This window comes from Heterocephalus glaber, unplaced genomic scaffold, assembly GCF_053883595.1.
Source record: "Heterocephalus glaber isolate CG9 unplaced genomic scaffold, H.glaber_assembly_v1.0 deba00001446, whole genome shotgun sequence".
Lineage (NCBI taxonomy): Eukaryota > Metazoa > Chordata > Mammalia > Rodentia > Bathyergidae > Heterocephalus > Heterocephalus glaber.
Window position 1 is genome coordinate 5,698,842 of NW_028258298.1, and position 126,665 is coordinate 5,825,506.

Sequence of the window (126,665 nt, forward strand, 5' to 3'; positions counted from 1 at the left end):
GGATGACTGAAGTAGGCACAGCTCTTGAAGCAGCTGGCAGCTGGCAGGCACTACGTTCAATACAGCTGGTCTGCAACATCTGCAATCAGATCGGGAACACGAGAGCCATTTCCCAGCAAATTGTTATAGGGTCAAGTGACAGATATTTTTTTACAGCACTCTGGCAGAACTGGCTTTAAAAAGTTCCCTCTTCTTGACTTTCTTGGCAGCCAACTTCAGTGGCCAAACAGAAGAGTGAGACAAATGGGGAAGTGAAGAACCAGCATGCTCTCCAGCTCACAGCTCATAAAATCTTCACTCCCCCTATTCCTGTATCCCAAGAAAGACCCCCATGCAGACACACGTGTGGTACTTCACGCAGCCATGAGCAATGTGACCTTGGTAACTACTGTTTAAATGCATTGCAGGAAACTGGGAAGGGGACTAAGATCAGCCCTGAAATTACTTTCAGAGTAGCTGAACATTAAAAGGTGAGCTAGGCACGGTGGCACAGGCCTGTAATCCCAGCACTCTGGAAAGGTGAGGCAGGAGGAGCATAAGTTTGAGCCCAGTTTGGGTAACTCAGTGACTGAGGCCCTGTGGAGGTGTAGCTAGGTGCAAAGGCCTGGGTTCAATCCCAAGTACCACAAAAACAAACAAAAACCTTAGTAAGCAGGGGATAGTGGGAACGATTATGAGCTCAGGTTCAGCCAGGGCAATATCGTGAAACCCGGTCTCTAACAAAACAGGCAGTGGAGAGCACTTGCCTTGCATGCAAGTCTTCACCCTGAAATCAATCCCCAGTACTGCAAAACAGTATTAATCCCTCCAAAAAAGGACTTAGTGAAAACTCTCATGGTGAAGCCCTGTACACAGTAACACCTCATTCAAACACACACAACACCTGCTTCAAGATTGGCTCCCAGTAGCTGGTTATTTAAGAAACCCAGAGATGGAGGCTACAAACATTTTCCTAAAGTTCAGCCATGGCTGTTTCCAGGAGCATTAAGAAAGTCTCCTGTCAACTGAGTACTGGTAGTCTAATTTCAATTTTCCAGGACAAATTCTGAACAAAAAGGGAATTTGAACTTGAAAGATGAAGATCTGCTTGGGCTGCCACAGTGACTGTCTGGGGCAGGAGGTACCCACTGTCCCTGAAGGCAGGACGGGTAAAACTAAAACGTCATCACAGGTCAACGCTTTTGTCAACAAAGCAAGGAGTCTCCGGTGGAAGTTAAAGTATTTATTGATGTGTTTAAACTCTGTACATTCTCCACAGATCATATTAAGAAGTCTGTAGGTGAAGATTAATCTGTGCATAGTGGGAAGAGGCATGGATAGGGTCAAAAGGGAGGAAAAGGAAAAAAAAAAAGACAGCCACAGAAAATCAGAAAAAACAAACTGAAATAAACACCACTGGTTACCAGAACCTTGAGATTAAAAAAAGAGGAAACAAACAAAAAGCTGTGAACATCATCAGCTATACAAGCATTACAAAGACTCATGTGAAGGAAACAAACATCTTCAAAGCTTTCCTCAGCATCCAGATCCAGCTTCACGTACAGCTGAGAACAGCCTCCTCTCACATTGACAGGCCCAGGCTCTCTCCTGGCCCTCAGCCACCTGCTTATTCGGTCTTCTCAGAGTGAACAGCAGAGGCCAGGGACAGGAGAGGCACAGGGATATGGAGGGCAGGCAGCATTGCTGCCCTGGAGGGGACATCCAAAGAGGAAGAGGCTACACATTTGGACACACTTTTGAAGGGAAGGGAAGAGTAAAATGCCACAGTAAGTGAACAACAAACAGTGAAGAATGTCATACAAAAACCATAGGCTAGTTGCTGTGGAAGAACTGGATTTGGAGGAAAAGCAGCGTGGACACCTTCATTTGTATGCATTAGGCTCGCTGAAAGACATGAGAACAAAAACACCTTGATCGTCCTTGGCAATAGGACCAGTACAGAAACAGTGAGCTGCTAAGAGACCAGTTCTGTAACGTCACTGAGCCAGGGTAACATGATGTGGTCAGTGGTCAATTACAGTTCCCCATTCCACTTGTTTCTCAACAACTTTCTGAAAGTTTAAAAAGGGAATACTGAATCTTTTTTTAGTGTTTTTTTAAAAAATAAAAACTAGGACAGTGAATGAGCCTAGAACTGATTTATACAATGCAATTGGAACAAACAGCCTGCATATACAATCTATCATTAAAAAATCAACATTTTCCATTTATGTCGAGAGCATGTGTGAAACAACACAAGAGAAGTGGGATTTCTGATTAATTTAAAAAAGAAAACTACATCCTTCAGATATCTGCAATAGATCATTTTTTCACTTAAGGTTTATATATCATATATTGTTATATTAACATTTTCACCCATTTAAAAGAATGGAAATTGCAATTCTACAGTAGCACTTTATAGTCTTATCACGCCAGGAGTCAGGATGGAAGATGAAACCCTCTGGCAGTAAGTGGCGACCAGCAGCCGATCCAGAACACTGGACCCTTCTGCCCACCCGCAGCATCTTCTAACTTGGGTGCCACTCGCTTCCTGCCGCTTAGATCTGCATCTGCTCCAGGTACTTGTAGGTAGGGTTTTCATAGCCATGGTTCTGCATCTTGTTCAGGTGACGCTCTTCCGGGGTAAGCATGGGGTCAACCTGGAAGAACAAAGACTACAGGTCACTGTGGGGGCTGCAAGAGGCTGGATAAGGGGTCAGGAGATTCATGCTACACAATCCCCTGGGACCAAAAGCCTGCTCAGAATCCTTTGCCCACAGGAAAGACCAAATAAGAAGGGGAGGAGGGGGATGAAAAACAGTTAAGATGTGTTCTGTACATGTACCAACTCCCTACAATGAGTACCTAATCGCTATCTACTGTAAACACATACTAACAAAAACAAAGAAAGACTGAATGAGAACTGGTGGTGAGGATGGAGAAAAGGAAAGAGGAAAGGAGTCTAAGGGACAATGCTTCTTTCTGAAGCTAGAGTCCTGAAGGCTTGGTCTACATGGCTGACTGGTTTCACAGCACCACAGTGACAGTCAAGACAGGCCCTGCTCCCTTCGACAATGAAAGTGTCACATTAGCTAAGAAATAAGGAGGAGGCCCAATGGTCTCTGGTCTGCTCCGGCTCCGAAACTCCATAGCTAGGCCAGTCTCTAGAAGCAGTTAAACAAAACTACTAAAACTTGCATCTGGAACGAATTTTCTGGAGCACATACTATTCTTACTGTATGTATATTCTAGACTCAAAAGACTAGACCAGTGGTGGTGAACATTTTAGAGCCTTCCATTAATGATCAAATAGCGTGCTATGTTCACCAGCTCTAGATAGTTCCCTGCAACCCTTCAAAAATACTTTGGCTCTTTTTATATTTCCTGTTGCTTTTATTATTTCTTAATTTGCAGTAATCGGAATCAAACCCCAGGCCTCAGGGTATGTCAGGAAAGTGCTGTACTACTGAGCTATGAGCTATACCCCCAGCCCTCCTATTCCTTTTTTTCGTTCCTTCCCTCCTGATTAAAAAAAGAGCAGATGAACTATGGTATATGTCAGTGGCAGAACATTTGCATAGCATAAGCAAGTTCCTACATGGGGTCCACAGCATCACCAGAAAGAGCACTAGGCCTTTGTTTCGTTCTTTTTTTCTAAGATAGGATCTCGCTATGTAGTTCAGGCTGACCCTGAACCCGAGGTGATCCTCCTGCCTCAGCCTCCTGAGTGCTGGCATGCACCACCATGCCTGGCTTCATTTCATTTTGTTTTTTTGAGACAGGGTCTTGCTCTGTAGTTCAGGCTATCTTTGAGCTCACTACGTAGCCCAGGCCGGCCTTGAAACCTGGTAATCCTTTTGCCTCAACCTCCTGAGTGCTGGGATTACAGACATGTGCCAACAGGCCCAGTTCCTCATTACATTCTTTTTTTTTTTTTTGGTACCAGGGATCGAACTTGGGACCTTGTGCTTGCGAGGCAGGTGCCGGAACCACTGAGCTAAATCCCCGGCCCCCTCACCTCATTACATTCTTAAATAGCTGACACATCTGAAAAAGGAACACTAGGAACACTCTGAGAAAACCAATTTTACTATCCAAAGCATAGAATGTTCTTAGGACTTCCAGATATTCAGTCAAAATCCAAATTAATGCTGAAAGGCAGGAATAGGGCCTTGCAGCAGGAAGGAAAGAACTGAATTAGGGCTGGCTCCCCAACTCGACCTAATAGCACAGTTTGTACCATAACTGGTGGTGGCAGTGTATCCAGTACTGAAATGCTTGGATTTCACACTATTCCCACCCTCACATAATCCAGGCAAGAGAGCCGGCCCTCACCTCCACAATCCCGTGGCTGATGGTGCCGTACTGCCTCTTCCTCAGCAGCACCAGACTGATGACGATGACTGTGGCGATGGCCACTGCAATGACCAGCAGGCCAATCAGGGCGCTGCTGCTCAGACTGAAGTCCTCCCGCAGAGGTCGCACCGACTCCTAAAATCATAAAGCAAATAGGGCACTTGGTCCCATGGCAACTGTGAGGCAGCAAGTGAAAGGTCAAGTGAAGTTTCTAAAGCCAAAGGCAGCACAAAGATCCTGCTTTGCAACAATCACATACCTTGCAGAGAAAGCCCACTCTGGCCAACACCCTTGGGGATTCTCATTTCAGCTTTCTCACCCAAAAGTATGAGAAATTAACTGGAAACACCAGGCATGTCTCACTGCCCATGGGAAGAGAGAAGGCAGGAAGAAGCTCAAACTGACATGAAACTTGGCTTTGGGCTCTGCAGCTCAACACATACCGGCTCTTCCTCGAGGCCTCCAACTCTCTCAGCATTGAAAATCATTTCCTTAACATCCAGAGTCTCGTCAATGACCTGAAAGTCACAAGGATATCAGCAACCAACAAATGAGTGTAAGGGGAAATTCAGTATAAATACCACTGCTTCTTTTCTATTCCATCTAATGGTGGGAAACAGACACTTGTTGGACCCCTGCTAGCCAGTCAGTTCTGTCACATTCATCCAAATTCACTCAACCAAATCCCTGGCTGGAAGGGTAAACAAAATTAGTATAGTTGAATGGCTGGGTCTCATAAAGGTTTTCACCAAGAAGCCACATTTAAGTACCAAATTCAGATAATCTAGAAGATAATCCAAAAATTTAAAAGTGACAGAAAATGCTAGAAGAATACAGAGAGGGTATAAATTTCAGCAGTATAAGAACCAAACCCATGCCAGGCATGGTAGTGCATTCCTGTAATCTCAGCACTCGCGAGGATGAGGCAGGAGGATTGTGGTCAGTTCGAAGATAGCCTGAACTACACAGTGAGTTCAAGGCCAGCCCAAACTACTTAGTGAAGCCCCGTTATGAAAAAAAAGAGGGGGGCCGGGGATTTAGCTCAGTGGTTCCGCTGCCTGCCTTGCAAACGCAAGGTCCTGAGTTCAATCCCCAGTACCGAAAAAAAAAAAAAGAAGAAAAAGAAACAAACCCAACTTCATTCCATTTTTAAGTTACCAAATCTCCACTCACTTGAAAATGGCTTCTAATATGTTATTCACACCTTTAGTAGCAAAAGTATGAAGAGCAATCAAAATATACAGTGAATGCTTAAACTATTCTTGCCACCTCTTGAAAGAGTTCTGGAAGTTCTCTTTTGTATCGTGAGGTGTGATGAAAAAAAAAGTGCCCTGCTGCCAAGTGCCATCCAACAGAAAGGCAGGCTGGTAAAACAATACAATGTGTCCTCATTCATCTTCTTCCCCAGAATCAAAATGATCACAAAAGGAGTATGTTTTGAATGGATTCAGGACATGAAGTCAGCTATGATAGCACAACTAAAGACACTCAAGAAAGAGGACTTCCAGAACCACTTCAGAAAGTGGCAAGAACAATGGGATGAGTGTGTTCGAAGCAAAGGTAAGTATTTTGATTAAACATTCACCATGCTTTTCACACTGCATATTTGTCTACTGTATAGAGATGAGCTACTGGAGAAAGAAAGATTTCATTCACTCCCTCTTCCACAGCACAGATGTAATGTTTACAACACAGTCCATCTGTAGGAGCTGCTGGACCACACATCCTTAAGCACTAACACTTTAGTGGACAAGAGAGAGAATGGGCTCACCATGTTTTCGTCCACTTTATTCTTACTGTTAATCACTTTCTCTTCTGCGCCAATCAGTCCCTGGTCCTGCTCTCCCACTCCTGACCCTGTGTGGAAAGAGATCACAGCTGAGTTTCCAGGCACCTCAGACCAGTCTCAAAGCAGCACCAGACTCCTGCCTGAGGGCTGGAGCCCCTCACCAAGCACCTGCCCACAACTGAGTACACCACTGTGTTCCCATGGCTGGAGGACACACTGGGCTCTACCCCAGGATGAATGATGCAGGCACTTTCAGAGGACTGGTGGGCGCAATGAAGGAAGACGGACTGCTTACTTTTCTCCCGCTTGGAAAAATGGGATGCATGCCTTTGGAGAGAATGCTTTTGGTAAGGTATACAGCAGCTGAGTCCAAGGGCATTCTAACATGGAAAACACGCACCCCTGCCCCATGTGATCTTGCTGTGCACCTGCTATCCCATAGCCCAATCTTTTAGCATCTGGGTCTCCAGCGTCACCCAGCAATGATGTGCATGTTAGCTTTGAGCTTGAGTTTACTCTACAGGCAATTCTTTCACCTTAAATATACTCCCTACCCTCCAGCCTGCCTATCTGGCCTTTAAGCTTCAGCTCCTTGTGGGAGGCACCCAGGTTGGAGCTCTTAAAACTAGTTTTCAATTATCAGTCTCCTTCCACATCTCCCATTGGGCTCCATGTATGGCAGAGAGGAGATCTCAGACATGTGCACCCTCATTGGTTAGTACAGGATGAATAGGAAAAAGCATTTCATGAGCAGGGACAATCCTGACAGCAGAACAGAAAGCACCTTTCCCCACACTGAGCAAGAAGAGCAACTCTCTTCTAAGGTCAAGACATGGCCTGAGCTAATGTCACTTGTGTGTGGCACTTGGGATGACAGCATCCAAATATGCAGCATGACTGAACCCAGTGAGGACAATAGCAGAGGCAATCCCCTTTGTTTCTAGCTCCAAAGCCTGTGATCTCTAGCTATCCTGAGCTGCTTTTCAATGATATATGCGGCTTTACACACACATCTGTTTTGTCTTTTTATAAATAAGCAGATCAACCTAACAATGTACTCGACATTCTAAGGTGACTACCTGAGTCTGTGCACAGCACTGCTGGCCCAAGCTCAGCAGAGGCAGGCGGACTCCAGCAACTGCTTTGGCAGAACCTTCCAGTTCAGAGCCAGACACCTCCTTACCACAGGGCAGCAGGGGCAATTCACAGCCTCTGCAGCTGCACTACAAGTTTTTCCAAGGCTTTCACTTTAAAAAGACTTGCAGACTTGCTTCGAGTTAAGCCAGAGCTGGCTTTTGTAGTCCTTAAGATGCCAATGAAACAGCAGCACTGTACTCCAGTTTTTGAGAAAGAAGAATCTGGAAGTGTTACCACAGCAAGGTCACTATGAACAAGCTCAGTAAATTCTAATTCTGAGTTCCTTCCATATCTTTCTCTCTTCAGAATTTTAAAGGGCATAAGGGGAAGATCCTATTTAAACAATGATATATGATATGATATGAACCAACTCATGTAAAGGCACACTGCCAGTCCAGATCATCCCAATCCTTTTTTGGTAGGATAAACCTCATTATTTCTTTTTCCTTTTTTTTTTTGAGACAGGGTCTCACTATGTGGCCAGATTGGCCTCGAACTTGCAGTGATCCTCCTGCCTCGGCCTTCTCAGTGCTGGGTCATAGGCATGCACCACCACACCCGGCTCTCTCACTGTTTCTTTGGTCAGCACCAAAACCACTTTGGCTTAAAAAAATGCATAATAAGTGTCTCCAAAAGACCAAATATTAATGGGTTAAACTGTCCAACTCATAACAGTTTATGAAAGCAAAAGCCAGGTAAATTTCAAGAAATTGCATCTTTATCTGTAAGCATCAAAGATGTGCTGTTGAGAGGAGTAACGGTGACCTCTATGAGAAGGCAGACCCAAAATAAAGCAGCTACACATAAGTGACTTTCAGAACATTCAAATCACATTTCTGTTCTGAGAATGAGCTGTGGCATACACCAGAACACTGAACTCTGAGCCAGGGAAAACTTCTTGGTCTATCCATAATCAGCCTGCCGAAGTCAAGAGTGGGCCCCTAAAACACATGAAGAACGTGAGGAACTTGCTCGATGGAAGAGACTAGAGGGGGTACTGCCCACCCAGCTGTGGCAGCTCAGACAACAGAAACCACATGGACTTCAAGGACAAAGCCCCCTGGAAACATTGTTTCTTCAACTGTCTCATCTGTAAAAAAGCTGAGAATCCCGCCCCAAGGGAACATTCAGTGGGTTAAATGAGATCAAACACACAAGGCACTCAGCATAATGCTTTCCAAAATGTGAACTGTCCTTGAAGACTGGGGACTCGCTATAGCAAGAGTTCACCTGTCTCTACCTGTTTCATCATCACTCTGCAAATTTGCTACAACTCAGGGGACACAGACGAGTGACACACACACAGCAGAGATAGCTCAAAATAAAGGGAAAAAACTAAGTGTTTGGAAAAGCAGAGAAAAAAGAAGACGGAAGGGAAAAAGATGCACCCTGACTGAATTATGCAGTTATTTTATATACACCAGCAATTCACAAGCAACCTGTTTTAAGTTTCCTAAATCCCAGAAGGATTTAGCAAAGCATCTATTTGAGTTACTGGGCATTCTCTTGACATCCTAGAAAGAAAGCTATGGGCGTCCACACAGCAACCACCACCAATGAGAGTAGACTCAGTTCGAAAGCCAGGGCAGCTTGTTCACAGCAAGGAGGGAGGGCTGCTTTGGCTCCACGCACCGCCATGGCTGAAGGAATGAGGTGGAGAACTCAGGCGATGACATGAAACAGAAAGGGAGACTGCCGACACACTGGGGAAGTGAGAAGGAATGGAGGTCTTAAAGGGAACATCTTTGACAAACCAACCTTTCTTCACTGGGTGATACAACTCCGGCTGAGTGTCTAGCAGAAAGGAAAACAATAAAAAACAAAATAGCACAAAAGGAGATTAAGAAAGAAAATGGCTTCTTTCAAAATTCCTGTCTTAGAATCTCTATAATGTGAACAAACAAAAGGCATTTTTACTTGAAAACTATGCCTGACATATCCCATAAACAAATTAGAAATAAGATCTAGACCAAATTACTGGACGGCATCCTTGATGAAAGAAAAAACAGTAAGTCTGGCTTGGGCCTTTTACGGGAAATTATAGGACAGCGCCAAATTATTTACCTTACCTTATTTTCTTGGAAAATAGAAAAAAAGCTGAGTTTAGTATTGATTGTGGTTTACTGACAAGGAGACAAGGCCCTAGTTGAACTACTGCTGTATCCAAGATACTCCAACTCCAAATAAGCTTAAAGAAGTGGCCACATGTGATTACCCCACCGCCCTAGAGGCCCTGGACCTGTAAGATCAGGGTCAGAAATGGGTGATGCCTCTTTATCTACCCAGGACTTTCTCATTCCTGTCTTTATTACTGGAAGATCAGAGTTGGTATCTGTGAGATAACTAGCTTAGAAGGCATTTTGGTAAAGGTCTGAGAGCTAAGCTGGACCCTGCCTCTGTTTCAGCACTATCTGTGGTCAGAGGTGTGTGACTGTACACTAGGGACTACAGGACCCTGTCAGCTTGGGTTCAAATCCTCACTCTCCATCTACAAGCTACATGGCTCTGGGAAGTATTTAAACTCTTTAAACCTGGGAATTCCCAAAAGGGACACTCAGTGTACCTACCTTAGAGGACTACTTTGAGGACTAAATGAAAGCCTCTAAGCCAAATGCTTCACTAAATCTGATACATCTGGACTCCATAGCTGTGAGCCATTTTTATTATTACCATCACCATTAGCAGCAGCAGTAAATAGAATCTGATTACACACACTGGTCTTAGGACTCTCGTCTCACCAGTATGTTTATTTCTGGCACAGACTCATTGATTTTAGAGATCCTTTCAGCCAACAAGAACCAGCAAGAGAAGGGAGGAAAGAAGGCCTTACTAGGACTCAGAGGATGCAGCTTCTCACCCAACCACATCAGAGATGTGAACTTCACTCAGCCAGCCCAGGCACCTCCTCGGCCCCTTACCTCCCAAGAGGTTATAAAAAAAATGACAACCTCATGTTAACACAAAGGTGCTGTTTCACCTGCAAAGCGACTCCCGCATGTAAGAGGCATCACAGAAGTGGGAAAAGCAGCAGGCTTGAAGCAACCCATCTATAACATGGGAGGAGTATTCCTAACTTGTTCTGGTGAAGAAGTCAGCCCACAGGCAGACCAGCTAGATGCTACCTACACACAGCAGTGCTTAAGAAATCCACTCTCCCTTTCCCTGCCTCTCAACAGGAACACAGTGGACTCCAATGTCCTAATTGTGCTGTCCCTCAGCCCACTGTCAAAGAGTCATGAGAGGACCATACGCACCTTCATTCTCAGGCAAGGGTGGGAAGGGATGGATAGAGTGGAATGGCGGGAACTCTTCGCTCTCCTCAGAGCTCACCCGCACATCCATGGGGATCTCTGAGATGGAGGCAGTGAACTGGTCCATGTCTGCTCGCTGTTCCTGAAGGAGCTCATCTGAGAAGGACACAGGCAGGAAACGGAAATGAAGCTTTCAGAAGGACTTGGTATGTTTACCCAGGACTAGCAGTCTGCAAAAAGCTAATTCTTGTCAGGCTAGAGCTCCAGATCCGCCCAGTGTCCTACCAGTCTGCAACTCACATGACCTATGTGTCCCTGCGTCCACCACCAAACACCTTCCACAACTCTGCAGTACTGCCAAGGAACCTGGGGCTCTGTCCAGTCACTCTTCCCCGAGATCTCCACATACTGGTTCAGGGATCTAGGCCAACGCCAGTTTTAGATTTTTAAGAACTGTACATATTTATGATATATAGGCTGACATATAGTACAATGACTTGGGCTGGGGATTTAGCTCAGTGGTTCCACCACCTGCCTCGAAAGCTAAGGAACCGAGTTCGATCCCCTGTACCAAAAAAAACAAAAACAAAAACATTACAGTGTGTCCTCATAGTACAATGACTACTAATTGTGCACATTACCCATCACCTTCCATAATTACTTTTATTGGTATGAATACCTAAAACCTACTCTCCTAGCAAAATTTCAACATATAATATAATATATTCTTTAAGTGTAGCCTTTTTTTTTTGGTACCGGTACCGGGGATCGAACTCAGGACCTTGGGCTTTTGAGGCAGGCGCACGGCCACTGAGCTATATCCCCAGCCCTATAATATATTTTTTGAGACAAGGCCTTGCTATGCAGTTCAGGCTGGACTTGAACTCATAGTGATCCTCCTGCTCAGCTTCCCCAGTGCTGGGATTACAGGCATGTGCCACGACATCCAGCACAACATCAGTGTACGTTTCATCTCTAGGCTTACTCACACTACACAGTTGTAGTCTCCTACTCTTTGGCTTACTCCTCCCATGCGCCTTGAAAAATCCATCCATGAACCATGATTCCCGTACCCCTAACCTGTAGCTACCACACCTTCGATCTCCACTTTCATGCCCAAAGGCATCTCCTATTTGAACCCACACAAAGAGAACTGCTTTTTTTCCACTTCCGTAAGCACTGGCACTGCCATCTGTTCCCTCAGTGCCTCACCATATCGTGCTGAGTTGTTCTCGGTGCTTTTCCCTCCATCACCTCACACCCAGACCTCTCATCCTTCCCTTGGAACACACCCCACAGACACTTCTCACTTTTGACCATTATCAGCACACACTACCACAGTCTTGCTCCTGGATTTTCATAATCTCTTCTGGGCTGATCTCCAATTTTAATCAGTTCTCCACATGGCAGCCAAGAGACAATATCCAGATCTAGTTACTCTCTAGGGTTAAAGGCCTCTAGCTGCTTCCCATTATCCTAGAATAAAATCCAATCTCCTTGATTTCACTTAACTCCCTTCAGCATCTAGACCCCTGCTTACTTCTTTGTCCTCATTCCCTGTGACATTGACTCAAATGTGCTGGTGACTTAAACTTCAGGCCTTCAGAGCGGTCATTACCTCTAACAGTAAGTTTTCCCTCTGTAATCTTTGCAGGAAACCAACTCCCAGGTTATTGTTCCCCCACCTGAGGGCATTCCCACCATTCTACCCTGGTTGTAAGGCTCCACTTGTCACCTAGAACCACCTGATCCTTGTTTTGTTTTACTATTGGTTTTTCTCATATAACCCGAACTCCAGCAGTAAAATGGTGCACCATTTTACTCTGGGATACAAAAGTAGACACAATAAAGCTTGAAAGATAACGAATGGCAGAGGAGGTCAGAATTTGTGTTAAACAGGGTGCCTTGGAATGTATCAGCAATGAAGGAGGAAGTGGTAACAGGAAACTTCTTGGCCCCTGCAATTTCACACCCTGGATTTTCTTCCAGTAAGAAGAGTGAAGGTCAAGGAAACACAAGGCTCTGTGGCTTCCAGCCAGTACAGCTGTCCTCAGGAACCCCTTGACCTTGCCATATGAGCTTCAGCTGACTCCAGACCTCTGGAGCCACAGCATGCTCATGCCTGACCTTGCGAGCCCTGTCTGCTCCCAATCCTCTCATCATGCTAAGCTATGGCACCTGAGCCACAGCAAGGCGTACCCCTGGACCTTGATGCAGCCAGCCAGTACCTACCAATTTCCACTTGAATTTCCTGGGCTACATAAGGGACTTTGTAGAGCAGAGAGAGGCTCTGGTTCCTCCTTTCTTCAATCACATGGAGATGTGTCATCACCTGGAAGCAGAATTAGGGTGGAGAGGTCTCATCACTATGAACCATTAGCTAGGAGGGAACACTTCCAGAAAGGCTAACGCAAAGGTATGTTCTCTACAGAGTCCAGCAGAGCATCTTGCCAGGGTAGTGTATTAATCCTCAAGTCCTATTTACACAATATATTCAGACAGCATACTCATCTATAGAGAGGGATCCAAATCAGAAGAAAATTTCATTTAAAAAAACGTTTGCTCTAGTTTCAAGTCTGATTTTCACAGGAGGCACTACCAACCACACCGAGTTAAAGAGCCCTCTTTATACAATGCTGGGTGTTCAATTAGTTTTGCTGAGTGAAAGTGTCAGTCAATTTTTACCACTGGTCAGATTAGGTGGAGCAAACAGATTGAAATCACTGGCTAAAAAGTAGGTATGTGGGAAGGGGACCATTTATGGATTTTGCTTAGTGAAAAAACTGCTTATAATGATTACTATGGTGAAGAACAGAACTAGTTTATTCCTACTTAACTAAATTATGGTTCTTTAAAAGATTAATGCTGAGGTACAAATTGCAATGTGATTTGGGCTAGCATCCACCCAAAGACATCCAGGCAGCAGATACAACAGCTCACACAAGCTAAGTGAGCCCTGCCTGGTAAGACTCGAAGTTATCCCGCTCTTCCTAAAGAGGGTGCTCAAGACCAATGATTTAATGGCTTGAAGCCATTAAAATGAAGGGTCAAAATGAAAAAAAAGTTAAATGTAAAGATGCTTTTATTGCAGATTGATGAGTCTCTGACCTGTAAAAGCAATTTAATTTTATATTTGCCATTCTGCCAATCAAGTGAATTGATAGGAAAGCACAAGAATGCCTCCAAGGAAAAATGTAAATGGAGCAGCCCTGTACCACCCAGCCTCAGCCAGTGTGGACATCGTTATACTTTCCCAGAGGAATCAGGGAGCCTTCTGAAAGAGACCAGTTCATATATCCCCAGGAGAAAAGAATCACAGGGCAGAATACTGGAAACCAGTGTTGCCATAGTAACGCTTGGGCTAGATGGGGGGAGGAGCACATCACTTATAGTTCAGCCAAGAAAACATGGCTAAAATTCTGCAGGTTGAGTTGTCTCTAATTTGCAAATCCAAAATCAGAAATGCTCTAAAATCTGAAACATTTTGAGCACTGACATGATGCTATAAGTGGAAAACTCTAACCGTGACCCCACGTGAAAGTCAAAAATATAGGTCACTTAACACTACTACATAAAATTACTTTTAAGCTATATGTAGAAGGTATATATGAAATATAAATGAACTTCATGTTTAGATTTGGGTCCCATCCCAGGATATCTCATGATGTATATGGCAAATATTCGAAAACCTGAAAAAAACATACAAAATCAGAAATACTTCTGGTTCCTGACTTTTCAGATAAGGGTAATGTTGAGTATCTTGGGTTTTTCTAGAGTTCAGATAATATAAGGTTAACATAACTCAGTGGCCACGCTGTGCTAGAATTATGAGCTGACAGCTGATATAAAAGCACCAGGAGACAAGTCAGGCATGGTGGCACACAACTGTAATCTAAGCACTTGGGAGGCTGAGGCAGGAGGATTGCCATGAGTTCGAGGCCAGCCTGGACTGTTCCATGGTGAGATGATTCTATTTCTTATTGTATCTGGTTTGACTCTGTATGCAGGGATCCTCTGATTATTTGAGATACTAACCAACATCTCCCCTTCTACTCTGACTACACAAAACAGGGTACTTTCTTGTAAAATACAATAGTTATCTAATTTTTCACCAAAAAGTTTGGAAAACGAGTAAGTTTATTTAAAAACAGTAGACTTCAGAAGTGTACCTAACCCTGACAGGATGCATTTCTCCCTGTCTTCCTGTCCTCTAGGACTCTTAGTCCTTCCTCCTTTTTCTCCATTTGGTGTGAAGACAGCCCTTTTAGAATTTTTATTTTGAGACAGGGTCTTCCTAAATTGCCCAGGCAATTTGCCCAGGAACTTTGGGTCTATCTGAGTAGCTGGGATTATACTTGTGTGTCATCATGTCTAGCCAAATATCTAATTTGTAATGTGAACTACTCTGTGCATTTATGGATAATTATTCTCCATCTTTATAGTTAATAAAATTAACTTTATGCTAACTTGTAAGCCATTCAAGAGTGCTCAAGGGATCCAACTTTGTTTCATCATCTGCTACTATAGAACCTGGCATGTAGATGGAGACATATAAATTCTGCCCAACAAAGGGAGCAGAACTCAGCTCCAATATTCCTAAAACTTAGGATAGAAATTATCTTATGATCATAATATACACAACAAGAATTGGGAGAGTTTCTAGGATGTGAGCAAAGATCAGTAATGCATTCTATACGTACAGGTGCTTGCAATCAGCACAGCAGTACATTTAAACTATGGGAGGAAATAAGATGAGGTCAGTGATGTTATTATAAGGTCCATGAGAACAACTGACAGGTAGAGCTGGTAGGCTTCCTGGTTTAAAAGAAAGCTAGCAGTCTTACAGGCAAGTTCATCTTCTAGGAATATAAGAAAAAAGTAAAAAGTCAACATATGGACAATAGCATGATGACAAAGAAGAATCAGAAATAAACTTCTACAGATGACTGTAAAGTAAATCTAGGTGCAACATGGGACAAAACCCAGGAATGAAAAAAAAAATGTCTGTCTAAATAAAAGCTAAAAGGCACAGAACAAAAAAATACACCTTTTTTTGTGGGGGATGGCAGTACTAGGGATCAAACCAGGGCCTCACACATGCTAGACAAGTAAACATTTTTTTTTGGAGACAGGGTCTCACTATGTAGCCCAGGCTGTCCTTGAACTCACAGCGATCCTCCTGCCCCAGCCTCCCGAGTGATGGGACTATAGGTGTCTACCACCACACCTAGTCTAAGTAATCTAACTTCTGAGTTGCACTTTCATCCCAAGACCAACTTTTAAGATCTGCTTGAAGATCTTTTCTGCCTAGAAGAGGGTCTCAAATATTAATTCTAGTGATATCAGAAGTAAACTGATATAAAAATTGGTATAGAAATTGATTTATTGCTTCAACATAATCCTGCATTTCTAAACCTTCAGAAACTGTTAAATACAAAGTACTTAATATAAAACACGGGGGGCCAGGATTTAGCTCAGTGGTTTCGCAGCCTGCTGCGCAAGCGCAAGGACCCGAGTTCAATCCCCAGTACCAAAAAATATATATATATAAATATATATATACATTTATATACATAATATGGAAAGGACTAATAAAACAAGCACAACCAGCAATACTGTCCCACCACCAGTCAAGCAGTATGTTCCCACTGGAAATAATCTTGAGGTAGTGATTTCTATGTCCAGCATACCTGGGATTTCATCTGGGCTGCCTTTTCTGGGTCAACAGCCAACACGTGTTGATAATGACGAATGGTATGCAGACGATCTTTGTTCTCAGCTCGGACATAGCGCCGCAAGGCTTGAAGAATTCGATGAGGCTGCAGGAGAAAACAGTTGCTTTAATATCCACAGACTAGAATTCAAAATAGGTAGAAAAACAAAAGCTGAAGAAGTTCACTTAAGAATGTGAAGCTTAGCAAGGTACAAGAACAAAAACTTTCTATATAAAATACCAAAAATTAAGTTCCAGCATGGAATCAGTTCCTTAAAAAGTACTGTCCAGAATCTCCAGTCCACAGTCCTCCCCTGACTGCTTTCTTTCCTGGCTCAGCCGCTGACACCCAAATTTCCAGCTAACGGTTTCCTGCATCACCCAAACAGAAAAGCTGTGCTGTTGGACTAAGAAAGTCACAAACAGCCTCCTTTCCAATGCTTCCCATTACCCAAAACCAAGGCAGGGTAGAATTAAGAGATTAAAAGCTGGGGATTTAGTTCAGTGGCACTGTGGCTGCCAAGCAAGCAAAAGGTCCTGAGTTCGATCCCTGGTACAAAAAAAAGGTTAAAAAGTGGTTTCAACCACTTGCACAAGAGTTTCAATATAAATTAGTTTATCCTTTTCTTCATAATCTTATTTCAAATGGAACTGTTTTAGAAGCCTTCATTCACAGATGGCATGTTTTCATTCTTTGAAGACAAGGCTACCACAGAAAATCCAATAATCTTGTAATTACCTATCAATATCCTGAGGTTATGATTTTCTAGTATAAAGCATTTTCATATCACAGGTGGTATTCACAGGCATGAAGTTATATAAGCTTAACTTTTTTTATACACAGATACTAAAACATAATACTTTTTCCTTTTAAATCCTTCCTCCTTACCTTTAACTTTTAAAAACTTGTCATAAAAATACAATTTTTACCAGCTGGTGCACCACATGTTGATTCTGTAAGTGTACCACTTTAGGGCAGGCAGCACGGAAAAGACTGATGCCAACTCACTTTTGGGGGGTCAGACTGCAGGGCTGCCAGGTAGTTCTCCAGAGCCATCCGCCTGCGGTCATTCAGCATGGCTTCCACTCGAGCCAGGTGGGTTTCCACAAGCTGCTGCTTCTCACTGGCTGCTTCCTTCTCTAAAGCTTTCACCATAGCTTGGAAGTGCTAAATCAAGAGAAGAGGAACACCAATAGTATGTGATCCCTGGAGGAAGTATGAGCAAGCAGTCCTAGACTTTAGTGCTTCTCCTTCACCAGTGTCTATGCAAGACAGGTTCAGAGTGCAGCACAAGCGAGCGCAACATGCGCTTTATCTGCTGCTATCAGAATACTTCTTCACCTAAAAAGCAAGTCAGATTTCAGTGTCAGAGGGACTCCTTAGAACTTTGGTAAATGAAATTACTAGTGCTGCAAGCCCAGTATCTGCTGTTTCAATGTGTATCACAGTAAAAACCTGTATTTTCCACATTACAGCAAGGCTGACTTCTAAACTGTGAAACTAGGGACCAATAGTACATATTCTTTGAAATATAATCCAGTAATGTGGTAATTATGCTAAATCATGCTTGTTAAAGTTGTGAAGGGCAAGTTATCTATAAGATACCTAGTCAGATTTATAGGTACATTGGCTTGTACAGGAATTAAAAGTTAAGATTTTCAAGGTGATTGATTAAAAAAAAACAAAAAGCAAAGGTCTTCCTCAAAAGAGTTAGCATCACAAGAGAGAAGTCAGCTAAACATAAACATCTGAAATGTAATCAGGGGCTGGGGATGTAGCTCAGTGGTACAGCATGTGTTCAGCACATTTGAGGCCCTGGGTTCAAGTCCCAGAATCCCCAAAACACAAATAAAGCGAAGTTTTCCCAAATCAAACTCACCTCTCCTAAATTGCTACCCCTATCAGCAACTCTACTCTACTGAAGGAGAATGAAGTTTGTTGCTATGATTTTAAGGTTTTTACTTTTACAAAGTTAGAAATGAACTTCTATTGAAAAACTTTTGTTTTTCTGCTTTTTGACTTTTCAATTAGTCTACCTCCTCTCCATCTAATACTTCTGAAAAACAAATCATATCCCAAGAATGAAGATGGCAGAGGACTTTTGTCAATGAAACAGAATTACCAAATGGCAGCTGAGCTAAAGTTACTTCTTGGAGAGAATTAGGTATGCTCTGGGAGGGAGTTTGGCTTCTTCCACTGTAAACAAGCAATGCTAGAGGTGAAAAAGAAAGTAACTTCCCTGCAACTTAAGCTCCTGACTAAGAGAAGGTATCAAATTCAAATGTCCTGGGAGTTTGACTCCAAACATATATTTATTTTCAACTGGTCAAGTTGCACACTTTGTCTCTGGAGAAAGCATCTTACCTGAATGAGGGTTTGCCGCTCTGCTTTGGGAAGATTCTTGGCTTGAAGCTCTGCCTCTTCCCATTCCTTCTTTACCTAGAACAAAGGTCAAAAACATCAGAGAATAATCCTCCCGAACAACTTCCGTACTTCTAAAAATATTGCCAGGCACTGAACCCAGTGTCAGAAACGGTGCAAAAGGAAACTGTATCCTATGATCCCTTCTGAGCTCAGCATTGCTACTGCCTAGGAAGGTTCTGGGCAGGCCTTAACCAGGCCCACATGGAGCCTCAATTCCATGACCTCCTTGCCTTGGGCAAATTATTTCAAAGTCTATGCCTTAGTCTCCTTAACAAAGCAGAGGTTAGTATCTATTTCTCAGAAGAGACATGGAAAAATAAAATGAGCCTTTCCCAAAGTATAAGGCCAGCCTAGGTGTTATGCCGGTGTTAGGGCAGAGTGCAAGCCTTGAAAGGTGCATCTGTGTCCACCTCCTTCAATCCTGAGCAAGCCCAGGAGTAAGCAGGCTCCAGCCTGACATTTAGAGTCCCTCCAAGGAAAACACAGGCTGGGACTCAGAGCTTCATAATGATATCTGGCTAGAATGCATTAAAACATGTCTGTCTTCATCAAATCTATTTTTCCAGTTAACTTGTTTGCATGTCAGATAACACTAATCGTCTATTTGTCACAAAGATACAGTTCCCTGGTTTAAAAACTTTGTTAAGTCAGTGATGGCAAAGTACTAAGTAATTAATAGTTACAGAAAATGCTCCATAGTGTCTGCAGCAAAGCTAATTACATTTTCAGAGATAGGAAGAGGGGGTAGACTTGCCCACCCAGAAGGGAGCTCCACAGAAACTCAGCTTTTCTTACACAGTACCACATTCTAGGGAGACAATACCACTTATTCTTTATTTTTGAGATAGTCTCATCATGTAGTCCAGGGTGCCCTTGAATTTGTGGTAATCCTGCCTCCTAAATGCTGAGATTACAGGTGTATGCCCCCATCCCCAGAAGTATCACTTTCCTAAGTATAAAAACTATGCTACAGATTGCTTGCTAGCATGTGCAAGGCCCTAGATTCAAGCCCCACATCACACACACACACACACACACACACACACATACACACACACACACACACACAAACACATAAAGCAAGCTACCTAATACCAAGCACCAGTAAGATTAAGATGTTTACCCTGTCCATTCGGTTGCGATGTCGAATTTCTAGTTGTTCCTTAGCCTTCTGGAACCTAGCATGCTCATTGTCATCTGCAGCAGTCTCGAAATACACATCAACATCATTGGTTGGCAGAGGAGTTGGGGGAACTGAAACAAAATTACAAAAGTTGTCTTCCTGGGGGTCAGGTGTTCTATTAAAACTACACAGTGCTCTAGAAGAAAACGCAGCTCAGAACCTGCAGGATGGATTTGATCTGTCTCCTGGCTCGCTAAAGAGTGTATGAGCTACTGTCTGCCAAGACCTCACTTTGTGAGATTACACGGACTATCTTTTTTACATAGTACTCATCAACCACATCAGTCCAGCAATTTATTGGTAGCTCCATACCCGGTACCCTAGCACTGCAGGTTAGAAAAGGAGACAGCTGGTTCTCTAACTTCCTTTCAGGGTTTTTAACCTGAAAACCTAAAAACCAGCAACCTTTCTGCTTATCACTAGCGGCATCTGAATAGGGACCAGGGCTGAAATTAGTCCATACAGAGCCAATTCCACACGTGTCTCTACTTTTTAAGGAACTTATGACTCAGTCCCCTTCCTTTCTTCTGGGACCTTTAGCTCTTAACTTATTTTGGCAAAATGGTTCATGTGAAAAGTTCTTTGTACACCTGCTGGACAGAAGTCCAAACCACTCCTGCTCCAATTCTGAATTTTTAGTGTCAACGATAAACTTTTACAGTCACCCCAGAAACAGGGCTAATGGGGATAAAACTAAGTTTCTATATTTGACAAAGCTACCTTTCATCCCATGAAGACACCCCAGGCTTACTTGCTTCATGACACTGATGTACGGGCCTTCCCAGGTGTCCTCTAGAACACAGGCCCATTGGAAAGGGCACCCCTCACCTCACTGCTGGTCAGTGGAAGCTCCCACTGGCCCCAGCAGGCAGGATGTGCAGCGCAGACAGACAGCAAAGGCTTACTAAACACAACCTCTGAAGAGATACCTGTGGGAATGCTTACTCAGGTTCAATTCACTTGAGTGAGGTTTCCCAGACTGGAGAGGAATGGCGTGTGACTTGCTAAGTAAAGAGTAAATGCCAAAATCCAACTAATTTTTTTATCCAGAAACAAATTCACTAGTTTCCAGAACCATGTAATTTTAATTCATTAAAACAATCATGTGACTGATGACTACAGCTACAAATAAGCCAGCTGCTTGAAAGTTTATCTGTCAGAAGCATCTTTTCTTTGTTCCCTGATTTAATAAATGCAAAAGCTACAGCTTAACATCTTTTGAAGAATATTTGACTCCTGTTTCAAAAGGATTTCAATATCCAGGTTTCATGTTAACTAAGTTAGAAATACATTGTTTAGCAGACCACATTCCCCAAGAGACGCCACATCCAGAGGACTCCACGTCCATCCATGCCCATGTGCACGTGTTACCCTGATAATCATTAGCAGGGCAAAGGCTAGGCACTGAGGATGGCTCCTGTCACTGAGCAGGGTAAAGACTGTGCAAGGCACAATGTGCCTCTACTCTCCCTGGGAACAACGGACAGCACACCTATAGGCTCACTCCACAGGGCTCAGTCAAACTCCCAACAGGCTCCGGAAGCCACCACATTCACTCGCCTCAGCCTTGCTTCAGCCAAGTTCCAAGAGAAGCACAAATATGACCGCTGATAGCCTGATGCTTCTAGACTTTCAAGGCTCTCTGGATAGGGACCCCTGAAAGTATACAAGCAGTGGTCTCCCCGGAAAATCTCCATTAAATCACAGGAAACAATTTTATAGACCTGCCATTCCAGTACATCTTAAAGCACCCATGGGCACAGAGCACAATTGCTAAACTCAGAAGATCTATGAAAGGCCCCAACTCTTCACACTTCAACCCAAACAGTGCTTTACTGATCTTAAGTTTGAGTAGTTTTACACAGTAGTTAGTACGCATCACTGAGTAATCTCTCTCTAAATCTTTCCCGAATAAACAAAGTTTATGCACTCAAAGTCCCCTGAGCGCCCTTCCACCTTGACCTTGGTATCACAAAACAGCCTCTCCCTAGTGCACAGCTGGAGGGAAGCACTGACAGCATGCCATGTTACAGTGAGATTTTAAAATTTTAGAGGAAGAAAGATGGAATGTGATGGTTTTTGAATGAAAAACCATCAGAGGCAATAGCCAAAAACCTCTAGAGCAAACAGGAAGAGGTAGCAACTCGTTATTTTGATGAATCCCAGAAGAACAGAGGAAAACTGCCTGGTGGGAGGATGTTCCTAACACAGGGAGAGAGAGGATCTTAAAAAACAGACAGTAACCCTTCTTACCAATAACTAATAAAACTCAACTCAGTGGAACCACTGCACTTCCTGAAACCAAAACAAGACACAAACTCAAACTCCTTCACAGTCCTACACGCCCCCATGTTGTCAAAATACTGGAGAAACAGCTACCCCACTCGGCTGCAGAGCTCTCCCTAAGAGTGCACAAAGCAAGGTACTTCATGCTGGAATCACAAACTATTCCCACTGGCACTTCTTTTGAGAGCGGGTGCCCCGCAGGTGGCATGCATTACAGGGGTCAGCAACAGAGTAGTTCATTCATGAGGATGAGCGGTGAAGCTCCACCACAAGCCTGTGCAGAATTCAGGACTATTCACCACCCTCAGAACCTTTCAACCAGACAGCCATGGGCACAGGTGCCTTCTCAACCAATCTCAGTGTACCCTCAGAGCCTGTGGGCTCCAAGGCCAGATGAGAAACAAGTCCCTGACACTGTCACCAGGGAAGGGACACACAAGGAGCTCAGGACACGGAAAACTGAGCTGACAACTGCCAACAGGAAAGCAAAGCCTCAATCCTGAAGGCACAAAGATGAGGGGAAAACGACTGACAACCAACACCTCAGTCGGCAAAAATATGACACAGATGCAGTCATAAGGATGGCCAGGAGATAGAACGCTGGACAGGACAGTGCTGCTGCAAGGGCCAGCGTGAGGCGGGACTTACTCATCGCTTTACACACAGCCATACAATAATCCTCAGACTCAAAATTGTTCCTGTTGCCGCCGCAGCCGCCATATATAAAGCGCACGCACTTTCCCTTGGAGAGGTCGAAGTACCAACGAGGCATCACGGCCCGGCAGGGCCCCGTCATCGCCTCCTGGGAGCAGACAGCTGTGTGAAAATGGTCAGAGTGTCAGCAGGACAGAGGCAGTACTTCAAATGCTTCACAATGCTACAGGCCAGCTGGGGTGGGCCAGGGCAGGGCAGGGCAGGGCAGGGCAGGGCACGGAGGGGACCGTGACAGGTCAGGTGGCCCTGGCCAACATAACTGACCAGTGCAGGTCAGGCATCTGTGGACAGCATCACTGTTCATGTGTTGAAGACATTCAGGAATAGAGATTTTTTGCGGGGGAGGGGTCTGTCTGAGTTTAGATTGATACAAAAATTGACATACAGGAATTCTGGTCAGTGGAGACATTGTTTATTTTGGTAGTTTCAAGGACCTGAGGAGTCACTGCAGGTGAAAAGGCTGTTTTAAGTGGTGATACCTGTGGCCAGGACTAAAGCACCTGGAAAGGTCAAGCGTTTCCATTTTCCCATTCTCCAAAATACACCGTAAGTTTCTAGACTAGTTAAGTCTCCCCATTGGGTCATAAATCATTCTTCCTCTCTTAATTGGTTTCAAATAAATAATCAGCAGAGGGTATGAGTAAATGGCTCTGGAACTATCATCACCTTTTCTTTTTAATTGGTATGATCAATTTGATCCTACCAACTACTAACATCTGTACAGAGAGGGTAGCCTACAGATCTACGTGTGTGTGTGTACGTGCGCATGTGTATGTGTGCACATAGGTAGCCTGAGAAAGTATTTCCATTCCTGAAAGCCAGGACTTGAGCAGAACTGAAGGGGGTAGCTTTCCTTGGGAGAAGACAACACTGGAGACTGGCTGTGAAAGAATCCTGACAGGTAGACTGTGTGCTCTTTTATTCTTGAATTAAATCCTCACAATATAAACTCTCAATGAACCCTGCACCTCTCCTCCCTAGCCATGCCTGCCTGCTCATTGCTATCATGGCTCCTCCACTACTGCACTGGAGAACTGGATTCTTCTTCGGTGTACAGCCACTGCCTTCTCTCTGAGACTTACCTGTGATGAGTGATGGATGTGATATAAATTCTAAGTAAACAATGACCATGTGGATTTTGCATTAGGGTTACCTTTAACATCATGAGCAATTTCCTTGTCTGAAATAGCACCATTGCTGCTGGGTTCAGTTGGGTTCTCATCATTGTAGTCATCTCCTTTAAAGGTGTCATAGTAATAATCACGGTCTTCCACCACTTCCTCCCCTTCCTCCTCATCCTCATCCTCATTCTCCTCATCCACAGCTGCTTCTGTGAAGTCTTCCAAATCTGGTTCAGTAGGAAATTCACTAAAGGCCACAATAACAACAAAAAAAGAAAGGTTAATGCCAATTCCAATGCACCAAGCACAATGATTCACTTTCCTCTTCTGAAACACAAAAACAGAGACAGGAAGTAAATTCAACTCACATGTAACAGTACCACCAAAGCACTCAGCCCAGCTTCGTCAGCAAAAGGAAGAGTTAATGAACACAGACTGCATTAACCTGCACAAAATAATGTGCCCTACAAATATAGGAAGCCAAAAGTCACAGGTACTTCTGTGATCAGCTATGGCTAGTATGAAATGCAGGCTGAATCAACTCCAGCATAAGAAAACAACTCTCACCTTACCCAGAAGTGAGGGTCTAGCAGCTAACAGCCCTTCAGGGCTAACAATAACAAACAGGCAAAGTGACTTCAGTGCTCAGGTCAAATTACCTTTTATAAATATCATAGTCTTCTTCTTCATCCTCATCGTCATTGTCATCATCTTCATCCTCTTCTTGCTCTTCTTTTGACATTGTAGAGTCGCTAGACTCACTAATCTTTGTTGGAGGGCAGCATACATATTCAGTGCCATGGAACTGGTCCACCCCACAGGGCAGCAGCATGCCATAGCTATACAAGGTCATTCCCTGAGTCAAACACGCCTAAAAGAAATCCAAAGGCCACATCAGAACGTAGTTCACAAAGACTTCCTGATTCTTAGCTTTATCCAAAAGGAACCTTATCAAATCACTACATAATCCTTTCTTCTATAGACACACAACTTTTCTGCTAAAAAGTTGGAATGCTACTATTTTAAGAAGATTTGTAAATTTTACTTAACTCATAACATCATCTGAGCTCAAAACATCAAAAGACTGTAATTTTTGTTTTTTGGTACCGGGGATTGAACTCGGGTCCTTGCGCTTGTGCAGCAGGTGGCGAAACCACTGAGCTAAACCCCCAGCCAAAAGACCATAATTTGAAAAAAAAATTAAGGTAAAGGGAGTGTTCCTTATCAACAACAGTTAAGACGATCAAAGTTAATTTCTATTACTGCCGGTATAGGCACTACTTCCAACTCTGACCAAAGAGGACCACTGACTGATGGACCAGCCTAAACTACAGATGACAATGGGAAAGGATTCTCCTCTTCACTACAACAGCCAAATGGCATCTGATTCTGCTTGTATACATGTCCAGACCCAGACTTTCTAGAGTTGGCTATTTTTCCACAGTCCTTAAGGATGCCTCCTGGGGAGCCCTGCCAACAGCATACAAGACCCTTGTTCAACAGCTTTTAGTATCTTTTTTTTGCTGGGGAGGGAGTGCTGCAAATTAAACTCAGGGCCTTATACATGTGAGGTTAAGTGCTGTACTACTGAGATGCATCCACAGCCTAAATAAAGGGAACCCCACCATTTTTCTTATTTGGTTCTGAGGATAGAACCTAGGGGCTCTAACTAAAAGCAGGTGCTCTGCCACTAAGCGATACCCTTAGCACCATATTCATTGCTTCAACTTTAGAAGCTGGACTGTCTGTGCTATACTTCCCTACAAAAGCATTTATTTCTCTACCAAGTACTTTTATTAGGTATAAAGAAAAATAACTGAAAATCATGGTGGGGTTTGGACATCAATAGAACATTCCTCTTCTAACAGATGAAACAACCCTGAAACTTTTCCTGTCTGTTTTCTTACCTCCTTGACTTCAGTGTGCCAGTGTTGGTGATTCTCACATATTTCCATCCTCTCTCTGTGGAAAAACTGGCACTTTTCAGGAACTAGCAGAACATCACTTACAAATTCACCCACTGGAAAAAAGAAAGTCTGTCAAGCAAATCTGAGTATGACTCAAGGTGAAAAAACCTTCACTGAAGTTATCTAGCTAGGTGTATACTGGAGCAGGCTCTATTGTACATCAGCACATGTGGACATCACAGGAACTCACCATTTCATCAGGGCCTTGATGTCAGAAACTTAATATTTCCTTGACCACAATCCCTTGTGAGCACACTGCAGTGTTTCAGCATCACAGGACAGGGGACATGAACAGAAGCCCCCATACCCATACACACATAGCTGCTACCCATGACCTCTGAGCTCACATGGACAACATTCCTCACCTCCTACTTCCCTGTGCTGGTCCACAGCTCTTCTAATAACAAAACACCCAAGAACTAAGACCAGGTGTTCTACTGAGGTACAGATGACCCTTATTTTAGACCATTCTCTATTGTAGCAGATCAGGTAAGAATCATCAAGGTATGATCAATTACAAAGGGGCAAAGGTGCCTTTACAATGGGAAACTAACCAGGTGACCAACTTAACATCTCAGATAATGGACAAGCTGGCATGGTGTGACATACATCCTAAGAAGAAAGAGCATGACAATTATCACCTATACAGCACTTCTACCAAAATTTATCATTCAAATCTAATCAAAACAATAAAACAACACACATTCAGGAATACTGTTATACAAGACTTAAAAAATAATAGTCTGGACTTCTAAAAGATACTGTCATTAAAGATCAGAAAAAAAAAAGACTAGGGAACTGTTCTAGATTGAATGTAATGTGTAAATTTTTTCTAAAAGGAAGGCATAAAGGGTAATATTTGAACACTTAGGGAAATTACCTAAGAGTGATAACTATGCTGTCATTAAATAAGAAAACAGTCCCTGTCATTAGGAGAAATAAGTTTAAGAATTTAGATGGGAAATGTTAAGACATCCCAACTCCCTTTCAAATGGTTCAGCAACCCCCCAAAAGTATGTAACTCACACACTGGTGAATCAGGGAAAACTGGAGAACACAGGCATTTTCATAATGATTTTTTTTCTTTAGTTCTAAAAATTCAAAACTGAGCTGAAGGCAGGGGGATACACATCACTGTTTGCTTCCAAGGTGGGAGGGATCTGAATTGTTTCCAAATCATCAGCTTGAGTGGGAGTGGAACCACAGACAAGTGCGAATGGCTTCTGGATTGGGACAAGTGGGTTAACAGCATTGCTATCTCTGCGTCTGTCCTAACAAAAGTTAGGTGTCTGTATCAGTGGATTCCATGGTGAGGATTTCCTTGCCAAATGACACTGACACATCAGTCCTACCTTGTAAGTGGAGCGAAAGGAAGAGAGGGAGGGCTGTGTGCTCTGCTCAGGAAAAGAGCAATGGGGGGGGGAGGGGAGAAAAGCTGGCAGACTAACCTGTGAGGTCAGGAAAGGTGAAAGGGAGGCAGAGAAAGAAAGTGAACTAAGGAAGGGCTTAGGGCTTAGCTGCTAAAAAGTTTGCATGCAGCCACACCTGGTTTTGCCACTATAGCAGGGTCCTTTAGGACATGCCTCAGGCCCCTGATCTCAGGCCCTGGAGAAGCCAGCTGTTCTACTGTCCTGGTAGTAAGACAAGGGGAGCTGATGCTCTTGCAACGGAGGATGTGCTCCTTGTGTTACAGGCTGGAGCAATAATTACAGGCTCCCTGAGTGAAAACTGCTGCACATGACAGTTAGATTTTATACCACTAATAGAACAGGGACTTCCAGGGACACATATCTCCCACTGATATGAAAGCGGGAAATGCCAGATGAGTTAAGAGTGCTGCCTCTGAGGAGGACCCCAAAGGCCCTAGGGGAGGGAGTACCTACCTGTATACAGACTTTACCAATCAACCTGACTTTACAACCAATGTTTAAAAATGATTAATAAAAAGAGGGCTGGGGATTTAGCTCAGTGGTTCCGATGCCTGCCTTGCAAGTGAAAGGTCCCAAGTTCGATCCCAGGTACCAAACAAAAAAAAAGTTTCTATCCAAAAAAAAGAGCAGGGCATGGTGGCACATGCCTGTAACCCCCACACTCCAGAGGCTGAGGCAGGAGGACTGCTGTGAATTCGAGGCCAGCTGGGGCTACATAATGAGTTCAAGGTGGGCTTGAACTGCACTGCAAGACTCTGCCTCAAAAAAGTTTCGATCTAGTTTGCAACAATCCTCAGTTTAACCAGATGAAGGAAAACAATGGCAACAATTCTAAAACGCTGCATGAACATAAAGCTATATTGCTTTTGTTGCTCAATGAATAGGGAAACAGCCAAACCTAGCCTGCAGGATTTCAGATGAGAGGCAGTCATGATTCATCTACAACCTGTCTGCGCTCCCTGAGCCCAGGTTTTTCTTTCATACCACCTCACTCCAACAGGACACGGCAGCCTGCCAGCATTAAAGCTTTTTCAGAGTTGCTGAAATTCCTTTCATAATTTAGGGATGCACACTTGTGGGAGCCCCCAAAACGAATCCCACATGTATAAATGAACTCACTGCAAACATGTCTTCCAGCTGCATGTCCTCTAGGCAGCACTGGTGGCTCAGGTGTACCCAGGTGGGAGAAGACAGCCTAAGAAGTAAGGTCTAGCTTTCTTTTTTTTTTTAAAATTCATTTTATTGGTACACTTTAGGTATACAATTCGTTTACATTTATCATTGGGTGCTTGTACCTATACATGATATATCTTGGTTCATATTTTTTTCCCCATTATCTGTGCGCCCTTCACCCCCTCCACCCTTCCCTATTTACATAGTTTTCATTTCCTTTTTTTTTTCCTTTTCTCATAGTTTTTCCTTTCTCTCTTTTCCTTTCCCCTTCCCTTCCCTTCACTCCTTCGTCTTTGGACCTTTTTTCCTAATTCAAATTATCAATTATTCATTTTAATCATTTTAACCCTTGTTTACACTATCAGTTTCTCACACTAGAGAAACTGTTCGGTATTTACACGTGTTTCTTATTTATTTCACTTAAGAGTATGGCCTCGATATGCATCCATTTAGCTATAAATGACTCTAGTTTTTCGTTCTTTATGGCTGAGTAGTACTCCATTTTATTAAAAAACCCCACATTTTCTTTATCCAGTTTCCAGGTGATGGGCACTTGGGCTGCTTCCAAGCTTTAGCTATTACAAACTGTGCCGCTATGAATATGGGGACACAAATCACTGTGGTATGATTCTTTTAATTCTTTTGGGAAGATATCCAGCAGGGGAATAGCTGGGTCAAATGGGACCTCTAGTCTTAGTTTTTTGAGGTATCTCCATACTGACTTCCACAGTGGTTGCACCAGTCTGCACTCCCACCAACAATGGAGAAGGGTTCCTTTCTCCCCACAACCCCGCCAGCATTTGTTATTTGTTGATTTCTTGATAGCAGCCATTCTTTCTGGGGTGAGGTGGAATCTCAGTGTTGTTTTCATCTGCATCTCTTGAATGAATGACGAATGATGTTGAACATTTTTTCATGTATTTGTTTACTGCTTTTACTTCCTTGTCTGAGAAATGTTTGTTCATTTCTGTCTTTTCTTTTTGAGACAGGGTCTTGGTATGTAGTTCAGGCTGGCCTGAACTTATGGCGCTCCTGACTTAGCCTCCCTTAAGTGCTGGAATTACCATTGTGTGCCACCAAGCCCAGCTATATAAATTTTTATAAATAACAAGGCAAAAGTAATATAAAACACATGGTTCATTTTGAGGAGGGGAGGACTACACTATACCTTACCAAATATATGATACATACACCACTTAAGAGAATCACACTGAGCAATGACGCATGCTATCAGAACAGAGGACTACAAGTACAACACTGACTTGATGTTAACAGTGCTAGCAACTCACTCTCAAGTTGTGATGGCATTGCATTAGATGGACATTGCCTTCTAGGTATCATCCGAAGAGTTAAAGGCATTATATTATAGTGATACATGTCTACTCATGTGCATAGCAGCACAATTCATAATAGCTAAACCTCAGAAGTAGCCTATATGTCAATGAACAGATGAATTTTTTTTTTTTCCTTTGGTACCAGGGATCGAACTTGGGTCCTTGCGCTTGTGCAGCAGGTGGCGAAACCACTTAGCTAAATACCTGGCCCCAGATGAACAGATTTATACACAATGGAATACTATTCTGCCCTAAAGAGGGATAAATCTGAGTCATATGCAGGAAAATGAATGCACCTTGAGACGGTAACATTAAGTGAAATAGGTCCTGCTGCTCCAGGCCCAGAGGAAGGGGCTTCCCGGCCACCATCTGTCCCACCAATCCCAGCCCAGAGGAAAGGGCTTTTGGGCCACCGTCTGACCCGCTGCTCCCAGCCCAGAGAAAGGGGTTTCTGAGCCCCTGTCCAACTCTCCCAGCTCAGAGGAGGTAAGCCGAGTGGGCGCCAACAGCACCGTGCAACCCCCCACCCAGTTGAAATGAGAAGACACATAAATAAGTCTTAAAACCAGACTTCCAGATCACCTACAGCAACCCCAAAGGGAAAGGAGATGAAACACTCTTTATTCTCAACCACCTGGACCCACTGAACTGGCAACAAAAGAGGATCTGGAAAAAATGAAATCAGAAATACTTTTGCAGGTAACAGCAGAGATTGTGCTCATAATACAAGACATGATTAATAAATTTAGAGAGGAACTGAGCAACATGATGGAATCCCAACACAGGAAACAAATGGAATCCACAAAATAGATGCAAACAGATTTCAAGGAGATGAAAAACTCCACTGAAAGTCTACACAGCAGAATGAGCCAATGTGAGGACAGAATTTCAGATATAGAAGATAAGACTGCAATTAGTGACAAGGAAAGAAAAACTGCTTCAAAATTGTAAGGGAACATGAGAAATCAATCCAGCAGCTGCTAGATGATGCAAAAAAGAATAACATAAAACTGACTGGAGTCAAAGAACAAACAGGAGAGAGTGGAGATGACATAAAAAAACTCTTTACAAAAGTAATGGCAGAAAACTTCCCAAGCAGGGGAAAAGAGCTTGACATACAGGTAAGTGAGGCATCTAGGACTCCAAATAGCCTTGATCAAAAAAAATCTACACATAGGCATATAATAGTTAGGATTCCAGAAATCTAACAGCAGAACAAAGTTCTACAAGCAGTTAGAGAAAAGAAACAAATCACATACAAAAGAAAGCCCATCAGAATCACAGCAGACTTCTCAACACAAACCATCAGGGCAAGAAGAGCTTGAAGTGACATATTCCAAGCCCTAAAAGAAAACAGCCTCCAACCCAGATTGATGTACCCTGCAAAACTATCTTTCAACATTGATGGAGATATAAGATACTTTCATGACAAAGATCACCTTAGGAACTTCATGAATATCAAACCAGCACTCCAAAAAATTTTACACAATATCCTAGGTAAAGACAATGAGGATCGCAACCCCAGGAAGCAAAGCAGAATGAACCCATCTGGCATGACAAGAAATTAAATGGAAAGGGGGAGAACCCAACAAAAAGAAAAAGTCATGGCAATGACAAGTCAATACGTTTCAGTTATAGCCATCAATGTTAATGGTCTCAATTCACCAAACAAAAGAAAGAGACTGGCAGAATGGGTCAAGAAGCAAAATCCAACAATATGCTACATACAAGAAACAAACTTAATTCAAAATGAAACTCATAGGCTGAAAGGTAAAGGGTGGAAAACAATTCTCCATGTGACGGGAACCTGAAAAAAAGCAGGAGTAGCTATCCTCTTTGCAGACCAAGTAGATTTCAAACCAACATTGATTAAAAGAGACAAAGAAAGACGCTACACATCCTTGCAAAGGGAACAATCCAACAGGAAGAGATAACAATCATAAATACCTATGCACCAAACACTTGTGCACCCAACTATATAAAACAAATACTAACAGATATGAAAAGTCATATACACATGAATATATATATATATATATATATTTTTTGGTACCGGGGATCGAACTCGGGTCCTCAGCTTGCGAGGCAGGTGCCAGAACCACTGAGCTAAATCCCCGGCCGACACATGAATACAATTGTAGTGGGGGACCTCAATAACCAACTGTCACAAACAGACAGACCAACTAAACAAAAAATAACTAATGAAATACTAGAACTCAATCGAACTCTTGAACAAATGAACTTAACAGATGTTTACAGTGTTCCACCCCACAAAATCAGAATACATTCTTCTTAGCTGCACATGGGTCATTCTCCAAAATAGACCACATACTCCCTCACTGAACATGTTTAAGTAAGTACAAAGGAACTGAAGTTATCCCCTGCATATTATCAGAAATAGCATGATGAAACTGGAGATCAATAGCAAAAGAAACCACAAGAATTTCATAAACACATGGAAATTGAACAACACACTTCTGAATAACCAATGGGTCACAGAGGAAATTAAAGAAGAAATCAGACAGTTCCTTCAATTAAATGACAATGACAATACAACATATCGGAATCTATGGGACACAATGAAAGCACTCTTATGAGGGAAATTCATAGCTGTGAATACACATATTAGGAAAACAGAACGAGCCCAATTAAACAACCTGATGCTGAACCTCAAGCTTCTAGAAAAAGAGCAGGACAACCCCAAAGCTCATACAAGGGAGGAAATTATAAAGATCAGAGGAGAAATCAATGCAATGGAGACTAAGAGAATGATACAAAAAAAAAAAAATCAATGAAGCCAAGAGTTGGTTCTTCGAAACAATCAACAAAATTCACAAACCCTTAGCCAACCTTATCAGAGAAAGGAAAGAAAAGGTCCAAATTCATGCAATTAGGAATGAAAAGGGTGAAATTACAACAGACCCAGCAGAAATCCAGAGGATCACCAATACCTACTTCTAGAACCTATACACCAGTAAGATGGACAACACAGAAGAAATGGACAGATTCCTAGATACATATGAATTACCAAAGTTGAACGAAGAAGACCTAAAAATTCTAAACAACCCAATATCAACCAATGAAATTGAAAACGTAATAAAAAACATATCAACTAAGAAAAGCCTGGGCCCTGATGGCTTCACTGCTGAATTCTACAAGACATTGAGAGAGGAACTACTGCTACTACTGTTTAAACTCTTCAATGAAATTTAAAGGGAAGCAATATTCCCAAATTCATTCCTGAAAGCAAGCATCACTTTGATCCCCAAAGCAGAGAAAGACCCAACTGAAAAGGAGAACTATGGGCCAATCTCACTAATGAACGTAGATGCAAAAATCCTTAATAAGATACTGGCAAACAGAATGCAGAAGATCATCAAGAAGATCATACACCCTGACCAAGTGGGATTCATCCCAGGGATGCAGGGATGGTTCAACATATGCAAATCAATCAATATAATACACTGTATCTATAGAGCCAAGGACAAATACCATATGATTTTCTCCATAGATGCAGAAAAAGCACTTGACAAAATCCAACATGCATTAATGATAAAAACCCTACGAAAAATTGGAATAGATGGTCTCTACCTCAAACTGATAGAAGCCATCTATGAAAAAACCAACAGCCAATATCATACTAAATGGTCAAAAACTGGAATCCTTCACACTCAAATCAGGAACAAAACAAGGATGTCCATTATCACTACTCTTGTTCAATATAGTTTTGGAAACATTAGCCATGACAGTTAGACAAGAGAAAGAAATAAAAGGAATACAGATAGAAAATGAAGAAGTCAAATTGTCATTATTTGCAGATGACAAGATACTCTACATAGAAGACCCCAAGAACTCCAAAATCTTCTAGACTTAATAACCAAATTCAGTCAAGTAGCTGGATACAAGGTCAACACACAAAAATCAATAGCTTTCCTCTACACCAATGACAGACTCACTGAGAGAGAAATAGGGCAAATAATTCCTTTCACAATAGCATCCAAAAAACTGAAATACCTAGGAATCATCCTAACAAAAGAAATCAAAGACCTCTTCTCTGAAAACTATGGCACTCTGAAAAGAGAGACTGAAGATGACATCAGAAAATGGGCAGACATCCCCTGCTTCTGGGTAGGAAGGATTAATAGAGTGATAATGGCCATACTTCCAAAACTGCTATATAGATTTAATGCAATTCCAATTGAGATCCCAGCAGCATACTTCATAGACCTCGAGAAAACAATCCAAAAATTCATTTGGAACAAGAAGAGACCCAGAATAGCAAAAGCAATTCTAGGTAACAGAGACATGGCAGGGGGTATCACAATCCCCAACCTGCAACTCTACTACAAAGCTACTGTGATAAAAACAGCATGGTACTGGCAAAGAAACAGACTTGAGGAACAGTGGAACAGATTAGAAGATGCAGAAACAATGCCAGACACACTCAGCCATCTCATCTTCAACAAAGGAGCCAAACACCCTCACTGGAGGAAAGATAGCCTCTTTAATAAATGGTGCTGGAAAAATTGGGCTTCAACTTGCCAAAGATTAAAACTAGACCTATATCTCTCACCATGCACTAAACTAAAATCAAAATGGATTAAAGATCTACATATTAAAATAGAAACACTGAACTGGCTGGAACAGAGGTTAGGTAGAACCCTTGAAGATATTGGTGTAGGAAAGGATTTTATGAACAAAACCTCAGTTGCCCATGAACTAGCGCAAACAATCAACAAGTGGGATCTCTTCTTATTAAAAGGCTTCTGCACAGCAAGAGAAACCACCAGCAGTGTGGAGACAACCCACAATGTGGGAAAAAATCTTCACCTGCTTTTCCTCAGACAAAGGTCTACTATCTAAAAATCTATAAAGAACTTAAAAAGATCAGACCTCCCAAATTTGAAGACCCAATCCAAAAATGGGCATCTGAAATGAACAGATATTTCTCAGACAAGGAAGTAGAAATAGCAAATAAACACATGAAAAAATGTTCAACATCACTGGTCATTCGAGAGATGCAAATGAAAACAATGCTGAGATTCCACCTCACTCCAGAAAGAATGGCTGCTATCATGAAATCAACCAATGACAAATGCTGGTGGGGCCCTGGGGAAAGAGGAACCCTGCTCCACTTCTGGTGGGAGTGTAGACTGCTGCAATCACTGTGGAAATCAGTATGGAGATAAATCAAAGAACTTGGACTGGAAGTCCCATTTGACCCTGCTATTCCACTGCTGGGGATCTTCCCCAAAGAATTAAAAGAATCATACCACAGTGATATATGTGCACCCATGTTCACAGCAGCACAGTTTGTGATAGCTAAAACTTGGAAACAGCCCAAATGCCCATCAACTGGAGACTGGATAAAGAAAATGTGGTTTTTTTATAAAATGGAGTACTACTCAGCCATAAAAAATGAGAAATTAGAGACATTTATAGCTAAATGGATGCACATTGAGGTGATACTCTTAAGTGAAATAAATAGGACACACACGTAATAATACCGAATAGTTTCTCTGGTGTGAGAAACTGAAAGTGTAAGTAAGGACTAAAAGTTATAATAGATAATGTGAAATAGGAAGAAAAGGGGCAAAGGGGAAGGTGAAGTGGGAGGGGTAGGGCAAAGGAAAGAAGGGAACGGATTTAATATGAGAAAATGGAAAAATGGAAATAAAATCTTTGTAAATAGGGACAAATGGAGGGGTTGAAGGGAGGGCTGGGCAAGGGTGAAAAATAAGAACCAAGGGAGATTATGTAAAGGTGCAAATTTCCAATGATGAATGTCATTACATTGTATACCTAAAATGTACCAATGATTAGAATGAATAATCGATAATGCAACATAGGAAGATAAGGTCCAAAGCGGTAGGGGTAGTAGGAGGGGAAGGGGAAAGGAAAGAAGGGAAAGGAAAAAAGGTAAGAAATGGAAAAATGGAAATAAAGTCTTTGTAAATAGGGAAGGGTGGAGGGGGTGAAGGGAGGGCTAGGAATGGGGAAAAAATAAGAACCAAGATGCATCATGTAAAGGTACAATTCCCAGTGAGAAATGTAAATGTGTTGTATACCTAAAATGTACAAATAAAAGAATTTAAGTAATTAAAAAAAATTAAGTGAAATAAGTCAGACACTCAAGCTTAAATACTAAATGGTTTCTTGTATATGAAAAATCCAAAGTATAAATAATTTAAAGAGAAAAATGAAAGATAGTAGGAAACAGGGAAGACTTTTGCAAATGGGAAGGGGACCAAGAGGTATGGGAGACAGAAGCTGAGAGGGAAGCAAGGGGAAAAGGGAAAATAAGAGTAACAAGCAAAAGCAAAAGACAACAACTCCTAAGGACAGAGGGTAAGAGCCCAATTAATAGAGGCACTAGCTCCATCACAGGTAACACTGCTGCCTCCCCAGCTCACGAGTCTCCTACCACTCCTCCAGCTGGCCTATGATTCAGATCTGCTGGGTAGCAGTACTTCCTCCAGCCCTTTTAGTACTGAGGACTGCAACAGGGCTTCTGCACATGTCCCCAACCGTCCCCACATCCACTTTTTTTTTTTTTTACTGTATATCCTTTTATTGGTATATTTTGGGTATACAATATAATGGCATTCATCATTGGAAATTTACACCTTCACATACTCTCTTGGTTCTTAATTTTTCCCTTCCCCTGCCCTCCCTTCAACCCCTCCATTACTCCTCTTTTTTTTTTTTTTTTTTTTGGTACTGGGGATCAAACTTGGGTCCTTGTGCTTTTGCAGCAGGCAGCGAGACCACTGAGCTAAATCCCTGGCCCCATCCTTCCCTATTTACAAAGACTTTGTTTCCTGTTTTTCATTTTCTCATATTAATTCCATTCCCTTCTTCTCCCCTCACCCCGTTCCTTCCCCTTCGCCCCTTTTCTTTCTATTTCACATTATCTATTATACCTTTTAGTCCTTATTTACACTTTCAGTTTCTCACACTAGAGAAACTCTTTGGTATTTACACGTGTGTTCTATTTATCACTTAAGAGCATCACCTCAATGTGCATCCATTTAGCTATGTTTCTTATTTCTCGTTTTTATGGCTGAGCAGTACTCCATTTTATAAAAAAACCCACATTTTCTTTATCCAGTTTCCAGCTGATGGGCACTTGAGCTGTTTCCAAGTTTTAGCTATTACAAACTGTGCTGCTATGAACATGGGTGCACATATATCGCTGTGGTATGATTCTTTTAATTCTTTGGGGAAGATCCCCAGAGCAAGGGAATAACTGGGTCAAATGGGACTTCCAGTCCTACTTCTTTGAGGTATCTCCATACTGATTTCCACAGTGGTTGCACCAGTCTACACTCCCACCAGCATTGGAGCAGGGTTCCTCTTTTCCCCACAGCGCCACCAGCATTTGTTATTGGTTGATTTCTTGATAGCAGCCAATCTTTCTGGGGTGAGGTGGAATCTCAGCGTTGTTTTTTTTTTCTGGTGATTGTTAAGTTAAATTAAGGTAGATATGTACATATAATACTGTCCCAGTCGGGAGGATTTTACAGTGCTATTATAAACAGACATTCTTCATTCGTGCTGATTAAAAAGAAAAACTCAATGGACCCACTGGTATGTAAGTATAATATGGCCAGGAGTGAATGCACATGCGTGTTGTACTTTTACATACACACAAGTCCATGGGCGCCCCCAAGGACACCCTCAGGCGGGCCCATTTCCTGGGTGATGTCTGCGGTGCACACAGTGAAGACAGGACCCTGGCTTGGCCCAGCCCTGCCTGCACTCTGCTCTTGGAGCCCAGGCCCAAATCGCCTGGTTCTGCTGCCGTCCCCTGGGCCAGATGACACCGGGTAGAGCCCAGTGTCGCCAAGCAGGACTCACTGCGGAGACCACATTCTCTGCAGCCCTGTGTCGGTTTGTGGGGCGGGTCCCCCAAATGAGTGTGTGTGGTCCTCAAAGAAAACATCCTAAAATGGTCACGACATGCGTTTCCTCTCAGAGGCAGTTCAGCATGGCTGGAGAAGGAGCTGAGGCCCCCCTGGGGTGACAGTCCTCAGGAGGGGATATCCTGGCATCATCAAACATGGCAAGTTTCTCCATCCGCCCTTGGTGTCATCCCTTGTCATCGAGACACAAGTGAGGAGACAGCGCCCCTCAGCATTGGGCTGTGAGGCACTGGTGCCTTCACGGATCAGGGACAGCACCCCCAATTGCAACAGTCCATGGTGCCTGTCTTGGGTGGCTGTGTCTTTACCCAGAGCTTGGTTTCCTCTCATGTACAATGGGGACAATCATTTTTTACCCTCCATGCTGGTTCCCAGTACAGCGCTGGCACCCAGGGACAGCAAGTGTGTAGGGGAAGTGAACAGACAGCCATGTGATGGCTGCGGGCAGAAGGCAGAGTCCCTGGGGGAGGACCGTGCAGCTGCCATGGACCAGGCTACAGGAATCCAATGGATGCACCTCAGGCTGAGCACCCGGCCCAGGTGTCACAGCCGCTCAGCAAAGGGGGTCAACAAGGTGGGAGGACCAGCACTCGAGGGCCCCACCTTTCCTCTTGGAACCTGCCCAGGGGTGGGACATCTACAGATCACAGTGCAAATTCCCTATCCAGAAAGCCGGGGCGGGACCAGCCCCAAAGCAGTGCAAGCTGCCCACTTATGTCCAAGCCCTCCGCTGGCCTGTGTGACCCTTGGTGTTTGTCCTTGGAGCCCCCAGCTCTGGCTCCCTCTGAAAAGACCGGCTGGATGGACAATTAATAGTGTGGGAAAGACTGCAGCCCAAGACAGGGAACAGAGTGAATGGAAAGAAGCCCGGACCCTGACGGCTTGATGACCATGGCCATTTGATGCCTTGTGCCTGTGGACCTCTTCCTTCTTTAAGCAGATCCTAGCCATCCAAGGCCACAGAGGCTGGCAGAGTGGGACTAGGCCCAGGTGCCCTTCACTCAATGATGGGCACCTCCCATGTTGCAGGTGTGAAGGGCACCCTGGGGACGGCCAGCCTGGGCCGGGCTGTGGGCCCCTAGTGCATATTGGAGTTGACCTTGTCCTGGAAGATGTGGTGGTGATGGCGATGATACTCTCGGCCGGGTGCCAGGCCGTGTGCAGGATCTTCTTGGTGAAGTCCAAGCTGTCCATGCTGATGCTGTTGCGCTGCCGCTTGCCACCAACGCACACACACCATGGCTTGAGCATGACCCTCAGCTTGCTACTCTCCTGCAACGCCTCGGGGGTCACATCCTGCTTGCTGTTGCTGCCATTCCAGGTGCAAACTTGTCAAAGATGCACTCATTCTCCTAGAGCAAGCAGAGCTTGCTGCAAAGGTAATCATGCACCTGGTAGATCTCGATGGGCCACACCTCCATATTCAGGTCCCAGACCTTAACCGTGAGGTGGTCCCTCATGAGCATGTAGCAGCCACTGTGGCTGAACTTCACGTCTGACACCAAGGAGATGATCTCGGAGAAGAAGGGGCAGCTGCTGGGGTCCTCGAGCTTGGAGTGCTTGTCACACAGTGCGGCCGCCCACATGTCACACAGCCGCAGGGAGCCCTTGCTCAGCATTGTTTTCATTTGCATCTCTCCAATGACCAGTGATGTTGGACATTTTTTCATACGTTTGCCATTTCTACTTCTTTGAGAAATGTCTGTTCATTTCAGACGCCCATTTTCGGATTGGGTCTTTAAATTTGGGAGGGAGGTCTGATCTTTTTAAGTTCTTTATAGATTCGAGATAGTAGACTTTTATCTGAGGGACAACAGGTAAAGAATTTTTTCCCACATTGTGGGTTGTCTCTTCACACTGCTGGTGGTTTCTCTTGCTGTGCAGAAGCCTTTTAATAAGAAGAGATCCCACTTGTTGATTGTTTGTGCTAGTTCACAGGCAACTGAGGTTTTGTTCACAAAATCTTTTCCTACACCAATGTCTTCAAGAGTTCTACCTAACCTCTGTTCCAGCCAATTCAGCATTTCTGTTTTAATACTTAAGATCTTTAATCAATTCACTTTGATCTTAGTTTAGAGCATGGTGATACATATGGGTCTAGTTTTAATCTCTGGCAGGTTGAAATCCACTTTTCCCAACACCATTTATTGAATAGGCTATCTTTCCTCCAGTGAGGGTGTTTGGCTCCTTTGTTAAAGTGGCTGAGTGTCTCTGGAGTTGTTTTGCATCTTCTAATCTGTTCCACTGTTCCTCAGGTCTGTTTCTTTGCCAGTACCATGCTGTTTTTAATCACAGTAGCTTTGTAGTATAGTTTCAAGTTGGGGGTTGTAATACCCCCTATACCCCCTTGCCATGTCTCTGTTACCTAGAATTGCTTTTGCTATTCTGGGTCTCTTCTTGTTCCAAATGAATTTTTGGATTGTTTTCTCAAGGTCTATGAAGTATGCTGCTGGGATTTCAACTGGGATTGGATTGAATCTATATAGCAGTTTTGGAAGTATGGCCATTTTCACTATGTTAATCCTTCCTACCTAGGAGCAAGGGATGTTTTTCCATTTTCTGTTATTATCTTCAATCTCTCTTTTCAAAGTGCTATAGTTTCCAGAGAAGAGGTCTTTGATTTCTTTTGCTAGGTTGATTCCTAGGTATTTCAGTTTTTTGGATGCTATTGTGAAAGGAATTGTTTACCCTACTTCTCTCTCAGTGAGTCTGTGGTTCATGTAGAGGAAAGTTGTTGATTTTTGTGCGCTGACCTTGTATCCAGCTACTTTACTGAATTTGGTTCTTAAGTCTAGAAGATTTTTGGTGGAGTTCTTGTTGTCTTTGATATCCAGTATCATGTCATCTGCAAATAATGACAATTTGACTTCTTCATATCCTATTTTTAGTCCTTTTATTTCTTTCTCTTGTCAACTGCCGTGGCTAATGTTTCCAAGACTATATTGAACAGGAGTGGTGATAGTGGACATCCTTGTCTTGTTCCTGATTTCAGTGTGAAGGATTTCAGGTTTTGACCATTTAGTATGATACTGGCTGTTGGTTTTTCATAGATGGCTCTTATCAGATTGAGTTGGAGACCATCTGTTCTAATTTTTTGTAGGGGTTTTATCATAAATCCATGTTGAATTTTGTCAAATGCTTTTTCTGCATCTATGGAGATAGTCATATGGTTTTTGTCCTTGGCTCTATTGATATAGTGTATTACATGGATAGATTTGCATATGTTGAACCATCCCTGCATCCCTGGGATGAATCCCACTTGATCAGGGTGTATGATCTTCTTGATGATCTTCTGCATTCTATTTGCCAGTATCTTATTAAGGATTTTTGCATCTACGTTCATTAGTGAGATTGGCCCATAGTTCTCCTTTTCGGTTGGGTCTTTCTCTGCTTTGGAGATCAAAGTGATGCTTGCTTTCAGGAATGAATTTGGGAATATTGCTTCCCTTTCAATTTCATTGAAGAGTTTAAACAGTAGTAGCAGTAGTTCCTCTCTAAATGTCTTGTAGAATTCAGCGTCCACCACTTATTTTTGAGACAGGTCTTATAAGTCCCTAAGTTGCCCAGGCTGGGCTGAATTTGCAATCTTCCCGCCTCATCCTTCCAGAGGGCTGAGATTATAGGCATGCACCAACATGGCCAGCTAAGCAGCAGTATTTTAAATGAGGTTTCAGAATTGACGCCACCGCTACCACCATCTCTTACTTCATCATGTAGTACTAATTTTAATACATGTAAAAGGATTCACTGTGGTTATTTCCAGTGAGTAAGTTATACAGGTCACTCACTTTTTACTTAACGAATTTTAAGTGTAGTTTGTATGTTAGAAGAATCATCCTCCAGGCATGATGGTGGGTGGTGCAAACCTGTAATCCCAGCACTCGGGAGGCTGAGGGAGGAGGATCACTGTGAGTTTGAGGCCAGCCTGTGCTACATAGTAATTTCAAGGCCAGCCTGAACTACATAGTAAGACCCTGTCTCAAAAAAAGAATCATCCATGCCATATAACTAAATGAATATACTATAAATCATTAAAATGTATATTTAGGGCCGGGGATTTAGCTCAGTGGTGCCGCTGCCTGCCTCAAATGCAAAAGGTCCCGAGTTCGATCCCCGGTACCAAAAAAAGTAAGTAAATAAATACAATTATACTTTATTTTTGGGTACTGGGAATCAAACTCAAGACCTTTCACACGCCAGGAAGCCAAGATGCCACTGGGCGACATCCCCGGCCCTAAAATCCATCCTTTAAAATGGGTAAGTTGTATAGTATATAAATTATATCCCAACAAACCTGTCATTGTAGTCCAAACAGTGACAAAAGGCTGAAGTAGAACAGTGGGAGTCTGATGGAGGAGGACAGAAGCCAGAGATTCCCAAATTTTTTCAACTCACAATATCCTGAGTGTCTCAATTTTTTTTCTTTTTTTTGCAACCCTAGGCCAAACAGTATTTAACAGTAGCTGGGTATAACAACTTATTAAGTATTTATGTCCTACCATGTTAGTGTGATTTGAGTACGTCACAACTCCTTCTACACTGCAACTGGACCAACACTATTACCTTCATTTCTTCTTCTACAGTGACTTTCATAGGATGCTTGCTTTTTGTCACAGAAACCACTGCAAACACAGTTTTACAAAGATGAGGTCATCGGCAGGTGAAGAATGCAGAAAACGGAAACCGCTTTCAACTAGAAGTTGTAACATCTGACAGATAACCAATCACACAATGCCCTTTAAGTCGGTGCACCACCCTGGGGTGCCTCAGTGCATTTGGGGATCATGAATATAGGCCATATTGAAGAGGTAAAAACCAGGTCACTGGAAAACCAAAAGGATGTGGGGAGACAAAGGCTAAGAAGAATCAGAGGGGTCTCCCAGGTCCAGGTCTCACTTAGATATGTAGCATAGTAATCTAGCAAGGAAGATTAAAGCTCAGTGTCCTCCAAGAGGAATAATGCAAAAACAGAAACAATTACAAATTCTTTCTATGGTCTAGAAATATTAAAAAACAATCTTTTGTTTCACTTATAGCTTGAGAATTTTACAATGAATGAAACCTCATGTGCAGAGAATTCTCTGAGGCGAATGGAGGAAAGAACATCCTTGTAACATATCATACAAAATTTTTAACAAGTGCTACACTACTGCGAATGCTCCACTTTAAAGTAAATGGTGTTAAGCACACACAGTGTCCCCTTTTCTCCTTCTGAATGCTGTCAAAGCAAGTTAATTGCTGCAGGTTTTAAATAACTGCTCTTCAGGTGCTGCTCCTTCCTATTATTTGGCCACTGTTCCTTGCCACACATGAGACTAAGAAAGTAATGTATTCCATTTTGCTGTGGTTTAAGGTTTTAACAAAGGGAGAGAAGAAAAGAATATAAATTGATGGCTCAAATTAGACATATTTACAAAACTACACAAGATGTTTATGTTAATGATATATATATATATTATGGTACCAGGGATCGAACTCGGGACCTTGCCCTTGTGAGGCAGGCGATGGAACCACTGAGCTAAATCCCTGGCTGTTATATGTATGTTAATGCTATCACAGACAATCTGAAATTGATTGTTTTGTCTTTTTAAAGCATCTGTGACCAAATCTATTCCTGAATCACCCGGACTCTCGATATGTGACTATAATTCAGATGTGTCAGGTGATAAACAGGATGACTACATTCACTAAGCAACTGTTCCCCAGTAATACTGCCACAGGTTTATTCAACTTGGCTCTGAATATGAATGCTAGCAATGGAATCATGAACAGCCGGGTAAGCTCCAAGCCCTTAGAAGTGGCAGGTCTCACAGCATCTGGCCCTGGCACCTGTCCACAGGCTTTTATGAGTCACTTTTCCTCCTAAACATGACCAGAAGTGTGGCCTGATTAACAGTGCAAATGTGTGTAGGATGAAGTCAGAAGATTCTTCCTTCCTTTGGCTGCTTTCTTTAGTATCCCTCTCTACTACTGTTGTAAAACATTAATTTCAAACAGCTAACATGAGGACAAAGCTGGATTGGTGTGCTTGTAATGGGCTTACTCAGTATCACAGAAAAGGCTGATCCTCCAGAGACAAAACATCCACAAGAGAAGCCAAGTTAGTAATCAAGAGAAGTAGCCAACCATCGACTTTGCAAGTCTAAACCATATTCAGAAAGCACTAAATACCCATAAGAGAAATCTCCCAATAAATTCATCTTAACGGATGCAGATACATCACTGTGAGCCAAGAGAAAATTAGATTTAAGGAGGGGAGGGAAAGACTTCCTGAAAAGTTAACCAAGAACACTCACCAAGACACTTGAAAGGTATAACAATGTGATTCTTGCATTGTTTTTTGTCCCTCCGGCACCAGTTGTCAATACTGACTGGCTGATTTGCCTCCATCACATTTGTGATCTGTAGCTCTGGATACATCTGTTAAGGAAAAGAAAACACAAACACACATGATAAATCAACCTGCAGATGGGCATGCACTTTCAAGCAAGAATAAGGACCTAAGTTTACTCATCCTCCATTCTTATCCTACATAAATCTAAGTTCCACTCCACTACTTCTAGCACCAAATGAAGTTTTCAAGTAAAAAGATCCTCTTAGTTTTCTTTTGACTAACAGGTTAGATTTCTTACTGCTTTCATGCATTCTCATCAAAGAAGGAATCTGCATTTAAGAACAAAAACAGGAAGCCTTCAACCCAAAACAAATCCAATAAAGTATTAAGTTTGCTTATAAAGCATGCTCATTAAGTTTTTTGGGGAAAAAAACCACAAAGTAAATCTGTTAATGAAGTAAGTTTGTTAATGTTACCAAATTCTTCATCCTTCACCCTATGTTAGTTTTGATAAGAAGTTAAAACATGGTATATCCTTTTCTTTTTGAATCAAAAGAAAATTGAATCAGATCTGAGATGATAATTTACAGTACTGGTGGCTTTCTATCAACAAATAGAAAACACAAGAATACATGTGACATGTTTTGCCTTCCATCTTCCCAATACAGGAGGAAGATAAAAGAATCAGTCTGTGCTTTTACAGCACTTGCTCAGAGCCACACACAGGCAAAGTCTTGGTGAGATCTCAGTCACACCAGAAACAGAAGACCTATGGCTCCAGTTATTAGCATTTTGGTCTTGGGTCAAAAGAATGGAGTATCTGTTTTTAAGGTAAAGAGATTCAACTCTGGCCCAGGACAAAAAAAAGGAGGTTTTAACTTGCTGACAATAATCTTACCTCCTGACAGTACTGAAGAACCTCTTCTTTTGTTCCAAAGCAGCTCTTCATGCCTGTTGGGTCAGGTTCCCATTTCCCAGTCTGAATGTTCACGTGCATATTTAACTTCCCACAAAACATTGCAATCTGAGGCTCAGCAACAGCAAATCCTGTTCCAGCATTGGCTGCAAGAGCCTACCGAAGAGGAATACAAAAAACCAGGTTTACTCCAAAAAAGGCTGGCAGAAACAAATACTCAGTGGTTTTTGATAGAACTGGTCTTTTGATAATTTACTGTCATTATTTATTTTTTATTTTAAAAAACAAATCCTTCTCCCAGGATGTAGGACAGAATTCGGGTACATATGATCAAAGTGAAAGGTCAATGTGAAATCTAGCCCCAAATCCCCACCGGGATACTTCTAACTTGAGAACTTAAAGCGTAACTAGTCTATCAAGATGCAAGTGACGCCCTACCGAGGTCCTGAGTCGCACAGAACACGCCAAATCAGCCCGCTGCACACAGGAAGGTCTGTACACGCCCTACTGAGGTCCTGAGTCACGCGGAAGACTCCGAATCACCCCGCTGCAGATAGGCAGCCACCTGGTTCCACACTACAAAGACGCAGAGGACACCAGACCACCAGACCAAGGTACTGAGTCCCACTGTTCCCGGCCCAGAGGTAGGGACTTCTGAGCCATCATCCCACTGCTCCTGGCCCAGAGGAAGGGGCTTCCCGGTCACCATCCCTCCCACTGCGCCCAGCCCAGAGGAAAGGGCTTTTGGGCCACCTTCTGTCCTGCTGCTCCTGGCCCAGAGGAAGGGGCTTCCAGGCCACCATCCCTCCCACGGCTACTGGCCAAGAGGGAGGGGCTTCTGAGCCACCATCCACCGCTCCTGGTCCAGAGGAAGGGGCTTCCCGGCCACCATCCCTCCCGCTGCTCCCGGCCCCTGTCCCGCCTCACCCAGCTCAGAGGAGGTAATCCAGGCAGGCGCTAACAAGACCCCGCCCCAGTCGAAATGAGAAAAACACGTAAATAAGTCTCAAAACCAGACTTCCAGATCACCTACAGCAACCTCAAAGGGAAATGAGATGGAACACTCTGATACTCAACCACCTGGACCCACTGAACTGGCAACAAAAGGGGATCTGGAAAAAAATGAAATCAGAAATAATTTCTCAGATAACAGGAGAAATTGTGCCCCTAGTGCAAGACATGATTAATAAATCTAGAGAGGAGCTCAGGAACATGATGGAATCCCAACATAGGAAACAAATGGAATCCATAAAACAGATGCAAATAGATTTCCAGGACATGAAAAATTCCACTGAAAGTCTACACAGCAGAATGAGCCAATGTGAGGACAGAATTTCAGATACAGAAGATAAGACTGCAATTAGTGACAAGGAAAAGAAAAATTGCTTCAAAATTATAAGGAAACATGAGAAATCAATCCAGCAGCTGCTAGATGATGCAAAGAAGAATAACATAAGATTGATTGGGCTCAATGAAGAAACAGGAGAGAGTGGAGATGACATAAAAAATCTCTTCACAGAAATAATGGCAGAAAATTTCCCAAGCAGGGGAAAAGAACTTGACATACAGATAAGTGAGGCATATAGGACTCCAGCTGGCCTTGATCAAAAAAAATCTACACATAGGCATATAATTGTTAAGATTCCAGAAACTCAACAGAAGAACAAAGTTCTACAAGCAGTCAGAGAAAAGAAACAAATCACATACAAAGGAAAGCCCATCAGAATCACAGCAGACTTCTCAACACAAACCATCAAGGCAAGAAGAGCTTGGAGTGACATATTCCAAGCCCTAAAAGAAAACAGCCTCCAACCCACATTGATGTACCCTGCAAAACTATCTTTCAAAATGGATGGAGAAATAAGATATTTTCATAACAAAGAGCACCTTAGGAACTTCGTGAATACCAAACCAGCGCTCCAAAGAATTTTACACAATAGCCTAGGAACAGACATTGAGGATCACAACCCCAGGAAGCAAAGCAGAATGAATCCATCTGCCATGACAAGAAATTAAATGGAAAGGGGGAGAACCCAACAAAAAGAAAAAGTCATGGCAATGACAAGTCAATACGTTTCAGTTATAACCATCAATGTTAATGGTCTCAATTCACCAATCAAAAGAAAGAGACTGGCAGAATGGGTCAAGAAGCAAAATTCAACAATATGCTGCATACAAGAAACACACTTCATTCAAAAGGAAATTCATAGACTGAAAGGTAAAGGGTGAAAAACAATACTTCATGCGATAAGAACACAAAAAAAGCAGGAGTAGCTATCCTCTTTGCAGATCAAGTAGATTTCAAACCAACACTGATTAAGAGAGATGAAGAAGGACACTACATCCTTGTAAAGGGAACAATCCAAGAGGAAGAGATGACAATCATAAATATCTATGCACCAAACACTAGTGCACCCAACTATATAAAACAAATACTAATGGACATGAAAAGTCATATATGCATTAATACAATTGTAGTGGGGGACCTCAACACCCCACTGTCACAAATAGATAGATCAACTAGACTAAAAATAAGTAATGAAATACTAGAACTCAATTGAACTCTTGAACAAATGAACTTAACAGATGTTTACAGAGTCTTCCACCCCACAAAATCAGAACACACATTCTTCTCAGCTGCACATGGGTCATTCTCCAAAATAGACCACATACTCACACATAGAACATGTTTAAGTAAGTGCAAAGGAACTGAAGTTATCCCCTGTATATTATCAGACCATAGTGCGATGAAATTGGAGATTCACAGCAAAAGAAACTCAAAAAATTTCATAAACATGTGGAAATTGAACAACACACTTCTGAATGGGTCACAGAGGAAATTAAAGAAGAAATCAGACAGTTCCTTCAATTAAATGACAATGACAATACAACATATCGGAATCTATGGGACACAATGAAAGCAGTCTTAGGAGGGAAATTCATAGCTGTGAATACGCATATTAGGAAAACAGAACGAGCCCAATTAAACAACCTGATGCTGAACCTCAAGCTTCTAGAAAAAGAAGAGCAGGACAACCCCAAAACTCATACAAGGGAGGAAATTATAAAGATCAGAGGAGAAATCAATGCAATGGAGACTAAGAGAACGATACAAAAAAATCAATGAAGCCAAGAGTTGGTTCTTCGAAAGAATTAACAAAACTGACAGACCTTTAGCCAACCTTGTCAGAAAAAGGAAAGAAAAGGCCCAAATCCATGCAATTAGGAATGAAAAGGGTGAAATTACAACAGACCCAGCAGAAATCCAGAGGATCACCAATACCTACTTCTAGAACCTATACACCAGTAAGATGGACAACACAGAAGAAATGGACAGATTCCTAGATACATATGAATTACCAAAGTTGAACGAAGAAGACCTAAAAATTCTAAACAACCCAATATCAACCAATGAAATTGAAAACGTAATAAAAAACATATCAACTAAGAAAAGCCTGGGCCCTGATGGCTTCACTGCTGAATTCTACAAGACATTGAGAGAGGAACTACTGCTACTACTGTTTAAACTCTTCAATGAAATTTAAAGGGAAGCAATATTCCCAAATTCATTCCTGAAAGCAAGCATCACTTTGATCCCCAAAGCAGAGAAAGACCCAACTGAAAAGGAGAACTATGGGCCAATCTCACTAATGAACGTAGATGCAAAAATCCTTAATAAGATACTGGCAAACAGAATGCAGAAGATCATCAAGAAGATCATACACCCTGACCAAGTGGGATTCATCCCAGGGATGCAGGGATGGTTCAACATATGCAAATCAATCAATATAATACACTGTATCTATAGAGCCAAGGACAAATACCATATGATTTTCTCCATAGATGCAGAAAAAGCACTTGACAAAATCCAACATGCATTAATGATAAAAACCCTACGAAAAATTGGAATAGATGGTCTCTACCTCAAACTGATAGAAGCCATCTATGAAAAAACCAACAGCCAATATCATACTAAATGGTCAAAAACTGGAATCCTTCACACTCAAATCAGGAACAAAACAAGGATGTCCATTATCACTACTCTTGTTCAATATAGTTTTGGAAACATTAGCCATGACAGTTAGACAAGAGAAAGAAATAAAAGGAATACAGATAGAAAATGAAGAAGTCAAATTGTCATTATTTGCAGATGACAAGATACTCTACATAGAAGACCCCAAGAACTCCAAAATCTTCTAGACTTAATAACCAAATTCAGTCAAGTAGCTGGATACAAGGTCAACACACAAAAATCAATAGCTTTCCTCTACACCAATGACAGACTCACTGAGAGAGAAATAGGGCAAATAATTCCTTTCACAATAGCATCCAAAAAACTGAAATACCTAGGAATCATCCTAACAAAAGAAATCAAAGACCTCTTCTCTGAAAACTATGGCACTCTGAAAAGAGAGACTGAAGATGACATCAGAAAATGGGCAGACATCCCCTGCTTCTGGGTAGGAAGGATTAATAGAGTGATAATGGCCATACTTCCAAAACTGCTATATAGATTTAATGCAATTCCAATTGAGATCCCAGCAGCATACTTCATAGACCTCGAGAAAACAATCCAAAAATTCATTTGGAACAAGAAGAGACCCAGAATAGCAAAAGCAATTCTAGGTAACAGAGACATGGCAGGGGGTATCACAATCCCCAACCTGCAACTCTACTACAAAGCTACTGTGATAAAAACAGCATGGTACTGGCAAAGAAACAGACTTGAGGAACAGTGGAACAGATTAGAAGATGCAGAAACAATGCCAGACACACTCAGCCATCTCATCTTCAACAAAGGAGCCAAACACCCTCACTGGAGGAAAGATAGCCTCTTTAATAAATGGTGCTGGAAAAATTGGGCTTCAACTTGCCAAAGATTAAAACTAGACCTGTATCTCTCACCATGCACTAAACTAAAATCAAAATGGATTAAAGATCTACATATTAAAATAGAAACACTGAACTGGCTGGAACAGAGGTTTGGTAGAACCCTTGAAGACATTGGTGTAGGAAAAGATTTTACAAACAAAACCTCATTTGCCCATGAACTAGCGCAAACAATCAACAAATGGGATCTCTTCTTATTAAAAGGCTTCTGCACAGCAAGAGAAACCACCAGCAGTGTGAAGAGACAACCCACAATGTGGGAAAACATCTTCACCTGCTCTTCCTCAGACAAAGTTCTACTATCTGGAATCTATAAAGAACTTAAAAAGATCAGACTTCCCAAATTTAAAGACCCAACTGAAAAATGGGCATCTGAAATGAACAGACATTTCTCAGACAAAGAAGTAGAAATAGCAAAGAAATACATGAAAAAATGTTCAACATCACTGGTCATTGGAGAGATGCAAATGAAAACAACGCTGAGATTCCACCTCACTCCAGAAAGAATGGCTGCTATCATGAAATCAACCAGTAACAAATGCTGGTGGGGCCCTGGGGAAAGAGGAACCCTGCTCCACTGCTGGTGGGAGTGTAGACTGGTGCAACCACTGTGGAAATCAGTATGGAGATACCTCAAAGAAGTAGGACTGGAAGTCCCATTTGACCTCACTATTCCCCTGCTGGGGATCTTCCCCAAAGAATTAAAAGAATCATACCACAGTGATATATGTGCACCCATTTTCATAGTAGCACAGTTTGTGATAGCTAAAACTTGGAAACAGCCCAAATGCCCATCAACTGGAGACTGGATAAAGAAAATGTGGTTTTTTTATAAAATGGAGTACTACTCAGCCATAAAAAATGAGAAATTAGAGACATTTATAGCTAAGTGGATGCACATTGAGGCCATATGCTTAAGTGAAATAAATAGGACACACATGTGCAAATACCAAATAGTTTCTCTGGTGTGAGAAACTGAAAGTGTAAATAAGGACGAAATGTATAATAGGTAATGTGAAATAGGAAGAAAAGGGGCAAAGGGGAAGGGAGTGGGAGGGCTAGGGAAAAGGATAGAAGGGAATGGTATTAATATGAGAAAATGGAAAAATAGGAACAAAATCTTTGTAAATAGGGAGGACTGGAGGGGTTGAAGGGAGGGCTGGGCAAGGGTGAAAAGTAAGAACCAAGAGAGACTATGTAAAGGTGCAAATTTCCAATGATGAATGTCATTATATTGTATACCTAAAATGTACCAATGATTAGAATGAATAATTGATAATGCAACATAGGAAGAAAAGGTCCAAAGGGGTAGGGGTAGTGGGAGGGGCAGGGGAAAGGAAAGAAGGAAAAAGACAAATGCTTTGAAATGGAAAAATGGAAATAAAGTCTTTGTAAATAGGGAAGGGTGGAGGGTGTGAAGGCAGCGCTAGGAATGGGGAAAAAATAAGAACCAAGATGCATTATGTAAAGGTACAATTCCCAGTGAGAAATGTAATTGTGTTGTATACCTACAATGTACCAATAAAAGAATTTAATTCAAAAAACAAAGATCCAAGCAATTTACAAAGTTGTACACATATCAAATCATAAAACTAAAGAATGACTAATGTTCCAATATTACAATTATCTCATTCATACAACAAAAAATCTTTATTGAAGAACTATCTTGCAAAGAAATATACTAAATGGTTAGGATGGGTGAGCATAAAGTCATGGGTCCACTCTAGTTTACACAAAAATGTATAATCACATCCCCAGTTCTAAGACAGTATTAAAAAGGAATCTGATATAGGTTTGAGCAGGGAGATGATCAAGGAACTTGGAGCATTTCACATGGAGAATGGGGATAATGAGACAGAGTGGAGAGGAATGCTGAGACAGGTCTACAGAGTGTACCCCAAAAGGACTTCAGTCTGTATCACTGAAATGTTCAGAGATTTTAAAACTCCAAGTTACTATTTTTTTTTGGTACCGATGATCAAAATCAGGACCTTGTGCTTGTGAGGTAGGTGGCAGAACCACTGAGCTAAATCCCCGACCCCCCAAGTTACTATTTTAAAAATGAAGGTATGATGCTTTTTCTGGTTGCAGGATAGAAAGTGAACTGAAAGAAACAAAAGCATATGCAGGAAAATGGCTGAATCCACAGCACAAGAGGAACAATGGTGCCTTGCGCTAAGGTGGTATGATGGGGACAGACATTCAAGAAATCACAGAATAAAATGGGCAAGACTTGGGACAGATCAGATAATAGAGAGTAAGGAAGAAGATGATGTCAAGTTTGGCTTGGGCTATAGTTTGGATTTTTTTTTTTGGTACCAGGGATCAAACTTGGGGCCTTGCACTTGCAAGGCAGGAGAAGGCACCGCTAAGCTAAATGCCCGGCCCTATAGTCTGGATCTTGAATGTCCCCTCAAGGCCTACATGTGAAGACAGTCACCAGCTCATATTATCCAGAGACAATAGAACCTTTCATAGCTTTCAATGATAAACAGCTGGCTGCAGCATGCATGCCATAGGTTTGCCAGCACTGCTTTAGGGGATGGGCCCCTGTGGAAGAAATCAGATCACTGGGGCATGCCCTTGAAGGGGACATTGGGACCCCAGCCCATTCCTGTCTCACTGTGCTTCCCAGCCACCATGAGGTGAACAGCAGCTTCTGCCAAAACAAGGCCAACCAGGGCGGGGGATTTAGCTCAGTGGTTCCGGCGCCTGCCTCGCAAGGGCAAGGTCCTGAGTTCGATCCCAGATAGCAAAAAAAAAGCAAAACAAGGCCAACCAACTGTAGATGGAAACTTTTGAAACTGTGAGCCAAAATAATACTTTCCTTTTTTTTTTTTTAACAGAGTCTTGCTATATAGTTCAGACTAGTCTCAAACTCATGATCTTTCTGCCTCAGACTCCTGAGTACTGGGATTACAGGTATGTTGTCACTATGCCTGGCTCATCCTCTCTTTCTCTCTCTCTCCTCCCCTGACCCCCCTTTGGTACCTGGGGATCAAACCCAGTATGCTCTATAACTGACCTACACTCCAGTCCTTTTTAATGTTTTTTACATATCCTCCTGCCTCAATCTGGGATTACAGGTGTGTACCATGGGGAGCAGCTTCCTTTTCATTTTTTTAATTCTTTATCTTAGGCATTTTGTTACAGTAACACAAAGCTGACTAACACAGCTTGCATTACTCAATATATGATGGCAACATTCATGGAACAAAATACTGAAAGGGATTTCATGAACCAGATGAGGTGCCTATAGTCTCTGCTGCGGTGAAGGATTGTTTGAGCCCAAGAGTTCAAGGCCAACCTGGACAACACAGCAAGACACACCCTTTCCTTTTGTAAAAAAGGTGTAGTGAGAATTTCTTGAACACTTGTATCTTGTGTTGGGTTAAAAACAACTATTCCATAAAGTCTTTCTTGGGTAAGTATCATCTTGCTTTGCTACTAGCTCTTAACTATTACCAGTTCATTTAAGAATCATGACAGTAAGGTTCCTGCAAAGTATTGTGCCCTAGAAAAGCACAGGCATCTACGCAGCTACTTACTATAGTCCTCTCCTTTACCCATGGGATGCATCCCAAGGCTCCAGTGGATGCCTGTCACTGCAGAGTATTAAATCCGCTACCATACATCCTTTTTCCTATGCACACATCTATGACAAAGCTCAATCTGTAAATTAGGGATAGTAAGAAATACAACAAAACAGAATGTAGCTTATTAAAGTCAGCCTGCTTTCTACTAGTATAAGACAAGGAAACACAAACATTTGTTAGATCACTGGGAGAAAGCTAATTTGGAATTAAAATGTTGCCAAGACTTATAAAAGCTGAACAAATCTCTATTAAATCCAATAAACAACTGATACCTTCATTAACTAAAACTGTCACCCTTCTGTGATGAATTATCAATTATTAAACGAGAAAGTCCAAGGCCTTCCTTCAGTAAAACTGCTTGTAAGGCTACAAACTGATGTGAATTCCTGCCCCCTCCAAAGAAAGAAAAACATTTAAAGGTATCTAGAGAAAGGAATACACATTTATTTATAGTAATAGTTTCACAGTACTAAATTCAAACATTCACTGAACTACCTGAGTTAAATCTGAAAGGTTCTGAGCAATTTTTCTTAAATTATTTCTACTCTTGTATACTTTAACATTAAAGGCAGCTATTAAACAGGATTTAAGTGTGGCACCTTATCTTTCAGAAGACTGAAGAGAGGTAGAACATTTATCCCTTAAATTCCAAAATGAATACAGGCACGGGGCAGGGGGCACGACCCAGCATCAATTAGTTATGAGAGCTCACCCAAGCCACAGCCGTGAAGTGGTCAATTGTAGTGCAGGCAGCCATTCATCAGCACCAAAGATTACGTTCCACGTGTTACTCATTATGGTTGCTGGCTAAAAGACCACAAGAGTTCCAACTGTGTAAGTGTTCAGTGTACGGGTCAACCACGGAGGTCAACACATGAATGGTAAGTGCACTTGATCTCTGTGCTGTGATGGCCAGCATCATCTTCCCTAAAGAGAAGCTAAAATACCAGAGGTTAAAGCAACAGGAAGAGGAGCTATGCAGCAACAGATCCGCACATCAGTTATCACCAAGAAAAAGGAGTAACTGGAATCAATCCAGACAGCTAATAGGCTATAGTGATTCACTTCTGAGTTCAGAAAGATTAATCCTTGTGGTCATGAGAGACTCTCAGGAAGGTATCATCTGAAACATAAAAAGCCTCTGTGGACTATGTCTAGGAATCAACTAATCAAACATACCCCTTCCTTACCTAGAGTAAGATAGGATAATTTTTTTCTATAATGTTTGTACTTACTCACTTTGAAAATACTCTTATTTAATGTGCTTTCCATTTTCTTAAGCACAGGCTGCGCCTTGATCCATTACATCAACATATAAATCAATCTGTTTCCTAATCTAACATGTTACAAATGGGATTTCTCTGCCAAGTCAGCACTTCTGATATTCTGTGAACCTAAAATCCTTTATGAAAGAAAATTAATGTCCCATGCGTTGGCACTTAAGCCAGTCTTTGTGATCTATGCATGCTGGAGCACTTTCCAGGCTTTGAAAACAAATTGCATCAATTGCTTTCCTAGCCAGTGCTTCCACTTTACTTAATAATTCATTCTTAATAAGAAATTCCATTTTATTAATTCGGCTCAGGGAAGAGAGTTTAGCTATCCAAGGACAGAAACTCAACTTGGTAAAAAGTGCTTCTAGTAACTTGGTTGAAACTCCAAAATGGCTTAAACCATAAATTATGTAATAAATCAAAATTTGAACCTATGATAAATCAGGTCCTTTAATCATCACTTCAAGAGATAAGAGACACAACTCCACTGACCCACCTCCCTTCACAAAGTCACTCAAGACCAAGACCTTCAACTGCAAAGCCAGGGTGTAAACTCAGTTTTTTCTTCCCTAGCTAAAGCTACTGCCATGGAATCAAATCTTACTCCAAGGTTTGTGAAGGTGCCTGCTGTAGAAGGAGCATCTTCCCCAGGGCAGGGAAGTGTCCCATTACTGGGAAAATCATGTTTCCTTGGACAGGGGGTGGTACCATACAGACACACTCTATGCTGTGAAGGCAAGATAACATAAATCCAGTTTTAATAAACACTGAATTGAAATTGGCCTTTACAGCATCTAATTACCATGTGCAGGCTAGTGAGAGTCACTCAAAGGCCCATAAGAAAGTCAGTAAAATGGCAATCTATTAAAAGACTTGAAGATCCTATATACGATTTTCATTCTTGCTTGTTCAAGTGCTGAATGATATTTCATGATTCATAAACCGTAACAATCTAAATCTATGCCCACAAACCTTCACCGAAGATTTACTTAAAGTGAATGAAGTGACATAAATCTTGTTCTTAGTACACTTTCAAGGTATCTCCCCCAAGATATTTACTTGCTACAGAAGTGAAGACAGTTATTTTAGAGTGGAGACATCCATCAGAGACCATCATTAATTTCACGAGCAGTAAGACATTTAAGAATTCTGATCAGGAAAAACTGAGGGGCTGTTACAGACAGGAAAAGACTAAGCAAAAATGACAAGTAAATACAATGTGGGGACATAAGGAAGACTTAGAAATAGGAAAAGGACAACAAAAAAATAAAAATTAAAAAAAAGGAAAAGGACAACAGTGGGAAAACTGGAGCAACTATTTGCATAAGCAGTGCCAATGCAAATTTCCTGATTTTGATAACTGCTGTGGGTTACATAAGATGTTAACATCAATGCAAGGCATGGGGGGGCCCTCTGAACTAACTTGTCAACTTTTATTTAAACCCTAAAAGTAATTTAAAATAAAGTGTTTTGGGGGGCTGATGTAGCATGCACAAGATCCTGAGTTTGATTCCCAGCACCACCAAAAAAGATGAACTTATCTCATTTTAGCTGTTCATCATCTGCTTGAATTTATTCCAAACACATGGGCACATATTCTACTGCAATAAAGCCCCAGGTGTACATATATTAAATTTTATTTCCCTACAGTGGAGAACTATTACATTTCTGACCCAGAGCTTAGTGTATAGAAATTCTATTTTAGTTGTTTGTCAAAAAGGTGACTACAGCTTAGAACCTTAAGAGTATCTTTAGCAGCAACTTTGAATTTAAAAAAAAATCCAGGCCTCAAATGTTTCAATTCATTATTCACAAAAATAGCAAGATTTTTGTTAAATGTGTTCTAGTTTTAGCAGTAATACAATAAAACCCATTCTAAAAATGGCCATTTGTTGCATTATACCAATTGAAAATTCTGGGCTTTTTAAAAAAAAATTGAATTTAATTCTAATTAGAAAATGGCAAATTAGGTGTAGAGGGATAACTCCAAGTGGTAAAGGACACTATTCTTACACTGATGTGTATAAGCTGTTAGGCATTATTTTCAGAGGCAGTAATTTATACAAATAACCCCTGCTTTTATTAGAGCTTTAAATATTAATGTATAAATGAGATATCATTTCCAAGTTTGAAAATGGTTTAGCTGTCTCCAAGGCTTTTTATAGAACATGGTAATTTGTCCATCTGGATCACAATGGTAAAGTTCCAAGCACCATGATTTAATAGAAGTTTGCCTTTTGCTGTGTGTGAGATGTGAGCTAAAAATCTTCTACAAAGGAAGTTATTGAAAACACACAAATATGCAAAACATTTTTATGTAAAAATATGCAAAGTAATGTTTACTAAGATTCTCATGAGTGGGTTATACAAAGAAGTCTAAGGGCCCTACTTCTGGGGTATGGAGCCACCGGGCCTAGCCAGCCAGTCTTCTCACTGCACTCTGCATCTTGGAGGAGGTGCAGGAGTAGTGGATCAAGACATGGCTCAAACACAAACCATGAGCTCCACCTCAACCACTGACTAGCTGTGCTGTCTCTAGCATGTCGCCTACCCTCCCTGAGCCTGTTTCTTCGATTAAAATGAGGCTAATGTATTTGAAGTAGTGTTTGTCACAAAAATGGCGCTCTTCAAGCACTGATGTGGCTACTATTATCAGACTTTAAATTTGTTCATCTGTAAAACAGGGCTACTACTCCTCTCAGGCCTGTTGTGGGGATTAAATTAAGATAATGCACAAAAGCACTAAGCTTAATGCCTGCTGCAGCAGAGCAAGCAACATTATCATCAAGCTGGCTCCTGAAGATTTAATTCTTGCTGATTACAATTACACAGAACAGGACTTAAGTTACGGGCACTCAGGGGAAATGCACAGGAAGATGCCCCCATATGATTAACTATTCTTCCAAAATTCAGGATGGCATGAAATGGGTTTAAAAGACTGTATTCTTTGCCTATCAAATCAGGGGACATACATAAAGCAGGTTGCATTAATGCTCCACAGTTTATTTTGTGGGTCACCAAATGTTTACACAAACAATTTAATACAATCTGACCACTTAGAAAGTCACCAGAGTTGCTGGCTTCCTGGTTTGGGCCCACTTTCCAGCTGACTAGGAAGTGCAGTCAAGATGGATATACAGCTGGGTGTAATGGTGCATGCCTGTACCCCAGCACTTTGGGAGGCTTCAGCAGGAGGACTGCCAGTTTGAGCCCAGCCTGGGTAATTTAGGGAGACCCTGTCTCAAAACATAAAACGTATAAAGAGCCAGGGATGTAGCTCGGCGCAAAGGCCCTGGGCTCAATCCCAGTACCACATCTATTAAGACAATTCTTGAATCAAGAGTACCACATATAGGGCCGGGGATTTAGCTCAGTGGTTCCACCTCCTGTCGCCTTACAAGAACAAGGTCCTGAGTTCAATTCCTGTACCCAAAAAAGAAAAAAAAAAAAATGAGTACCATGTATATCTAAGTTATTTCTTTAAATGTTTTCTTGATGGACATTCATATGTAATAACTATATAACCTCATGGAAGGTATCTATTTAATCAGTCTTGACACTAGTGTTTACTTTTGTGAAATACAAATATGGTGCTATCCAAATTTTAGTTTAATAAAGGAAATACTAACAATAATAACTGGATTTTGGTACATGCTGCAACTGACAAAAGTTTACTTTCCCAAATCTTCTAATCCATGAGAAGTACTTTTTGGAAACAAACACAGCTGCCTCACTGAATTACATTTCACTATGATTCCACAGGAAAGCAGTCATTTGTCATACTTTAGAAGACATGCTAACTACAGGGGTCAGGTTGCCGGAAGGGTAGAGTACTAACATAAGACAACCCAAATGGTGTGAACTTGGGCTTAATCTTTGAAACCAATGGCCAATAATGTTTAGGCAGTTACTGTATTAAAAGTGTGCTAAACAGCATGTGCAGGGTTGGGAGAATGTCTAAGGATGGATCTGCCTAAACCTTAAAAAGCTGGAATGATTTCAAGTAACAAACACCCAGGAAATACTAGATTAAATATTAACGATGAAATATGTCCATTCTAAATCATTTTTATCGATTCATGGATGATAGAAATAATACAAATAATGGAAAGTTTTCTGTAGAATATTCAAGCACAAAACTCCAATACTTTCTCAAACTCCAAGCACTCTTCTGGCTGACCCAATGCTGACCTATAAAGGAGCTAATTAAGGTCTACAACAGGTTTTTTTCTCCCCCAATACTGGGGATCGAACTCAGGACCTTGAGCTTATGAGCCAGGCGCAGTGCCACTGAGCTAAATCCCCAGACCTCCAACAGGTTTTGAGGGGAACATCCTGAAAAATGAGAAATACACGCCAGGTATGATGGCCCACACCTGTGATCCCAGCTATTACGGAGGCAGACGCAGGAGAATCACGAGTTCGAGGCCAACCTGGGCAACACAATGAGGCTCCATTTCAAAAAAAGAGAAATAAAGGAAATGTCTGATATATGTGTGTGCACATGGATACGTAAAGGTACAGACCTGCTAACTGTTCTCTCTGGAGAATGACAGTGTGGCAGACTGCAATACTGATTATGCCCAAAGCAGGCTGCAAGCAGTGCAGGCTGTGAAGAGTTAACCCCACAATTGGCTTGTTTATAGAAATGAGTCTGGCCGAAGCCTACCAAGGTCAGAGTAACACACCCAAATTTTGTTCCCACAATTAAAACTTTCTTAAGTACAAGGACAATGTTCTAATTACAACCATATACTTTGTCTATTCTGTTCCTAATTTGAGAATGCTTTGTCTTGTCCTTTGAGTCTTGCTTACATTAGAAACTGCACAACTGCACATCCTTGCACATAGTTCTGCCCTTGCGTGTACCTTGCCTTTACCCCAACTGATTACTAATAAAAATGAGTGGCTTGGACCAGCATGTTTTGCTAAAGTTGCATTGGTCATCCTGGCTTCCTGCTTTCTGTCTCTCTTAGTTGTCTTTTAGGTTTTTTCTCAGGCTTGTGTCGTACACTGAGCAGGAGACTGAAGCCCACTGCAGAGGTTTCTGGTAACATTTCAGGGGTTGCCAGTATGACAGTCCAGAATTCTAAAACTGTCTTTCTACTTTGTTATTAAAATATATTTCATATAATGATGGCAATAATAAATGGGTAGTCTGATTTTTTTTAAAGTATCCTTTTTGTAATATTAAGCAGCAACCTTATCTACCCAAAACTTTCTTATTAGTCTTACTATTCCATGATAGCCAAATACGGGAAACCAGAAGCTCTGCTTTTTATTAGCTCTTCTTTTCATCTAAAATTCTATGGGACTGAAAGACAAAAAAATTCTTGGATGAATAATCTGTATCTTTGTTTTGTAACTAGAAAAGATGATTGTTTGCCAAAATGATTTTCACAGGGCAGGGAGAAAATTTACATGTTAAGACATAAATGGCAATTTTTATATTTATTCTACTAAACATTTTAGTAGATGCAAACAATATTCAGATACCAATCTTGATGAAACAAAATCACTTAACTTCAAATGCCCATTAAAACTGTGAAATTAGCAGCTGGGGCTCGGTGGCACTGCACCTGCCTGGCAAGCACAAGGTCCTGAGTTAGATGAAAAAGGAGAAAAAGAAAAACCTGTGAAAATAACAAAAATATGAAAACATTCCACTCTCTCTAGGTTCAAAAGACATCTTTCTTATTATTTATGCATTTAAATTTAAAGTAAACAGACTGTATTATCAGCTCACACCAGATCTGCTCCCAGACAATTCTTCTTCCTGTCTTGGATCCATGCCCATGTGCGTTACTGTAATTATCAGCAATTTAAAAAATAAAATAACAAACCTAGTATATACAAGTCAGTATCTCTACTGCTTTGCTGTATTGGCCATTAATTTGCTTTCTTAAGTTCAAGCCACCTAACTACTAAATAAATGCATAAAGGACAGCAGGGGAAGCTACACTCAAGTAAAAAGAATGGGTAAGGATATAAACACGTGTGTGAAAACACATGAACGTGCCCCAACAGTGGGAAGCACAAAAGCACTTTTGTTCATCTTGTCATGTGGCCTCCAGAGAGCTAGGCCAGCTCTTGCCCTCCAGGACTGTCTCCACCCAGCACTGTGAATCATCGAGTCAGAACTTAAGTGCTCTTTCAGTCCAAAGGATTTCAAAGTGTTTGTGTGCTCTGCAAGGCCCACCAGTCAGCCGCGGCCTCACTCCGCCACCCGGCTGCTTTAGTACCGCCCTTTGTGTGTGTGAGCGTGCTTCCAGGCCCTCCCTCCATCCAAAGTTTCTTCCCTCCTCTTCCTAAAGCAAAAGCAGGCCTGTCCTCACCTTTCAGGACAGAGGTCAAGTGGCCTTCTCACCACCCTCCCCATGCATTCTGGCTTTTCTTTCCCTCAAGCACCTGCAAGTACCTTGCTCATTTACCTGCAGTATCTACCTCCCACCACTAGAAGTTTCTGTTTTTCTAAGCTCTGTATCTGGCACTAGCCCCTAGAATATAGTTGGTAGTCATTTTTATCTAAGTAAGTGACTGTAAGACTCTGAAGCCAGAGCTCTTGGTTTTTTCCAAGACATTTAGCTAAACTAACAATCAACAGTAAATGACTTTTAAATCATCAACACTGTATTAGTCTATATACAGGCAGATCCAAAAAGACTGTGTGAGGAATAAAAGCTTATGTAAGATTGTACATTTCATTTTTTCAATATCAATCTTTGCCAAGTGACTCCACAAACACAGTCTGAAAAAGTATATAGTACAGAGCTGGAGCAACATACTGGAAGAACAGCCATCCAACCCAACAGAAGAACACTCAGTGGAGATAGAACTTTCCCTTAGTCCATTATGACACACACCTGTGTACTGCTTCTCCAGGAGTAAGCAAATGCATCTTACTCTTACCTGCTTGGTGTCATAGGCACCAACTGCTCATTCTCCCTGAAACTGTTGAAAAAGCTCAGGACTCCCCATAGTGCAGCCAGATGTGCGCACTAGGTGATCGAAGGGCTTGGCTGTTCTGGAAGACAACCCCCTTCAGCCCACAATGCCCTCCTTAATCTAGACCCCTTATTCTGTGGGCCTGAGGTCATCTGTCTTAAAAATTTCTTCCACTTTTCTCTGGTTTCCAGTTTTCCTCTTTCTTATTTCCTGTTCTGTTCCCTTACAAAGGGCTTACAAATGGTAAATTTCAAACATGACATCTCAAGTTTTTATCTGATGTACACACTTTACTATGATTTGCATAAGCACACAATTGTAGGTTGGAAATTGCTTTTCCTAGAATTTCAGGTCTTCCAGCTTTAAGCACTGCTGTTGATAAATCTAAAACTGATCGAACTCGGGTCCTTCCGCTTGTGAGGCAGGCAGTGGAACCACTGAGCTAAATCCCCTAAAACTGATCTGATTCCTAGGGCAGGCCTGTTTTTTGTCTTCCCGATCTCGGGTATTCTGAAATGCCAACATAATGTGCCTTTCTGTGGTCTGTGTGTCATTTCCTGACCTGAGCACTCCGTGGACCAAGTCAACCCTAACACAGTACTGTTGTTCCTACTGCTCTCTTTTTCTCACATTCTTACTACTTTTATCCCGGGACCTCCTAGATTGATCCTCCAGTTTTCTTATCTTTTCCTTTCTAGTTTCTTTTTGTTCTGTTCTTCCTCTTGGATGATTACTGTTGAATTTTTAAAGCTCTGGGCTTCGGGCATAGTTCAATAGTAGGGCACATGCTTAGTATTTGTGATGCCCTGGGTTGTCCCCAGCACCATAAAACCAGACCCCTCTAAGGATTTTTTTAATAAATTTTATTTTATCCCATTCCTCCCTCAAGCCCCCTCCCTAGGGATATTTTAATGAAGATCCATTTGTCCAGTTGAGACCAGCACTAGATGCCTCATATATGCCCCAATAAGCCTCACACATCCATATTCTGTGACAGGGTCAGCTTCTTCAAATGTGGCATCTTGTATACACATATAAAGCCACATGCAATGGCTGTTTGGCTAGAAGCTGATAAAGGTTTGGGTCTATGCTTTGTATTTAATCTCTTAAGAGCAATATTAAAATATTTTAGTCTGATTTTTAAGCCTGAATATTATTCCTATTGTTTAAAAACACTAACCAACATTTGCTTTCAATGACTTATATCAGTTCACAAGATTAATCTTTCAAAAGATTCACAGGAGGATATTTATTTATGTGGATCCTGAAGAAGCTAACAAAAGCTTCAAATAATTTTTCTAATAGCTGCTAGGAAAGAGAAAGGGAAAAAAGATTTCCATAAGAAAATGCATTTAATATTAAGCAGAAATCCTCTTGAAAAGGGGTAGGGGACAGGCTGGAGCCTAACCAATCAATCAAAGAAGATTTTGTTAGGAACTATGCTTTTTATTCACTTAAAATTTGCCAAACTAAAGGAAGTCTGCTGCTACTTGGCCCCTGCTGTCAAATCTTCTGATTTCTTTGAATCCTGGAGAGGAACTTTTACATTAAAACCCATATTATTATTATTTGGAAATAGAAATATGCACTTTGAATTTTAAAATACAATGAAGCCCAATGTGGTGGTGATAAAACACCAGGACAGGCCATTTTCTGCCAGCAGGATGCAGGTCTTCTACCTCAGATTAATGCAATAATCTACTTCAGATTATGCAATAGGAATCACAGTGAAGAAGGCTGGTAGTTATTCTAGAAGAGTAAAATTCACCCAATCCTGTGTATCATAAAGTGGCACATTATTCTGCTTTAAAGAGATGGAACATCATGGCTGACACTGAAGGATATGTTAAGTGAAACCAGTCACGAAAGGTCAAATGTATCCCATGACTGCACTTATGTGTGCTATCTAAAATGGTAAAATTGATAGAGTAGAATTGTAGTTGCCAGGGAAAGGGAACAGGGAATTTTTTTCAGTGGGTACAGTGTCATTATGAAAGATGAGTAAATTCTAGAGATCTGCTATACAACACTGTATTTATAATTCACATTATTGTGCACTTAAAATTTAAGAGGGTGAACCTCATAAAGTGTTCTTACCACAATAAAAGTGTTAATGGTTAAAATGATCAATTTTTATGTATATTTTACTACGGAAACAAAAAAAAATCTGTGGATTGTTTTGTACAATTTAGAAATTTCTTTTTTAGCATGGCTGAAATAATGTAAAATATCTGGAAATAAACCCTATAAATCAGTAAGAAAACAGACAAGCTAGATTAAAATAATCTATGTTAAAAGACTAGAAAAGTGTTGACAATATACTGTAAAAGCTTTTTTTTCATTTATTACCTTAGGAACTGTACAGTACTTTCAGCTTCGGTGTTATTTGCTCTGTCACAATGCCTTGTATATACCAAATTTAATAAATGTTTATTACTAATGATGACTCTGAAGAACTTCAAATGAACCAATTATGGAATGTCTGAAACTTTTGATCAAGCAACATACAGAGGTTCTTTTAAATATCAACTGGAATACTGCTAAAAATATTGGAAAAAATCCACTGCATACTGTTTACATCACAGAAATATTAGAAACATGCATGTCCAATCATAAGTAAATCAATGAAGTTATAGAATAGGCAGTCCTTTACTTTCATATATAAAGTATTCCTGAAAATCTAGGCAAGTTACAAAGATGTGCATGCTACTTGATGTTCTGCTATAGGAATCTGGTAATTTATCAAATCTCAATTACTTCCATGTTTTAGGAATAGAAAATTCTTGAAACTTTATTTCCAGCATTCTTTAAACATTCCTAAACAATCGAGTCCATTCAATGTTGACCTAAGTTCAAAGGATTTCTAGCTAAAAAGCACCAAATAAGCATCAATTCTATCAAATCACGTGTTTCTCATCCATAAAATAAGCATCATCTCTCCCATTTTTTTACTCAATGTTACAAAAAACGAGGGCAAATGTAAAATATTCAAACAGCTTCAACACTGCTACCAACATCCAACTCTCCTGGCTTCTAGGCAACACCCTATGCAATGACTCAAAATGAAGCATATGTGCCCAAATCCAAATTCAGGATATGACGGGCTATTTAGGGGGTTGGACATTGTAAAAATAATTTCAGTTCAAAAGTCCCAGACCATGAAGCATGATTCAATTAAAGTCAATGTTATAAAATATTTAATGGCCTGGACAGTCGTTATGTTAAAAGAGGAAAATGGGTTACAAACATTAAAAAGGGAAAATTTTTTGAGAAATAAATAAAGACGTGCAGAAAACAAAACTGGAAAAACAAAACAGTAATGCATCTCAATAGTATATACTACAGCTTTTTGGGTTTTATTTTTTTGTATTGCTGGAGATTAAACCTAGTGCCTTCACACTGAGCTACATCCCACCACCACCCCCTTCCCACTTTGAGACAAGGCCTTGTTAAATCTGTGAGCTGCTCACCAATATTTTCTACGTTTTTTTAAAAAAAATCACATAAGGGCCAGGGATTTAGCTCAGTGGTGCCACCGCCTGCCTCACAAGCGCAAGGTCCTGAGTTCGATCTCCAATACCAAAAAAAAAAAAAAAATCACATATTTCTTCTTTAACACAGGATATACAGCAAGAGTCACCAGCTGCTTCAAAATTTTTGTTTTTATGGTAATGGGCCTCAAAACCAGGGCCTCAAGCACGCTAGGCAAGAGGTCAACCACTAAACTATGTCCCCAGCCCCCAAGGTTTTATTTTGTTTTTTCGAGTAGTGGGGACTGAACCCAGGGAGTGCTAAGCTACATTTCCTGCCCTTTTTATGTACTTTTTTATGGTGAGATAGGGTCTCAACTAAGTTGCCCAGGCTGGCTAGCACTAGAGGTCCCATGCTGACCTGAGATACCCTGTCCTCCAGGCCTGTTCCCCAGTTAGCACAAACTTCATGGCAAGCTCACCATGTACTGATTTGTGAGCTTGGTCAAGTTACTTTACAAGATGTAACTGAAAAATACAGTGAATATTTAAATTTTTTAAAACTTGTTACAGTAAAATACCCACTGTCATTAATCTTCCTCAAATATTGCCCCTGCTTCCAACACACTCATCCCCACTGTTCTTGCCACTGCACTTTGTGAAACAGTTCTGGAAGTCCCCTTTCATGTCTTTAGTGGCACTGTTTTGGCTGCTGCCACGTCTTAGACTGATTCAAAACCTTTACCATGGTCATTTGACCTTGGGAAAAGACCCAGAAGTACATGGTGCCACATCCTGTGAATAAGTGGATAAAAACACACGCTAATGTCTTTAGTTGACAAAAATTGCCGTTAACAGGGTGTGATCAAAAATATGGTAAATATTTTTAAAAACATTAAAAAATTTTTACAGTAAAAGACACACTGTCATGAATCCCCCTCTTTTTCAACACACTTATTCCACTGTTCTGACGATGAATGTGTCTTTTATTGTAGCAAGTTTAAAAATTTAAACATTCACTGTTTTTGTATCACCCCTTGTACCTGTGTATGCCTCAGTTCCTGCATCTGTAAAGCAGGGATAATCATATTTCCAGTCTCAGAGGATTGCTCTGGGGTTTCAATGAAATCAAGAAAAACATGAGACATAGCAGCTGCACCATAAATAATGGCAATCATTTTTTATTACTCTTAACCAACACCAGAATCTGCTACTCTATTCCAACTAGGTGATCAGACCAACCCACCAACTAAGAAGTAGAAAAGCAATATAAAACATTTCAACACCCTTGAAGACAGTGGGGGTCTAAAAACAAAGTGAAGAATTACCATGTGAGTCTGCAGGGGAAGATGGAGACCCAGGGAGATGGGGACAACTTGTAAGGCCTCTTTTTTCCTCTGGAGAATGTAGGATTCTGAAGACAGTAGTTCAGTAGTGCTCTAAGGACCAAGTGTAGTGCCACACACGAGTCATCCTAGCATTTGAAAGGGTGAGTGAGGCAGGAAGATTGCTGAGTTTGAGGCCAGCCAGGGCTACATAGTGAGTTCAAGGCCAGCCTGAACTGTATAGTGAGACTCTGTCTCAAAACACACACACACACACACACACACACACACACACACACACACACACATACAACCATGTAAAGATTGAGGAAAAACACACCAGCACTCAAGGCTGACAGGAAAAGGGAAACAGAATATATTTGGAAAATTAATATAAAAGTTTGGAATCGATATTTGAAAGCAGAGTGAACTTAAAAGGCAAGCGAAAACTGACAGGACCTCACAAAAACTGCAAATTTGGGCCAGGGATGTAGCTCAGAGGCACCGTCCCTGCCTAGCAAGCGCAAGGCCCAGAGTTTGATTGGGGGCATGGGGGGTGGGGGGGGTGGCCCACACAAAGACCTGCAGCTTGGTTTCCAGTCATCACATTGTAGGACTGTAGAGTGAGATTCTAGACTGCTAGTAACCTCATGCTCCAACTAGAAACAAATAAACACTAGTCTCTGAAACAACACTAGATCTCCAATTAATCTAATTAAGCAACTGCATAAATGAGATGTCTGACATATAAGTTGGCAAACCATGAGACAAACTCACATAGATGAAAATATTCAGAAATAACAGAAAAAGATCCACATAGGCACTAGATATCAGAATTTTTGACTTTTCAATTCCTCTTATGTTCAAAGACAATAAAGACTGAAAATTTCAGCTGTGATCCAGAAATAAAAAGAACCCATTTTAAATTATAAAACTTAAAATAACACAACTAAAATTAAGAACTCAATGGAAGGATTTAATGGTAGGTTGGGCATAGCCAAAAGATGGGTCAAAAGAAAATCATCAAAGAAGGGAAGGAGATAGAAGATAATGATAGTCTTAAGATACTTTTTGGAGTCCTACTGGAAAAAATTAAATGATGTAATTTTTAAACACTTAAATATTTAAAGAGATAATGACTAAATATTCTAAAACTGATGAAAGATATCCAACTACAGATTCATGGAGCTTCAGAAGCAAATACATTTTTAAGTAATTCACTCTCATAAGCAGAATACATTTTTTTAAACAAATCACACCTAAGTACATAATAGTAAAATTACTAGTAACCAAATTCAATGAGAAAAACTTAAAAGCAGCCAGAGAGAGGGCCGGGGATTTAGCTCAGTGGTTCCGCGCCACCTGCCTTGCAAGCGCAAGGTCCTGAGTTCGATCTCTGGTACCAAAGAGAAAAAAAAAAGCAGCCAGAGAAAAGGGATATATATTACCTTCAAAGCTGTGAAAACTATACTAACAGCTAACTCTGGTAAATTAGCAATAATATTCAAAATAAAAAATGAAATAAGATCATTAAATAATGAAATTCTAATCCAATAAATTTATCTTTTTGTTTTTTGGTACCGGGGATCAAACTCGGGATCCTGCGCTTGCAAGGCAGGCGCCAAAATCACTGAACTAAATCCCCAGCCCCAATAGATTTATCTTTAAAAAAAACTGAAAAAGATATCTGGTAAAAGGATATGTCACCAGTGAACCTACAATTTGAAAGGGAATTTAAATTGGGAGTGGAGAACTGGGGATATAACTCAGGGTGAAGGTCCTGGTTCCAACCCCAGTACTGGTAGAGGGGAGGGGAAGGAAGGAGAGAAAAAGAATATATATATATTTTTTTGAGACAGGGTCCAGGCTGTCCTTGAACCCACTATGTAGACCAGGCTGGCCTCATATTTACAGTGATCCTCCTGCCTCAGCCTCCCAAGTGATGGAATTACAGGCAAGCGCCACCATGGCAGCAGGAAGAGAATACTAATGACAAAACAATCACCCCCATGCCACCAAGAAATCCTGATGCAACCTATGTGAACTGGAATCCAAGCATCTGTGGGAAGAGCGTTGTTGTCTGTGGTTTTGGCGCTAGAGATCCAACCCAGGGCCTCAAAAGTGCTACAGCTCTATTATTAAGTCATAGGCTGAAGAGTTATATCCCCAACCACTAGTATCTGTGTTTTGGAAAAGTTCCTCCAGCTTGATATCCATTAATCTAAATTTATATGACTACATAAAACAAGGCTTTGGGTAACTTCTTTGGGGCTTTTAAATCTGTATGAAATTAACATGCACGGCAACAACAGCATACAAGTTAAGGAGAGGATAAACGGAAGGGTGTCCTAAGGTCCTAGTAATATACAGGAAAGTGTAAATGTACCGATAATATAACCTACTGATAAGCAAAGGATATTGAAATCATTACAATAACTACTAAAGAGATAATACAAGGTTATAGAAATATGTTCAAATACCAAAATATATTAGTAATTATATAACTATAAATAGACTTCTCCAACTGAAAGAGACCATCTACTAGGTTAAAAAAAAATAATGAAATATAAGGATGGAAATATTAGACAAAGTACTGATAAAAGCAAAAACATTACTGAGAATAAAGTATGATTTTTTTTTAAAGGAAGTAATAACACACCCTCAAAATAAAGCAAAAACTGTCAAAACTATGAGGAAAAAAATCTAAAATCATAGTGGAATTTTTAAAAGTATAAAACAATTGGGAAATTATTAAATTTTCAATAAAAATTAGATGTGTGTGTGTGTGTGTGTGTGTGTGTGTGTGTGTGTGTGTACGGGCGCATGCGCGCGCTTGTGTACAGGGGATTAAGCTCAGGGCCTTCACACTGAACTACATCCCCAACACTTTTTATTTTTTGAGACAAAGTCTCACTAAGTTGCCTGGGTAAACTCAAACTTGCAATTCCTCCTGCCTCAGCCGCCCAAGTGCAGAGATTACAGACATGCACAACCATCCCCACCTGGGAAAGTTTTAAATATATCTCTCAGTATCTAACAAGAGATATTTAAAACTTCATTAAGGATAAAGATTGAGTAAAATACAAACAAGGGCCAGGGATTTAGCTCAGTGGTGCCATCACCTGCCTCGCATGCGCAAGGTCCCGAGTTCAAACCCCGATACCAAAAATAAAAAAATAAACTAAAATACAAACAAGATCAGAACATATATAAAATACCAGAAACCACAAAATACATTCTCTTTACGCACACAATGAAAATTTCACCATAAGACCATAATACATGTTGCCACAAACTTCAAAGACTGAAATCATATAAACTAATACTCTGAGCACAAGCATTATGCTTGAAATAAAAAACAAAAGAGGCAGCCAGGAAATCTGCATATATTTGGTAATTAAGAAATCCACGTCCTTTGCAGATATAACTCTGGGGTAGATAACATGCTTACCTTGCTTGAGGCCTTGAGTTTGCTCCCCAGCACCAATTTTTTAAAAAACAGAGGGCGAATACTTTTTAATAGATGGGGGTCAAAAAATAAAATCAGAATGGAAATCAATTTTTAATGAATGATAATGCAAATATGTGAACTGGAGCTAGAGATCTGTTCAGGGAAAACTTTAGAGCTTTAAATATATTAAGAAAAGAAAGGCTAAAAAACTGAGGCAGCCATTTCAAAGTATTAGAAAAAGAATAAAATAAGGGCAGGGGATTTAGATTGGTTCCACCGCCTGCCTTGCAAACACAATGTCCTGAGTTCGATCCCCAGTACTCCCTCCAAAAAAATTCAAAGAAAAAGAATAAAATATGTAGAAGGTAGCAAGAAGCCAATGATGATGAGCAGAAAGTAATAAAGTTGAAAATAAATACAAAGAGGATCTACAAAGCCCAAAGTTGATTATTTGAAGCCCAAAATAGAAGAATCACTTCACCCCACTAGTTAAGACCAGCCTGGGCAGCACAGTGGGATACTGGGTTTTTTTTGTTTTGGTTTTGGTTTTTTTGGTACCAGGGACTGAACTCAGGTCCTTGCGCTTGCGCAGCAGGCAGCAAAACCACTGAGCTAAATCCCGGCCCTTGTTTTGTTTTTTTTTTAAAAAAGGATGAGCTCTGGGTCTGGTGGCACTCCTGTAATCTCAGAACTTGGCAGGCTGAGGGCAGAAGGATTGCCATGAGTTCAAGATTAGCCTGGGCTACACATCAGTTCAAGACCAGCCTGAACCACATAGCCAGACCTCTGTCTCAACACACACACACACACACACACACACACACACACACACGCGCGCATGCACAAAAGAATAAAAGAAAAAAGGGTGGAGTTGGGGGAACATATAATTGCAGATTCTGACATCACAAAGACTGTAATATGTTATAAAGCTGTTATCCCAGGGCTCTTGGTGGTTGAGGCAGGAAGTGTCCAAGTTCAAGCCCAGTCTGGTAGCTTGGAGAGACCCTGTCTCAAAATAAAAGATTTAGGGCCAGGGATTTAGTTCAGTGACACTGTGCCTGCCTTGCAAGTTCAAGGTCCTGAGTTTGATCCCCCATACCAATAAATAAATAATTTTTAAAAGGACTTGGGATGCAACTCTCAGTGTAAAGGCACTAGGTGTAATCCCTTAGGCTCTATCTACCTACTGAACAACTTTTATCAGCCAAGCATTACCAATCAACTTAACAAGACAAATGGGGGTGGGGCTTGTAGCTCAGGGGCAAAGCCTGTGCATAGCATGAACAAGGTCCCACATTCAATAACCAGAAGCAAATATTATAATAAAAGTATCACATAACCTACCAGGAGATACTTAACTACCAAAACTGACTAAAGATCTGAATCCATAATTCAAAACCATAATCAACAAAGACAATTCCAAATGGCTTTATCAGTGACTTTCCCCAAAAATTTTAAGGAAAAAGTAATGCCAATCTTAAACATTTTCTAAAACAGAACAAAGACAATGAATGCTTCCTCCACCAAAACTTCTTTCACGAGGCCAGCAACTTTGAAACTAAACCTGACAGGTATATTATAAAAATGAGAAAAATTACAGGTCAAACTCACTTTGGAAAGCAGAAGCAAAACTCCTCAACAAAATGTGAGCAAATCAAATCCAGAACATAAAGTTTGGTTTGTTTTTGGAATGCAAAGTTCCCTGCATATGGCACTGTCAAAATGAAAAGGAGGGTACGGAATGTAGCTTGGTAGTAAAGCGCTCCTTTCACAGGAGCAAGGCCTCGAATTTAATACTCAACATTGCAAAGTAAAACAAAAGTAAAGAGGAAAGGCACATCATTGGCTTAATAGGTGAGTGAGAAGGAGGTGATTGAAAAAAACCTGAAATTCATTTATAATAAAGAATCTCTGGCAGAGCTGGGGACACAGCTCAGTAGAGCACTTGTACCTGCAAGGCCCTGTTTTTGGCAAACTTAGATTGAGTTGTTTCTTACCTGATAAAAGATGTTATCTGCAAGCATCACATATATGGAAAATACACAGCTTTCTGAGACCAAGAATTCGACAGATGCTATACTAGCTCTAGCCATATCCATAAAGAAGAAATTTAAGCTATGAGGATTAAATGGAAAGAAAAAAACCTCACAATTCACAGTATATATTCAGAAAATTCAAAGCTAATTTGGGGATTTAGCTCAGTGGTTCTGGCACCTGCCTCACAAGTACAAGGTCCTGATTTTCATCCCCGGTACCCAAAAATAATCAATCAATCAATCAATCAATCAATCAATCAAATGAGAATTAGTACACAAGTTTAACAAGGCCGCTGGCTGGATACAAGGTCAAGTATCTACCTATTTATGTACAAAGTCTTGCTAAAAGTTACCCAGGGCCAGGGATTTAGCTCAGTGGTTTCGCCACCTGCTGCGCAAGCGCAAGGACCTGAGTTCGATCCCCGGTACCAAAAAAAAAAAAAAAGTTACCCAGGCTGGCCCTGCAGCCTCAGCCTGAGTAGCTGGGATTACAGGTATGCACCACCATGCTTAACTATGAGGTCAATATTAAAGGACATAAATCAACAACAACAAAATCCTTAAAATATCACTTACAATACCATTTTTAAAAATCACATACCAAACCAGGTGTGGTGGTCAAGAGGATCCCAATCCCCTGGACAGCCTGGGCTACAACTTAGCAAGACTGTCTCAAAAGCTATTAATAAATCTAATGGAAGATGTACACCGTCTCAATTCAGAAAGCTACACAACACTGAGAGTAGAGCAGACCTAAATAAAGATATAAGCCATTTTCCTGGGCTGGAAGACTCAGCATTAGAAATATGTCAGTTTTCTCCAATTGCACTACAGACTCAATGTAATCCCAATCAAAATTTCAACAGGCAGTTATTTTTCATGTAATGTGGCAGATGTATATGAAAATAAATTAGTTAAATAATAGCCAAGACACTGTTGAAGGCAAGCAAGGTAGAGAGCTTGCTCTAGTATGTATCAAATTTTATTACTAGCTGGGTGTGGTAACACCTACCTGTAATCCCAGCACTCTGGGAAGCTGAAGCAGAAGGATAGTAAATTCGTGCTCAGCCTAGGCAACTTATTGAGATCCTCTCAAAAAAAAAAAGGGCTGGGGATGTAGCTCACTGTGAAGGCCCTGGGTTCAATCCCCAGTATGGGGGGCGGGGAACAACAACCAACCACACAAGAATGACACCTTATTATTTGGTGCAGAGAGACATAACACATTAAGGCCTAATTCACGCATACAGAGATACTTGATTTATAATAAAGATGGCAGAGAAGAGCAGAAGGGAAAGGACAACCTTGACAATAAACGGAGCATATCCACATGGTATGGGATGAAAATTCATATGGAAAAATAGGAAAAAAGACCTTCACTCTATACCTTCAAAAACAAAATAAAAAACAAAAACATCAGTTCCAGGTAAATTATAGCTCCAAATGTGAAAGAAAAAACAATGAAGCTCCTGACAGACAATTGAGACTGCCTTTATGTCCTTCAGATAGAAAATGACTTCTCAAGGACACAAAAAACACCTAACATCCTTTCTGAAAATATACTTTTTAAAAAGAAAAAGAAAAAACTGAAAGATTAGACATTAACAGGCATAACAGCATTAACAGAAATAATGGCATTGTCTTAATAACCTCCAGCGGGAAACAACTCAAATGTCCATCCATGAATTCATACAGAACACTACGGCAAGAGAAACAAACCACAACAGGAATGAAGCTGGCTGCACTCAATACAAATGACTCTCAAAAACATGTTTAGTAAAAACACTTAATACCAAGCACTTAAGAATACTGAATGATTCCATTTACATGAAACTTACTTTCTTTTGTGTACTTTTAAAAAGCTCAAGAATACTCTAGGGCTTTCCTCTTTGGGTAGGGAAGGCCACAGTGGTGTTTGGCACCCTGACATGTAAAAAGAATATACTGTATATTTACTTTCAGTTCAAATATCTTAACAGTCTTACCTTCTAAAACCATCACAATATGCTAAAATAATTAACACTCTGCATTGATAAATTATTTATTACAATTCTAATAGAAGCCTGGGCAAGCTTCATGAAAGCATAAATGAGAATGCTAAACTTCCAATTTAAGGTTATAGTTACTTCTGGAAAATTCAAGTGAGGCTTTTATGTTTTATTTCTGTACCTGTACTACGTGGCTTTTTTTTTTTTGGTACCGGGAATCGAACTCAGGACCTTGCGCTTGCAAGGCAGGCGCCGGAACCACTGCGCTAAATCCCCGGCCTCTTTTTTTTTAAGGATAAAGCAAATATAGGAAGTGTTAAGACTTAACAAAATTATTTATTTATTTTGGTACCAGGGATCGAACTTAGGTCCTTGTGCTTGCAAGGCAGGCAGCAGAACCACTGAGCTAAATCTGCAGGCCAAGACTTAACAAAATTAGATGTTGGCTATGTAAGCATTTCTATATGCTAGAGATGAGCTATTCATAATTAAAAGGAGTAAAAAAAAAAAGAGGGCCCTATCAGCTCATCTCTCCAAGTACAAATCCTGCTTCTGCACTGGCTAGCCATCTGCTTAGCCTTCCACAGAAAAGGATAAAATATCTGAAAATATTTATGTCCTTTACTATTGCCATTGAAATCCCCATTTCTTCACCAGGCTAAACATCTTTGTAATTCAGCCAAGTAACAGTTCCAACCATTTTGTTCTGGATGGCATTATCCCTCCAAAATAAAGCACAATGATTTAACACGCGCCTGTGTGGGGGCTTCTCCAATGCCTCAATTCCACCAGCTAACTCAGTAAGAACTACTTCTTCCTCCCAGCCAGCGCAGCTGTATAACTTTCCAATCGGAGAGTGCCCATTTTGCAGACACTGGGTTGTTATTTATGACCAATACCCAAAGCCCTATCTGGTCCAAGACTATATCTTTCTCCTCCTCCTCCTGACCACCTGACTCAAAAGTAGGCTCTAAAAACCTAGGACCAGTGAGGTGATACCATCGAAGCTTGCTTTGGCTGGAGGCACACCATACAATCATGACAAGTGACAACCTGTGGGGTTTTGTGACAGGGTGGACTCTGAGAAAGGTTTCTTCATTCTTAAAAGGGAAATGTAGGGGCTGAGTATGTAGCTCAGTCATAGAGCACTTCCCTAGCATGTGGGAGGCCCTGAATTTGAGCCCCAGCTCTGAAAATACTAGAAATAAAAAGTTGGGCATGGTGATGCACACCTGTAACTCTGGGAGGCTAAGGCAGGAAGACTGCAAATTCGGGCCCAGCCCAGGCAATTTAGAGACTTAGCAAGACCCTGTCTCAATAATAAATAAGTAAGCAAGTAAGCAAGCCAAGGGCTGGGGCTGTAAGCTCAGTGGAAGGTTCTGGATACAATCCCCAGTACCAGAAAGAAGAGACCATCCCCTCCTGCAGACACTCTCCTCAGCACACACTGCCCTGTGCAGCTGCAGCAGCCATTTTGTAGCCAGAGGAAGCCAGTCTGAGGAAGGCAGGAGAAAGGTGGCATCCTCACAAGTGCCCCTCTCCAAAAGCTAACTTCACTTCTGGACTTCAATCTTATCCCAGCCACACTGGAAACTAGGCAGTGATTGTAAATCTGTTGTGGCAGCCTTTTTTCTTCCAAGTAGCACCAAGCATACCCTATGTTGCTAAAAACTCCCCACAGGGATCACAGTTTCTTTAGAGGTTTTTGTCAGAATTCAAAGATGAGTGGCCGGGGATATAGCTCAGTAGTTTTGCCACCTGCTGCGCAAGCGCAAGGACCTGAGTTCAATCCCCCGCACCAAAAAGAAAGAAAGAAAGAAAGAATTCAAAGATAAGGGCCTGAAATGTAGCTCAGTGGCACCTCACCTGCCTTGCAAGTGCAAGGTCCTGAGTTCAATCCCCAGTTCCGAAAAAAAAAAAAAAAAGGTCTGGTCTAAGAATTCAAAGATGAAACAAGGCTACTGCTAAATAGAACATGTACATTATACAAAAAGGTATAGAAACTTAAAAAAAAAACTAGTGGAAACTGTAATATGGTAGTCTTCTGAAATAACATGCTCCAGAGAATCATGGTTAGGTTTGGTATATGTTAGTTCTAAATTATTACAACTTGTTAGGGACTTAAGATAACAGAATCCAATACGCTTTGCTGGGGTTTGCTGGGATTCTGTTTTCTCTATTTGCACATTGGGGTCACTCAACATCCTGGATGTCCCCACTGAGAATCTCGGAAGGTAGGGACCAGTAATCACATGTTAAATGCATTCTGCAGAGTAAAAACAACTGTCCATTTTTGTTTTTTACTGCTTCGTTGTTTAGGTCTAGCATAGAAACATGCAACAGGATTTAATACTAGTTGAATGAATAAAAAATGAAAAGCCAGCTTGTTTTCTAGCCCTCCTATTTTAAAAACGGATTACAGTTATGTTTCAAAAGACTTCATTAAAAGATAAATGGGGTCGGGAATTTAGCTCAGTGGTTCCGCTGCCTGCCTCGAAAGCGCAAGGACCTGAGTTCGATCTCCAGGCCAAAAATTTAAAAAAAAAAGATAAATGACTTGGGATAGAGATGTAGCTCAGTGGTAGACAGCTTACCTAGCATGCACAAGGTCCTGGGTTCAAGCCCTAGCACGGTCCCCCCCAAATAATAATAACAAAATACTTCATGATGTTTGTGCAAGAAAAATTCCCTTAACAAAGTAATTATTAGTTGTACCCAATAGAAAGGACTGGAACCCATTTGTCTGAATTCACCTACATGGTCTACTCTCCATCTTGGGCCATAAATCAAGGTACAGTACACTAAATTTAATTAAGCTTCAAGGTAATCTAGTTTATCTCACTAAAAAACAAATCATGAAAATTGAATTACAGGTGATTTAGAAATCTCTCTTAACTGATCCTCCACAGCAACCACAACTACTGTACAAAGATTTTCCTCCACTTTTTGTCACAGAGCATTCTTTAAGTAGTTCATTTAAAATAAATCTAGGACAGTGATGGTGAACCTTTTGGGCTTTCAGTGATAACAAACAGCCCGCTACAGCAGGGTGCAACAGGCTCACCACCACTGACTAGAATATATACACCAAAATGTTCACACCAAGGTTCCCCCGCATATAATTTTGAGTTATTTTCACTTCTTATTGTCTACCTGTACTTTTAAACTTTTTTTTTAACAAGCAGTATGTATTACCTATATGAGTTTTCTTGTAATTTTAAAAACAAGTTGAGAAAGTCTAAGAATTCAGTAAGGGTGAATAATGTAAAGAACTTCAAAAAGTATGTTTTGATTTTTCCAAAGTCAAAATAGTATCAGATAGGGCCGGGGATTTAGCTCAGTGGTTCTGTAGCCTGCCTCGCAAGCACAAGGACTCGAGTTCCATCCCCAGTACCAAAAAATAATAATAATAACAATAATATCAGAAGTTAAAAATCTGATTTTTAAAGTCAGGCATGGTGGCACACACCTGTAATCCCAGCACTTCAGAGGCTGAGGCAGAATCTTTGCCTCAAGTTCGAGGCCAGCCTGGGCTACATAGTGAGTTCAAGGTCAGCCTGAACTATATAGTGAGACTTTGTTTCAAAAAACCCTGATTTTTATATTTAGAAAAAGTATTTCTTTCACATATTACTACCATGAATTAAAAAACTCCTGTGTTTCTCAAAATAACCATGTTTTCTGTTCTGTCAGTCAGCCTCAGGAGTCTTTCCTGGACTGTCTCCTCTAGCTGCCCACCATGCTCAGTGCACTTCCACATAAGGTGTGAAAAACTCTGTGTGTAAAAACTTGTGACCCAGATATGAGCTCAGTCATAAACACTCGGAAAACAAAAAACAAAACAAAAACCATGTTTTCAAATGCTTATAAAGGACACTATTGTGTCACCTGACAAATTGGTATAGACAGAAGACTTGATTCAGGTATTAATGTTAACTTTCCTTTGGTTGATAACTGTTACTAAGGTTATGTAAAGAATGTCCTTGGTTCCTAGGAAATACACACTAAATATTTCAGAGGAAAAGGGGACAGTGTATGTAACTTACTTTCAAATGGTTCAGCAAAAATGCAGTAATACAATGAATGAAAAAATATTTTTTTTAGTGTCAAGTAGTGAAACCGGGGCCTACCATCCACAAGGCAAGTGCTTTACCACTGAGCTACATGCCACCCAGCCTGTGAAAACAAACACTGAACATAGGAAATATTAATGGTAAATATGGGTAAACAGTATGAGAGTTGTTTCTACAAGTTTTGCATTTTTTGGGTATACTTAAAGCTATTTCTAAAAACAAGAAAAAATTAACATATTCAAAACAGACTTAACAAAAACAAGATCATACTGGGCCAACTTCATGCAAGGTATTAAAACATACTCAAAAATTGTGCTGACAGCCTACATAGGACCAACAGTAGTAGTAAGACTGTAAATCAGCACTATACATGAAACACAAGGTGACCCGCATACGTAGCACTAAATTCTCCAGTGGTCACAGAGTTAAAAAAAAACAACCTGTGAAATTAATATTAATACATCTTATTTAGCCAAATGTCTAAAACACTATCATTTCAATGCAATCAATATAAGAAAACAGATTTTACAATTTTCCCACACTGTCTTCAAAATCTGCTGTATATTTTACATTTTACAGTAGAGTCACAATTTAGGGGGTTTTTTTGGTTTTGGTTTTTTTTTTGGAGACAAGGTCTCACTATGTAGTTCAGGCTGGCCTTGAACTCACTATATAGCCCAGACTGGCCTTGAAGTCACAGCCATCCTCCTGCCTCTGCCTCCCAGGTACTGGGATTACAGGTGTGCATGTGCCACCACGCCTGGCTATTATTTCAATTTAAAAGCTAAATTTTCATGGGAAATATATGGCTTGCATTTCGATTTCATTAAACAGTTAAAAATGTTGATACAATCAGGCTGAATGGCATAGTCTTATAATCCCACCTATTTGGGCTGAGGGAGGATCTAAAATTCAAGGCTGTCCTGGGCCACCTAAGAAGATCCTTCCAAAATACAATTTAGAAAGGGGGAGGGGGGCTCAGTGCTCCTGGTTCAATCCACAGCATTAAAAAAAACAAGATTCACAAAATAAATTACTTCAAAGTTTTAACTTTTAAGCTTTCCAATCACTCAGTTTTTAAATGTAATCTTGTATTAACTAAAATTAAATTAAATAATTCACTCCTCAGCCACACTAGCCACATTCATAGTGGCTACACTGTAAGGACAGCCCAGCTTTGAGTGATAACAAATTCCCTCTACAAAAGGAGAACCTGATGATTTTAAACAGTTATGAATGACATAGCACACCAAAATATTTCTCCCAGTCACCCTTACTACCTTTCAGAAATACCAACAGAAGGTCAGGTGTGGTGGTGCACACCTGTAATTCCATCACTATGTGGCTAAGGCAGGGAGAATAATGCAGGTTCAAGGCCAGACTGAACTATATAGTGAGACCTTGTCTCAAAAAAAAAAAAAGGAAGGAAGAAAGCCAGCCAGCCTCCTCCTCCCCTCTTCCTCAGTTGTCATACTTTAATCTGGGGTTGTGCTTCCTTAAAATGGGCAATCAAGTGCTCTTCTCTCACTTTCAGATGTGGCAAACAAACGCAAGTTCTAGCTCACAGAAGCCTAATCCTCAACTGTACAGGGGGTACAGGATTTCAGCATAAGTACTGTCTTCTGATTCCCACATGAGCTAGAACTTTTCTTGGACTTGAGAGGAAATGACCCGGAGTACAAAGGTGAGTCTTTTTTCTTTTTAAAACAGGTGTAAGAGACTAATTTAGTCAACACCAAGCAACACTCAAGATTCGCCAATCAATAATTCTGTGCCAAGCAACTTGATCAGGGATTTGGCCAGAATCCCTTTGGCTAATCTCAATAAGGGCCTTCCCAAAGACATCCTGATTTAGGCCATTCTCATCTAAATTAAGACTTAAGTGATCCTTTGCCTAGGAGCAAATAAACAAAATCAAATTATATACAGTACGTGTGAACAAAATTCTGCGAGCTTCAAAAAGGAAAGACAAGCAATTGAAAGATTAAGTTAGTGTGAGCAAAAATACAGTTTTCAAAAAACATAAGATCATAACATTTTTGTTTTGTTTTTGTTTTTTGGTACCGGGGATCGAACTCTGGTCCTTGCGCTTGCGCAGCAGGCGACGAAACCACTGAGCTAAATCCCCGGCCCAAGTTATCATAACATTTAAAAAGCATTTTGCAGAACAGTTAAATTATTACTTTGTTTAGCCAGACTTTTCAATTGACCAATGTGTGGCTAACAAAAAAAATTTAATCCACAACTAATTCTGACATTTATTTTTCTTTCTCTGCAGATAGGAGTTAATATAGTCTTTAAAACTGATGAATCCTTTATCGTGAATTCATCTGTGCCTGAAGTTTCTCATACCCCGGGAAACGAGGTTAGGAGTGAACAACAGTTTCTGACATCTGCAATCGCTGGTTAGTTGTATCTTAAAAACAATTCTTTTTTCCTCGTTCTCTTCCCACCCTACAAGTGTATGCAGCCACTTTTCTTGCGCATCTTATCAAGCATCACAAACAGCGCCCTAGCTGTAGCGTGCAAACTAAAATCCTAGAGGTCGCTTATATAAACATTAACTATTTCTACTTAAAACGTGACTTCTTTTCCCGAGTCATAAAGGTTTACGCAGGATCAATACGAAGGTTTTAAAGCGTCCTATCAGAGGTGTTTTATTAGAGTTCTTTTACCCGTGGAAATATTTACACAAACTGTAGAAACGAACACATTCTAACTTTTTATTAAAAAGTTCTCAGGCCATAACTATTTAATCACACCCAGCCTCGGGCCTCTGAAATCAGCTCAACATACAAACACCAAGAGTAATTTTAAATATAGAGAATCAGGCACAAGATCTAAACTACACCAGAAACACACATTCCAGCCTGACAGTTCGAGCGCTATTTCGGAGGGCAGGTAAAAATAAAGTCCCCGCCTCCCTGGGCGAGGGGGGCTGCAGAGCGCGCCACAGAGCCCGACCCCGCCGGCGCCTGCCACAGCGCGGCACGCCCCTAGACTCGGCCGCCTGGAGTACCATTTCAAGAGTTGCCACCACGCAGTCCCGGTTCCCTTTCCGCCTGGCTGGAGCCCCGAAAGGGGCCGACACAAACCCGAGACTCGAGACCCGAGCCCGGGGCAGCGGGTGCACCTCGCCCGAACCCGCGCCGTGGCACCGCCCCGCATCCCACCGCCTGCCGTGGGCCGGAGCCGCATCCCCACCTGGCCCGCGAAGGCAGCGCGGCTGCCGGAGGCGGGAGTCGAGGCCCCGCCGAGGCCGGACGCGGAGCAGCTGCAGAGCGCAAGACAGCGGCGCGAGATCCCCGGGGAGGGCGGGGCGCGCGGCAGGGTCCCCGAGGAGGTGCAGGAGGCTTCGGGGCTGCGAGGCCGACGCGGCCCCCCGCGCCCCGAAGCCCCGACGCCTTTCATTTGGCCTCTGCGGCGCGGGCGGCCCGACGACCTCCAGCGCTAAGCACTGCGCCAAGCGGGGCGGGCGGCGGGGGAGGGCGCGCCGAACCCGCCGCAGCGCCCCCGGCCCGGCCGGCCGCCCGCCCCCCTCAGGCCGCGCTCCCCCGGATGGCAGAAGGGACGGCGCTCGAGCGCTCCCCGTTCCTCACCTCGATGTAGCCGGCCAGCGCCGCAGCGGGCGCCGTGAGCCCGAGCAGTAGCAGGATTAGGAGCCTCCCCGTGGCTGCGACGGCCGCGGTCGCAGTGGCCGCCATCCCTCGCGGGTTCGCACTAGCGCAGGGTTCTCAGGATCACGCACACGAACTCCACCGCTTTTCTTACCGCGACCCAGAAGCATCTGAAGCCCGTTCGCCGCCGCCCCGGGGGTTTTACACCGACCGGAACTGACTTCACAAAGCCACGCCTCCCTTCTGCAGTGCCCAATGCCAGCCCGCAGGACTGCCCTCAAGTCACCGCCCCTTATTCAGCTAAAGCCAATCAGAGCAAAAAAGAGCCAGCTCCTCCTGCCAGCCCAGCAGCGCACACCCGCAAGGCCCCGCCCCTGGCGGCGAACGGCCCCGCCCCCGCTCGGGACCCTGCGACCGAGTATCGCTGGGTGGATGGTGCCGGCGCTCGGTGGGCGCGGGGGTGCGTCGTGCTCTCGCGCTCCGGCGCGGGTGTCTGTCCGCTTCGCGTGGCTCCGTCGGTCCTCTGTCCCCAGTCTGGGTGCTCCCGCTTCCCCGCCCTTGCAGGGTATTTTTCAGATTCCTCTGGGACCGGCCTCTCTTTTGGTTCTGGAAACGGTTTTCTAACAAACAGGATGAACAGTGGGGAGTCCGGGAGGTCGACCCAGGCGGTCCGCCCGGCAGGCACCGGACCGACGCTGCGCAGCTCATCTCCCGCGCTGGCCTCGCCCTAGGCCTCGTCCTTCCCGCCTGCGCTGGAGACGGCGTGCAGGGCCCCTGGCACTTCGTGGGTTTGGGAAAGACCCTGGATTCTTCTTCAGCCTCACATCACCAGCCCAACACCTGCCTTCTCTGCTTTCTCGCTCGACTGCATTCCACTCACTGGGCAAACGTTCTGCTGCCCCATTTCGCCCTAGCACCGGCTTCGCCTTCGCGAGACCCCTCGAGCTTTGTTTCCTTTCGGTAGCCTGTGCTTTCCGTACCCACTTCTGCAGAGACCTGAACCAGGCTCTTCAGTGTCGAATAGAGAGCAGAGTCTCTGCCCTCAGGAAAGTGACCGTAAAGACAGATGGTGTCCCCAAGTGCATAGAGTGGGGCCATGAGATCCAGGTGAGCAGCTCCCTGTGGTTAAACTGGCTCTGCCTCATTCCAGAGACTAAGGACAGGTACCTTTCCATGGCACAACCCTTCCTGAGCTGTCCCTGCGCCTACCGTGCCCTTCTCTGATACCTGCCTGTTGGGAACGTTTTCACACTTTCTCTGAGCAAGTCCGCGGTGTGATCAAAAAATGCGTGCATATTTAAGCAAAAAATATTTACTATAGTAAAAGGTGCTTTGTCACAATCCCGCCCTGAATACTCACCCTCGCTTGGAACACAGTCACTTTCTGAAGCAGTTCTGGAAGTCCTCTTTCTTGAGTATCTTTAGTGGCACTGTCTTGGCTGCCTTGGTGTCCAGAATCGATTTAAAACGTTTACCTTTCCTGGTCATTTTTACTTCGAGGGAGCCAAAAGTCACTTGATGGCAAATCCAGTGAATAAGATGGATAAGGGCACACCATGATATTTTACAAACTTGTCTCTGTTGGATGGCACTCAGCAGCCAGTAGGGTTTGCCCTATCGCACCTTGGAAAGATATTTCTGAAAGAGGACTTCTAGAAGTGCTTCAGAAAGTGGCAAGATCGATGGGATAAGTGTGTTTAAATTGAGGGGAAATATTCTGAGGGGATTAATGTTAACGTGTCTTTTACTGTAACAATTGTGTAATTTAAACACATGGTAGTTTTTGGTCAGCCTTGTAGATGACATGTCATCCACTTTTGAATCTGAGGACTGTTTCCCACTCTGCCATCTGCTCTCCTAGTTATTTCTGTACTTTTCTTATGCCACACGTGACAGTGGAGACTTCAGCAAATGTATGTTCAGTGTTATTGAAGCCAGTTGTCCTGGGTTCCAGCCCTGGTTCTGGAATTGGTAGGTTTGCACCTTGGACGCCTAACCCCCAAAGTGATTGTATTTGTGAAGGGTGTCTGTGGGGGGTAATTAGGTTTAGAGAACGTAATGGAGATGGCTGCCCTCCTAACAGGATTAGTGCCCTAGTAAGTACAAAGAGACAAGGACTCCAGAAAGCTGGCCCTACCCCTCTTTCCCTTCCCCTCCCCTCCCCTCTCCTTCCCTTCCCTGCAAGCCAAGAAGAGAGCTATCACTGAAGAACCAAATTGGCACCTTGATCCTGGACTTCGCAGCCTTGAGAACTGTGAGAAATGAATTCCTATTATCTAAGACACTCTGTGTAAGGTATTTTGTTTCTAGTACCAGGAGCTATCTAATACAACTATGTAATAATGGGCAAGTTCCTTTATTGCTTGGGACTCTCTTCTCTATCAGGTGTGAAAATCAAAGCCTATCTCATTCACCAATTTATACTCAATGGAAAATGAATGTACAAGCCAAACATGGTGCTATGCCTGCAGTCCCAGCCTCCTGGAGGCTGAGGCAGGAAAATTGTAAGTTCGAGCCCAGCCTTGTATCAAGTTAGTGAGATCTGGTCTCAAAAAAAAAAACAACCCAGCAAAAAAGGGCTGGGAATGTAGCTCAGTGTGAAGGATCTGGGTTAAATTCCTGGTACCATAATAAACAAAAATCAAATCAAATCAAAGTGAATGTACAAAAGTGTAAAGGGGCCAGGGATTCAGCTCAGTGGTTCCACCACCTGCCTTGCAAGTGCAAGGACTGGAGTTTGATCCCCGGTACTAAAAAAAAATTGTAAACCACAAGAGGCCTTAAATATAATGGGCAGGAGAGGGTAAAGCAAAATATAGTATTACTAAGTACAAATTTTTATGAAAGTGTATATGGAAACAGTATCAGGTAACTGGTAAATTCCAGTTCTGTTCTGCAGCCTTGGGTGAGTTGGGTGAATTCAAAATCAGGGACTTGGACTCAGGAATATCTAAATGTCTATAAACCTACCAGAGAAAACCTAGTGAAATTATCTGAATTCAGAGCAATGCTTTGGGGGTATATCTTAGAATGACCTCTAATTCATGGGAAGGGGACAAGGAAATACATGAAAATGATTTAGAAAGTCTTCGATCTAAAATTAGGTAAGTCCTGGGCTGGAGATTTAGCTCAGTGGTTCTGCCTCCTGCCTCGCAAGTGCAAGGACCCGAGTTTGATCTCTGATACCAAAAAAAATAAAATTAAAAAATAAAAAATAAAATAAAATTAGGTAAGTCCTGAAGGAAGTTTATTTGCATTTTCACGTCACTAAAAGATTATTAATAAAATTATTATATAATAATATATATAATATTATTTATATTTATTTTATTTATTTATATTATATTATATTTATATTTATATATTATTATATAATAATAATAATTATATAATAAAAATTATTAATAAAAGTTGATTGCCCCTTTCATCAGTTTTTGGAACTTGAAAAGGTTTGTCTATTTTTACCAAATGATATTTAGGAGCTTACCTAATCTTGCAGTTCTCGAGTGTTAATTTTTCCTCCCTAGTATGTTCATGTCAGTGACCAAGGCTTAAAAGTGCTTTATTTGGGCTGGAGATTTAGCTCAGTGGCACCGCTCCTGCCTCAAAAGCACAAACTCCTGAGCTCGATCCCTGGTACCACAAAAAAAAGAAAGAAAGAAAGTGCTTTGTTTGCATTTTATTATTTTTTGTGCCTAAAGGTAAAAGGCCCTAAATAATCAAAACTTTCTTGTTTTGTTTTAGGCAGTATGGAGGAGCCAGCCCAGGAGGAGTCTGCCACTGAGCTACTGCCCCATCCTTTTTTATTTTTAATTTTGAGGCAGGTTCTTGCTAAATTGACCACACTGGCCTCAAACTTGTGATCCTCCTGCTGCAGCCTCTCAAATATCTGGGATTACAGGTGCACCCCACCAAGCTCTGCATTCTTAAGAGTCAGACTCTCCTAAACAGTTATCTTCCATGTCCATTTACAATATGTGCATTTCTTTGTTGGAAAAAAAAGCAAAGATCATGTTCCTATCTGTGCCCTTATCTGAGTGAGCAGTGTCCTTGAGTTCATTCATTTGATGTGTGTTTATCCACCACTGATGGGTGGGTAACCTGGGCTCAGTAGTTGCTCCTAAGTCAGTATACTTTTCAAAGTCAACTAAGAACTTTATTAAAAAGAGCTCAAACTCAACGTTTCTAAATCACCAAGGCTGCAGGGAACTAAAGAAACCAGTTTATACATATATTTTAAAAGCTCTTTAGGGAATTCTACTCTACTAGTATTCTTTTTTCATTTTGGTAGTGCTGGGTGTGGAAGCCAGGGCCATAAGCAGACTAGTTAAGTACTGGGCTACATCCCCAGCTTTCTAGTGCTTTTGATGCCTACTGCTCTTAAGCAGTGGTTGCTCAATTCTTCCATATTGTGGACAAGGAAAAATAATTTAAATTGCACAGCTAACTTAAAATTACCAGGTTGTCTTGTTATGTTTTGTTGTTTTAAAAAGTTTTGTAAATAAAACTGTTGAATTAAGACACATAAGCTGAGCACAGTGGAGCACACCTAAGTTGGGAAGGTCACTTGAGCCCAGGAGTTTCAGGCCAGCCTGGCAATATAGCAAGACCCCAATCTCTCTTTGTTTGTTTGCTTTTTGAAACAGAATTTCACCAAGTTGTGCAGGCTGGCCTTGAACTCACTGTGTAGCCCAGGCTGGCCTCGAGCTCATGGCAATCCTCCTGCCTCAGCCTCTCGAATGCTGGGATTACAGGCGTGTGCCACCATGCCCATCATTAGGACCCCATCTCTTTAAAAACACTTAAAAATTGGGCCAGGGATTTAGTTCAGTGGCACCGTGCCTGCCTCGAAATCGAAAGGTCCTGAGGAAAAAAACACTTAAAAATTAAGACAGCGTTATTATTACCACCATTTCAATAAAGAAAGAACCCTTACCAATAAAAAGTTATGATTTAAAAATTTTTAAATTTCATAAAATGTAACTTCTTGATTCTCTCTACAATGATCTTGTTATTCTTGCTGCAGATCAGGTTGCTGATACTATACTTCATGATGAACCATGCTGAGTTAGCACAGGCATTGGAACCATTGCATTGCAGGAAATAAATGTGAATCAGTTATGTGCCTGGGCCCATCACCTTTAAATATCTGCTTCCTTCCACCAGAGTCTCCTTTTCCCACTCACCCTTGGCTGACTCAGTTTTTGTTTTTTGTGTGTTTTTTTTGGTACCAGGGGATCAAACTTGGGACCTTGCACTTTCGAGGCAGGTGGCAGAACCACTGAGCTAAATCCCCGGCCCCTGACTCAGTATTTTTAAGACTTGGTTAAGGTATCACAGGCTCATGGGAATTTTCTCTTCTCCCCTGCTTCTTGAAGGCTGAATTTGGAGCACCCATTTTGTGGTTCCCAAAACATTCTGTACACACTTCTATCACCCTATTTTTATCACATACCTTTTTTTTTTGGTACTAGAGATCGAACTTGGGTCCTGCTTGCGAGGCAGGTGCCAGAACCACTGAGCTAAATCCCCGGCCCCTATCACCCTATTTTTAAACTATTAAATCATTCATTTATATCACTAGTCCTCAGGAGGGAGGAATCATGTTTTGTTCATTTCTGTACCTCCATGATCTAGCATAGTACTGTAGTTGTATTTAATGGGCATTCAAAAAGCATTTGCTGCCAGGAGTGGTAGTGCATGCCTGTAATCTCAACACTTGGAAGGCTAAGGCAGGAGGATGGCTAGGAGTTCGAGGCTTGTCTGGACTACATGGCAAGACCCTGTCTGAAAAATAAATAAATAAAATCAAAAAGCATTTGCTGGGCCAAGGGGACAGCTCAGTGTTGATAGAGTGCAACTTAGCCTGTGCAAAGCTCTAGGTTCAATCTGCAGCAACCCCCACCCCAATTACTAGACACACAAGCTAGCTTTACAGTCTGGCAAAGAGGAGAAAACGTGTGCACACTTAGGGAGAGTACTCGGTGCAAAGTCATACACGGCACAAGAGAACCGGAAGTTGTTAGGGAGCACAGAGGAGAAAGCTGGTTAAACCTGCATGAGGATTCAGGCAAAGATCATAAAGAGAGATATCTCAGATTTCCTGGGAATACATAATAAATACAGGATATCTGGTCCCCCATGCCTTCCCTCTCCAGTACTATTCTGCTCTGCTTTCCAGTCCCTATGAATTACACAGCTTCTTTCCACTGTGCTCTTCCACCACGATGTTTCTGCCTTAGATCCAGCCAACCATGAACTGCATTCCCTGAAACCCTGAGCCCCATTAAACCTGCCCTCCTTTAAGTTGTGGATGCTAGGTATTGTATGCCAGAAATGCAAATGCTGACTGAAATATGGAGAAAGCGAGAAAGAGGGCAGAATCAGAATTAGAGTTTGGGGAATTACCTACACAAAGGTTATTAATTAAATCCATAAGACACCCACTGGGGACTGTAACAAGAAAGGTAGAAAGAAATCCAAGGGAAATGAAATTTTTCTGTTCGATCAATATTTACCATGACAGCATAGGGTACACATTTTGAAAAGGCTAAATGGTTGGAGGACTGAAAAAGAACCACTGAATTAGGAAACTACTGAATTTGGTCATTAGTCATTTCTTTTTCAGAATAAAAGCTACTTGAAGGAAACAAAGGATTAAGTGGCTCTTTAGTGAGAAAAGATAGCACAGTTGTTGCTTCCAAAATAGTCTCTAGGGAAAAGGAACTAAGACAGCAGCTCTTACAGAGAATGGAGTTTTTATATTCTGGTGGTTGTTATTGTTGTTTTCTCTTGAATAAGAAGGCGCTGCAAAGCCAAATGTGGTGGTACGCGCTTATACTCCCAGCTCCTCAGGAGGCTGAGGCAGGAGGATCACAATTTCAAGGCTAGCCTAGGCATTTAGTGATACCCTAACTCAAAATAAAAATAAAAAGAGCTGGGGATATTCCTCAGCACTCCCTGAGTTCCATCTCTAGTACTGAGAGGGGAAAAAGAAGACACTGGTAAAAGGGAAGAAATGAAAGTACATGAGAAACAGTTGGGATTTGTAGAATGAATGTCAGTGCCATTTTATATATGAGGAAACTGAGGCTCAGAGAGGCCAAATTTATCAAAAACCAAAACCAGTTCTACCAGAGAAGGAAATTGAATCCTGCTTTTTCTGACTCAGAAACATAGTCTTCTGCCAGGTATGGTGGCACATGCCTGTCATCCCAGCACTCTCAAGGCTGAGGCAGGAGGATCACAAGTTTGAGCCCAGCCTGGGCAACTTAGCAAGAACTTGTCTCAAAAAAAAAAAAAAATCAAAATTAAATGAAGGAGGGGGTTTGGGGGATGTAGCTCAGTGCAAAGGCCCTGAGTTCAGTCCCCAATGGCACCAAAAGGAATAAAGGAAAGAAACATATGGTCTGCTGATCACGTCCTACCAACCATCTCCCCACCAGATATCAGAAAATATCAGTCTAATAAACCCCTCAGTGGATGAATGTCTCAAGGGGGTGGCCATTCTTTGACTCGCATTTTAATAAGGCTTTGTGGTAGCCTGTCAAATCACATGTCTAATAATAAACACAGAAGCCACTGTAAAAATGTGACTCATAGCTTTGCATGATGGTGGTATCAGAGCCAATGATGTTTCTCTGAGGTGTGATTATTGCTAATTAAAAATATGACTCAAGAGGAATTAGAAAGCTATCTAGTAGTCCCATCTTTCTCTCCTGCATACAGCTCTCTAGTTCTATGGGTGGAATCACTTCTTAGAAGCAGCAGAGTTGCTTGAAGCCAAACAGGTTTAACCTTACTGAGCCACACCTTTACCACATGAATAGATAATGAAGATTCAAAGATTGGAATTCAGAAAGCCTTTCTTCTACTTTCTGCTGGCCTGAACTAAAACAAAAATGTATCACAGTCAAGGTGATAAAATCAGCACAAAACCTCCCTGAAGGTAGAGACTGCTATGGCACACGTGCAACAGAGGGCTGTTTGTATCACTGAAAGCTCTAAAAGGTTCGCCATCACTGGTATAGAGTATGCATGTACATATTGTTCATTTTCAAAGATTGTAAAGCTAGGGCTGATTATAATGTAGGTATAATCTATTTATGTAGGCATGTCTGAAAGCAAATAACTTGAAAAAAGTCTTTTAAACACACTGTACATAGTAAGTTTTGTTTTGCTTGTAAATTGGCTTACAGGCTTGAAGCCAACACCAACAGGTTTTGTCAGGATGGTCTTGGGTGCTCTCTTAAAGACGAACAAGGCAGGAGGGCTGGGGATGTAGCTCAGTGCCACAGCATCTGCCTGGCAAGTGTGAGGTCCTGAGTTCTATTCCCGGAACAACAACAAAAACCAGACAAACAAGGCAGGGTTGCTGGCCTTTCTAACCAGAGCCCTGAAAGAGACTGGGGCAGAAGAGTAGCCCTGAAGCTTAATGTTCATTAACTCTGCGGGATGCCCCTGGCTGCAAATCACTTTGGAGGAATTGTTATCATGGTTGTTCCTAAGTCTTATTTGATAGAAGCCATCTTATTACTTAGACTTTGCTTAGTTTATTCTACCTCTATGCTGTGATTACTTTCTCAGCTGCCTGTGGTAATACCACATTTTTTATTGGTCTTTCTTGGAATGATTTCTTCTGTCTTCAGTGCAGAAAATATAAAATTATGATAAAAACTTCAATGCCAGGGACTGTGCACACTAAAAGTTCTTATTGTTGCTGATTTCCATGAGGTACTTGCTTTTCAGAAAAGCTGATGTGAAATTTCTTGGTTTGAGATGCCCCAAATCAAAAACTTTGAAAGTATATTATCATTTTATTGTGCTGTACAGCAGTCTTTTCTACAGAGTCCGTGAAGGAGCTGGGCACAGTGGCACACACTTGTATCAACTTCTTTAGGAAGCTAAGGTGGGAGGACCACTTTAGCCCTTGAGTTTGAGACCACACCTTGGGCAATATAGTGAGACCTTGTTTAGAAGGAAGAGAAAGAGGAGGGGTGGGGGGAGAAGAGCTGTTGCTACAGTGTCTATGAAGAAACTCACAGCCCCATTTGATACAGTTAGAAAAGGAGGAGCTGAGTGAGCCACTCCCTTCCCTTCATTCAGCTGTAGACACAGCACCGCCCAGGTGTTTATCCATGTCTAGCCTTAGGAAGTCTTGATGCCCAAGGCAGCAGATCTACAGTTCCAATACCAATGGGAGGCACCTGGAGGGACAGATGTAGGACCACGATGGGAGGATCCTGGAGTTAGAGGTGTCTGCCCCTTTAAATAATGGAGGTCTGGGTTGTGTTTGGGCTCACAGAGTTCCTCTTCCTCCTTTTCCTCCTGCCCATCCCTGCTGCTACTGTCCTGTGCCCTTCAATAAAAGTTGCTACTTACTACTTACTAGGAGGCAATTCTTTCATTGCCATACACAAGAACCTGTACTGGATGCAGCTCAGTGGCGCCACGCCTGCCTGGCAAGTGCAAGGTTCTGAGTTCGATCCCGGTGTACCGAGGTGGGGGAACCCCCCCAAAATGGACTACTTTTAACCATTCAATTGTAACACATTGACTAGAAATTTGTCTGTTAAGCTAATCTGTGTCACATATTTGGGTTTTTAAAAATAATTGTTATTTTGATCTGGGGTCTTGCTATGTTGCCAGTCTGGTCTCAAATTCAGGAGCTTAAGTGATCCTTCCACCTCTCCCGCCCCAGCAGATGGGACTACAAGAGTGCATCACCGCACCTGGCTGTCTGTTACATCGTTAGAGATGTCTTTCTCCATTGGTTCCCTCACTCTCTTGACATTGTTTTCAGACATTCTGATTATCCTATCAATACATATTTTCCAAACTCACTAATCAGCCTCTAAAATGTGGATACCAAAACCGAAAACAATATTTCCGAAGGTAAACATACACTGTCCAGAAGAGGCATCTCTCTGGGTATTGACATGGAATCATAAAGCAGCATGACACCATATGGGAACAAGAGAGAAGAGGAATCCAGAGAGAGAGAGAGAGAGAGAGAGAGAGAGAGAGAGAGAGATTTTTTGTCCTTTATTTATTTTTATTTTATTTTTGCAGTACTGAAAACAACCACAGCCTCTGCACCAAGATATATCCTCAGCCCATTTTTTATTTTTTGTTTTGAGACAGAGTCTCACTAAGTTGCCTAGGCTGGACTCAGAGTTGTGATCTTCCTGCCTCAACCTTCCAGAGTGCTGGGATTACAGCCATCATGCCTGGCTATTTATTTATTTATGTATTTTGTGTGTGTGTGTGGTTCTGGAGCTTATGCCTGCTAGTCAAGCACTCTATCACTGAGCTATACCCCAACCTTGTCCTTTATTTTGACAGCTATGGGAAACTATTAGATGATGGTCAGATCTGCACTATATCATGGTCAGATCTACATTTTAGAAAAGACTAATCTTAATCTCTCTCTCTCTCTCTCTCTCTCTCTCTCTCTCTCTCTCTCTCTCTCTCTCTTTGGTTTTTGGTTTTTGGTTTTTGGAGATAAGGTCTCACTATGCAGTTCACTGGCCTTGAACTCACTATGTAGCCCAGGCTGATCTCAAACTCACAGCAATCCTCCTGCCTCAGCTTCCTGAGTGCAGAAAAGATTAATCTCTTGGCTACAGGACAATTGCAATAATCGAGGAGCAACACAGTAAGATCCTGAACAAGGGCAGAGGAAGTAGTAATGTGAATGATGGGGTTAGAAACTGCCCCACTTCCTGTCTTGAGGGATACAGAATAAATACATGGCCCAGGGGTATAGTTCAGTGGTAGAGTCCACGCAGGAGACAGGGTGGTACAGCAGATAACACTGTGAATTTAGATTTGGGCAAGTTCAGGGTTTAGATCCCTGCTCTGCCATGTCTGTCTGTGCATCCTTCGGTATTCTAACTTCATCAAAACTCAGGGTTCTCTGAAAAATAAGATAATATCACTTTTTTTGAGACAGTCTTGCTATGTAGTCGGAGGTGGCCTTGAACTTACTATATAGCCCAGGCCGGTCTCAAACTCATGTTAATAGTCCTGCCTCAGCCTCCTGAGTGCTGGAATTATAGGAAAAAACCCACCACATCCATCTGTAAAAAGGATAAATGTCACTTTTTGTTAGAAGGGACCTTATAAAGACTAAATTGAATGACAGATAAAATGCTTACATGCTTAGCTCAGCACATAGACTTACTGTGGTAAGTACTTCCTACAGGACAGTAGGTGGCTGAAGTTGGTTTGGGGTGATAGAACAGCTTTGGGAGAAGAGATAATATTGTAAAAATAACTCATATATATGTAGTGCATTGCAATTTTGAAATTTTTGTGGCCATTATCTCATTTCACATCTAAAAGAAACCTGTCTTACTTATTTCATTTCTAGGACTTCATCTTCAGAAAAAATCGAAATAAGAACAAATAGTGTAAAATGCATTTGAGATATGATAAATTTTGTAAAAGCATAATGTAAATTGCATATATAGAATAATTTCAATTATGGATTTAAAGTAAATTGGAGGAAAGTAAACCAGCACAGTAATTTTTCTGGATAGTGGGATTGTGATTATTTTTATTCTTAATATAGTTCCATGTTTTCCAGATTGTCTATAATGGATGTGTATTACCTTTATTATGATGAGAGTAACTGTTTGCTGCTTTTTTCAGTTCTTTTTTTTCTTTTATTAACAATGCCTTGTTAAGTAGACAGGACAGTCATTATAATTTCCATTTTTATAATACTAATACTTCTATTAGAATAACTGTATTTCTCTATTAGTACTTAATACATGCCTGGCACTGTCTTTAAGCCTCTTAGTAGATGTTAATTCATTTAGAATTAATTCAGGGGCTGAGGATGTAGCTCAGTGGTAGAGCGCTTGCCTAGCCTGTATGAAGCCTTGGGTTTTAGCACTAATATCTCACACACACACACACACACACACCACCAAAATGAGAGATCGTCTTTGTCTCATTAGAATGTTTTGGCTATAATAACAGAAGGATCTATTCAAATTGATTTAAACAAGAACAGTACTCATTGGCTAACATAACGGCAAATACATAAAGGTGCAGGTGCTGAGACCAGTTGTGGTTCTGGTCCGGACTTCTGTTCATGCCTCTGGTCCACTTGATGTAGCAGTTTCATCAGCAGGCCAATGGTGAGGCCTTTGCTATAGCTATGCCCTCAGTGGGTTTCATGGTTTTTATTGCTAAATAATATTCCACTAAGTGGATACACTACATTTAATTTCTCTTTAGCAGTTGGTAGACATTTGTTTTTGTTTTTGTTTTTTTTTTTTACTGTTTGGCTATTAGAATAATGCTCTGGGACTGGAGATGTAGCTCAGTGGTAGGGCACTTGCCTTGCATGACAAGGCCCTGAGTCCATCACCAGCACCACACACACACACACATACACACACACACACACAATATAAATTAATTAATTAATTAAATAGAGCTGGGTGTAGCTCAGTGGTACCAGTTGCCAAGTATGAGGTTCTGGATTCCATTCCCAGAACTGCAAAAATAAATAAATAATGGGCTGGGGATTTAGATCAGTGGTTCCTCCACCTGCCCTGCAAGCACAAGGACCCAAGTTCAATCCCCAGTACCAAAAAATAAAAAAATAATAATAATAAATAAATAAATAAATAGCAAAACAAAACAAAAGTACTATCACAAAGTAGCCAAACTTAGCAACTTGGTGAGATCCCGTGTCAACATTTTAAGAGGTATGGGGATGTAGCTTAGTAGCTTGGTGCAAAGGCCCTAGGTTTGATCACCAGTATATCATAATAATAATTATTCCACAGCACATAGAAAATAAGTGGAAACAGCAGGATTTGAATCCAGGTCTGCCTATTTCCAGAACTGTCCCTTGCAAAAACTAGACTAGACATACACTGTTTAAGCCTCACTAAATATTTCACTGTCCATTTGTTACAAATGAGCGTTTTCTTGCTATGAATTTTATTCTGGTCTCTGTATTACCGAAGGCCTTCATCTTGGTCTCTTTCTTGACTTCTGAGAGAACTGGTTCAGGATCACATTTTCTGGCACTCCTTAAAAGCCCAGTCAGCAGCATTCAAAGCAGCCCCTAGATGCCTGTCCTGGAGGGACTTTTGATGATGTCTGTACTATTTTGAGATAAAAGTGTTCTGCATCCAGCAGTCCAGAAACATATTCTAACATCAGCTTTTAAATCCCTTGTTACATTTTACATGATGAAGTCTGCAGAAGACTCCAGCAGCCTCCAGACCCACTACAGTAAGCCGTGCTTCATGCTCTTTGAGGGACCTGCATGTTGGATGAGGCACTCATCCTCACCCAGGGGTGACTAACAATGCCAGCCCATCTTCAGGTATTACTAATGGCAGAATGTACAGATTTGTACATGATCTTTTCAGAAAACCAAGGTAGTCATCTGTGCTTTGCTGATATTCACACACTAAATCACATAGCCATTGTAAAATGCTACAGAATTGAGAGTCATCTTGAAAATTTTTGTTGAATTTGTTATGATGATGCTTTATAGTTATGTGATAAAATATCATTTTTTCTTTTAACTACATACCAAAAAGTATTTAGAAGAGAAACTGAAGAGCAGGAGGTTACCTCTAAATGAGGAGACTGCAAGAGAGAAATAGATTTGAATATTTAATATGAGTAATTAAAAATATGTACTATTTCTTAAATCACTCTGCTGATATGTGCAACATTTCAGGTCTGATAGAAATTATTTACATGGAAGTACAGGAAAGAAAAACAATAAAGCACATGCATCGAGAGCTGACATATTCTGTGAAGATAAGTGATACTTAACGGTCACAAGATCAAGTTAATGTCACCAGATAAAAAAGATTGTAACAGTCTCAAGTCATACAGACTGAGGTATAGGGCAATCACCCATCCTTGTAAAGAGAAGTTATTCTTGTAGTGCTTGTTTTTAATCTTTTGCTCCTGGCTATTGCCCTAGATAGATTAAGGTTGAAGATTTCAGGATCTAGGAGGTCAAATTTATAGTGACAGGGACAGCACAGCTAAGGATTTCTGCCTTCAACAAGTAGTAAAGAATAGGTTTCCAAAAAAAAGAAAATAGCTTTCCATCCAATTCTTCATCTGTATGCCAATTTGCTTAGTTCTTCATAAAAATTTTGGGTGTTTGATCCTAAGTTATGCTGTTTTCTATCCCACATGGATAAGTTTTGTGTCAATTCCAATTTAAGTGCAGAACTGTCTGATGAAAACCAAACCTAACTCTCAACCATCCACCTATTTTATGTTTTCCAAGACCTCTGTCTTGGTTTCTCAAACAGCTAGCCCTCTTTTTTTAGCTACTCCCTTGAGAAAATGCAAGGAACTTGCTTTTGTTTTGTTTTTTAAAGTTTGTTTTATCCCTGCTTGAGCAATTCTGTCAAAAGGGCACTTGGGAGTGAGGAAAAGGAAAGAAAGGACAGTTAATACATAGTGAAAATCATAGTGAGACAAATTGAAACTTAGGAGTTATTTGTGGTTTTACATTATGTAAATCCCACCTCTTTTCAAAACAAATACAGTGCCATTTTTTTGTTTATGTTTCATAAGTACTTTGAAATTGCCTTAGAATTGTTAGTTATTTGTGCCTGCCACAAAGCGACTTTGAATCATTGAGTATTAATCAACATTAAAGAAAATCGAAAATTCACAAGCTAATTCTGACACCTTAAAACAGTGATAAGTTAAAAAATAAATAAATAAATAAAACAGTGACAAGTTATAGACACCAAAGATACTATATTTGTATGGTTGTTACATTTTCTAAAGCTAAAACTGAGATATATAATCTGATAATGAGATAAAGTATTTTAAATCACAACAGTTAGCCATACATTCTTGACAGTTTGCATTTTCCCATTCTGCTTCCTGTTCATAATTGCTTTTGTATAGGGCAGCTTTGGCCTTAATCAAATGCTTCCACTAAGATGGGAATCAGAGAAAAGAATACATGTTAAAGACAAAATGAAGTCTAAAACTAAGTGGCAGTTAAATAACTGAAAATTGTGCTCCTCAATTATTTATTATTCTTCTGTAACTTTAGGTCATTATTTTTAATAAACCTTTTCTTGGGAGTAGTTGTTAGGCCATTTTAAACAATGGTTTACAGCTCTGGCAGATCTGATTTGCAAGAACAAAAAGAGAGAAATGTAATCCTGCTATACTCAGTATAGAGAAGATTATTTTTAGAGTATTGTGTACAATTTTGGTTTTTCTAATTGAAGGAAAATGTGCACAACTTGGGAATCATCCCAAAAATCAATCAAAATATTCAGAGGCTAGAAAAAAAGCCATCTGGAATTTATCCTGCAGATATATCCCCACAAATGAGAAATAATGTTCAAATTTATTCCTTATAACATTCATGATGGCAAAAGATTGGAATCTATCTAAAAATTCACTACTATGAGACAGGATAAATGACTGATGGAACATTATACAGTGGAATTCACTATAGCTATAAAAAAAGATTAAGGAAACTTTATGCCCTATTATGGCAAGATCTTCAAGATTAATTGTTAAGTGAAATAAACAAGGTGCAGAACTGTGGATGTAATATGCTGCTGTTGTATTAAAAAAGAAGGGGACGGGCAGGCTCCGAGCTCCTGGCTAGACAGGCGAAGCTAGCCGGAAGCCACCACTTAGAGGAGACAGCACAAGAAGTTACTCTTATTACCAGTGGCTTTAGAATATTTGTGAAAAAAATTAACTGGATTTCTGATTCATGGAGCTTCGAAGAAACCACAGAAGATGAGAGAATTTATAAACGGCACAGGTTTGAACAGTTTTGAAGACTGAAATTTTGTGAACATGTAAAACAGAAGACCTGCTTGAAATGTGGTTTCAGCAAGGCCTCAGTTTCCTTCCAATAGCCCTTGTAATTTGGACAGCTGCTACTTTCACATTCTCATACATTATTGCAGTAACACTCCACCGTGTTGACCCTGCTTTGCCTTATATCAGTGACACTGGAACGATGGCTCCAGAAAAGTGCTTGTTTGGGGCAATGCTAAATATCGCTGCATTTTTATGCCTTGTTACCATTTATGTTCGTTATAAGCAAGTTCATGCCCTGAATGCTGAAAAGAACCTTATCATCAAATTAAACAAGGCTGGCATTGTACTTGGAATATTGAGTTGTTTAGGAGCTTCTCTTGTGGCAAATTTCCAGAAAACAACCCTTTTTGTTGTACATGTCAGTGGAGGTGTGCTCACTTTTGGTATGGGCTCATTTTATGTGCTTGTTCAGACCATTCATTCCTACCTAATACAGCCCCAAATTCAAGGTAAACAAATCTTCTGGATCAGACTGCTGTTGCTTATCTGGTGTGGAGTAAGTGTACTTTGCATGTTAACTTGCTCATCAGTTTTGTACAGTGGTGACTTTGGCACAGATATAGTACAAAAACTTCACTGGAACCCTGAGGAGAAAGGTTATGTGCTTCGTATGGTCACTACTGCAGCAGAATGGTCTATGTCGTTTTCCTTCTTTGGTTTTTTCTTGACTTACATTCATGATTTTCAGAAAATTTCTTTACATGTGGAAGCCAATTTACATGGAATAACCCTCTATGACACTGCTCCTTGCCCTGTTATCAATGAATGAACACGACTACTTTCCAGAGAATTTTAATGAAAGGATAAAAGGTTCCTTTGATATTTATGATTCTCAGGGAAAGGGGAAAAGTTCACAAACACTGCTTATTACACTCTGAAATTTTCAACCAGTTAATCAAGGCTATCTGTGACACTGATGCATATTGATAATCAGGAGACATAAAGCCATTTGATAGTTATTTTAAAGGATATCATTTAAAAATATTTATGCCTATACTTTTTATCCTAGAAAATAAAACCAAAGGACTACAACATTGTAATTTTTTTCTACTTTAAGAGAACCTGAAGTGTACCAAGCAGTCTGTATATCCCAGCCTTTCACAATTTATAAATCATTGTTAAGCATGTTTTCATAGGAACGCTTTCATAAAAGACAGTTTCTGTTACCCCAAATAATCCATATTGGTCATCATTTAGAATTGATTTTTGAAGTTGGAGTGTTACCATCTTAATACATTTCTTTTACTCTTGGAAAAAAATATTTTTTCTTCTGGTATCTGTATATGGGAAAACCGAATACAAGTGAATTCGTTTATAGCATAAGTTTTGCGTAAGTGATTCTACCATAAGCCCAGGTACAGTGCTAACTGAAGTATCATACATGCTTGCAATAGTTTCATGAAGTCTAGTCTCTGATGTGAGATTTTCATTACCAGTCAAAGAGAGAGGTACCTGTAGTAAGTTTATTTCTATCATGTTTTATATAAGTGAGAAGTTTGTAAATAACAGCAGACATGATTATTCTCAAACAGAAACCACTGCAAAGTACTGTCAAGAGCTGTTCAGATTTTCATTTAGAGCAAATTATAATTACTTTTAAAAGTGGTCCTGAAACAGGTATGGAGCCTTTTAATGTATGTGATTTTTCTAGAATCCACATTCTGAAGAACAAAATCAGAAATCTAAATACAGAAACAACAATCTAAGTTCAAAGTAATAGACATACATGCATGTACCAAAAGAATTTTCTCTACTTTTTTGTGGTTATGCAAGTGATATGTATAGTTTCTACTTTGAGTCAGCTGTGCAGATAAAGAATGGTTTACGTATCTCCAATAAGATTAAAAGGAAGAAAGTGTATATCTGGAATGTGTTCAGTGGCAAAGAGGTTTGCAAAAGAATGTTTGAAAATTGCAAGGTTTTATATTTTTTTCAGTAGACAGTTCCAAGGATAGAAGAAAGGTGGCAAGAAAAAGTTTAAAATATAAGAAACAATTTAAGGGAAAATGCTTATATGATGGAACTAGAGACCAATTATAAACAAGTTGCTAGATATAGAAATCAGTAAGAATAATAGGATTAATATGTCTGAAGAAATATTATTTCTGGACTAATAAGAAAATGGGATAAGATACTATTTACCTGTATTAAGTAACACTGAACATGGGACACATCTCACCAAACATCGAATGCTGGCATCACTTCCAAAAAAACTGTATACAAATCATAAAAAAAGTACGTCTTTCCAAAGCATGGTGCAACCACATCTGGAAAATATTGTCCAGTCCTGGTTGCTATACGTGAAAGAAGCTAATTCTGGTTATGAAGTATCCATGGTAAGGTGAGAGGAAAATTGATAGAATCAAAGCTCATAAAGCTAAATTATATATGGGAAAAAACATGGACTTGTCTATTCCTAGAATAGTAGGCATAGAGATATATACCACATATTAAAAGAATTATTTTGAGACGAAAAAAAAAGAAGGGGTTGGGAGACTAGCTCAGTGGTAAGAGTACTTGTCTAGCATGTATGAGGCTCTGGTTTAATCCCCAAAACTACAAGGGGAAAAAAAGCAAAAAAGAGCTAGGGATTTAGCTCAGTGGCACTATGCCTGCCTCGTAAGTGCAAGGTCCAGAGTTTGATTCCTAGTACAAAAAAGAAAAAAGCAAACAGAAGAGTGGCATATATTTATATCTACTTGTGCATAAATAAAAATAAGTTTGAAAGTATACAGATGAAATCAGTAACAGTGCTTCCCTGTAAAAGCCATGTGGGAACTAGATGGATGAATAATAGAGAGAGAAAGAGATGTTTTATTTTATAGCTTTGTATACTTTTTTTTTGGTACCGGGGATCGAACTCGGTACATTGTGCTTGTGAGGCAGGCACTGGAACCACTAAGGTAAATCCCCGGCCCCTATAGCTTTGTATACTTTTTGATTCTTTCAAATATTTATTTTAAAAACCAAATAGATAATTTTAAATGAACAAAAAAGAGAAAGCATAATATGAAAAAGAATAGTAAAAGTGAAGAGGATTTAAATTGTGTCTAGACTTATAAACAGCCCTAAGTAACTCATATGAGTATCTCTACAATCAGTGTAAATTACCACATGGTTAACTCGATTGCAAAGACAATGAATGGATTGTGCTACAATATAGTTCACTTGTGATTCAAAGACATGGCCCTCATTCTCAAAGGAGAATATTGAATTAGGAGCTGATTTTTTCAAAATGACAAAGAATTAGTCAATGAAAGAATAATCCAATTTACTATTCCCTGGATTAAATGATTGTAAAGCACTTTAGCATTTGCAAACTGCTTTCATGTATTTCATTTGATCCATCTTTCTAACACTATGTAGTATATAGGACAGAAATTTATACTTACATTTTACAAATGAGAAATGGAAGTGACAAGGAGATGAATACTTAGTGATTGTTTTGACCACTAGAACTTTGTTTTTCCAGTGCTGGGAGTGGATCCTAAGACTTAGAGGGGCAAGTGCTCTATCTCTGACCCCCTAGAATACAATATTTGAAATAGGAACTAGCTTGAAAAATGAGAGGCATATCATCACTCAGGGCTTGGCAAGTCATTGTACTCCTTAGAAGTACTTATGCTTTTAAAATTCCTCTGCTTCTGACTTTGGCTCTGAATTGTTACATAATTATTAATTTTTCTTTATTCTGGTCCAGAGATTTAGCTGAATTTCTGACTTATCTTGATCTTCTTAGAAAAAGACATATAAAACCCTTTAAAAAAATGTTTCCACCTATTTGAAATTTAAATTTTAACATGCCTAAGCATAGCAGAGAAAGCTTATTAAAATGCAGATTCCTGGCATTGCTCTCCAAAGATTCTCATTCACTGAGTCTTAGGTAGAGCTCATATGCTTTTTCATAAGCATATGACAATTCTTCAGGCAATCTGAGCATTGCCTGAAGTAACATTCAACAACAAGTGAGATTATTTGTAACTAGTAACTCTGTGTGGCTGATTAAAATCAAATGGTTTCTAAGATCCTCTTTCCGAGCTCATTATTGCTAACACAAAGAGCTACACGAGGACCTGGAACGATGATTAGCCCCTAGTGAGTTGAGGAGAAACCAACAGTGACAGCACACTGTGCTAGTATTTGTCTGGGATTTAAAGGAAAACATAAGATTAAATAAAAATCAATCAAGTTTATTTCCTTTACTTTTGAAACTCTGAAAGTATGAGACCAAATATGTCTTGAGGGGCCTGAACAAGCTGCTTATCTGCCTCTAAGGAGAATTGTTAAGTGTTGACCACATCTATTAGAGACCTCAGTGGTTAGGGATTTGGTTACCTGGTGACCGCCTCCTCTCTCTGTAGCACTGTAGCCATCTGAGATCTGTAGGGCACGCCAATTTACTGTCCCCAAGTTCTGTCTACAGAAGAGGGAACACAGACTGCAGTGGCCTCACTGGACAACTTTGTTTACATAACTTCCCACCCGCTCCAATCCTGGGGAAGCTCCTCGCTTAGCTTCCTTTGGAGTTTGGGTCAATATTTTTCTTTTTCAGTCAGCCTCTCCATATGAGAATATTTTGTGAAAGTGACTTTAAAATAATTTGAAATGGCTTAATGCCTAAAGCCCATATTTGTCATCTGCTGAAGGCTTTTATAGTTTCACATAACTTATTGAATGTTTTTTAACTTTGTACTTATGGTCCAAGGCATTATTACAAAGGGCATACTTTTAATAATTGAAGTAATAAATACATTATAAGTGTTATAATAAAATATGGTGATTTAAGGTTTAAATGGCATATTGAGTCATTCTAGGATAGCAACAGAATCCATCACTGTAAAAGCCAAATTGAAAAATCCAGAGGGAGAATGAAACCAATGGAAAATTAAATATTACACCAGGTGAGATCACAGAATCAATGAAGAGAGTTGTAAGACAAATATCATGAGATTTGTTTTCTTTTTCTTTTTTGGTACTGGGGATTGAACTTGGGTCCTCGTGCTTGCAAGGCAGGCAGCAACACCACTGAGCTAAATCCCCAACACTGAGATTTGTTTTTTTTTTTTTTTTTTTTGGTGCTAAGTGTTGAGCCCAGAGCCTTGTATATGCTAAAAAGCGCCCAGCCTCTCCTGAGTATTGGAAAGATATTTTAGCCAGAAATTTCATTTGCTAATCATTTTCCCTTGGTGCAAAGATTAGCAGATGTTAGCTTATCTCCATGTCTTATCTTTCATTAGACCCTGTCCTTTATAAAAGTAAGAGTCATTTTGAGTTGTAACCACTTATTGGTCTTATGGAGTCACTTAATACCTACCTATTGGCCAATTTCCTGCTTCCATTATCTACATTTATTAATTATTCTAGTCTTCTTTCCAGGAAGGCACTATAGTTGTTCCTTGACTTAGGACAGGTATACATCCTCTTAAATCTATTGTAACTTGAAAATATTGTTAAGTCAGGACTAGAAGTGTAGCTTAGTGATAGAGTGCTTATCTAGCATGTGTGAGGTCCTGGATCAAATCCCCAGGGCAGGAAAAAAAAATGCATTTAATACACCTAACCTATGGAACATCCTAGCTTAGCAATCAGTAAATTTTTGGATGTTGGCACTTGCTCCTCCTGATCTCAGGGCTGACTAGGGAGCTATGCTACTCCTGTGGCCCAGAATCACGACAGAGGATCATACCATGTATTGCTAATCTGGGAAAAGATCAAGATTCAAAGTAGGGGCCTGGAGATATAACTCAGTGGTAGACCAATTGTCTAGCATGTGCTAGGCCTTAGGCATTGGGTTTGATCCCCAACAACAACAAAAAATAAGAATAAAAAAGAATGGCAGTCTCTAGGGGCTTCTGTCTTCATCATTCATGCATTTCCCCCTCCCCCAATTTCCTTGTATTAGTCAGCTTTCCCATCCCTAAAACAAAATACCTGATACCCAGCAACGTTAAGGAGAAAAGATTTATTTTGACTCACATTTTTTATAGGTTCAGTCCATGGTCAGCTGGCTCCAAGAGAGAAACAACATGATGAAAGTACATACAGGAGGAAAGCTGCTCAACCCATGGCAACAGGGAAGCAGAGGGTGATGGGCGGAGCCAAGGTACAAGAACACACCCTTCCAAACTGGGCATGGTGCACACACCTGTAATCCCAGCACTAGGGAGTCAGAGGTAGGAGGATTGCTGTGGGTTCGAGGCCAGCCTGTGCTACACAATGAGTTCCAGACCAACCTGAACTACATATCGAGACCCTATTTCAAAAAACAAACAAACAGAGGCTGGGGATTTAGCTCAGTGGTGCTGCCAGCTGCCCAAGCCCAAGGTCCCAAACACAGCACCCCATGATTCAGTCACCTTCCACACACATGAGACTTCTGGGGAACATTTTAGATCTAAACATAGCATCCCCCATCTACAGTTGTACCTGCAGAGATTTTCAAAGGTAGAATGATCAAGGTAGGAAATTTTCAAAGTGCAGGAAATGACCATAGCTTTTGCAGCCTAATTCCAGACCAGACTATCCAACAGAGACAAGAATATTCTATATCTGTGGTACCAGTACCATAGCCACTAGCTACGTGTGACTACTGAGCACTTAAATATACCTAGTATGGGCTGGGAATATAGGTCACGACTAGATATGTGCTTAGCATGTGAGGCCCAGGGTTCAATTCCCAGCACCAAATTAAAAAAAAAAATTTTAAGAGAAAAAAATTAAAAAGAAAAATGTGCTTAGTGTGACTGAGCAACTAAATTTTAAATTTTATTTTGTTTTAATGAATTTAATTTTTTGTTATGGTTTTTTTATTTTTTGCAGGGCTAGGGATCAAGTACAAGGCTTGGGCATGGTAGACAAGTGAGTGATCAGTGATCTACACTCCCAACGCCCAATTTAATAAATTTAAATGTAAACAGCCACATATACCTAATGGCTACTATGTTGGACAGTGCAGTTCTGTACTTTCAGGTGATGTTTCCAGATATTAGAGATCAAAGCCAGATTTCTTTTTTTTAAATTTATTTTTTATTTTTTATTTTTTGCACTTTATTAAATTATTTTATTGGTACATTGCAGGTATACAACACAATTACATTTCTCACTGGGAATTATACCTTTACATGATGCATCTTGGTTCTTATTTTTTCCCCATTCCTAGCCCTCCCTTCACCCCCTCCACCCTTCCCTATTTACAAAGACTTTATTTCCATTTTTTCCATTTCTCAGCATTTTTCCTTTCCCCTGCCCCTCCTACTACCCCTACCCCTTTGGACCTTTTCTTCCTATTTTACATTATCGATTATTCATTCTAATCATTGGTACATTTTAGGTATACAATATAATGACATTCATCATTGGAAATTTGCACTTTTACGTAGTCTCTCTTGGTTCTTATTTTTCACCCTTGCCCAGCCCTCCCTTCAACCCCTCCCTCCCTCCCTATTTACAAAGATTTTGTTCCTATTTTTCCATTTTCTCATATTAATCCCACTCCCTTCTATCCTTTCCCCTAGACCTCCCACTCCCTTCCCCTTTGTCCCCTTTCTTCCTATTTCACATTACCTATTATACATTTAGTCCTTATTTACACTTTCAGTTTCTTACACCAGAAAAACTATTCGGTATTTATACACATGTGTCCTATTTATTTCACTTAAGAGTATTGCCTCAATGTGCATCCACTTAGCTATAAATGTCTCTAATTTCTCATTTTTTATGGCTGAGTAGTACTCCATTTTATAAAAAACCCCACATTTTCTTAATCCAGTCTCCAGTTGATGGGCATTTGGGCTGTTTCCAAGTTTTAGCTATTACAAACTGTGCTGCTATGAACATGGGTGTACATACATCACTGTGGTATGATTCTTTTAATTCTTTGGGGAAGATCCCCAGCAGTGGAATAGCAGGGTCAAATGGGACTTCCAGTCCAAGTTCTTTGAGGTATCCCCATACTGATTTCCACAGTGGTTGCACAAGTCTACACTCCCACCAGCAGTGGAGCAGGGTTCCTCTTTCCCCACAGCCCCGCCAGCATTGGTTATTGGTTGATTTCATGATAGCAGCCCTTCTTTCTGGAGTGAAGTGGAATCTCAGCGTTGTTTTCATTTGCATCTCTCCAATGACCAGTGATGTTGAACATTTTTTCATATGTTTATTTGCTATTTCTACTTTTATGTCTGAGAAATATCTGTTCATTTCAGATGCCCATTTTCAGATTGGGTCTTTAAATTTGAGAAGTCTGATCTTTTTAAGTTCTTTATAGATTCGAGATAGTAGACCTTTGTCTGAGGAAGAGCAGGTGAAGATTTTTTCCCACATTGTGGGTTGTCTCTTCACACTGCTGGTGGTTTCTCTTGCTGTGCAGAAGCCTTTTAATAAGAAGAGATCCCATTTGTTGATTGTTTGTGCTAGTTCACGGGCAACTGAGGTTTTGTTCATAAAATCTTTTCCTACACCAATGTCTTCAAGGGTTCTGCCTAACCTCTGTTCCAACTGGTTCAGAGTTTCTATTTTAATATTTAGATCTTTAATCCATTTTGATTTTAGTTTAGTGCATGGTGAGAGACATAGGTCTAGTTTTAATCTTTGGCAAGTTGAAGCCCAAGTTTTCCAGCACCATTTATTAAAGAGGCTATCTTTCCTCCAGTGAAGGTGTTTGGCTCCATTATCAAAGATGAGATGGCTGAGTATGTCTGGCGTTGTTTCTGCATCTTCTAATCTGTTCCACTGGTCCTCAGGTCTGTTTCTTTGCCAGTACCATGCTGTTTTTATCACAGTAGCTTTGTAGTAGAGTTGCAGGTTGGGGATTGTGATACCCCCTGCCATGTCTCTGTTACCTAGAATTGCTTTTGCTATTCTGGGTCTCTTCCTGTTCCAAATGAATTTTTGGATTGTTTTCTTGAGGTCCATGAAGTATGCTGCTGGGATCTCAATTGGAATTGCATTAAATCTATATAGCAGTTTTGGAAGTATGGCCATTTTCACTATATTAATCCTTCCTACCCAGGAACAGGGGATGTCTGTCCATTTTCTGATATCATCTTCAATCTCTCTTGTCAGAGTGCCATAGTTTTCAGAGAAGAGGTCTTTGATTTCTTTTGTTAGGATGATTCCTAGGTATTTCAGTTTTTTGGATGCTATTGTGAAAGGAATTATTTGCCCCATTTCTCTCTCAGTGAGCCTGTCATTGGTGTAGAGGAAAGCTATTGATTTTTGTGTGTTGACCTTGTAACCAGCTACTTGACTGAATTCGGTTATTAAGTCTAGAAGACTTTTGGTGGAGTTCTTGGGATCTTCTATGTAGAGTATCATGTCATCTGCAAATAATGACAATTTGACTTCTTCATTTCCTATCTTTATTCCTTTTATTTCTTTCTCTTGTCTAATTGCCGTGGCTAATGTTTCCAGAACTATATTGAACAAGAGTGGTGATAGTGGACATCCTTGTCTTGTTCCTGATTTTAGTGTGAAGGGAAATCCAGATTTCTTGACAGACTAAGTATTGAAAACTTAACCAGCTCTTGAGTTTGTACTATATGCAAAGGAAGTAGATGGTAAAAAGAGAAGGGGTAGAGAGAGAAAAATCCTTATCTATTATTAAGGTAGAAGGAGGACACACACAGTTCTATACAAAGTAGATCAAAAAGGAAAGGGTAGGGGCTGGGGATTTAGCTCAGTGGTTCTGCCACCTGCGTTGCCGAGTTTGATCCCCGGTACCAAAAAAAAGAAACACAAAAGGAAAGTGTAGTTGATCACCTGAGTATTTGCTATTATCCAACACCAACAAAACATTCTGCTTTTTAAAACTTTTTTTTAATAAATGGAATGTAGATGAATTTGGCACTATGCAACATGCTGAAATATAAATGAAAAACAAACACCAGGCAGGCCTGAGTGGGTATGAATTAAATTAAATATTTACATGCTACACAGAAGATCTTTTGTAAAGGGCAAATTTGCAAACCAGATGTTCCAATACTAAAAGGAGGTGGGACTGGTTTTATTTGTGTAAGACCTGCTGTTTGACACCTAGGGCAAAGGAAATCCAACTCAGCTGCCAGCAGGCAACCTGAACATCCCAAAATAAATTATCCACTGTTTTTAAATTGTGTTTGCATGTATAAATGAATAAAACAGATGAGAGGTACATACACCAAAAATGTTGATAGTAGTTTATTTCTGGTGTTTTTTTTGGGGGGGGGTGGTTTGGTTTGGTTTTGGTTCTGAGGATTGCCCCTAAGCCATTCACCATGAGAAACATTCATAGCCCTCTTTAAAATTTAATTTAATTTTTTTTTATTCTTGAGATAGTGTCTCACTAAATTGCTACGTTGCCCAAGCAAGACTTGAACTTGTGGTATTCCTGCCTCAGCCTCCCAGAGTGCCAGGGTTACAGGTTTGCACAACCACTCTTGACTAGGTTATTGTTGTTATTACTGTCTTTCTCCTTTTCTGCTTTCTCCAGATTTTCAGCACTGAGCTGGAACGCTTTTTAAGAACAATTTTTTTTAAAATAAAGAAAATATCAAAGAACAATACATATTCCTATGCCCAAGTTGTTCAAAGTTTGTTAAATTTGCTTTGAAATGAGCCTACCTGTCCTGAAATAAATCTCTATAGCTACAGGTGAAGTGCCCTGTGTACGAGTCTCATGCCCCTTTCCTCCTCAGGAATAACCATTAGCATGAATATAATGTTTTCCCACCCATTTTTAAGTACTTCTATTTATGCATATACTCATGAATAACATGGAAAATTCACACTGAACTACACTGGGTGTAGTTTTTTTTGTTTTGTTTTGTTTTTGGTACTGGGAATTCAACTCGGATCCTTGTGCTTGTGAGGCAGGCGGCAGAACCACTGAGCTAAATCTCCAGCCCTTCGTGTAGTTTTTTTGAGACAATGTCTCATGACTTGGCCCAGATTGCCCTGAAGCTCACGTTCTCCTGCCTCAGCACCACTAGTAGGCAGAGAGCGAGCACACACTGCCAGCCAGCTTATGTTGCATGCTTTTTTTTTTTTTTTTTGTACCGGGGCTTGCATTTTCGAGGCAGGCAGCAGAACCACTGAGCTAAATCCCCGGCCCCTTGTTGCATGTGTTTTTGCAAGTTACTCTTTTCATTTAATTTTATGTTGCTGAAGATGCTGAAGTACACGTAAATAGTATAAAAAGAAAAATTACTTTTTAAAAGGTGCTCTGCCAAAAACCACCAACACAATAACATCAGCCAACATGTTCATGGAACTTGACTATGAGGCTGCAGGTGTAGTTCAGTAGAAAACTTTCCTGGCACGTACTGCAAGGCCCTGGGTCCAAGGTCAGGCTCTGGGGAGGGGAGAGTCTATGGTATGCATTTTCACATTTTATCATGGGAGCATCAGACAGCCCTAGAAAGTGGGCATTATTAATCCCACTTAGATAAGAAAATTCTATTCAAGAAATTCAGGGCCTTAGCTGGGGGCAATGGCAAGGCCAGTTTAGGCAACATGCTGAGACTTTGTTAAAAACAAACAGGGCTGGGGATGTGGTGTGAGCCCACCTGGAGAGCGCATGGTCCTGAGTTTGATCCCTGTTACTGGGGAAAAAAAATTAATTAATTAAAAAAACAACAACGTGGGCTGGGGATTTAGCTCAGTGGTTTTGTCACCTGCTGCACAAGTGCAAGGACCAGAGTTCCATCCCCAGTACCAAAAAAAAAGTTACAAAAAAAACAAGGTGATGGTGGGTGAGTAGCTGGGCACAATACCCACACCTATAATCCCAGCTCCTCAGGAGGCTGAGGCAGAAGTATTGCAGTTCCGAGTTAGCTTGGACAATTTAGCAAGACCCTGTCTCGATAAAAAAAGTTTTGGGGGGTGGTGTAGAGTACTTGCCTAACATCTGTGAAGCCCCGAGTTTGACCTCTAGTACTACAAAAAGAAAGAAAAAAATTCAGGGACTTGCTCAAGGCTATATAAGTGTCAAGAGTCAGAACCTAAAGCCAAATTTTGGCCTTTATAGAGGTTTTGTATCCCAGCACCTCACCTCCTACCATGACTAAGGTAGCTCAAGCCTTGGGTTTGCATTTTGTTCTAAGAGTTTCCAGGGAATAGTAAAAATTTCTGGCCACAATTCTCTGTTGCTGACCAAAGAAAGGTGAGAAATTAAGAAATTAGTAAGGAGATTGTGCACATTGACTAGCTCCTGTAGTCTCGGCTACCTGGGAGGCTGAAGCAGGAGGATCACTTGAGCCTAACTTGAACAACAAAAAAATGAATGAGGGCTTGGGATGTAGGCCTGCCTGGCAAGCACAAGGTCCTGAGTTTGATTCCTGGTACAAAAGAAAGAAAGAAAGAAAGAAAGAAAGAAAGAAAGAAAGAAAGAAAGAAAGAAAGAAAGAAAGAAAGAAAGAAAGAAAGAAAGAAATGAAGGGGGAAAAAAATAGGCAAATGAAGGAAATAGAAAAAGAATAAAAATTAAATGAAGAGAAAATAGTCATTTTGGTCAGGAGTTATTAAATTTTGCCCTGGATGTCTACAACTTGGAAAAGACAAAGGCTTGTAAAGATGGAGAGGTGAGGCAGTTTGGACATCATCTACCTCACACCTTCAGTGCCAATTCTGGTCACCCCAGATGGAGAGCAGATCTTCACATCCCCTAGAGTAGACTTTCCCAAAATACGTAGGAACCAAAGACAATTTGAGACATTAGAGTGATAAGTATTCATTGAATGACAGAGCTCAAAAGTGAGATCCTTAGTTTATTGAACAGTCTGAATCAAGATGAAATATTTTTCCTCTGATTACCACAATTTTTGCCTCATCCTGGGAAGGAGAGATTATTCTCTCTTTCCCAATATTTCCTGTGTTCTTGAAAAGCCATTAACTTGAGAAAAAGGAAGTTTTCCTCCACCACCTTTTGGGCAGAGTCGTAAACATCTATCTCATCACTTTTGCTTATAAGAAAAAGTCAGTCTGGGGCTGGGGATTTGGCTCAGTGGCACTGCGCCTGCCTCAAAAGCGCAAGGTCCTGAGTTCGATCCCAGTACCAAAAAGAAAAAAAAAGCCAGTCTGTTTAGTTTTGTTTTTCCTGGTGCTGGGGATTGAACCCAGGCTCTTGCACATATTAGACAAGTGCTCTGCCACTGAGATACACCCCAGGCCTTGGATTAAGATTTTAATCTGGTATTCAAATTCAGCTTGCCTCATGCCTCCCTGTCCCTCTAGGCCCCTTCCTCCTCCAGGGCAAGGGCACGTGTGTCACCTCCCGAATGTCTGCTCTTCCAAGAGAGGGGCTGTGTGGCCTCTCCTGGCTGCACTGCCTCTCATGGGCTATTGATGGCTCTAGTTCTGGGCTTCCAAATCCTGATTCTCACACCTATGCGAGTGTGAGTCCTTCAGTGTGCCCTGTGAAGTTCCTGGACGTGGATCGTCACCCCTGCTTGACTGCATCTCTGTCCCTTGGCTCCCATTCCCAAGGGTCACAACTGGGATCACGTGTGAACTCATGGGACACCCACCCTGCTCTGCGAGGCACACCATGTCCCACACTCTAAGGCTCACTGGGAGAGCAGTGTTTGTCTCACTGTCCCCGATCTGGTGCGAAACCATGGAGTCATGAGACCTCATACCTGGCCAAGCCTGATAAGCCCCCTCCCCAGCTGCTGTCTCCACCATCTGTTTTTATGGACTTCTGGTAGACAATCTATCTATTCTGCGAACGTGTGTGTAGTTGGATCATTGTGGAAGGGAGAAACCTGTGGCTGCAAGAGGTTAACTAACTCACAGGAGGCCATTCAGGCTTCACAGAGCCCTATTCATCCCTATCAGGTTCAAAATCCCATCCTTTTTCCACTACGGAATGAGCTCAGGGTGGGTATTTTGTTTCCCTTAACAGGGGCAGGGGAGGATGATTCGGTAGCTCCACTTTCAGCTCAGTCTGTGAATCCTCATGAGATCAGGTGAACAATGGAGCCTCGGGCCAAGGAAGGAGAAAGGACTGTCTCATCTTTCTGTCACCTGGTCTGGACACCAAGCCCCGGAAATGATTTGTTTGACTCATGTCTTTCTTGAAATTTAGAACAGAATTTCAGTCTAGGCTGAAGAGTGACACAACACATGAGCAAGCTGACCACGAGACAAAATTCCCATCACCGCAGACTTTGACAGACTGGTAATCGCCTGGCTGGCCACAGACCTGGGAGAAGAGGGAGATTTTGCTTTCTTTTTGTCTCTGAGTCAGCAAGTAGTTAGTTCTGAAAACACACCTGTCAACAAGTCTAGGCAATTGCTGACTGCTTTTTCCCCATTACCTTGTTTTGTACTGTTGGTCAAAACACCAAGAGCAAGCTGAATAAATGGATTATATAATGACATGGGAATTCACATAGTAAAATTGAAAAGATGGTGCAAAAATGATTGCTTTTTTTAATCTGTGTCTTAAGCAACATTTTAATAAAATCCTACCTTCCCTTATTCATACCTTCTATATCACTGTCTCCACGGGCACTATGTTAGGGTAAACAAGCCTGGGGTTCAGCAGTTTCATTCATTCATCCTTAATGGCAGGGGCCATCTTGTTCAGCTTCATCTTCCCTGCAGTGCAAGGCAGGAGCCTGGTAATATCAGACCTCCCAGATATCAGCCCTATCTCGCCTAGACTGCGGCAATCAATCAGGCTCCCAATAGCCACTCTCTATTAGTATCTCTACACAGACCATTTTCTACTGACTCCTGAGTTACCTTTCTAATACACGTTTTTAAAAAAAATTCAAGGTGAAATATTTTATTATTTAAGTAGGTTCATAGAGTTGTAAATAGGACAAAGGTAGTACCAAACATGTCTAAGTATTTTAAAGATGCCTACTGATTCTTGCGATGTCAAAAGTAAAAAAGAAAGAAAGGAAGCTTTCAATTAATGTGGAACAAAATCCATATCCTTTAAATGGATCATAAAAGGCCTTTTATAACCTGGTTCAGCAACCTGCAGCTTTATTTCTCACTATTCTGTTCCCCTCTTCTTTATTTGAAAAAGTCATTCTCCTTGTATTTTTCTAGCATCTGCCTCCAGCCTGAACATAAAGCAGTATTCAAATAAATACTTCTTTTTAAATTGATAGTTGCTTTGACCTGTCAAGAGCTATATTAATTCTACAAGGTTTCAAAGGTGACTTCTATTAATTCCTAGGACTTTCTTCATAACAGAGAAGGTGTAAGAATGGGAAATAAATTACTACTTTTACTCTTTTCCTCAAATGGAATCACTGATTCACTCAACCTATGCCTCAATTTTTTTTTTTTTTTTTTTTTTTTTTGGTACTGGGGATCGAACTTGGGACCTTCTGCTTGCAAGGCAGGCAGCAGAACCACTGAGCTAAATCCCCGGCTCTATGCCTCAAATTTTTAAAGGTCAAATATTTTAAAAGTGTAAAAATGTGCCCACTTCAAAGTAGAAGAAATCAATAAAGAAATGGCAATTGAGCACCGGTTTCCCTAATCCTGAAAATTTAGTGAAATGTAATTTGGAAGGCTTAGTGCTCATTAAAACTTGAACTTGAGCTATTTATTTTCTTAAGAAAATAGAAAAATAAATACAAAGAAAGTACTGTAGTTTTGATATGGTTCGTCTTCAAAAGGTTCATGTGCTCCTGGAGGCTGGTTTCCATATGTAATGGTTTGTATTTTTGGTTTTATTTTTTGAGACAGGGTCTTGCTGTGTAAGTTAGGCTGGCCTTGAATTCATGATCTTTCTGCCTCAGCTTTCCAAGTGCATAAGTTACAGGTATGTTTACCACACACCCTGCCCCCAAAGTTATGGTATTGGGAAGGGGCGGATGCTTTAGGAGGTGGTAGCCAGTGGAAGGTGATTAGTCTTGGGGATCATTGCACTTAGAAGGGATTAATGGGGCTCAGTGGCACCACACCTGCCTCGAAAGCACAAAGTCCTGAGTTCAATCCCTGGTACCAAAACACAAAACAAAACAAAAGAAGGGATTAATGTCCATCTCTGGAGAATGAATTGGTTCTTGATGGACTGGAATAGAGGGCACCCCACTTTGGTCCCTTCTATACATGCTGCTCACAGCTCTCACACACCCTCACCAAGGATACCATCTGCTATGTTATTATGCACCATGATGATTTCCTAAATATTGAACAAGTTTGAACTTTATAGCTTTTGAATATGAGAATGGAAACAAAACTTTCCTTGGGTATTTTGTTATAGCAACACAGAATGGACCAAGACAGAAAACATAAGTGAAAGCTCTCCATAGGATATTATAGTTTGCATATATTTTATAAATTATAGGAAGTAAACTCTTAACATTTCCATCAGTGGCTTCCTGGGAAATGAGTGGGTTTTGTTTTGTTTTGGTACTGGGGAGTGAACTCAGGGGTTCTCTTCCTCTGAGCTACATCCCTAGACCTTTTTATTCGTTTGAAAAAGGGTCATGCTAAATTGCCAGGTTGACCTCAAACTTGTAATTCTTCTGCCTCTGGCTTTTTTTTTTTTTTGGTACCGAGGATCGATCTCAGGTCCTTGCGCTTGTGCAGCAGGCGGCAAAACCACTGAACTACATCCCCAGCCCTGCCTCTGCCTTTTGAATAGCCGGGGATGTAGCTCAGCACTCCCTGGTTCAATCCCCAATGTTGTCCTGCCCCCAAAAATATTTATGCTCTTTGGTAATGTCACTTCTAGGATCTATACTTATCTCAGTTACTTTTTTTGTTGCTGAGACAAAATATCCAACACCCAAAGTTAAAGGAGGAAAGGTTTATTCAGTTCACAGTTTGTAGAGGTTTCAGTCCATAGTAGGCTGGCTCCAAGCATGGTGGCATGGCAGAGAAGTAATTGTCCAGGGCAAGCAGGAAGGCAAGAGCACAGTAGCCCTCTCTCTGTCCTTATATTTTGTGCAGGCTACCTACCCTAGGGTGGGTGTAGCACTCACATCCTTAATCCTAGCCAGGACTATGTCAAACTAATCAGTGGACTGATTTAGTAATCACACATCTGTGATCCCAGCATCATACACTCTAGATCCAGCCACCTCTGAAAACCACCCCTATAACTGCATGAGGCTTAAGGAGACATCTAGATACAAGCCAGAACATGTACGGGTGCTTGCAGCTAAGAGTTTGCCTTAAATCTCAGAGGAGACTTTGGACTTGGACTTTTCAGCAATGCTAAAAATGTTAGGATTTTGGCAACTCTTAGAGATGGACTAAATGTCATTTGCACAAAGGGAAGTGCATGAGCCTTTGAAGGGCTAGGGGTGGAAAGTTAGGCCCTGGACTATTTCTCCTCTGAGATGGCCCTATGCCATATCACCCTGCCTTGGAGCCAGCCAAATGTGCCCTGAAACCTCTACAAACTGTGAGCTAAATAAACCTTTCCTTCTTTAACTTTGGCTATTAGCTATTTTGTCTCAGCAATGAGAAAAGTAACTAAGACAGTACTCTTTTTGGTACCAGGAATCAAACCCAGGGCCTCACACTCTCTAGGAGGCACTACATGACTGACCTATATCCCTGGCCTACTTTTGGGATCTATACTTAAGGAATAATCCTAAATGAGGAAAAAATAAATATGGTATGCAGGAAGATATTCACTAAAACTTTATGAGTAAAATTTCCTAAATATTGAACAATATAAGGACACAAGATAAATTACTGCATATTTATTTGATGAAATATGAAATAGTAAATATGAATGGACATGAGCAACTCCCATGAACATAATATTGGGAAGAAAATGAAAGCACATTGTAGACCTATACACCATATGATACTAAACTATATAAAATTTGAAACATGCAAATAAAAGTACATATTATTTAGGGATACATGTAAATGGAGTAAAAGTATAAAGAAAATCAAGGGTTGAATAATCATCAACCTTCAGAAGTGGTTTCATGTGTTAGGAAGGAGGGAGCTGTAAATGGGGGATTATATAGAGGGCATTAGTTGTACTGTTAATGTGTTCCTTTTTTCCTCCTTTCCTCTCCTTTTTCCCCCTCTTCTTTTTGTGTGAAGGATCAAATCCAGGGCTATACCCTCACTGAGTTATTAACCCACCTCCCCACTCTGTCCCACTAATTTATTTCATTTTGTTTTTCTGGACTAGGCACTGAACATAAGACTTTTGTACTGAGCTACATTCTAAGCCCTTTTTATTTTATATACTTTTATTTTGAGACAGAGTCTTGCTAAGTTATGGAGGCTGGACTTGAAAGGGAAGCAATACTCCCAAATTCATTCCTGGAAGCAAGCATCACCTTGATCCCCAAAGCAGAGAAAGACCCAACCAGAAAAGAGAAATATAAGCCAATCTCACTAATGAACATAGATGCAAAAATCCTTAATAAGATACTGGCAAATAGAATGCAGAAAATCATCAAGAAGATTATACACCCTGACCAAGTGGGATTCATCTCAGGGATGCAGGGATGGTTCAACATATGCAAATCAATCAATGTCATACACTATATCAATAGAGCCAAGGACAAAAGCCATATGATTATCTCCACAGACACAGAAAAAGCATTTGACAAAATCCAACATGCATTTATGATAAAAACCCTACAAAATATTGGAATAGATGGTCTCTACCTCAATCTGATAAGAGCCATCTGTGAAAAAACAAAAGCCAGTATCATACTAAATGGTCAAAAACTAAAATCCTTCACACTCAAATCAGGAACAAGACAAGGATGTCCACTATCACCACTCTTGTTCAATATAGTTTTGGAAACATTAGCCACGGCAATTAGACAAGAGAAAGAAATAAAAGGAATAAAGATAGGAAATGAAGAAGTCAAATTGTCATTATTTACAGATGACATGATACTCTATATAGAAGACCCCAAGAAGTCCACCAAAAATCTTCTAGACTTAACAACCAAATTCAGTAGAGTAGCTGGATAGAAGGTCAACACACATAAATCAACAGCTTTCCTCTACACAAACAACAGACTCACTGAGAGAGAAATAGGGCAAACAATTCCCTTCATAGTAGCATCCAAAAAATGGAAACACCTAGGAATCAACCTAACAAAAGAAATGAAAGACCTCTGCTCTGAAAACTATAGCACTCTGAAAACAGAGATTGAAGACAATATCAGAAAATGGACAGACATCCCCTGCTCCTGGGTAGGAAGGATCAATATAGCGAAAATGGTCATACTTCCAAAACTGCTATATAGATTCAATGCAATCCCAATTGAAATTCCAGCAGCATACTTCATGGACCTTGAGAAAAAATTCATTTGGAACAAGAAGAGACCCAGAATAGCAAAAGCAATTCTAGGTAACAGAGACATGGCAGGGGATATCACAATCCCCAACTTCAAACTGTACTACAAAGCTACTGTGATAAAAACAGCATGGTACTGGCAAAGAAACAGACCTGAGGACCAGTGGAACAGATTAGAAGATGCAGAAACAACGCCAGACGCACTCAGCCATCTCATTGTCGATAATGGAGCCAAACACCCTCACTGGAGGAAAGATAGCCTCTTTAATAAATGGTGCTGGAAAAATTGGGTTTCAACTTTCCAAAGATTAAAACTAGACCTATATCTTTAACCATGCACTAGACTAAAATTGAAATAGATTGAAGATCTAAATATTAAAATAGAAATGCTGAATCACCTGGAACAGAGGTTAGGTAGAACTCTTGAAGACATTAGTGTAGGAAAAGATTTTATGAACAAAACCTCAGTTGCCCATAAACTAGCACAAACAATCAACACATGGGATCTCTTCTTATTAAAAAACTTCTGCAATGCAAAAGAAACCACCAGCAGTGTGAAGAGACAACCCACAATGTGGGAAAAAATCTTCACCTGCTCTTCCTCAGACAAAGATCTACTATCTCAAATCTATAAAGAACTTAAAAAGATCAGACCTCCCAAATGTAAAGACCCAATCCAAAAATGGGCATCTGAAATGAACAGACATTTCTCAGACAAAGAAGTAGAAATAGCAAAGAAATACATGAAAAAATGTTCAACATCACTGGTCATTGGAGAGATGCAAATGAAAACAATGCTGAGATTCCACTTCATTCCAGAAAGAATGGCTGCTATCATGAAATCAACCAATAATAAATACTGGCGGGGCTGTGGGGAAAGAGGAACCCTGCACCACTGCTGATGGGAGGGTCGACTGGTGCAACCACTGTGGAAATCGGTATGGAGATACCTCAAAGAACTAGGGCTGGAAGTCCCATTTGACCCTGCTATTCCACTGCTGGGGATCTTCCCCAAAGAATTAAAAGAATCATACCACAGTGATATATGTGCGCCCATGTTCATAGTAGCACAGTTTGTGATAGCTAAAACTTGGAAACAGCCCAAATGCCCATCAACTGGAGACTGGATAAAGAAAATGTGGTTTTTAAATAAAATGGAGTATTACTCAGCCATAAAAAATGAGAAACTAGAGACCTTTATAGCTAAGTGGATATTGAGGCGATACTCTTAAGTGAAATAAATAGGACACACATGTGTAAATACCGAATAGTTTCTCTGGTGTGAGAAACTGAAAGTGTAAATAAGGACTAACTGTATAATAGGTAATGTGAAATAGGAAAAAAAGGGGCAAAGGGGAAGGGAGTGGGAGGGCTAAGGGAAAGGATAGAAGGGAGTGGGATTAATATGAGAAAATGGAAAAATAGGAACAAAATCTTTGTAAATAGGGAGGGAGGGAGGGGTTGAAGGGAGGGCAGGGGAATGGGGGAAAAATAAGAACCAAGAGAGGTTATGCAAAGGTGTAAATTTCCAATGATGAATGTCATTATATTGTATACCTAAAATGTACCAATAAAATAATATTTTTTTAAAAAGAAATGATAAATGGGGCCGGTGATTTAATTCAGTGGCACCTTGCCTGCCTCACAAACATATGGTCCTGAGTTCAATTCCTGGTACTGGAAAAAAAAAAAAGAAATGATAAATGTCTGAGAAAAAAGATAAGTTTCTTGACTTAAATATCATACATGTACATGTGTATTGAAACATCACATGCTACCCCATAAATATGTAAAATTTTCATGTTTTTAAGTATCAAATGAAAAACAAATTTAGCCAGATTGTGATGCCAAATGCCTGTAATCCCAGCACTCTGGTGGCTGAGGCGGGAATATCACTGCAAGTTTGAGGCCAGCCTGGGGTACATAGTGAATTCAAGGCCAGCCTGAACTACATAGTGAGACCCTGTCTCAAGAAATAAACAATAGCAACAACAACAACAGATTTAGGGCTGCACTATAGATTATTCAGAGAGCACTTGTCTATCATGTGGGAGACCCAGTGTTTGATCCCTAGCATTGTCAAAATTTTTTTAATTAAAAAATATGTATCTATGAAATAGTGCCATAGAAAGTCAGTGTAATAACATGGAAAACGTTGCACTATATCATTAAGTTACACAAATTATATTCAAAATGATTACATCTTTGTGAAAGCCACTCAAAAACCTTGAAAAGAAATATCCTCAGAAGTTAACATCTTCCCCTTTGGATGATGGTGTTATTACTCAGTCATTCCTTCATCCATTCATTCATTTCCTTCTTCTCTCCATGCTACAGATTGAACCCAGGGCCTCATATATGCTAGGCAAGCCCTCTACCACTGAACTATATTCCCAGCCCCATCCTTATTCTTTAAAAATATTTCTTCTGGGCTGGAGATTTAGCTCAGAGGTTCTGTTGCCTGCCTCACAAGTGCAAGGTCCCAAGTTCCATACCCAGCACCAAAAAAAAAAAAAAAATTTCTTCTATTTTCTGTTATGATTGGCATCATTATTTTTCTTTTCTATTTATTTATTTATTTGTGGTTTTTTCTTTTTTTAGACAAGACCTCACTATGTAGTTCAGGGTGGCCTTGAACTCCATATGTAGCCCAGGCTGGCCTCGAACGTCCTCCTACATCAGCATCCCAAGTGCTTGGGATCAAAGGTGTGCACCATCACATCTGGCCTGGCATTACTATTATAGTTTTTTTGTTTTTTGTTTTTTTTGGTACCAGGGATCGAACTCAGGTCCTTGCGCTTGCGCAGCAGGCAGTGAAATCACTGAGCTAAATCCCCAGCCCCTTGACTATTATAATTAAAAAATAATAAATATATTTTTAAAAATAAGCATGATTGATTTACTAGCTACCAAACCCTTTGTATTGTACATTTTATTTGTAAATTAATGTTCTGCTAAACTTGAAATCCAGCATCATCTGTGAGAGGTGGAAGGTTGGAGAAAGAAGCTAGACAGAAATGAGGTCGACAGGTACCTAAGTTGGGAGAGAAAGGGGACTGACAGCAGACAGGACACATGTTGCTGCTATAGATCCTGAGGCACCTGAGGAAGTTGATTTGGATGACTATGAGTAATCTAGTTTGGGTTTCTCACATGTAAAAGATTCAGCATCAAATAAATTCACTTTGTTGAAAGAAAGAATGAATGGATGGAAGAATAAGCCAGAGCTCATATTAAATGTGAGGGTTTTAGCTCAAGCTTCAGATTGTCAGAACATTTTAATTATTTCCAGTGGATCTATTAATTTTAGAACCAGCATGTATATTTGTAGTAAGAACAGTCCTCTAAACCATAGCCAAAGCAACTCTGTCTTGGAAGTGGACCACAGTTTCATGGTCCACCTCCCCAGACTCTGGGATGTGTGCAGACTACAGCTCACAGGGTTGTCTGCACTGCAGCTGCATGGGGCTCGCTGGGACCAGCAGAGCTCCTAGGGAGAAAGGGATGGGAATCAGATACACACAGCTTTTCCCAGGGACTCTGGTCTCTTGCTTCTGTTTTTCGCTGTTTACCATAAGGCCCTATAAAACCAGTAGCTTAGCAAAAGGGGCTTTGCAACTCGGTAGCACTGGAGCTCATGAGTCACCCCTTCTCTGTAAGGAACTCACAGACTTGCCAAGCCGGACCATTGAAGTCATTCTGTGGACCGTCAGCACTCTCCCGGTTAGGAGGCAGATGTTTCCTTTATGCCTGTCTGGAAATTTACAGACCAATATTTGAGAGCATCTGCTTCTTTCACTTCTTCATATTACAGTGGAGCAAACTATGTTCCAGAAACTAAGTTTCAGAGAAGTCAAATAGCACCACCAAGCAAATAAAAGAATCAAGTATTCAGGCCTTTAAAAATATTATTTTCCTTTACTATTATTATTATTATTATTATTATTATTTTGGGGTTTTTTTGAGACAGGGCCTCACTCTATAGTTCAGGTTGGTCTTGAACTCACTATGTATTCCAGACTGGCCTTGAATTTGCAGTGATCCTCCTGCCTCAGCCTCCCGAATGCTGAGATTACTTACAGGCATGCAGCACCACACCTGGATAAAAAAATTATCTTTCACGGGCAAATACACTACAGATTCCTTGGTCTACCCTTTTCCAGTCAGAAAACAAAATGTCACAACAATCTTGCCCCAAACTACTTTTCTACGACTCTCCTGCTAATCCACCACAAAAGCATGGAACTCCTGCTATATTCCACTTTCCTACCTCTCCATCTGTATTGACATTATTTTCTACCTCTGTCTGCCTACCTAAAATAATTCACCTTTCAAGGTATAACTAAAATACTTTGTGGGTTGATTATAATCCAAAGGTAAGACAATGAGTGCTTCAATTTGGCTAAAGGTTGTGGAAATGAAATAGAATGGAAAAAGATTTGTGCTTAAGATAGGGGAGAAGCGGGGCTGGAGGATTTAGCTCAGTGGCACCGCGCCTGCCTCGCAAGCTACCAAAAGAAAAAGAAAAAGAAAAAAGATAGGGGAGAACCAAGCATGGCGGTTAACATCTATATCTTAGCACTCTGGGAGTCTGAGGCAGGAGAATCACAAGTTCACACCCAGCCTGGGCAACTTAATGACTTAGCAACAGTCTATTTCCAAATAAAGGGCTGGGGATATAACTCAATGAAAAGGGCCCAAGTTCAATCCCCATTACAAAAAAGAAAGGGGGAGAGGGACTGAAGGAACAGATCGGTGGTATGTACCTAGCATGTATGAGGCTCTGGGTTCAATTCCTAGACTGAGGGCCAGGGGCAGCATGATAATGATAACTATTAACATTTACCGCATGCTTCCTATATACTAAGCCCTGTGTTAACTATTTAATATACATTGCCACACTTCTTAATATTCTCAAAAACTGTGAATCAGTGGGTCAGTTAGGATTGTGTCACATATAACAGAAAACCCTAAGATAAGACTTCAAAGGAGGCAGGTTGTGCTTCTTCTGTTTACTAGGGAGGCCAGTCTGGCTTTAGTGTGTGATTCATGGTCAGTGAGGCCACCACACTTGTTCTTTCTTCTTTCATATTCGTAGCTCAGGTCTTTTTTTTTTTTTTTGGTAAAAGGAATTGAACTCAGGACCTTGTGCTTGCAAGGGAGGTGTGGTGCCACTGAGCTACCCCGGCCCTTGTAGCTCATGTCTTTGATTTTCACAGTCAACATGTAACTTCTCCAGGCACTGCATCTGCCTTGCAGAGGGAAAGGACAGTGGGCCTGGCCTTGGAGACTTCCAGGAATGTCACTGTGGTCAGAACTGTGTCCTCCGTCACCTCTGGCCACAGGTGAATTTTCTGTTAATAACAAAGGAGGATGGCTATTTTGGCAGATACCCTCAGTAGGTTCTCATTTTGTAGATGAGGAAACTCAGGCGTAAGAATGCTCGGAAACAGCGGTAGGTCTGGCAGCAGAGCCCACCTTCTGAACAGCTCAGTCACATGATGTGATTGAGAAAATGGTTTCTCTCCTGCTTTCTGCTGAAGATGGGGTATCAACAATTCCAGGACACATTTTGGACTACCATCTCCCTTCTATTTTTGCTTTGTTTGTTTTGTGGTGCTGAGAATTGAACCCACAGCCTTGTACATGCTAAGCAACAGCTCTACCACCGAACTACATCCTCAGCCCCATTTACTTCTCTTTGTAGCTTCTCTTCCCTTTTGCTGCTGTCTTTCCCCCTCAGAGCTTAGAGGGAAAGCTATGGTTTTTGGTTAGAGCTGAAAGAGAGAAAACTGGTGTAGTTCTTTATTTTCTTTCCTATTTTAAATCCTAGATAAATCTAGGAAACAATAGGAGAGTTTAATAAGATTTGGTAAATGATTAAGTGTAGAGCTTGCTACAGAGTCAAACAAAATTGTAAAGTTTTGGTCACAAAGTTGTTGCTTGGGCCAGGTTTTAGTAAGAAATGAAAGTCAGGCACAGTGGTGCATACCAGTAATCCTAGCTACACAGGAGGCTGAGGCAGGAGGATGACAAGTTTGAAGACAGCCTGGGCTACATAGTGACATCCTGTCTCAAAAATAAGTAAGTAAATAAATAAATAAGGGCTGGAGCTGTAGCTCAGTGGTCCCTGGATTCAATCCCCAGGAAAGGGAGAATTGTGAGTTTAATTTTTAAATTAAATTTCAGATGTTTGCAAAACTTCTACAATGCTGTTAGTGATCTTGGATAAATTAATCATAATGAACAGATGAGAAGAAAAATAAGGCAAACAAATAAGAAAGAAATGATGCTATTCCTCTTGGAATAAACCATATTTCTTTTTCTTTTTTTTTCCCTTTCTTTCTGTTGTTAGGAATTGAATACAGGGCCTTATGCATGTTAAGCACCCATTTTACTACTGAGCCATACCCCCAGCTATTTTATCTGTTTCTAAAATCAGTTTATATCAGAGCTTTGTATGCCTTAGGATAAAAAGGAAGGCAGCATTTCCAGTGGTGAAGATAATACAGCATGCTTACAATATGACCAGGAGCATCATTCATTCCTACATACACCTGGACTTGGCGGATAGCTAACATCTATTAAATTCCTACACAGTCAAATCTATAGGATCTGGGTGGGGGAGTGAGAGGTTTGAGGAAACCCAGAAAAGAGGAATTTCAAACTCAGCTTCAGGTCTCAGGTAGCAAGGCATGTGACTTTCCCTCTCATGAAGATATTTCAAGTTTATTTACTCCAAATGTAGCAAAAGTGAATGCAGTGTTTACTGGCCAGATTTTTGGGACAAAACCCACACTGATAAATACAGTTTTAGGATTTTCTTAATGGGTGAGAGCCTTTGAACTCTGCACATCCTCTTTGGGTGTGTCCTATGTTTTTTGATGTCACTCAGTGTGTTCCACAGAGAATGAACAACATCACCACCTTGAAATTTGGTAGAAACGCACAATTCTAGGCCCCATCTCAGATCTTCTGAACCATAGTCTGCATTCTAAACGGGCTGAGGGGTATAGTACAGTGAGAGACTGCTTACCTAGCACCATCCCTAGCATTGCAAAGAAAAATCAGGCCATCCCAAGCTCCTAGGGCAGAGAAGCTACCCCGGTCCCAGCACCCAGAAGGAAGCTCCCCCGCCGCCATCCCAAGCCGCGTGGGTGCCAGAAGCACCCCACCACCACCACCAAGAAATGAGAAGATACATAAGCAAGCCTCAAAAACAGACTTCTGGATCACCTACAGTAACTCCAAAGGGAAGCGAGATGGAACAATCTGATACTCAACTACCTGGACTCCCTGAACTGGCAACAAAAGAGGATCTGGGAAAAATGAAATCAGAAATAATTACTCAGATAATGGCAAAGATTGTGCGCATGGTGCAAGACATGATTAATAAATCTACAGAGGACACAGATAAAAAAATAGAGGATCTGAGGAACATGATGGAATCCCAACATAGGAAACAAATGGAATCCATAAAACAGATGCAAACAGATTTCCAGGAGATTAAAAACTCCATCAAAAGTGTGTGCAGCAGAATGAACCAATGTGCAGATAGAATTTCAGATATAGAAGAAAAGATTGCAATTAGTGACCAGGAAAAGAAAAATTGCTTTAAAATTGTAAAGGAACATGAGAAATCAATCCAGCAGCTGCTAGATGATGCAAAGAAGAATAACATAAGACTGATTGGAGTCAATGAAGAAAGAGGAGAGAGTGCAGATGACATAAAAAAACTGGTCACAGAAGTGATGGCAGAAAATTTCCCAAGGAGGGGAAAAGAACTTGACATACAGATAAGTGAGGCATATAGGACTCCAGCTAGCCTTGATCAAAAAAAATCTACACATAGGCATATAATAGTTAGGATTCCAGAAATCCAACAGAAGAACAAAATTCTACAAGCAGTGAGAAAAAAAGAAACAAATCACATACAAAGGAAACCCCACCAGAATCACAGCAGACTTCTCAATGCAAACCCTCAAGGCAAGAAGAGCTTGGAATGATGTATTTCAAGCCCTAAAGGAAAACAGCCTCCAACCCAGATTGATGTACCCTGAAAAATTATCTTTCAAAATTGATGGAGAAATAAGATACTTTCATGATAAAGAGCACCCCAGGAACTTCATGAATATCAAACCGGCACTCCAAAAAATTTTAGACAATACCCTAGGAAAGGACAGTGAGGATCACAACCCCAGGAAACCCAGCAGAATGAATCCATTGGGCACTACAAATTAAATGCAAAGGGGGAGAATCCAACAAAAAGAAAAAGTCATGACAAGGCTTTTAAAACTTTTAACTTCATCTCCCTAGTGATTGTATAATTCAATCTTGTCATTGTACTGATTAGAATTTTACTGATTCTAGAGTTGCACACCTTTCTTTGTGCTATACTGGCTATTTATCATCTTCTTATGTCTACTTTTTAATTGGGTTGTCTATTAATGAGCTCTAAGAATTCTTTATATATTCTGGTCATAGGTTATATGCATTGTAAATATGGTCTGTTTAAGGACTACTTTTCATTTTAATGATGCCATTTAAAGTTCTAAATTTTACTGGAATCTCATTTATCAATTTTTTTTCTTTTATACATCATGTCTTTTGTATTCTAGGTAGTTCTCACCTACCCTAAATTCATAAACATTTTCCCTTATAATTTCTTCTTAAAGTTTTATACTTTTAGGCTTTCATATTTAGGTTCATAGATCTCTTCAAGTTATTTTCATGTATGGAAATAAAGGGTTGAGGTTAATTTTTTATATATGGATATCAGGTGTTCTAGTGCCATTAACTGAAAACACTATGTCTTCCTTGGCTCTTGAATTGAGTTTATATTCTATAAAATGCTAATGTTAAATAATCTTTCAAAACTCAGTGGGATCATATATGTTGTGGTTCTATTTCTAGATTCTCTGTTTTATTCCAATGATCTATATGTCTTTCCTTACACCAACACTGCCTTGATTACTGTAGCTTTAGAAGAAGTCTTAAAATTAGGTACTAAATGTCTTCCAACACTGTTTTTGTTTTTGTTTTTAACTTTTCTAGGTCCTTTGTACTCCTACATAACTTCTAAATTTCAATATCCAATTCTTCATTTATAGCAAGTATACACAGGCCTGAATTTTTATATATACCTTGTGTTTTCTAATCCTGCTAAATTTAAATACAAGTTCTAGGGGCTCCTAGAGATTTCTTAGTAGTTTCTCTGTAGATGATCATTTCATCTACATCTAAAGATTTTGCTTCTACCTTGCCAATCGTATCCTAATTGTGTCATTTTATTGCCAGATTATTTTGGTGGGGCCTGGGTTTCAAAGTGTAATGGACAGATAAAGAGTAAGCATATCTGCCCTTATTCCCCACCTTAAGGAGAAAGCATTGTATCTTCTCCACTCATATAAGGTGTTCTCACTGGAAGTATGGAGTACATGTCTTTTTTTTTTTTTTTTTTTGGTACCAGGAATTGAACTCAGGACCTTGCGCTTTTGAGGCAGGTGGCGGAACCACTGAGCTAAATCCCTGGCCCCTGGAGTACATGTCTTTAGTCTGTTGAGAAGGTTCTGTTCTACTTCTAGCCTCCTGATAGCTTTTACCATGAACAGCTGTGGAATTTAGTCCAATACCTTTTCTCCAACTAGTGACAGGAGCATATGGCTTTTTCCTTTTCTCTGTTAAAATGATGACTTTTGGGGGCGGATATTCCAATGCTGAACCAACACTGCCATCCCTATAACAAAACCACTTTCTACATACTGCCAGAACTGACTTCTAATAGTTTGTTTTGTTCAACAAATTTCTATCTATGTTCATACTTTTTTCTTCTATTATCTTTATCCAGTTTTAGGATTAGGACAATGTTGATT

General features: G+C 40.9%; 1 protein-coding gene and 3 pseudogenes across 5 annotated transcripts; 2 read left to right on the plus strand and 2 right to left on the minus strand.

The window, feature by feature from the left end:
- Positions 1–1,207: 1,207 nt before the first annotated feature.
- Aplp2 (amyloid beta precursor like protein 2) lies at positions 1,208–81,895 on the minus strand. Of its 4 annotated transcripts, XM_004862632.4 has the most exons (18): positions 81,681–81,894; positions 45,016–45,189; positions 44,080–44,203; positions 25,862–25,974; positions 24,614–24,825; positions 23,987–24,201; positions 22,768–22,935; positions 19,774–19,904; positions 18,591–18,665; positions 17,235–17,393; positions 16,203–16,331; positions 12,745–12,844; positions 10,516–10,668; positions 9,020–9,055; positions 6,107–6,192; positions 4,779–4,853; positions 4,315–4,470; positions 1,208–2,639 (listed from the first exon to the last, which is right to left on the minus strand). In XM_004862632.4, the coding sequence occupies exons 1-18, from the start codon at positions 81,783–81,785 to the stop codon at positions 2,538–2,540; spliced, it is 2,313 nt and encodes a 770-aa protein (XP_004862689.1). In that variant the 5' UTR covers positions 81,786–81,894; the 3' UTR covers positions 1,208–2,537. The 4 variants fall into 4 exon arrangements, with proteins under 4 accessions (XP_004862689.1, XP_004862691.1, XP_004862690.1 ...); XM_004862634.3 differs by lacking the exon at positions 22,768–22,935 and having other exon boundaries at positions 81,681–81,895; XM_004862633.4 differs by lacking the exon at positions 9,020–9,055 and having other exon boundaries at positions 81,681–81,893.
- LOC110345437 (serine/threonine-protein phosphatase 2A 55 kDa regulatory subunit B gamma isoform pseudogene) lies at positions 38,713–39,590 on the minus strand (annotated as a pseudogene).
- Positions 81,896–89,298: 7,403 nt separating the features above from the next.
- Positions 89,299–89,459, plus strand: LOC147827417 (U4 spliceosomal RNA; annotated as a pseudogene).
- Positions 89,460–97,422: 7,963 nt separating this feature from the next.
- Positions 97,423–98,375, plus strand: LOC101714459 (DNA damage-regulated autophagy modulator protein 2 pseudogene; annotated as a pseudogene). Its single transcript, XR_015452410.1, has one exon. The product of XR_015452410.1 is annotated as a DNA damage-regulated autophagy modulator protein 2 pseudogene (transcript).
- The last annotated feature ends 28,290 nt before the right edge of the window (positions 98,376–126,665 follow it).

Excerpts from the sequence above, each read along its gene's own strand:
- Aplp2 (XM_004862632.4), bottom strand. The coding sequence starts at position 81,785 with ATGGCGGCCACTGCGACCGCGGCCGTCGCAGCCACGGGGAGGCTCCTA. Across the intron at positions 25,975-44,079 it reads TATACCTTTCAAGTGTCTTG|TGGGTGAATTTGTAAGTGAT; the intron begins GTGAGTGTTCTT and ends TCTTTTTTCCAG. Across the intron at positions 19,905-22,767 it reads GGCTGTGTGTAAAGCGATGA|TTCCCCCAACTCCTCTGCCA; the intron begins GTAAGTCCCGCC and ends ATTTTGTTTCAG.